The sequence below is a fragment of the Agelaius tricolor genome, unplaced genomic scaffold (assembly GCF_023055355.1).
Source record: "Agelaius tricolor isolate 1412-34295 unplaced genomic scaffold, bAgeTri1.0.p SCAF_20, whole genome shotgun sequence".
NCBI classification, from domain to species: domain Eukaryota; kingdom Metazoa; phylum Chordata; class Aves; order Passeriformes; family Icteridae; genus Agelaius; species Agelaius tricolor.
Window position 1 is genome coordinate 17,899 of NW_027269280.1, and position 111,619 is coordinate 129,517.

The 111,619-nt window shown below is 45.1% G+C and overlaps 1 protein-coding gene and 2 long non-coding RNA genes across 5 annotated transcripts; 1 reads left to right on the plus strand and 2 right to left on the minus strand.

Moving 5' to 3' along the window:
• Positions 1–19,244: 19,244 nt before the first annotated feature.
• Positions 19,245–23,757, minus strand: LOC139598485 (uncharacterized). Its single transcript, XR_011681889.1, has 2 exons — positions 23,336–23,757; positions 19,245–21,471 (listed from the first exon to the last, which is right to left on the minus strand). It is a non-coding gene; the product is annotated as an uncharacterized lncRNA (long non-coding RNA).
• A 3,601-nt stretch (positions 23,758–27,358) lies between these two features.
• Positions 27,359–80,933, minus strand: MMP17 (matrix metallopeptidase 17). Of its 3 annotated transcripts, XM_071444914.1 has the most exons (11): positions 80,281–80,416; positions 49,471–49,619; positions 46,556–46,688; positions 44,761–44,887; positions 38,543–38,826; positions 35,511–35,687; positions 35,279–35,378; positions 33,607–33,689; positions 29,938–30,090; positions 29,543–29,800; positions 27,359–28,338 (listed from the first exon to the last, which is right to left on the minus strand). In XM_071444914.1, exons 3-11 carry the CDS (start codon positions 46,593–46,595, stop codon positions 28,013–28,015), a joined length of 1,548 nt encoding a protein of 515 aa, XP_071301015.1. In that variant the 5' UTR covers positions 46,596–46,688; positions 49,471–49,619; positions 80,281–80,416; the 3' UTR covers positions 27,359–28,012. The 3 variants fall into 3 exon arrangements, with proteins under 3 accessions (XP_071301015.1, XP_071301014.1, XP_071301016.1); XM_071444913.1 differs by lacking the exon at positions 49,471–49,619 and having other exon boundaries at positions 80,281–80,933; XM_071444915.1 differs by lacking the exons at positions 46,556–46,688; positions 80,281–80,416 and having other exon boundaries at positions 49,471–57,167.
• On the plus strand, positions 80,023–87,781 carry LOC139598486 (uncharacterized). The gene is made up of 2 exons (XR_011681890.1): positions 80,023–80,205; positions 84,884–87,781. It is a non-coding gene; the product is annotated as an uncharacterized lncRNA (long non-coding RNA).
• Positions 87,782–111,619: the final 23,838 nt, after the last annotated feature.

Sequence of the window (111,619 nt, forward strand, 5' to 3'; positions counted from 1 at the left end):
TATGCTTGTGGTGAGGGTCTCGAGGGGAAAAGGCAAAAGGGACCCCAAAGACACACTAGGTAACACGGTACACTGGACAACATGACGTGGACCGGAACTGTTCTGCGCTGCCCGCCTGAAAGCTGCCATCAAAAGGAGAGCCTCTCCCTTTAGCTGTCCTAAGAGGCCCCTTGGAGAAGATTACTTTTCCCTCTGCTAATTTTTAAATCTGTCCCAGGAACTCCCAACCCACTACTCTCCCATCATCCCATCTCCAGGCCGTGGCCCTGACTTATCTTTTGGATGATCGGTGATGTGGATCCACGTTGCGCCTGAAATGAGTCTGCCTCGGAGGGGCCCGTGATGGCCTGTTAGCCTCTCGGTCAGCTACAATAAAGAAAAACAAAACCAAAGTATAAGTAAAGAGTTATGTGGGCCAAATCCCAGCGAGTCAGCTACTTGCCCTCTCTTGAGTGTGCCTGGCTCCTTCAGGCTCCAGCTTCATCCTGATTCCAAGGCTGTGGCCATTATTATGATTGGCACCTGGGTTAGAGAAAGGCAAAGTGAAATGGCATTCCTGTGAGTGCAGTGGGTGACCTTGTGTGCTGTAAGACATGTGAATGCCTCTACTAGGCTTCTGAAAAGCCTTGGGGTGGGGGCTCAAATAAACACCCTTTCTCACCCTGCTGCCTTCAAAACCACCCCCCCAACAATAACTCCTAACTGGATACCTGCTCAGCCTCCCTCTCCTAGTCACAATCCTCAACTCACCTGAAGCCTCAATCTCAAACATCATCTTTGACACTAGGCAGATCCCTCTTGTGACTCTTGATGAATCTGCTGAAAAGTGTTGTAGTTGACACAACCTGGAGTCTCTGGAAGCTGCACTCTTCCTAAAAAAAAATTAAAAAACAAAATATGAACAAAACCAGAAATTACAAATGCACTTTACCACCCCTAAACACAAAACTCAAAATTGTGAACTTAAATAGTCCCTGTATTTTATGCTGTTTTCTTCACAGTATCTTCAAAGCCTCTGTTGCTTTAGGTGCCCAGAAACACCTACTGAAAACAAGCTGCGATAAGCTGAAAGAGCCTCTTCTCTGAAATGAGAGGAGAGCTCTTATCTCAACACAGCCCAGGGAGGGAATGAACCCCCTCAGCAAAAGCTGGGGTTAATATACCCCTGATGGTGCCCGCCTCTCGTTCCCGTGGCACCCAGGAAAAGGGAGGGGGCTGATCCCACCGGGCATAAAAGCCCTCAGAGAAGCTACAGCTGTTTGGCTCCTCTGACTCAAATTCAAGGGGAGCAAAGGGCTTGTTATAGAAGAAAACTCTTAAGAAAAATAACAGCACTTTCTTTTTTGCCACAACTATTTAGAGTAAAAGGGCAGAAAACTGGTAAGAAATATAGCTTTCTGTTTAGGCAGCATAACTAGATAAATTGGGTAATTTGCTGTTAACTTACTTATAATTATTCCTTAGTGGCTACTAAGTAGTACTTCATGTGTGACTGAGCTGGGTGGAGAAGAATGCTTATGATATGAATAGTCTAAGTCTCCTTGGGATCTCTAATTAGGCCTATCTACATTATAAATAAAAATAAGAAAAATAAAAGCTTCCCAGGCAGTGTAAGGGTTAAGTGCATGCCAGGCTCACCCTGCTCTGAGCTACTTGGTCCTACGGCACAGAAAGAAGGGCCCTGAAATGTATTTTAAACCCTTAAAATGCTGAAAAAGGCAGAGCTTCCTTCCAGTGCACCCCTTAAACAGAGGAAATGGGGCAGTTACCTCTACTGAAACTAATACAATGGCAAATAAATAGCTTCTGCCCTTTAATTTATTCTCCTTAAGTACTGGCAAGAGAGGGGTTTTCATCACTTTAAATCTCTCCAGTGATGAAAAAAGAGGGATTTTTTGCTCAGTTCAAACTCTTATGGAGAGATAGCTGGGCTTCTCCCTCAATTTAGGCCTCAGGACAACAAAAAGGGGCTGGCTACCCTTAATTCAAACCCATAAGAAACATTTCCAATATTTTCCCCTTCTACTTAAACTCATTTTCTATTATTTTCCAGTTTATTATTTTCTAAACTGGAAAATAATAGAAAATAAGGACTCCCTGTCAATTAACACCCCTAACAGCATAGAAAAGGCAGGGATTCTTTCAACTGAGACCATTAAAATGGCAGGGGAAGCAGAGTCCCTCCCAGTTTGAACACAAAAAATAAAGGAAAAGGAAGCTTTTTCCCTTTTTTCTAAACCCTTTTTCTCCTAATAACCCCTCTCCTTTCTGGGAGTGCTGTGGAGGGTCTGGAGGCCCTGGGGAGGGACTGACACAGTAAAAGGGGAAAGTTGAAAGCCCTCTCCTGGAACCCCACATGCTGCCTGGCCTGCTCAGATGCTGCCCCTTGGCAAAAGGGCTCTTCCCTTGGCATTTTCCCAAAGTGATGCTCCGTGCCCGGGTGGGTCCGGCTGCTCCCTAGTCCGTGCTGGATGCTCCGACCGTAGTTCCTGGAGGAACCCTTGGGATGCCCCCGTTAGCCCCTCTGGACTAGCAGCTCCCTGTGCGGGTGTGCCTGGGTAACCCTCTGAAAGCAGCTGGGCACACGGGGGGCTGCTAGACCTTGGAGTGGGCTTGAGGTGAAGAAAGGTCCTGTGAGGAGTTCCTTCCCCTGCACAGCCCTTCGTCTGCCCCTTAAACCATGGGCTGCCAGACTTTCCTTTCTAAGGAAATTAACCGTCTTTCCTCTCTGTGTGCCCGTGGCCGAAACTGCGATTCGGCCTCCAAAACCGCAGAGAACGATTTCTCACGGACTGCGGCTGCCAAAGCCGAGAACTCTTGCCGCCCTTGGAGGGCCACGTGCCTCCTGCGAACGGACGTCGACGCGCAGCGGGGCTGAGTTTGGCTTTACGGGGAAGAGGGCCGGCGCAGGATTTCTCCGGGGGCGAAGCTGCCCCCGCCGAGAACTCGGGCTGCCCTGGCAGTGCCGAGCACCTCCTGCAAACTGGCATCAGGAAACGTGGGGGGTGAGTTTTTCTGTGCAGAAGTTCTCCCAGACCATAGCTGAGAGCATCTAACCCTAACCACAACAACTTAGCTGGGTCTAAAACTTACAACCTTCGGACTGGCAGCGTGGGACCCAACCCGCTGTGCCACCGCTGGCCCCTTGCTCAAGCATTCCACTGCAGTCCTAAAACTCTGCCTTTTCAGAGGGTGTTTCCTGTGACCCTGACCGTAATCTTCAAAATATGCTAAAGACTCATAAAATGGCTTTGAAAAGGCCCCAACAATACCCTAAGTAGTCCCAGAAAAATCCCTTCCAAAATCCCCTAAATACCTTTAAAAGTCCTGGAAAAAAAAACTCAAAAAGACATGCTCAGTCTCCAAACTCTACCTCTTGCTGTCTAGCCCACAGATGTCATCCCTACCTTTTTGCAGTGGGTCTGTTGTCCTCTGAGGGTTCTGTCATTGTGCTGCTGTGTGAGGGTTGCTGTCTGGTCTCGCTGTTAGGGTTGCTGTGTTGTGCTGCTGTTGGGGGAAAAGGCTGTTTTTAGGGGGGCTGCTTAGGCTGAGTTTAGGGCTGGGGTGAGGGGTGGTACAGCTGTACCGTGCACCCCTGATCTCCACTGGACTGTCCAGCCCTCAAGCCCTCTCCCTTTACCCCTCAACCGGTCCCTCTGCCCCCCAGCCCTCAGCTCCTGTGTGTCACCCTTGACCCCTCTCCTTTGCTCCTCAGCCCCCAGCTTCTCTGTGTCACCCTACAACTGCCCCCGCCACCCTCAGCATCTCTGTGTGTCACCCGCTGTCCCCTCTCCCTGTTCCTCCCTCAGCTCCCAGCCTCTGTCACCCTCAAGCCCCCACAGTGCCCCTCGAGCTGCCCCTCAGCCTCCATGTGTTGTGCCATGAAAAACCCTAAAAAAACCTAGAAATTCCCTGAAAACCTCCTAATCTTCAAAATGTCCTAAAAACCCCATAAAAACCTAAAAACAGCCTCAGAATGCTGTTAGAATACACTGGAAATATCCTACTTTTAAAAAAACCCTAAAAATCCCCAAAGAACCTTTAGAAATCCCTAAATATACCCTAAATAGTCCAAAAAGAGCACAAAAAATACCCCAAAATCCTTAAAATGCCCTGATAAGACCCTAAAAAAACCTAAAAATTTCCTCAAAAACCCTAAAAATACCCTAGCCCTAAAAAGTCCTCCACATACCCTCAATAGTCCTAAAAAGCCCCCAAGAACACCCAAATCCCCCCCAAACAATTCTTAAAAGTACTAAGAAAGCCCTTAAAATACCCTAACAAAATCTTTTAAAAGCCCTGAAAAAGCCCTAAAAGTATCCTAAATATTACCAGAAAATTCCTGGAAAACTCCTCCAAAAAAGTCCTAAAATATCCTTTTAAAGCCATGAGAAAAACCCAAAAAAAAACCGCTAAAAAACTGCTCAGCACCCAACTCCTACCTGTCACTCTCTAGACCACAAACATCATTGCTACCTTTTTATTAGGGTTGCTGCCTGCAGCTGCTGGGAGAGTTCTGGGGCTTTCCCAGCATTGGGGTTACTGCCTTGTGCTGCTGTTGGGGAAAACTGGGGTCCTAGGGGTGCTCTTTAGGATGACCTTGGGGTTGGGTTGAGGGCTGCTGCACCTGTACCCTAACCCTACCTGGTACCCTGTGTCTTTTGTACCCCTAACCCTCGGTGAGCTCTCCATCTGTCAAGCCTCCCCCTCCTTGCCCCTCAGCCCGCAATGTCTGCGTGCCACCCCGAGACCTCTGACATTGTCCCTTGGCCCCCTGGCCTCCACCATGCACTCTCCACCTGGTTAGGGGTGGTGTGAGGGGTGGTTCACCTGTCACCTTCAAGCAGCCCCCACTTTGCCCCTCAAGGCATCTGTTTCCCCTCACCCTCTTCTTGTCACCCTCAAGTTCCCTGCTCTCAGCCTCTCAGCATCTCTGTGCCACCCTGGAGCCCCCCAGTTGCTTCTAGCACCCCCTTCTGCCTCTCAGCTCCCCCCATCCTCTGTGTCACCCTCCAGCCCCCTCCCCTCAGCCCGCAGCCCCTTGTGACACCCTGCAGCCCACAGACGTTGTCCCTGCCTGTCTCGCTTGGGTGTTGTCCTGCTGCGAGAGCCGCGCCGTCCTCCGAGGGTTCGGGCTCCTGCGTGCTGCTGGAGGGGACTCACGGGTGGGCGGTGGGTGAAGTAACGGATGGAGCGGGAAGTGTGGTGGGACGGGTTAAGGGCGGGCTGGAAAATAGAGTAGGGTTAGGGGTGGAGAAGGGGACGCAGCAGCAGGGGGCTGAGGTGAGGAGGTAAGTGTTAGAGGAAGCGTAACTCCATAATTCCAAGACCGAATCTGCAGCCAACGAGAACTCTGAGTGATCTGGGAGCGGTGAATGTCTTTGGCAAACTGATGTAAGGAAACTGGGGTGATGAGTTTTGTTTCCCTTGGAAAAGGGATGGCATTTGTGTCCGTGGGCCTGCACCCTGCCCAGGACCTTTGATCTCGAGTGGGCTGCCACCTCCTAAAATTCCAAACATCGCAGGTGAGACAGGGGGTTGGAAATTTTACTCAGGGTAGAAACCAATTTTGGATTTAGCTGAAGTCTGCTGGTGAAACTTGTGTAGTCTGTTATTTGGTGTGCTTGCAAAAAGGCCTGCAGAGAGAACAAAGAAGTTCGAGGCTACTGCTGGAAAAAGAGAATCTGGATTACAACTGAGTGCACGGCCTCGTCCCTGTGTGAGTAAAAGTTTGAGGTTTTGCCAGCAGCATCGCCGAGTGCTGAGGGGTCCCCTGGTCGATAGGGCAACTTGGGAGGTTTGCTTCGGGCTTTGCTTGTGAAAGGTGTGAGAAAAGCAAGCAGCTCTGAAGCAGATGAGCCCCCTCTTGCCTGTTGAAGTGTTGGATAAAGCAAAGATAAACCTCAAGGTCCCTTCCCACCCAAACCATTCCGTGATTCTTTGCCCTGGAGGCAAGGGTGCACCTGTCACCCCATTTCTCTTCACAGAGCAAAGCAAGGCACAATTCTTCCCAAGAATATTTCTGGGATTCACATTCTCTGAACCTCAGAGGAAGGAAAAACAATTCTTATCTCATTTGCTGCGCCTGTCTTTGCGCCGAAGTAGAATGCAACGTGGAGATTGTTCACCCAAAGTGATGGTGTTTTGTTTCCTTGGCCTGTCAGGGCCAAGTGTGTGTGGGTGTCGGGTCTGTTGGGTGACAGTAACGAGTAGTGTGTGGTGTGTGCGGGGTTGAGTACTTGGCAGATTCAGTTTAGATGTAATGTAATATAGTATAATAAAGTAATTAGCCTTCTGATAAGGCAGAATGCAGATTGGAAATATTTGCACATATGATATTAAAGGACATGTGAACCACCTTTCTGTGAGACAAAGACACAAGACTTGGCCCATCCCTAACTTAGGACACAGCTAAAAAATAATATATAATTTTTTAATCTATTTTTGAAGAACTCTCTAAAACTAATGGCAGATGATATAGCTATTTTATCTGGCAAGCTTCCGTGCAAAATTTCCTGCTGATGCTGGCTCAGACGGATGGAGATTTGGGAGGAGGGGGAAGAACAAAGTGCCACAGGGTTTTATTGGATAAGCCTTGAAAGGTTTCTGCAAGCTTCTATTGTAAGGTTGATGAACCTTGTGTTTGTTAACTTCAGTTTTGCTCAGTGTTTTAACCCTGCTTTATCTCCTGTGGTCCAGATGACACATTTACACATCGTTAGAAAATTCAGTGGGATGCTCTTCAAACAACACGTGACTTTGCAGCAGTGAGGGCAGAAACTTGATGGTTTTACCTCAATCTATAGTTTTTCAATATTGCTATAGAAAGTGCTTTTCTGTGAAATGGCTACTTTGGTTAGATCATGCAAATTGAGTGCTGGCTACTTCCATAAGTTGAAGAGTAAGAATAACTCAGGAATGTTTCATCATTTGTCTCTGCACTGGTCAGAAATGGTAATTTGAACTCCAATCTGTAGAAATTTAGCAAAAGAAGTTGGACACTCGGAGGATAAAAATAGAAAAAAATGCTTTGGAAGGATTTTTCCTTGCTAGTGAGTGAGTTTCTACCTGTACGAGCATCAGGGGGTAGCACGGTCAGGACGGACGGAGACGAGAGATCTCTGAAGCCAGGTCGTGAAATTTGGGGTTTATTGCAAAGGGCCTGGGTGCAGGGGCCTGCTGGGAGCTGCCAGCCACAGCTCAGAGCAGGCCTGAGAGAAGAGAGGGGTTGAGAGGATGAGAGGGTAAGAGCATAAAAAGTTAAGAGAGCAAAAGCATAAGAGAGTAAAAAGGCGTAAGCGAGTAAAAGGTCAAGAGAGTGAAGTTCCCATTACAATACAATAAATCATCTTCTGTGTTGAATATTCTACTTCTCACTAACCAATCTAGTACAATACACAAATCCTATAGCATTTCCATACGGCCTATAAGAATCACTACATTACCATACCGTGTTAAATTTTAAACCCTAAAAACTCCTCTTTGGGCCCCTTCTGCCAAGCTGGCAGGGTCTGCTCGGCCCCTTGGAGCTGTCTGCAGGCAGAGGGTGTTGTTTCATCAAAGGGGATTACCTTCAGCTGGCCACACCATTCTTTTCCTGTTGTTCAGTAACTGAGGGATCTCAAAGCTCGCTTTCATTTCAATCTTGCTTATAGAAATGTTACCTCATCCATTCCCGTTTGTTCGCGACTCGTTCGCGGCTGCCCCAGCCCCTCTGCCGGCTCCGGCACAGTCCGTCCGTCCCGGTCCGTCTGTCCCGGTCCCGGCCGCCTGGCCCGCGGCCGCTCCGCTGGCCGTGCCGGCGGAAGGGGCGGGGGGTCCGTCCTGCCGTCTGCACCGTGGGTACCGCGCTGACCGCACCGAGGGGGGGTCCCGTCTGTCCCATCCCCGGCTGCCCTGACTCTGCTCGGCTCCCGCCGCTGCAGCCGGGGTCAGTCGCCGGCTTGGTCTCTGCCGGATCAGCCGCCGTGAGCCACGTGGGGCCGATCCACGCTGCAGCTCGGTGTGCACCGGAACAGCCCCTGGGCGATCCCGGCTGCAGACCCCGCCTTTGGAGGACCGAGACCTGAGCTGTGCCGATCCCCTCGGGCGATCCCGGCTGCAGACCCCGCCTTTGGAGCACCCAGACCCTGAGCTGTGCCGATCCCCTCGGGCGATCCGGGCTGCAGACCCCGCCTTTGGAGCACCCAGACCCCGAGCTGTGCCGAGTTCCCCCGTCCTGCCCTGAGCTCCGTTCCCTTGGTAACCACAGCTCCGGCTGCTCAGCGGAACTCTCTAAAGGAATCACTTTATCGAAACACTAAAAGTTCAGGTAAAAGAAAGCCCTCTCCTGATTCTTCCTAAAAATACGGTAGAAAAGCTATAGAAGATAAAAATCCAAAAAGAATGGGATAAAGGGATTGGTCTATTTCCATTAAAAGAGGTTCCCATAGGAGGGGGCGGACCAGGGTTTGTAAATGCTCCTTTGACTTCGTCTGAGGTCTGAAATTTTAAGAAATAAATAAAAGGGATATTTGGATGATTCCATAGGCATAGCTGAACAGTTAGACCAATTTTTAGGTCCAAACATTTATATTTGAGAAGAGATGAGGTCTGTAATGAAAATAATATTTTTCTCAGGAAGAAAGGCAATTAATCAGAGCAGCTGAAATAAAAGCTTAGGAAAAAAGATAATCTGTGGGGACCCCCAGAGAAGACAAAATGCCAACTGTACCTCCTGAGTGGCGTAAAAATAATGAGGGGAGTAAACACGTGAATAATTATCGTAATTACATAATCAAAGGAATAAATGAGACAGCATAGCAAAGGCGAAATGCAGGGGAAAAAAAAGTTTTTAAGGGACAGCTTTTAGAGGGGAAAGAAGAAACTTCAGCTAGATAGATAAACCAACTTAAGAGAAATAGGAAAATGGTCCTAAGTGGAAGATATGAAAATCTTTAAAGAGATGGGCACAGAGGAGGAATAGGGAGGTCATAAGCTCTAATTTTTTGGGGGGGACAAATACCATCTGGAGCCTGTGATAACTTTAAAAGTGGGTCCCCAAGAAGAAGAATTGGAATTTGTAATAGACACAGGGGCAGAGAGAACCTGCCTGTTAAATATTCCAAAAAGTTATAGTGTGAGCAAACATATAGTGAAAGTAACAGGGGCAAAAAGAGAAAGTTTTACATTTCTGCTCATTAAATATGTAGTAATTGAGGGAAGAAACTAGAATTTGGATGGGAGATGTCTTATTGGTCCCAGGGGCAGGTAGCAATTTATTGGGAAGAGTCTTACAAGTGCAATTAAGAATAGGAGTTATATCAGAAAATGGGAAAATGACAGCTAGGGTTTTAAAATTAGGTGAAGAGGATGAAGAAAAAAAATCAACAAAGAAGTTTGGGCTGGAGAAGGAAATAGGGGAGGATTAAATATTGACCCCATAAGGGTTACAATTGAGAGGGAAGATTGTCCCGTACGTGTACGTCAGTATCCTGTATCTTTAGAAGGACGGGAAGATTTGAAGCTGGTAATAGAAGGACTAATAAAGGATGGGGCATTAGAACCTTGTATGTTTCCTCATAAAATCCCTTTTCCCCCAGTAAAGTCTGATGGGAGTTATAGACTAGTATAAGATTAAAGGGAGGTTAATAAAAGAACTCAGACTCACTACCCAGTGGTAAAATATCTTAGACACTTAATAAATAAAAGTAGCTAGAAAACCAACCATGAGAAAATTGCAAAGAATTTTATTCATTCTCCCTCCCTCTTCAAAGAGAGAGATCAAAAAATTACCTAGATTATTGAAATATTATAGATTGAGGGGTATGCACAAGTAGCAAAATTCATGTATGAAAAAAATTGACAGAAGGAGATGATGTAAAACAGACCAAAGAAGATATTGTTAAATTAAAAGAGTTAAGTTAAAACTAGCCTAAGTACCAGCTTTAAGCTTACCTTTGTTAGAAAAATCCTTTATCATTTATACATAAATACAGAAAATGGAGTAGCTCATAAAATTTTAATTCAAGAGTAAGGAAGAGTAAAAAAATATCTAGTAGCTTATATATCAAAGATGTTAGACTCAGTAAGCCACAGCTAGCCAGTAGGTATTTAACAGCTACTGCAATCCTAGTAAAAGAAAGTTGTAAGCTTACTTTTGGAAGTAATTTAGTTAGGTTCACTTCATACCGTCTGAGGTGTTTTGAATTAAAAAAAAAAAACAAAAAAACAAAAACACCAAAAAAACAGGTAAGAAGAGAAGAAAGAGAGAAGTTGAAGTAGGGAGGTGGTTAGCAAACTCTGAGATGTTAGAATGTGAAGTGATGACATCTTGGTGCTAGAAGAGAGCAGAAGTGTGAATGCGGGTTTTTTGCATGAAAGGCAGGGAAGTGTCTTAACACATGGTTGTTAGGAGGTTATTCAATGCTGAACTGAGGTCCAGAAAGGGTTTAGCAGAACGGGCTCTCCTTGAAGGGAAAAGAGGATAAGTTGACTAGAGAAAGGAAAAGAATGTCAGGAGCACCTGGGGACGCCAGGTTTGGGGTTGTCAAGGTTGGGAGGTGTCTGCCCGCTCCCTACGAGCGGCGGGGTCTCGGAGGCTGCGGCAGGCACCGATCCATGGAGGTGACCCGGCGGCGGTGCTGGCAGCAGAGGACACACGGGTTTGCCGGGCAGGAGCGGGCTGGCTCCGTGGCGGAACTGCCGGGGGGGGCTCCCAGACTGCCGGGGTCCCGAGTCGAGGATGGCAGCGTCGGCCCTGGTAAGTGGGCCGAGAGAGAGAAGGAAAGAAAAAGAGAGAGAAGAAGAGAGAGAGAGAGAGGGCAAAAGGGACCCAAGGCTGCCCCCAGGGTCCCCATGCCCATGGCTGCTCTCCCCTGCTCCGGCCCTGCAGTGAAGTGGCAGCACGGCATTGACAGCAAGGCCGTGAAAAGAGCAGGAGGGGGGCTAGCACTAAAAGATAAAATCAAAGCAGAGATTGCTGACTCTCCAAACCTCACAAAGTGGTTTGTTTTTCTTAAGTAAGAAGGTTTTTGGTCTTTTCTTTTGTGTGTTTTGTTTGCTGTTAAAAAAAAGTTTTTTGTTTTTTGGTTTTTTTTCCTGAAGAATAGGTTTGTAAGGCTAAAACAATTAAATGCTGCCCGAAAAGTAAAAAGCAATAGATGTGATACATCTAGTGTTAAAATTGGTCTAGCTTTTCTTATTTAACTAACTGTAACTCACAAAAAGAAGAATTTGCCTCTGCAGCTATTAGCACAGCTGGATAAAAGAAGAGGCTGCTGTGGAAAAAGCTTTTAGCTAAACCCAGAAAGTTTGGAAGAAAACTGAATGGTAAAAGTTAATGCAGTATTATCTTACTTTTATTACTATGCTATTAAGTCCTATCCAGGTACTACCAAAGCAACAATCAGAATCACGGAAAAAGGGTGAATTCATGCCAGCAGAATCAATGGACTATCACATTTAAACCGGGTGATACCAAACTGACTTTCCAATGGGGACTGAGTGGTAATAGTTTGGAAAAAGGCAAATGATCCAAGAAATGTACAAAGAATAACACTGAATTCAGAAGTAAGACAATGCTTATACCACTGGTTTCAAGCACTGCCTGAATAAAACATCTCCTCAGCGGAGGAATACTCCAGATAGAAGGATCAAGATTGTTTTTGTGTTCTGACCTTAGCCTGAGATTTGTACAGGGGAGAAGGGGAATTACCATTTCCATCAGTAAACTTTATTTGATTCATTCCAATACTGGACATGCTAGCTGGGTTATAAGTAAATGCTTGAATTGTGAGAATAATTAGTATTGTAGTTCACAACATTTATGCTCTTATTGCAAAAAGTGTTCAAGTAATAACTTAGCTTTGTGGATGGGAATTATTAGTGCCTGGTGAATGAGAGATACCTGAAGAACGGTAAGAGACCACAGTTAAAGGGTGTCCAAACCAATTTGCCTGGAAATTAGTTAAGAGAAAGTGACAAGGAAATAGAGGGCAAGACCAGATTGACCTCTGTATTTCGCCACCGAGAAGATCAAATACACCTGCTGTGGGTTGCAACCTCACAGGGCTGGGAGGTGGGAGTATAAGGCATACTGGACCTCTGTTATTCCTGCTTCTGGCACTCATTTGTTCTCTTTTCCCTTTCGGGATACCAGCAAGATTGTGTCACAAATGCTACAGAAAGCATCACGTGGAAAGAAACCAAAGTTCCTCTTTAATTACACACACCTATGTCAACAGCCACTGTTATAACCCATCCAAATTAAGAACCTGTAGGCAAAACGGAATCAATGATTGGATTACAAGAAACTTAGGAAAATGTGGTAATAGATTTGGAATTGAATGTCTAAAAGGAGAGAGATGGATTTGTTTTAAATTTAATCTTGAAGATATGGTTCAAGATTTGGTAAAAAAAACAAATAATAAACAAAAAAGTAAAACCAGCACAGCAATTGGATGGACTCTGTATTGACCCCAAATTATCTATTGAGTCGTATTACAAGACTCCAAGCAGTTATTGAAATGATAGCAAATGGAGCCGCCCAGGCTTAGAGTTATTATCAAGTCAGCGAAGCCAAACAAAACCTGTAGTGTATCAGAATAGGTTGGCTTTAGACTATTTAGTGGCCAAAGAAGGGGGTGTTTGTGGAAAGTTTAATATATCAGATTGTTGAAAATTGATGAGCACAGAAAAGTCATTCTAGAAAAAGCAAAAGAAATCAAAGAAGAAAAAAAAATATATATGCATATAATAACCGAGGTACCAGTCCAAAAATTAGAAATCAATGTTAAAACCTAGCTGGTAGGGTAATGTATTAGAAGAAATTAGGATCTTTCATTTTATGTGTTACAACTGTTTTTATATTTCTTCCTTGTGTAATCCCCTGTTTTATTTTGCCAGCATAGTCCAGAAGATGCAAGTAGATAAGAAATATTGCTCAAGCCAAATGATTTACAAAGAATAAGAGTGGGGATTGTGAAAAATGCATGTATTTTATGATTGGCTTTTCGGAAATAATAAAATGAATATTTTATGTGTTGTGTTAGAAAGTAATGCTGTATTAATTCTCTTAAGTAGTGTGTTAAATATAGTTATAGGTTACAAAAACTGTTAAAATAGAAACGATGCTATGTAAGATACTTTTTTTAAAGAAAGGACTTGCAGTGAGATAGCGGCCACAGGACACCTGAATCTTTCAGAGAAAAAGAATTCATTGCCCTCTTATCAGAAGAAACAAACTTCTTCCCGCCTCCAAGGCACTGTTAGGATTAGAAGGAAGAAGCTGATGATGAGCAGACAGAATCCTGTGTTTGAATGGAATTTATGCATCATGTATGAAGTGTATGACTATGCAACAGGCTATTGCTTTTAAGGGTTAATCCTTTGTTAATGGGGGTCCTTTTTCGGGCCCGTGCTGCCCAGAAAAAGGTACCCCGATGTCCATAACTCTTTGTTTTTGTTATCTCATATTGTCCTAATTCAAATTGTCCAAATTATTATTACTCTAATTGTATTACTATTTTTATAACCATTTTATTACTGTTAAACTTTCAAAAATTTCAAAAACAAGTGACTGGCGTTTTTCAAACCAGTCTGTTAGTTGAAATTATCAAAAGATTGTTATGAGTTTTCTAACTTTGGCATTAATGCTGGTGAATTTTGAGGATTTACTGTCTCATTTTGGGTCGAGAAATCTGTCCCAAACACTGGGGGGACTCTGGAGCTATTTGGGAACAGTTATTTATCAAAATTCTTTTGCGTTGGGATCAAAGGGTTGGCATTTGCAGGGGCAAAATAATTCTCTGTCTGTCCTATATTTATTAAAGCAGCTGTCATATTCCAACCTCCTCCTCCTCCTCCTCGTCACACGGTTTGTGTGCATGGATGTGGCTGTGCAGACGAATCGTGACACAAAGTAGTCCCACTGGGTGCTAGGAGTGTGGAAGGCGAAAACGCGGAGGCACATCAGGTATTAGTTGTGCACGGTTACGCGCTGCACTGCAGAGGGATCTCTCGGTGCCCGGCAGAAGGAGAGATGCGGAAGGATACATGCAAGGCGCTGCAGTTTTCCCCTGCTGTGGTGCCGTGTATAGACGCAGTGGTGGCAGAAGTGGCGTGACAGGGCACAGGGATGCCGGCTGTGGCTGGACAGCGGGACACAGCGGCTTGGAACTGGGACCGGGCTGTACCAAAGCTGCGGCGAACGCAGTGGGGGGTGGTGGCGGGGCTGTGGAGATAGAACTGTGCATGCGTGCGGCTGATCCTGGAAGCAGCGCTGTGGTTCGATGAGTCGGCGTGGAGTGATATCACTGGTGCTGGGGTTGTAGCAACTGTGCATGCGTGGGTTCCGTCACTACCGCAGCGCGGGCAGTCATCATTGCGGGTGTGGGAGGCAGCGGAGCTGCGGGAACGGGAACGGGGCTGCGGCTGTGGCCGTGGAAGGGAATGCTGGGACGCCCATGGTTGCAGGAGGCGGCGGAGCCACGCCATCCAGCAGCTCTGAAGCGGGAGGGTGCGGTGGGGAAGGCGCGGCTTGGCCCGCCATGCAGCGGCGGCGGCAGGAGAGGGGAAGCGACCATGGGCGGCGCTGACGGGAGGCTGGGCTGGAGCGCCGCGGCGCTGGCACGGGGTGCCTTGGGTGGCTGGGGTGCCCCGGTAAGACAGTCATTAAAACACCCTAAAAATTATTTTAAAAGCCCTGAAAAAGCCCTAAAGGTATCCTAAACATTTCCAGAGAATTCCTAAAAAACTCCTGCAAAAAAACCCCCTAAATATCTAATTCCTAAAAAAACTAAAAAATTAACTAAATTAATTTTTAATTAACTTAGTTAATTTTTTAAAATTTACTTAATTAACTAACTTTTTAAAATTAACTTAATTAACTAACTTAAATAACTAAAAAACTAAAACTTCTAAAAACTTCCAAAAAAACTCCTGCAAAAATATCCAGAAAAATCCCTGAAAAATCACCTGAAAGACCCTGAAAAACTGTTTACCCCCTACCTGTAACACTGTGGCCTCCAAACATCATCTCTGCCTATTAATCGGGGTAACTGCAAGACCCTCAAACACCACCACAATCACCAGCTTGAGTTGGTCTGGACAGCACCAAATAAAATAAAATTAAAAGCTTTATAAATAGAAAAATTAAAAAAAAAAAAAAAAAGCTTTAAAATTAGAAAAATCAAAACTAAAAATAAATAAAAAATAAAATTAAAAAATAAAAAAATGCTTTAAAAATAAAAAAATTAAAACTAAAAATTAAAAAAAAAGCTTTACAACTTGAAAGATCAAAAATAAAAATTAAATAAAAAATAAAAATTAAAACAAATGCTTTAAAAATAAAAAAATCAAAACTAAAAATGAAATAAAAAATAAAACTAAAAAAAAAGCTTTAAAAATAGAAAAAGCAAAAAATAAAAATGAAATAAAAAATAAAATTAAAAAAATAAAATAAATAGTTTAAAAATAAAAAATTAAAACTAAAAGTGAAATAAAAAACAAAATTAAAAAATAATATAAATGCTTTAAAAATAAAAAATTAAAAATAAAAATTAAATAAAAAATAAAATTAAAAATAAAATAAAAAGCTTTAAAAATATAAAAATCAAAAATAAAAATTAAATAAAAAGTAAAAAATAAAACACATGTTTTAAAAATAGAAAAATTAAAACTAAAAATAAATAAAAAATAAAATTAAAAAAAGAAATGCTTTAAAAATAGAAAAACTAAAATTAAAAATTAAATAAAAAATAAAATTAAAAAAATAAAAAGCTTTAAAATAGAAAAATTAAAAATAAAAATAACAGATAAAAATAAAAAGCTTTAAATGCAGAAAAAATTAAAAATAAAAATTAAATAAAAAATAAATTTAAAAATAAAATTAATTAAAAATTAATAAAAAACAAAACAAAATCCGTAAAATGCTGTAAAGTACCGTAAAAGTTCCATAAAAGGTAGTGTCGTAAAGCGGGACTATCGTAAAAGGTGCAATTTACGACAGTCGCGCTTTACGTCACCTTTTGCGACAGTCGCGCTTTACGTCACCTTTTGCGACAGTCGCGCTTTACGACAGCTTTTACGACAGTCGCGCTTTACGGCACCTTTTACGACAGTTCTGCTTTACGGCACCTTTTACGACAGTCGCGCTTTACGACACCTTTTACGACAGTTCTGCTTTACGACACCTTTTACGACAGTCGCGCTTTACGGCACCTTTTACGACAGTCGCACTTTACGGCAGTTTTACGACAGTCGCGCTTTACGGCACCTTTTACGACAGTTCTGCTTTACGGCACCTTTTACGACAGTCGCGCTTTACGGCACCTTTTACGACAGTCGCGCTTTACGGCACCTTTTACGACAGTCGCGCTTTACGGCAGTTTTACGACAGTCGCGCTTTACGGCACCTTTTACGACAGTCGCGCTTTACGGCACCTTTTACGACAGTCGCGCTTTACGGCAGTTTTACGACAGTCGCGCTTTACGGCACCTTTTACGACAGTCGCGCTTTACGGCACCTTTTACGACAGTTCTGCTTTACGGCAGTTTTACGACAGTCGCGCTTTACGGCACCTTTTACGACAGTCGCGCTTTACGGCAGTTTTACGACAGTCGCGCTTTACGGCACCTTTTACGACAGTTCTGCTTTACGGCACCTTTTACGACGGTTCTGCTTTACGGCGCCTTTTACGACGGTTCTGCTTTACGGCACCTTTTACGACAGTCGCGCTTTACGGCACCTTTTACGACAGTTCTGCTTTACGGCACCTTTTACGACAGTCGCGCTTTACGGCACCTTTTACGACAGTCGCGCTTTACGGCACCTTTTACGACAGTCGCGCTTTACGGCAGTTTTACGACAGTCGCGCTTTACGGCAGTTTTACGACAGTCGCGCTTTACGGCACCTTTTGCGACAGTCGCGCTTTACGGCAGTTTTACGACAGTCGCGCTTTACGGCAGTTTGCAGCACTTTACGGGTTTTTTTTTCATTTATTTGTAATTAATTTTATTTTTCTAATTTTATTTTTAATATAATTTTTATTTTTAATTTTTCCATTTTTAAAGCATTTATTTTTTTAATTTTATTTTTTATTTAATTTTAATTTCTAATTTTTCGATTTTTTAATTTTTTTTTTTATTTAATTTTAAACTTTTTTTTCCATTTTTTAATTTTATTTTTTATATAATTTTAATTTTTAGTTTTTCCATTTTTAAAGCTTTTTATTTTATTTTTCTAATTTTCTTTTTATTTAATTCTTATTTTTAATTTTTCTATTTTTAAACCTTTTATTTTTTAATTTTATTTTTAATTTAATTTTTATTTTTAATTTTTCGATTTTTAAAGCTTTTTATTTTATTTGTCTAGTTTTTTATTTAATTTTTATTTTTAATTTTTCTATTTTTAAAGCTTTTATTTTTAATTTGATTTTTATTTAATCTTTATTTTTAATTCTTCTAATTCAAATGCTTTTATTTTTCTAATTTTATTTTTATTTAATCTTTATTTTTAATTTTTCTATTTTTAAAGCTTTTATTTTTTTATTTTATTTTCTATTTAATTTTTATTTTTCATTTTTCATCTTTTTATTTTATTTTTTTATTTTATTTTTTATTTAATTTTTCTTTAATTTTTCTATTTTTAAAGCTTTTTATTTTTCTATTTTTATTTTTATTTAATTTTTATTGTAATTTTGCCATTCTAAAAGCTTTTATTTTATTTTTTAATTTCATTTTATTTAATTTTTTTTAAATTTTTTCTATTTTTAAAGCTTTTATTTTTTTAATTTTATTTTTTATTTAATTTTTATTTTTATTTTTTTCTATTTTTAAAGCTTTTATTTTTCTAGTTTTATTTTTTATTTAATTTTTATTTTTAATTTTTTTATTTTATAAAAGTTTTTTATATTTTTTTAATTTTATTTTTTATTTAATTCTTAATTTTTCTATTTTTAAAGCTTTTATTTTATTTTTCTAATTTTATTTATTTAATTTTTAGTTTTAATTTCTCTATTTTTATAGCATTTTTTTATTTTTCTAATTTTATTTTTTATTTAATTTTTAGTTTTAATTTTTTTTATTTTATAAAAGTTTTTTTATATTTTTTAAATTTTATTTTTTATTTAATTCTTAATTTTTCTATTTTTAAAGCTTTTATTTTATTTTTCTAATTTTATCTTTTATTTAATTTTTAGTTTTAATTTTTCTATTTTTAAAGCATTTATGTTTCTTATTTTATTTTTTTTAATTTTTCTATTTTTAAAGCTTTTTTTTTATTTTTCTAATTTTATTTTTTATTTAATTTTTATTTTTAGTTTTTTATTTTATAAAAGTTTTTTTATTTTTTTTATTTTAATTTTTTTATTTTTAAAGCTTTTCATTTTATTTTTTAATTTAATTTTTTATTTACTTATTATTTTTAATTTTTCTATTTTTAAAGCTTTTCATTGTATTTTTCTAATTTTATTTTTTATTTAATTTTTATTTTTAATTTTTCTATTTTTAAAGCTTTTCATTTTATTTTTCTAATTTTTTTATTTACTTATTATTTTTAATTTTTCTAGTTTTAAAGCTTTTAATTTTATTTTTTTAATTTTATTTTTCTAATTTTATTTTTAATTTTTCTATTTTTAAAGCTTTTCATTTTATTTTTCTAATTTTATTTTTTATATAATTTTTCTTTTTAATTTTTCTATTTTTAAAGTTTTTCATTTTAATTTTCTAATTTTATTTTTTATTTAGTTATTATTTTTAATTTTTCTATTTTTAAAGCTTATTTTATTTTTCTAACTTTATTTTTGATTTAATTTTTAATTTTTCTATTTTTAAAGCATTTATTTTATTTTTCTTATTTTATTTTTAAGTTAATTTTTATTTTTACTTTTTTTATTTTTAAAGCTTTTCATTTTATTTTTCTAATTTTATTTTAAATTTTTCTATTTTTAAAGCATATATTTTATTTTTCTTATTTTATTTTTTATTTAATTTTAATTTTTAATTTTTCTTTTTTTAATGCACCTATTTTATTTTTTTATTATCTTTTTATTTAATTTTTATTTTTTATTTTTTTTATTTTTAAAGTTTGTATTTTATTTTTTTAATTTTTTTTTTTAATTTTTCTATTTTTAAAGCTTTTTATTTTTTTTTATTTGGTGCTGCCCAGACCATCTCAAGCTGGTGATTGTGGTGGTGTTTGAGGGTCTTGCATTACAGCACTACCTTTTATGGAACTCTTACAGCACTTTACTGCACTTTACAGTTTTTTGGGTTTTTTTCATTTATTTTAAATTAATTTTGTTTTTTAAATTTTATTTAATTTTTTTTTTAAAGCATTTTATTACATTTTATTTGGTGCTGCCCAAACCTGCTGTAGTGCATTTTTATACTTTGTAATACTTTGAAGTAATTTTGTTTTGTATCCCCATATTTTTCCCAAATGGTTTATCCCACACTGTACCCCACTCCTTCTACCTGTGTTATCCCTCCCCCGGGATGAGATCATCCCCAAACCCCCACCCTGGCTCTCTGTCAATCACTCAGCCTCCCATCCCCTCCATGCAGAAGTTTCAGTCCAAATCATCGAGTGATTAGCCAGAGGCTGGGAGTCAGCCCACCAAGCCTTGCCCCATACGCTGTCCTATATGTCTATCCCCCAGCATCCATCCCTTAGGGTCACTTAATGGTTGGTAAAATGTTATCTACTTTTGGTTTCCACCTCCCTTTAAATGTAACCTTGGCACATCGCCCTGGGGCTCTCGGCAGGAGGCCCCCTGAGGTGCAGGAGCTCCTTTGGGACTCCTAATAAAGCCTTGGATTAACCCCTGCTGAGAGTCGGCCCTTTATCATCTACCAATGTCTCTGGTGTCTCTTCTGCTGCAAAGGCGCCCAGCCCAGGTGCCCTCAGTACCCTCGGGGCACAGGAAGTGTCTCCCCCCAGCCCAGGTGCCCTCGCTCTCAGCCCTGTCGGGGCTGCCCCCTCGGTGTCTGCCGACTCGGGACCGGCCGAGGGTTACTGAGAGGCTCGCACAAACCCGCTCGGCCGGTGATTGTGGTGGTGTTTGAGGGTCCCCAGGACAAGGGAAGAGACGAGAATCTTGACTACACCTTTCAGAAGGCTGAAATGTTATTTTATGGTCTCTATTATACTAAAAGAAAATGAGATATTAGAACTATACTAAAAGAGCAAGGAGACATCAGAAAGCTGGAAAGGAATGAATAATAAAAACCTGGGACTGCTCACAGCCCCGATGCAGCTGGACCGTGATTGGTCATCAATTAGAAACAATGCACAGGAGACCAATCCAAGATGCCCCTGTTGCTAAACCATCTCCAGCCCACATTCCACAGCCAGCAGATTGTTACTGGTTCCATTTCTGTTGAGGCTTCTCAGGAGAAAAGTCCCAGCAAAAGGATTTTCATCAAACACGTCAGTGCCAGGTGATGGCACAGGCAGCATCGGCTGGCCGAGGTCACTGTGTCATCCCTGCCAGCCCACGTGTCACAGCAAGGAGGAGAGAGTTCATCCTGTGCTCAGCCTGTGCTCACACAGCCCTGCCAAGGGACTGGCTGCCAAAACAGAGCCGTGCCATGCATGCCAGTGTCTGCACGGCAGGGAGAGGACATGAAAAGCCACTGAGGAAGCTGCCACCTCCTCCCTGAGCTCTGCCCTGCGGGCCAGGTCATGGGCAGCCACTTTGGGAAGGCTGCATTTGCTGCCCATCAGCTGCTCTGTGTCTGACAGAAATTGAAATAGCCCAGGTTTGGGTTGGTGCTGAGCAGAGGGCAGTGAGGAGAAAGGGAGAAGGCTGTGCTGCAGGGCAGGTGGATCCAGGCAGAGCCAATTTGGGGAGCAGCCTTGTCTAACAGCATTTCATTTTCCAGTGCTACTACATTACATTTCATTTTGCACTTCTGCTAGAACTGCATGTCAACAGGTTTCAAATATCCTCCTCAGTCCAGCAGCCTGCTTGAAAGCGCTGTGTCTTTATCAGACCATTGATGGTCCTTCTGAAATGTGAGTCTCACTGGCTGCATCCAAACCTTGTGCTTGAAGAGCATTCCTAATTAAAGCAGATTGGGCCTTTGGGGAAGAAGGGGCTGAAAAGCATTTCCTAAAGCATTTTCTACTCAAATTTCATTGTGAGGAAATACACCTGAAGGACGATGCAGGGATTAGGATTGAGACAAAGATGAGTTTGGTAGGTCAATTTTACTTTGAGAGCTTGAGAAGCACAGGAAGCCCAAGGTGATGATCCCAGAGGGTTGAACACAGAGGTTTCACCCTCCCAGATAAACAAGGGCCTTAACCTTAAAACCACTGCTCTCAGCAAGAAGCTGTCTCAACGCTGCATTAATGTCTTCTCCTCTTTGTGCATGAGATTGAAATCCCTCTTGGGGAAGAAGCTTATTCCAAGTAAATTCCAGTTTGGGTTTGGCAGCTCAAACACCTTGGCAAGGCCAGGACAAGTTCAGTGGTTCTCCCTGTCCTGAAAGAGAGGAGAAAAGGGAAGTTAAGCTCACTGCAGAATCAAAGACTCCTGCATTTCATCTTTTGGCTTGGATTGCTCACCATGGAGTTTTAGCCATAAAAAAAAGGGGAGGTGGCACCAAATTGAATTAAAAAGTGCCCTGTCCCAGTGTTTTTATTCCAGACATTCAAAGGAAGCTCATTTTTCTTCTAGCATTCTTTCCCTAATTTTAGCAGAACCATTCTCATCCCAGACCCCACTCATCAGTTGTTTAATCCTTTGGCACTGGATCTGGACAAAGGAAGGGACACATCTGGGTCATGGGAAAGCATGGAGAGAAACCTTCCAAAACTGGACAGAGAAAAATGAAATGCAGGAAGACAGAGCCTGCAGACAGAGAAAAATGAAATGCAGGAAGACTTACCTGCAGCTGGTTGCTCTTTGTACTGGGCTTCCTTTAAAGGAATGGATTTGCTGCTAAACACATCTCAGGCTCAGATGTGACCAGGAGAAGGTGGGCTGGAGATGAGGAGTCAGACAGGGAATAGCCAGGGAGATGCAGGGCCCAGGAACATCAAGGATGGAGAAGGAACAGGGATTGTTCTCCTTGTTTAGATCCATCAGTGCTGGGGGCTTGGGAAGCACATGACGGTACCAGAGAGATGCTGGGCAGGAGCAGGATAACTCCAGGATAAGCTGCTCCCACTCCAGGGCTGGGCCAGGGAAGGAGGGGAATTATTTCCCTCCCCTTTCCAGTGGGATGCAGGTGCCACCCCATGCAGAGGCAGGAAAACTGCCTTGCAATCAAGTACAAAACCTGCCTGGCAAGCCCAGGATGCCAGCAGCCATTTCTCCTGGATTTCCCGCTTACAGGCATTTTAAGCTTGCTTGGTCTCAAAAGCACCTTTTTTGCCAAGGGCATTCCCATTTCTTTTGGATCCTGAACAGAGGTTTGGAAAGCTGACTTTGATGAGGGAACTGTCTCCTATTTTGATCCGTGTTAACTTGGAGTTTCCCTTGGCACCAAAATCAGGGGGTGAACCCAACCCTTGAAGGGCCATAAGATCCTAACTATCCAATCCCCAATCCCCTCAGCATTGGCTTGTAGAACCTTCTCAGGGTTAATTTAGCAAACTTAAGGGTTTGGCAAGTTCAGGATCAAAACAACCAAAAAATTAGTGAAAGAGAAACTGAACTGAGGCTGGCTAAAAGCTGATGACTCATTACAACAATTCAGTGAAAAGGAAGCAGGATTGATCCTGTGAAAAATGCCAATCACTTGTTTTTAAAATTTTAAAAATTTAACAGTAATTAAATGGTTATAAAAATAGTAATACAATTAGAGTAATAATAATTTGGACAAATTAAATTAAATATGAGACAATAGAGACAAAGAGTTACGGACGTCCGGGTACCTTTTCCCGGGCAGCACGAGCCCGAAAAAGGACCCCCATTAACAAAGGATTAACCCTTAAAAGCAATAGCCTGTTGCATAGTCATACACTTCATACATGATGCATAAACTCCATTCAAACACAGGATTCTGTCTGGTCATCATCAACTTCTTCCTCTGAATCCTAACAGCGCCTTGGAGGCGGGAAGAAGTTTGTTTCTTCTGATAAGAGGGCAATAAATTCTTTTTCTCTGAAAGATTTAGGTGTCCTGTGACTGCTATCTCGCTTCGAGTCCTTTCTTTAAAAAAAGTCTCCTACATAGCATAGTTTCTACTTTAACATTTTGTTATAACCTAAAACTATATTTAACACACTACTTAAGAGAATTAATACAGCATTACTTTCTAACAAAACACATATAATATTCATTTTAATATTTGAGAAAAGACAATCACAAAATACGCATTTTTCACATTTTCAATACTCACCAAGCCACCTGGCCAGAGTTCTGTGCCCACCGAGGACACAGCAACCAGCAGGGACCTTCCTCCCATTCTCCAGCACAGGCTTCTTCCCTCCACACGCAGGGAGCTGCAGCCACTCAGGGAACACCGACTTAGTCACAACAGGAGAGGCACAAGGATAATTTGGAACTCGTTGTGACCTCAATGCCGCCCAGACCCAGGAGAAAGCACTTTTCCGATCAGACGGAGCGGGGTATTTCCCGTACCGCCCTCCCTTCTCCCTACCCGAGGCGCATGAGCACACTGCCGCCATCATTGGAAGGGCAAGTGAGTGCCGCCCTGACCCGCCATCTTGGATGTGGCGTAAAAAGTGACCTTTTTTTGTCACCCCTTTCCCGTTTTCACCCCCTGCAGAGGCAGGAAAATTGCCTTGCAATCAAGTACAAAACCTGCCTGGCAAGCCCAGGATGCCAGCAGCCATTTCTCCTGGATTTCCTCTCCGCAATCTTTGGTACTGGCAGAAGCCACTCCCAGCCGAGCCACCATCTTTGTTGCGGTACCCTTAAGCATCCCCCGCTCCTCACACAGGCGTTTCTCTTGCCGGCTGCCTCAACCCGGTCCCGACGCCGATCCCGCGCTCTCGGCGCCATTTTCTGCTGCTTTTCCCGGCGGGAGAAAACGGGTGGCGGGGTCAGCGGCACCGGAGCCCCGCGAACCGCGGCAGGGAGCGGCGGCGACGCCTCTGCCGGAGTCCTCCCGCGGCGCCATCTTGAGTGTGGCTGGAGCCCGACCCGGCTCAGGCAGGGTCCTGCTACGCGGGCGCTTCGCCGTCTTGAAATGGCAGCTCTGTCCCCTCCGCGCCTCCGCCGCCCGCCGAAACCGGCCCCGCCGCTGTCGTTCTTCCCAGCCACCGCCCCGCACGGCGGCCGCTCAAGCCCGGCCACGCCCCTTTGCACCCCTAACTGTGCTTCACCGCTCCTCTCTGTGCACAGTACCGGTCTGTGCCCACAAGGTGGCAGCACCGCCCCCCTCCCCGGGCCGGGCTGGACGCGCCTTGGGGCACACAGGGAACGGAGGCCGAAGCTGCCGGAGAGCCTTTTGTATTTATTCCCTTCAGCCTCAGCAGCTGTTCCTACGGTTTAAGGGTACTTGATTGGTTCATTCCTAGGTAAAAACGTTATAACATTGGTTTCAAAACGACTACGCATCTCTAGTCAGAATTTCCTACATTCCTGTATACAATAGAACGGATAGATTCTTTCCAAATGGTTTTCGAGATAAATTCCAATTCTTTGCCAATACCTATAAAAACGAAAAACTTGACAGGTTTTGGTGTTCTACACCCATCCCTCCGTGTGAATTTTCTGGCAGCTTTTGGTCCCTCTTGGGGGAGAGTAATCCAGCATGACCCCCCCCCCCCCCCCCCCCATTCCCCACTCACCTGCTCCTCCATCACAGCCTGGTGTGACGGTGTTCACAGGAGTCTTAGGATGAGGGAAGAGACGAGGAGTTGACTCCATGTTTCAGAAGGCTTGATTTATTATTTTATTATGTGTATTATATTAAAACTATACTAAAAGAATAAAAGAAAGGATTTCATCAGAAGCCTAGATAAGAATAGAAAAAGAAAGAATAATAACAAAGGCTTGTGTCTCGGACAGAGAGTCCAAGCCAGCTGACTGTGATTGGCCATTAATTAGAAACAACCGCATGAGACCAATCACAGATGCGCCTGTTGCATTCCACAGCAGCAGATAATCATTGTTTACATTTTGTTCCTGAGGCCTCTCAGCTTCTCAGGAGAAAAAATGCTAAGGAAAGGATTTTTCAGAAAATATCATGGCTACAGCCTGGCTCTCCCTCCTAGGGCCAAATCCCATCAAGTCAGCTACTTATCCTCTCCTAAGTGTGCTGGGATCCTCAAGTCTCCAGCTTCATCCTGAGTCCAAGACTCTGGATGTTATTATGAGTGGCACCTGGGTTAGAGAGAGGCAAAGCTACATGACATTTCTGTGAGTGCAGTAGATGAGTCTCTGTGCTGTGAGACAAGTGAATGCCTCTGCTATGCCTGTGAAAAGCCTTGTAAAAAGATGCAGAACTCAAATCAACACTATTTCTCACCCTGCTGCCTTCAAAACACCCCACAATATCCCTTAACTGGGTACCCTGTTCACCCCCTCTTTCTCCTAGTCACAATCCTCACCTCATCTGAAGCCTCAATCTCAAACATCATCTTCGACACAGGGTAGATCTCTTTTGTGACACGATGAATCTGCTGAAAAACTCTGTTGTACTTGACACAACCTGTATTTTCAGGAAGTTGTGCTCCTCCTAAAAAAAACCTAAAAAAACAAAACAAAAAAAAACCCAAACAAGAACAAAACCAGAAATTATAAAATCACCTTAACACCCCTAAACACACAACCCTAAATCATGAACTTAAATACTCCCTGTGTTCAATGCTTTACAGTGTTTTCCAAATCTCTGTTGCTTTAGATACCCAAAAGCACATACTGAAAACAAGCTGAGATAAGCTGAAAGAGCTTCTGCACTGAAATGAGAGGAGCTCTTATCCCAGCTGATCCCAGAGAGGGAATGAAGCCCCTTAGCAAAGGCTGGGGCTAATATACCCCTGACTGTGCCTGCCTCTCATTCCCAGGAAAAGCCCACCACCCCATTTAGAAACCCTTCAGCAAAAACGTTGCTGGAAAAGCAAAGCTGATGTCTGGTGACCTGGAGCTCCAGAGGATTGAGGGAAACATGGGGAACGAGCAGACAGTGAACAGCTTCCACTGCTTTTCGTTCCAATTGCTACTGCAAGTGTAGCTTCTCTGCAATTTCATGTCCAGCGTGACTCTTCCAAGCTCAACAGATGAACAATCGAGTGCTCCAGGACTGGAAAGAGGGGGTCTTCTGCTACTTGGCTACAGCTCCAAGAGGAATCTGTAACATGCTGACGTTTAGACTCAAGGACTAAAAGCTGTGTCTTCATGACTGAAGAGAAAGAAATGCAATGGGAATCAATCGAAGGAACTTCACATCTCCCACAGCCCCAGCAACCTCTGCTTGGCTCGACTGGCAGAGGTGGGATGGGGAGCTGCTCTGAACCACAGAGACAGCTTCACTCAGCAGAGGGAGCTGTATGCCAGAGATTTTTTTGCTTGTATGTTTTTAAAGGCTATTTAGTGGTTTAATGGGATGTTTCATTGAGTCATGACCCATAAAATCACATTATAGCACACCTGTGAGTGCTTGGGACTATTCAAAAATGCAAATAGCAGAGGGAAACTCAAGGTGACCCCCCTCTTTTTGTCAGGATGCAACTGTGCACTTTTCCTGCCTTTCCTGCTGTGCCACAGAGGGCTTTGTGTTACACCTAGCACCAGGGCCACTGCAGCAGCCTTGGGTCCCGCAGTGACACTGTCTGCTCCGTGTCTCCCCGAGAAGCTGGCCTCGGCACGGCAGCAAAAGACATTTGTGCGGGAGCTTTGCAGAAGCAAGGCAGAGAAGACTGTGTCCCGGTGGTCTCCGCCCATGGCAACAGCACCTTGACAACAGCAGACTCGAGGAGCCTGGCTTCTTTGACATCTCATCCAAGTTTTCACTCACTATTTTCAAGGACTCTCAAATGCCCAAATCATACCACGGAAAATTGATAAACAGTGAGGAATAAATACAAACAGGAGCATCCTAAGGCAGCACTTGACCCTGGCTTCTGCCATTCCAAACTCCTGTCAGAGGCATCAAAAGGAATTTGAGCTGACCACACAGCATCTTCCCTGCTCCAGCCCATCGTGTGCAGCACGGCCAGGTATGGCAGAGTCACAAACAAATGCAATCTTGATTCCTCCCAAAACATAAGGCCAACCTGACACAGGATTTCTGTGAGACCAGGAGTTTGTGTGCACAGATTAGTCTGGGGCAGTGGTTGTAACTGCATCTCATTTGGCTGCACTGCCCTCATCCAGAGGCAAGGCTGCTACGAGCCTCAGCCGACAGTACCTTGCTGCAGGTATCAGGCTTGATGTGGCACAGGACCGGGAGATCTCCATGTAGGCGGCCAAGGTTTATTAGAGAAATTGTTAAATTACAATGACTCGTATACAAAGATAAGCTGCAGCGCCTTCTGAAAGGCAAAGGTGTTTCTGACCCATAGAAACTGATACAGGTTACCCAGACACCAGTGACTACAGCAGGCTTGACAGTAAATAATGAGCACCTTGCAGTTAATCTTAGTGGAGTCACGGTTTCTTCTACCTAGTACATCCAATGGGATGTGTACATTGTCTCAGCACACAACTACTACCTCCTGCTGGCTGCCTTTCTGTCGCCATCTATCTCAGCAGCATCTCTTCTGTCCCCACTCCAGCCCGGGAGGTCTCCCCTCCCTTGTTTGCTGTGTTTAAACATCCAGAGCAACACATCTCTATGAAGCATTTCTAAATTCAACATAAGGCTGCTCTTATCTTTAACCGGATGGGGGAATAAGAAGATGCAGAACTCAACTCTGTTATTAGACCTTTAAACTAAAATTAAGAAGAAAGAAAATCCCAAAACAAAATCACTGTTCATTTCTCATGGAGAATTCAAACCCTTCACTGGCATGTTCTTAGGAATGTTTTTTTTCTGCTTGCAACAATTAGCAATCACGGAGCTGTATCCCGGAGCACCATGGTGTTGATCTGCTGGTGAGATGAGCCGTCAGAGGGCCACACAGACCAGTGCTGCTGTCCACACAGCCAGCACGAGGCTGGCAGTCAGTCTCGGTATGGGGTGAGAGCGCAGGGATGGGGTGCCCGAGGTGCAGGAGCAGACCTCGTAACGGTTCTTCGAGCGGCTCTCGTCGTGCTGTCCCGGCTTGGAGCGCGCCCCAGTCCTGCTGCTCCCGGCTGCCTCGGGGGCGTCAGCCTGCATGTCATTGCACACCAGCCAGTCCCTGGCGATGGACTGTGGGTACCCGGGCTGCACCTCCAGATCACTGTCCAGCACCTTCCAGTACTCCTTGCCCTTGAAGAAGTAACTTGCACCTGCAAAGACACCAAAACCCAAACACGAGGTGAGTGGCGGTGGTTGGCGTCCCAGAGAAAGGTCAAAGGAGCACTTGGAGCAGCAGAGGAGCATTCCCACCCCAGCTGAGGCCCGGGGAGCAGAGGCACATGAGATATCACTGCTCGTTGTCAATATCCCCTCTGGCTGCAGGAGGGATGCTCCAGAAGGGAAGGTAACTCTGTGCCTGCGCAGGATCTCTCACCTCAGCCAGGAGCCACCAGCAGTTGGAGGTGGATGGTGAGCTGTTGCCTCTTCTGTGGTGAGTCCTGGAGCAGCTATGTCTCCCAGTACTTGTGGGTGTGTAGGGTCGAGGCCCTGTGAACCCACAGCTGGACACATCATGCACTACTCTCCTTCTTGTAATCAGGCATGGTAAAGCTGGAGACCCCACTATTCATTAATGACTTGAGGTGTGTGCTGCTGACCCTGGGCTCAGAAAAATAACCTGAGCCTGACAGGACCCTGGGAACCTTCTGCTTTCACGTGCACTTTTTCCACTCTGAACTGGGAGGCTGTGAATTCTCTAAGCAGGCTCCATGCTCAGGAGGACTTCTACCTATGGGAAAGTCACTCTCAATAGCTTTGGAAATTCAGCTTGAAAAGTCTCTGGAAGTAGCCTTCCTCTCTGCCTGGTTTAATGATTGCTAATACACTGTTAGGTCACCAGTAAATAAACCCTGGAAGTACCACTTTGTTGTGAGTGAATAGCTGATTGTGACAAAATTTTTGTGGTCTTTTCAGGGGAAAGAAACCACTGAGAAATCTCATCAGAAAATAAGTTATAACTCTGGGAAAACATCTTTAAAAGTATTTTCTGTCTGCATCCTCATATATGCACCTAAAAATCCAATGACAACAAGACCGGGGAGGACCAAATCAGCCCGTAATAGGATAAAAATCACTGCAAAACAGTGACATCGCATGTCAACTGTGTTCTTTTAACAAAGTGCAACAATTATCCCCCCACCTTATTTTTGGTGCCTGTTTAAAATTACAAAGTCCTCTAGTGAGCAGTATGGGGAGTTCTGGCTGGAATCACACCTCTCTCTTCAGCTTCCAGTCACCAAGAACATCCTGTGAGGGGCTCAGTGTTTGTGTTGGCAGGCAGGGTAGAAGGGGCTACAGCTCAATAGAGCACTGATTTTCTTTGCTGTGCTTTTTTAAACTGGCATATGGACTCACCATCTGACCACCTCATGGCATCATCTAAAGGGTTGGGTATTCCCTTCCACGGGATGGCCTCTGAAGGATAGCCGGGATCCATCCTCCGCTCGTGGTCATCGTAGCACCAGTAGAGATTGTCCTTAAAGAAATAAGTCTTGTCACTGTGAGCCCAGGAGAAAGCAGCATCGATTCCTCCCGGGGGCAGGCCAAAGTCCGAAATGGGCCGTGGGTACCCTTCTTCCACATTGTTATCTTTGAAGACCCAGTATCTGTCTCCTGTGGAAAGGAAACAAGCACAGAATAAAATGACATGTGTTTCATAGCCTAAACTGGCAGTCGAGATGCTTAACATGTGGCACTGGTGTCTCCTGCCTACCACCGCATTCTATACCTCCAGCACCATGTTGGCTCACCTTTGAAGAAGACAATCTTGTGGTCGCTGGTTCTCTCGTAGACTGCGTCTAGGCTCTCCAGGTTGAGCGGTAAGCCCCGCCAGAAACGGTGAATCTGAGCCGGCTGGAGGGAGACCAAGTGCTTATTGCGAGTCAGTCTCCAGAAGTACTTGCCTGGAGGGATAGACTGGACATTACTGAACCACACTCAACCCACCTTCCCAGGGGGGTGAGTGTCAGGTGGGCGGCAGCGGCAGGAAGCAAAGCGTGTGAGATGGGAGCCATGATTTAGAGCCATCCTGCTTTCCAGCAGCAGCTGCAACTGCTTTCTATTTCTAGCAGTCATTAGAAGAAATCCCTTTCTTTTTTGGATTAAAATAATCCTCTGGACATAGCGCTGGAGCTGTTATACTCCTGGCCACAGCGTGAGGCTGTGCCGCTGAGCCGGGGCAGGAGAGAGGAGCCTTTCGTCTCCTCCCTCCCTCTCTGCTCAGGACCTCCTGCAAGCTGGTGGGACCAGGCACTGACAGCCTTAAGCAAGAACTTCCAAAAAAACATCCCTATTCCTCCTCTCCTGGAGCAGCCACAACTTCCTGCACACAAAATGTCCAGCTGCTTTTATGTTTGGAAATGTCTGGTATGTTACAGTGAAACACAGAAATACCAGATGGGTTGTTTTGTAATGAAGAAAAGAAGTGAGAAAATAAAGGAGGAGGAAAACATCTGAATAGATCTGGAAGGCTTTAGGTGGGGAAGGAGGCAGTTAAGGACTTTGATACCATCTAGAGCTGCAGGATACTAAGCAGAGACTGCAGTCCTGTGGAGCTTCCAGGATGAATGTGCTGGTGGTACCGGCAAATGCACTTCAACACCTGCAGCAGCACTGCCCCAGCTAGGAAAGAGTATTTTGGGGATTTCTGAAATATTTTGGATGGTGTAAAAGAAAACAGATTTATCCTTTGTGGGAAGGATGACAAACTTTTTCTTGCTGGAAGAGCCTTATATGGGATTTCCCGAGGAATCTTAATGCTTTTCAAGGACAACTCCAAACCCAACTCTGTGTTGGCTCTGGGATTCTCAGCCTTTTTGCAGCACATTTCATGCTGTGTTTTCTCCAGAGAGCTCCATGGAGTGATGTGAGCCAGAGCAAGATGTTTAGGAGGCAACTCTCAACTTTGTCTTCTATTTGTCATTGCCCGTTAGAAATTATTGCACATTATTTGCATCTGGTCTTGCATTAATTTCTTGCATGAAAGCAATAGAAAACAAAGATGCATCTTCAGATTTCTATGCCCCACACACTCAGTTTTTTCTCCAGAGCTGGCAGATTGTGACACCAGCTTTTAAAATTTTATGGAAATCGGGTCTTAGGGTAATAATGCAGGACACAAAATTCTAACACTTTAACATCCACAGAGAGGGAATTTTACCCTAATTATAAGGATTTATATAATATTCTTGTTCTTCTGCTCCAGTTTGCATATTTACTCTATCTTACTGAAACATAAATTAATAATAAATTCCAATATGGTGGGAATTGCCATAATTACAGATCCTTTTAAGAATATAAAAAATCCCGAGGATTCAAATTTGGTGGCTATTTTACATCAATGGAAACAAATGTAATTAAAGATGATCTCTGCATCTGTAATTAGCAAGGCACTAGACAAGGTCAGATTTCCACCCTTTTAGCAAGAAATACAGCTCAACTTAATTCCCTCTTTAGCAGATCAACATCTGAACTTCCAAGTTCCCTGGGCTCATTTGAGACACAAAAGGAAGCCTCGATACTTTTGACACTTTGTCCCTTTGGAAATGATGGGCTCAGCGTGTGAGCTGCTGCAGCAGGAAAACCTTAAATCTACCCCAAAAGTCAGGAATAAATAGCCTGAGCTGTTGGTGACTTTGGTTGGGTTTTTATAAGCTATCAGGAAGAAGAAAGAAAATAAAGCACTTAAGTAGCAAGGAATGCTAAATGAGACAGCCCCAGTCTGCCTGGGCTCATGATCTGCCATAGCCCAGCCTGCTCACCAAAAGTGCTGCTGTTGCATGGATGATCATCAGCCGAAGCCAGATCCATGGGAGAACTGCTGCCATTAGCATGCAGGAATAATTTAAAAACCAAAATCCTAACCCCGTATTTGTTTAAAAAGCTCAATTTAAACCCTCCTCTGAGCTGAAAAACTGAACACGATAAAAGCCAAGCGTGAGGTCCTGCTGCACCAAGATATGCACGATAAGTTGAGGCAATTGCTTTCTTTAATTTCAGTTAATTTTGAACCCAGCTGTGTTCCACGCTATCCAGACTTTGGGTGCCTTTGGCAAGACTGCTGCACACACCATGCAGACGCACACGCAGGCCAAAGATGTTAAAAACTTTGGGAGTCTGTGGTGAAGCACCTACATCAAAGCAAGCGGTGATTCCAAAGAGCAGAGAACCCACCGTTGCCTTCAAAACAACAAGCCTATGAGGTCTGGGGAGCTCCAGTCCTGGGGCCTTTGCAGTGGCTTCTTTCCATCTAGGAAACCAGCAGGACCAGCTCAGAATAAAATGTCTATCGAGGGACAAAGCTCAGCACTAGAGATTATTTACTCTGCCCCAGAGGTGACATCCCCTCTCCTTGGCGCACAGGACGGTTCGGGGGGCAACAATGGAGGCTGCAAGTAAAGTGCTGGAGGCAGACATGCAGCTGGTATCCACTGACCCTGTGCTCTTTACATCTGCTTTTTGGCCTGCAATAAATATCTCCAAAAATAGACACTGAGATGGATTTCTCTTTACTTCATCAGTTTTTCCCCTCAGAGGGACAGCCAGCCATTTATCCTGACACCAGTTCATGTCTTTGAGTTTCCCTTCTTAGCTGTGGCTTTTTGGAGCTGGCATCTGAACAAATAATGTTGTGGAACAGTCCCCATATTGTGCTTCCCTCAGGGCACAGGCAACACCAAATTCTCTGGAGCCCTTTTGCTGTTCTTGCCTGCGACCCAAGGCTCACGCTGTGATACCCAGATGCCAGGACGCTGCTGCTCATCCCTGGAGAAAATGCTTCTGCTTACCTGGTGGATGGCTTTGGGGTGGCCAAATGGTGGCTAGGGATGCAAAGAAACACCCATGGGCATTTTTACATCTTGGAAATGTGAGAAAGCAAGCCCAGAGAGTCCAGCCTACACAGGCTCTGCTCAGCTGAGAAGGTACCGATGGGATCCTCATCAACAGCTGGGCATCCTGGGAACACAGTGCCAGCAAGCGTTCGCTGGCACAAAACCAGATGGTCCTCATTTATGTACATACTGTCTTTGAGAGATGTACGGCAAGCAAAATTAGGGAAGGTGAAGCGTGGGAGGAAAGGAAAGGAAGGCTCGAGCTATCCAGAAAGAAAGCAGTGGAGTGTTGTTGCTGCTCTGCTTATCCTTGGTTCGACCTCAATTTTGACTTTTAGGTAGCACAATTATCAGATTTTAGTCCTTCACCGGGCAGTCCAGTGTGATGGATCGGAGTAAAAAATGCTGTGCTGGATTGTCATCAGTCCGGCCACACACTCAGGTATGAGATGCCTCCCTGGGTATGTGGGAGCAGGCCACAAACCCCAGCCAGCTCATCCTCACCACCCACTCCCATCCCACACTGTCCTGCCTCTGGTGCTGCCACATCAAAGCCACCGCAGGGTGGCACAGACCCCTGGTGCTCACCTTTGAAGAAGAAAGCCTCTCCCCGGATCTGGGCCACCGCATCGAAGTGCGTGTTACACCTGTTGGGCACGTCCCGCCTGAGCCTGTGGAGAGATGCCCAGGTGAGCAGGGCCCAGGCAGGCAGTGAGGGGCTGTGTCCCCCCCCGATGCCTCCTACCCCACAGATTGAATCACCCCTGCTCCTGGAGAAGACTAGAGGCTGTGCCCATCTGTCACACCTCATGCTCAAGCCCAGCCACGTGCACAAGGATTTCCAAGGCGAGCTCGGGCAAACCTCAGCCTGAAGACAGCTTGGGCTGACAACCCTGGGCCACGGGAAGCCGTTGCTGGGAGTCGAGCGAGGACATGCTCTACATTCACCAGCTCTGTAGCTGGTGAGAGCTGGCTTCCTGCTCCCAGTGGCACAGTGTGGCTTGGCCAGCTACCCCAGGGCAGCAGGACATGGAAATCAGCCAAGCAGCCTCTCACTCCAGCAGCTCAGGATGCCACTGCTCCAGGGCTAAGCTCCAAACTGCCAGTGAGAGGTGACTGAGCTGCAAAGCAGAAAGCAGCTGAGCTTAAACAGAGGGACCTGGAGGAGACATATGATGTCCAGTGAAATCTACCTGGTGAAAGCCACCTGGCAAGTGGCAGCTGAGATATTGAGCTGCTTTAACAAGGTGGGTGGGGAAGGCACAGAGTATGAAGAACTGAGAGAGCTACAAAGCCCACGTAAGAAATGATGACTGATGGAGGAACAATGAGAGGATGCTGGGAACATGCACGGAAAAGCTCCTGTGGATGACAAGGAGGCATGAATCTATTCTACGGATAGAAAAATTTTGCTGGGCTGCCAGCACCAGTTTCTTTCCTCTTTGACCACAAAATGACAGACGTGGAGGCAAACCCCATCTACTCTCCCAGAATACAAGGCAGGAACAAGGGAATGACATGAGCAAGTTTCCTGCTGCTCTTGCTGCTGGTATGAGATGGTGGCCTCTTACGACAGCAGGGAGAAAGGCTCTCTTATATCTAGGTCTAAACATGGCCATAAGGAGCCTGGTGGACAAGCGCCTTTAGAAGCTACGTGTGGAGAAACGTAACTAATGGCATTCAGCATGTTCAAACAAAAGGCGCACGAGGTGAAGGTGACCTGCTCCATCTCTGCCGCTCTCAACTGGGGGGCTTTTGGTGTCTGGCAAAAATGTGTGACCATCACCTCCTGCCTTTTTGTTCAGTGTCCCTTCTTCTCTTAACTGTCCTGCTGTCTTGGTCAACATTTATTAATGAGCTATGTCCTGCACTTCCCTTAATGAGGCCATGCTGGTTGCTTGATGACACATGTAAGCAGCCCTTTGCCAATGTTAACCTGCATTGGAGTCAGGCTATCAGTCCACTTGTTCCAATATTCACGCCCTCAGGTACATTAGGCAGTTGCTCACTGCGGAACAATTTAGGTAAGTTATACTTCTGCAATTCAGGATACTGCTGAGGAAGTTTGCTTAAAATTCCAGCAAGGATGAATTTACCTAAGGGTGATGGTGACAACTTTCCACTAATATGAATAAAAAAACCTGAGTTTTAGCAAAATATCCAGAGAGAAATACCAAAGCCAGAGTGAGCAGGAAAGATATGGATGAAGCAGAACTTCACTACTACACATCCTTTGCAGGAAAGGAAGAATTTGACTTACGGGACAGTGGAGCGGTTCTCTGGCAGCTCTGGCAGGATTGGATGATCATCTGTTTTGCTTACTTCAGGCTTGGCTGTGGGGGACACAGATTCCCTGACTCCTGTGTAGAAAAAAAGCAATAAGAGGGAACACCATCCTTCTTGCCAGCACCACTCACCCCAGAGAACAGCTATTCCAGTGTGTCCTACCATGGCAGGAACAGGCTGTAGCCAGTTGAGGGACACAAACTTACCATAGAGTTGCCAGATCCGGACTTTGTCCTCGTAAGGCAGGTCGTACTTCAGAGGATCTCCCACTGGACCTTGGTAGTAGGGTCTCATGATAGACTCTATGGCAGAGATGTGGGTCAAGCCGATGGCATGGCCAAACTCATGGACAGCTACAGCAAATAGGTCCATCCCATGAGTGTCTGGAGATAAGGATAAAATTGAAATAATAGTCACTGAGTGCTGAGAGTAATTGGAGGATTTGGGTGGGCTGCAGGGGCAGTAAGAGAAAGTGTAGGTTTATCTTGAATAAACTGGAAAGAAGAGCTTTGGAATAGGTCAAGTTTAAAAAAATTTTCTTTTTCCAGATAGAGAATGGGGTGGATCATATGAAAATGGAAAGCAAGCCAGACTTCAGCCTACATCAGCCCGGGTATCACCCCTCTAATTTCCAAATCACTGTCGGCACCTGAGAAAAAAAAGGGCTGAGACAGCAACCACATCAGAACCATTTGCTGAGTGGCACTGCAGAAGCTGGGCCAGAGCAGTCACTCCCTGCATCTCATGCCTGCTGCAGCTGCTGACACAGCTTTTGCATTGCCCAAAATACCAGATTTCTGCAGCCACCAGCCAGGAGCTCGTCACATCCTGTGACAATGAGCCAAGACATGAGCCGAGGAGCTGGGGAGTGCCGGCAGTGCCTGCCTGCCCGCAGGGCTTTCCTTGCCTGGCCTTGCACGATGCTGCCCCGGCCAAATCCATCCCTCAGCCTTCCTGTATGCACACAAGTGCAGGAATGTTCATCTGCTTACCGACCACCAACCTGCTCATCTCACTGGTGCCCTGACACAAGTAGGTGACTGTGTCCAGCTTGTTTTTAGAGGATTTACCATCTTCTCCTGTTACACATCCTGTGCTGCAGCTCTTGTGTCTGCTGCCTTTGGCAAACACTTTGATCCTCACACACCACAATGGGCGTTAGGGAGACATTGTTGAACATCAATACCTCAAGGCTTTGATGACTTTTTTCCTTCAGTCTGGGCTATCTCTACTATATTCTCTTTCCCCAAATTTCCCTATTTGCAATCCAACCCCCAGTGCCTCACACCACACCCACATATAGACCAATCCTATCTCCAGAGCCTGAGACACTCATGTAAGGGGTTAATGCTCATTTCCAAACATACGCCACTGCTACCAAAGCAAAGGAGGAGCTGCTCCCAGCTGTAGGGGACTGAGACTGCTTGGTGCACTCCCACCACCCAGCTCTAGACAGGCTGGGCCGCATGTCCATGTAATTTCTGCCCCTCTCTGCACAGCAATGTCCTGCAGAGAGATACCAGAGGGCAGCAATGATTTTAAGTGTGGTTCTTATGAAGATCATGATGTCAAGTATTGTAATAAAGAAGCAATGAGTTGGAAAGATCCCTGTGGAGCTCAGGGGAGTGTCACGTTCCCTGAGAAAGACTGGAGATAAAAGAGATGGCTTCTTTGCCATCTGCGATGGCTACTTTTTTGCACAAAAGTAGCTGATCCTGACTAGCCCTTAGTGCTCCTCACCAGGCTCAGGGTGCCAGAGCAGGGAGGAGATAGTCTTTGCAGAATTTTGCCTTTTCCTTCATGACTATTATTTACAAGGTCTGTAACCAGGCGAGATTTTTATAACCTGTGCTGTTTTCCCTGGCACTAAGAGAGAACAAGACATATGCTCTCTGACATTTTAATGCCAGACTGACAACCTTGGGGATATTTTTATATCACCTACCAAGTTGTTTTTGAATCAGTAGAGAGAACAAAATAAATAAAAGATGAAGCTCAGATAGCTCTAAGATCTTCAAAATAGAGGGCAGCTTTTTGCTGGCAGGCTCATCCCCTCATCTCTTGGTGGAGCTCGGAGGGGCACCCCTGTGGGAGTGCTGGCTCTGAGCTCGCTCCTTCATCGGAGTTTGTTTCACAATGAGCACTCCCAACCACTAGCTGCAAAACTGACTCCATCACTAACACATTCCCTCTGGCAATCTACTGACCACAGTGCTTGTCTCTGCCCTGTATGTCTGCAGATCAAAACTGCTGCTTTTTTTTTCCTTCCTGATAAGAGCCATCAGCTGGGGCTAGGAACATGAAACAAGGAGCATGAAACAAGAAGCAGGTATAATTCTCAAGGATCAGCCTGTCCAGACCTTTAACCTTCATCTCAAGACCTCTTCCAGCACTCTCGGTGAGCCCTTCTGCCCATGAACACTCAGGGGGATGGATGCAGGTCAGCTGGTGGGCTTGTATTAGCTTGTTTCAGAGAAGACAGGTTTAAACAAAGTCATTAAGCTGAGGCAGCAGGATCCCACTAGGAGGCTGGTGGAGGAGGTGGAACGAGAAATAAATTAGCAGCTGGTGGCTGCAGAGAAGACATTCTGTCAAAACATGCCTGACACAAAGGCTCGGGACCTGATCCCCACAGATGGTTTTGCAACTGAGGAACACTTGCCTCTGATATTCCCTCTGCTAATTAAAATTCTGCTTTGGCCAGATGAGATGAAGATAAAAAAGAAAAGAACTGCAACTTGTAACCATCCTGATGCTAGGTAATAGACAGGAGATGTCAGGAAAAAACTAGGCCTTTTTCCCAGCACAACACAGAGCCCTTTATATGTAGGTCAGCTAACAGTATACTTTAAAAATAGGGAACTGGGACATGTGGCAGTGAAGGCACCCAAAAGGTGTCAAAGTCAGAGAATGCAGTCCCCATTCAAGAGCTCCAGTAGCCGCATACCCAACCTGCAACCTTCCAGGTCTCAGAAGAGACGGGGACTGTGGTTGGGCAATGGGGAGCTCTGCAATTGCTGGCAGGATAAGGAGAAATATGAGATGCCATTGAGGCTTCCAGGAACATAAGAGTGTCCTCAACACTGCCTGGGTTTGCTAGCAAGAGCAATCAGATGACTTCAGGGATCCTGAAGCCTAGGGTGAAGGTGTGGCAGAGGCTAAACCACTCCAGCCACCCGAGCGGAAGAGAAAATCGTGAGCCCTTGTGCTTGGCTGCAGCTCTCCCACCCTGACCTACCTGATGATCGGAAGGTCCAATATTCGTCATCGTCAAAATGAGTGTCCCCTGCTGTGTGATGGTCTCCGGGGAAAAAAGCATGTGCCACCGTCCCACCAGGCCCGTCAAAGGGATAGCCGTCATTGTGATCTGCTTTGGAGAAGTCTATCTGGATGTCAGCATTGTTTCCGGCCACTTCGTGGAAATTCAGCGGAGTGATGTCACTCCAGACCTTCAGGGCATAGTACATCAGGGCTCGGACAGTGTCGTGGCCCAGGTGGGACTCTTTTGGGAAGGTGCGAACTCTGAAACAAAGAGGGCAAAAAAGAGGATGGGTCAGTAGCATGAAAGATCTCCAAGAACAAACAGAACTGGCTCTGCAGGTGCCTGGTGCCTCAGAGCCACAGTGAGGACTTCAGAGCTTTTTGCGGTTTTGGGCTGAGCTGGAATGGAATAAAAGTCAATGTTTCCCATTGAAAAGTCAATGTATAACCCAACTTTGAAAAAGAATTCCTAATATTGTTGATTTAATAGAGGAGATGAAAAGACAAAGATGCAACGAGGCACCTTGGCTTCTAAAGGAGTACATTTAGATAATCTTTCATTGGCGATTTTGACAAAAATATACGCGCTTTCCAAGCACATGTACTGCTGATTGAGTAATTATTGACAAGAGCCTGTTTGGATGCCTTCTGGCCAGGTCTACCCCTATAATAACAGATACTTTTTTGTGCACCAGCACACCATCCAAAGTGTTTTCATGATTTGACAGATTTTTAAAGGCTGAAGCAACAATTATGACCACATCACTTACCCTGCTACATAACACGGCTGTGACAGCATCACTTGGTACCACACCACTTCCCATCACCAGCGGGCAGTGATGACCTGACTACACTTCACGAGATAATTACAAGCACCAGAAGGGGAAGTCACGCCACTCAAGCTCTTCTTGAATAGTGATCTGAGTGCTGGGAGACAGCACGGGTGTGAAAAGTAGGGAGCAACTTGCTTGCTGAGGTTGTGAACACATACCACACCCTCAAGAGACAGGCAGCCCAAAGCAGGCACCACCTTTGGGCCAGGGAAGACTAGTCAGGGTTGAATCTCTGATTGAGGAAAAAAGGGCTTATGAAAATAAGCAGAAATCTCACTAGCAGTTCCTCTGAAGCACTTGGGATGCTTATCCTTGAGACAGTGGGAATGAGTGGATGAATCAGGAAAAACACATCATAACCAAATGAGAAAAAATCATTCGTACCTTTGCCTTTGCTATCCCTTGACTCTTTGGGCAAAGAAAAACCTTATTGACTAATCTAAATGAGTTACATGCATTTAACACCAGATGATTGTAGGACTTCAAAGAAAACACATTTGTAAAGGAGACAGCACAGAGGTACAAACAGTATTAGCATGGGATTAGAAAAAACAGTTTTCAAGGCAATTTTTAATTTATAGAAGAGATTATGCCCAGATGTAATCCTCTACAGTACAGAGATAAAGGCCACCTGGATTCCAGATATTCATTAACTAGCTGTCTCCATCTTTCAGAACACTCCTCAGGACCTAGGTAAACCCTTTGCTGCTTTAATTTCTACTGAGTAAGTCATTATACATGTAACACACACCATGTTTAGCCTAGGAATTATGACCTTTCTCCAGGATCATAGTGCCGAAGGCACAGAGTCACATTTAGGGACATTATCTGCTCTTTCCTTCCCAAGCCCTGCTCACCATGTGAACTATTTTCCTTTCCTTTTCTTTCCAGCTGTAGAATGAGGATAATAAATCAGATCTCCCTTGTAAAAGGATGGTGGATAAAAAGCCCTGTCTAAAGAAACAAATATTATTAATATTCATCCCAAGATCTGACTCCAGAAGCATTAGATTAAGGCAGAAGCAGGATCAATACCTATTTTACTTCTTCCAAAAAGTCCTACACCTCTGAGCTGATCCACATTTTATTCATATGCTGCAGGTGTAAGTGGAAAGTCCCTTATCCTTGATTCATTATCATTGTCATTTTTTAAGAGAATCCCATCAGGGTTTTTTAATTCAGCATCTGATTTGATTGCTAGAACTCTGCTAATTGTTTTCAATGAGATTAGGAAAAGACTATTATGATGATAGGATATTTGTTGGCCTTGCATCACCCAATTCGACTGAAAAGGAAGAACATTTCTAACAGCATGCAGATAAAAAACCTTCCTCCTACCTTAAATTATTATTAGTAGTAATAGTAGTAGTAGTAAATGGTGTTTAGGTTTCCAGTGAAGAGAAACACTCCTTCTTGGATGTAAATCCCTTCTGACATTCCTCTTACAGAACTCGGAACTTTGGCAAAAGCCTGATGTGAGTAATTGGAGAGAAAGCTCTCTGTTCCAGACAGCCTCTGCCAGCCAGAGGGAGGGTGATGACAACCGGACTGCTCAGTCCCTTCAGCCACCCCACCAACACTTCTCTAAGCTGTTGGCTCAGTCACATCCTGCTGCAAATCACACTCTGGGACATCCTGAGGAGTGTCTATCCCTGTGGCAGATGGGGCTGCAAGAGGGAGCATCAGCCACAATACTGGAACTGGCACCTGCCGAGCAGGATGTGGTGTTGAGGGACACAACTGGATACCAAGGAAAAATCTCCGCTCTGCGTTTAGTGCTCGGCCAGGCAGCAGCGTTGCCATGCAGACAAATGAATGCTGACTCTCACACAGCGCTGCCAGTCCTTCATGTGTCCCCTGAGTCACCTCCTTTGCTTGACCCATCCCAAACAGACTTTGTATCTAGAATGGTTAATAAGTAGAGACTAGAGAGGACTGATCTGCTTCTGTTTGCCGTTGAGGAGCACCCACACCTATTTTGATTTCTGATTTCCTTATTTGTTTTGTCCTCCAAAAGACAAAAGTGGGAGAGTATCAGTGATGGATGAGAAATCAATAGCTTGTTAATGAAAGCACTCTTTCACTTTCCCAGCCCTGAAACCATGGACAAATAAAATAAATGCAGAGAACTACCAAACACAACAAGCTAAGGAGTGCTTGATAAACCCACACTGGTTTTTCTTGGAAGGGGAAGGAAGAGGGGATAGTTGAAAAGGTAGATGCTTGCTGCCTTGGCAAAGGTGCTTTTCCAGCTGCCCAGAGCCATCCATGGCACAGCAGCCCTGATCCAGGAACACTGCTGGAACACTGCCATTGTCTGCAGGAGGAAAACAGCGGACGTTGGAACCCTCCATCAACCCTCTCCCAGCAGTTAGACTATCACCCAAAAATGTTCAGTTTTTTCATTCTCCTGCCCTTTATCACACACAGAACACCAGTCACCTCCAAGCCGCTGTGCCTCTACACACCTACCTGCTCTCTGCCTCAGCTGCTCAGGGATTTTCCTATGGGGGTCCCAGTTGCCTGTGACAGGGACATTACAAAAACCTAAAGAAGCCTGACACTGACAGGTGACAGCCTGCCCCCCCTGGACACCTGTCAGCCCCAGACATGGGGGAAAAAGCAGTCTGGGCTTTGGATGGGAGGTCCAAAGGCAGGATGCCACTGACTAAAGGAAGAAAGCAGAAGGATCAGGACCGTTGTGGGGATGGGAGCACAGAACTGAGAGTTATGCCACCTTCCTCTTGACTGCCACCCCTCCACGTCTGAGTAAATCCACATCTGGGCTCAGGCCATGGCACTCACAGCAATGGTGGGCACTGACTGACTGGTGTCACTGCTTCTCTGGCAGTGGGCTCTGCTCCCACTCCGGCAGTCCATGGCCTGAGCATCCGTGTCAAAGACTGCAGCTCTGATGAGATGGCACAAGGGAGTAGTCCTTAACTACAGACAGATGAAAGCCAGCTCAGTTCAGCACTGAAAGGAAAAAAGTGGGCAATTTTAAAAGCTGAGCTTCCATGGCTCCCCTTTCCCCAGGGAGCTCGAAGCATGCGGAGACGGGGCATGGCCCTGCTACTGCACTTCCCAGGACTGCGGGGAAACAGCAAGCACTGGGAAGAAATGGAGATGTGCCAGCTATGAACTCCCCTTCTGTGGGGTGTAACCAGAAGTAATAAAGCAAAATCAACAAGTGAAAAACAAGGCTGCAAACATGAGGGGAAGCGGCTGTGGGCAGCTCTGGCGCTGATGCTGGCAGAGGGGATCCACAGCACACCACTCTCTCAGCAGCTGCCTTGGCACCTGGGGAGAGCGCAGGGAAAATAAAATAATAACAAAAACAATCCTGTGAAAAGAAAATGTATATGCTGTAATATCCTGGAAACTCTACATGGAGATGAGGCACAGAAAACCATCTATTTCTGATGCAGTAATTGGGTGCTACAAGACTGTACTGTGACATGTGCAGGATGCAACCTGTATAGTTTTGTTCCTTGGGCCCTCCAGTCCCACAGGCCGGTTGTACTCAAAGGTAAAAAGAAGAAATCTGAATGACCTGTATACCTATACAATTCTGTTTGCCCAAAACTGCTTTCTCAATCAGTGCATGTGCCTGTTTTGAGGCCCTCCTTTCCTACAGCTCTGCTTGCCTGTTTATTTCAGCCTTGCAATTGTTCAGGTTTTTCTTCAACTTTTAAATTCATGTCTGAGTAGCATTTAGTTGTGTTTTCCCCTTTTAAAATCTTCAAACAATGTGTAAAAGGTAAGCGAGTAAAACTTTTATGTCTCTATTGGCCGACTTTCAGGCAGTTTCCAAAAAGCCAGTTTAGTCTCAAATGTTGGATATAAATACTACATTGGAGTTTCTGTAATGCTGCAGTGTTCTGCTGGCTACAACCTACCATTGTAAAATACAGCCATTTCTTGGACAAAAGACAAGATTTTTGAAAGGATCAAAGAATAAAAAGCAGAAATTACATTGTCAGGAGATGGATTTTTTTATGCCTTACATATAATATTGTCTCAGACCTCAACACCTTTTTATGGCAATCCTTGCTGCAGCATCAGTTTCCAAGGGGGTAGGAGGCAGGGAATATCCCAGGGCTGCATCCACCAGAACAGCCAGACCACATTTCACCTCCACATTTCTCTCCAGCCTGGAACTGGGGATACTGTGTCAGCACATCCAAAGTCCTGATGGCACCTGCAGTGCCAATTCCCTGACCGTGCTGCCCAGCCACGGGATGTCATTCAGGTTTGTCAGGAGCTGCTGGGGTCAGGCTGTGCACAAGCCGTGCCCTTGCACTGGCTCTGGCAGCTCCCAGAACACCAGGGCAGGTTTTCTTTTTACCCCCAAAAGATTTTCTCCTTTCTGAAATGTGAAGTTCTTCCTCTTTCCCCATAAAGTCAGGCCTGGGCAACAGGGAGACAGGTTGAGTTTTTATAACATGGGTCACTTCACGACATGAAGCCATCTATGAACCAAAGTTGTTTCTTACTGAAGCTGAATTATGTTTATCTTCTCTCAAAATTAAGTCTCAAAGGAATCTGCTGGAACAGAGACCAAATCTCTGCTAAGTTTCAACATGTGTTGACAGCAACAGCCAAGTTGAGATTTGTTACTGCAGTGGGAACAGGACTCTCTCTAGAGGCTATGCCAGGATCAAAGAAAAACTTATTATTGATAAGGAGAACTTTTCATAAGATCCACACGTGTTTTCAGAACGGTACAAGCACCTCATGCTGCACACTGTTCTTAGAGGAAAGATCACTGCAGCACACGGTATTTGAGGGAGGAAAAATGAGTCCCAAAAAGCACAAATCTTAATGGGACAGGGATCAGTTTGCTTGCCAACCCTGACCTGCAGCATATTTCTGAAAGCTGGACCTGAACTTCTGCGTGTCACAGGTGCAGAGGGATCCTGACACTGAGGGAAAAATATTCGCCTGTGGCAAGGATTAGGAGAAAAAAGAGTGACTTTATTATCCAGAAAATTGTCCTTCCCTTGGACTTGGGTGGGGCAAGAGAAGAAGCTCCAGGCTTGGCAGCTGCCTGAGAAAGCACAGAACTAATGAACTCAAGAAAAAAGATGCTCTAACAACAATTGCAACCCAGCAAAAAGCTCCCAGCTAATTCACCAGCCAAATCTGTATCCTTCTCAGGCACTGCCAAGTGGGTCCAAGAAGTTCACTGCTGAGACTGTCAGGAGAAGAATTAAAGTAAGTAGTCTATGGGGTCCTGGGAGGCCACTGGGACACGTTTTAACCATCACCCTAAAACTCATCTCAAAGCCGTATTTAACAAAGGTGATGGTGGAATTGGTCTTTTGCTGCAAGATTTCAGCAGGGATAGATGAATTCCTACCTCCAGGACAAGTTCCTTTTGCTCCACTTGGTGACAGCCTGGGCAAATCGCTTCCTCCTGGTCTCTTCAATGGTGAGGTCGGGCAGAGAACAGCGAGGGGTCTTCATCAGCTCCAGGGTGGCTTCATCTAGGGTTAGAGAAAAAACAAGAAATCATGGGAATGGTGGGTTAAGAAATCCCAGGGGGACAAAGAGATATGAAATGAAGTGCTAAGAATGAACCAGAAGAGCAAAAGTGAATACTCAGGAGCCCACTGGGACATGGCACCAGCCCCAGCATGTTGTGGTGACACCCACAGAACACTGAGCCCCCTATGTCTCACTGCTGCTCCCACCACTGGACAGCAATTCCTGCTGGAAGCCCACCTGTGGCCAGCTTTGATCATGCTTTTAAACATATTTTTTCAAACATTCTCTCTTGTTCTCTCTTGATGAATTTCCAAGGAGAGACAATCACATATAAATAAACTCCATCTCTGTTCAGCTAGGAGCTTATTTGAAGAATGTCCAGGTTCTTTTTTATTAAATTTTTTTAATGAATGAAAGCGTGAAGTGTCTATTCTCACCAGCTGAAATGCAAAAAAGTTGTTTCATTCACTCATTTCCCTGCTGACTTTACCTCTTAAACTCTGTTTTCATGAACAAACCCACAACTATGACCTGTGCAGGGCAGCCATCCCTCCCACCCCCAGACTGTTTCAAACACCCTCTCTGAAAATGCAATTTGAATGGCCACTCCTGTTCCAGGGTCTCCTGCAGCTTGTGATGCAGTGGAAGAGAAATTATTGCATGTGCTCAGTTAAGACCAGAGAAAGGAAGTCCTCATGTTGGGATGCAGCTGTGCCTTCAGGACACCAGCAGAGGGATGCTGGGATGTTGGGATGGATAGAGACTCGCCTGCTAATTGGCTGCTACTCCTTAATTATGTCCCGAGCAGTAGAAGCATGCTGGCCCCATGGTGGGAGGATCACAGAGGGGAGGAGAGCAGAGAGGTGCCCTTCTGCAGGCCGGGATAATGCTGGCTTTCTCCTTCCCTCAATGAAGGCTTTGAGAGGAATGACCCCAGCCACGCTAGTGAACTCGTGCTGCTTCAGCCTCCCCTTGGACTTCTCCCTCCCAGGCAGATGCGGCTGCCCCACAGATGCCACTGCCTGCCTCTGCTGGCCAATGGAGCTGCTGGAGCAGGTGATGGGCTCCCAGCTGGCTGGGCATGACTGAGGAGTACCTGGAGCTGCTGTGGCTCAGTGAGATCCCAGGAGAGCCCCAAAGAGCCTCCTGCAAACAAAGTTGAGGTGATGCAACATCATGCTTCTCCCTTCCCTGTCTGTGCCCCAGCAGCAAGGAACCCAAAATATCTTCGCATACAAATTGGGGGGCTTAATCAGGATTTTTGTTCAATTCAATTTGATGCTGCAAGTAAAGCTCTGAACAGGACAACTTTCTCCCTTTTTTTCCCTTTGTCTTTTTAAATTTTTTTTGTTTTTTTTTTTTTTTTTGTTTTTTTTTTTTAACACACCAAGAGCTATTTTAATCACACTGAGAACCCCAAGGGTCTGTGGGTCTGTTGAAATAATTGCCTGCCTCAGGTTCTTGAAAACACAAGGCAACAGAACACCTGAGCCATGTAATTACTCTTATAGCTCCAAACTGGGCCATATGCTCCACCCACGGTGGAGCTTTTCCTGCTGCTGCTCCAGAACACAGGAGAGGGAGAGTCCCTTCTCCCTCATGGACCTGCAAGAAGCCATCCCTGTCTCGCTCTGCACCAAGGAGAGGAGGGGTCATGAGCCACTGACCTAGGACTCCTGTGGCCTCAAGCCCCCCGAACCTCTGCATGGCAGTGATGGCCTTGGTGAGCTCCTCCTGCGTCTGCAGCTGCCCCGTGACAGGGTCCGGAGGAGGCAGATACCCAAATTTTGTCAGCCAGTCCTGTGAAACAAGGCGAAGGGGAAATGAGAAAAGGAAAGGAAGGAAATACAGGGAATGATGATCTGAAGGTCCTCTCCCTCCACTGCACCCTGATAGTTTGAGGGCCTTAGCTTAATGGTTGGACTTGATGATCTCAAGGGTCTTTTCCAACTTAAATGATTCTGTGGGGGTGGATTCTTTTACCTTGCTTGGCCCATCCCCCTGGGGAGAGCATCTCACAATGCTCTTTACATTATGCTCTTTACATTATGAGTCTTTACAAGACTCATAATTTTATCAGTCATGCAGTGAGACTCAATGGTCCGTTAGTGGAAGAGATAAAGAAAACTGCCCCACCTGGTTTTAACAGGCAGCCTAATTAAGAGAAGATAAGTGCCCTACCTCTTAACAGATAACGACAGAATACACACCCCCAGCCACATCTTGCATTTGCAACAGAAGACACTTGACTTTCACACCAGGATTTTGTTTGGAAATAAACTTAGCCATGAAGTCTCCAAGCCCACTTTGTGCCACACAGTTCTCTGAGACCTGAGGCAGATTACCTCAGCATTGACACAAAACAGCCCTTCTCTCCAGCATTTCCACACTCCCTGGTTTAATCATCTTCCTGCCAGCTGACCTAAAGTATTTACAGACGGGTGTGGGTCTCTCAACCACCAGAAAGCAGCAGGGACCTGTGGAACCCCTGGACGTCCCTCTTTCCCAAAGCCTAGGCAAGCACAGCCGTGTGCCAGTGATCCCCTTGCCACAGGCCTCTCATTAAACCCAAACCCACTGTTCAGTCAGAATTTGTCTCTCAAAGGACAATATATCTTTATGAAGATTTTTCTCTTTCTCTCTTCAGGCTAAAATTGATGAGAAAAAATGCTATAAATCTCCTTCTTATAACTGCTTTTTAAAGTGAAATACCTTTCTAAATCCTTTCTTACCTTTCTAAATCCTTTCTTACCTTCCTTCTCTCTCCTTCCCTTCCCTTGGCAGAAGAATGAGCAAGGAATAGTAAAACTGCACGCAGGGGATGCCATAAACACCTGCTCTCTATTTTCTTTATCTGTATCAAACATTGATCTGTTGAGCCTCTTGTAGACTGATATTGATCCAGACTTCCACTGCAGCCAATACATCACAAATTGATGGTAGCCAGATTAGGGCCAGAAGCCAGTAGCTACTTATCGCTACATTCTGAGCATCTCAGTTTGGTGTCACCTGCAGCTGCCGCCCTAAATGCCACAGAACCCCCAGCCCCTCTCTGCAAAGTCCAGTTAAACAGATTCACACTTACTGAGCTTTATGAGTGATCTCCTCAGGCTTGGTGTGACTCTCCATTGGGGAGCAGGGCCTGCTGTGCTGGTTTTCTCACTAGCATTTAACTTCCCTCCCAATCCTCCTTCACAGTTGCCTTAATTCAGTGGGATACTGTGCTCAGGAAACAGCTTATCTGGCCACTTCTTGTTGATTAATGCAACTCCATTAGCCACCACCTTGCTGGGAATGCGTAAGCATCATCACAGCCGCTCCCTGCCATCGGGCTGATGGCCAGGCGCAGTGCCGTCCCCTCTGCTCCCCTGCTACTATTTTTCCCTTCGCATAGCCAAGCCATTTGTGACAGAAATTAGAGATACAATTAATCTTTGATTCTTTGTGAGAAATTGGCTGTGACATGGAGGTCGGCAGCTGGCCCATCAATTGCTGAGGATGGTGGAGTTTAATTTGGTTTGTTCCCTGGCCATGGAGACAGTGTCATTTATCCTCTAATGACAGTGGAGACACTGCCACACCAGAGACAGGCGCAACTCTACTGTCCTTGGGGGCTCCTGGGGATGGAGGTGGCAGCAAAAGGCTGGGGAAAGCAACAGCAGAGGGATATCCAACAAAAGTTGTGCAGGTCTTCTTTCCTTCCTAACCCAAGGGATAGAGAAAGCACAAACACGAACCGACACCCCAAAGCAAATTGGGGGCTTTCTACACAAAAGTTGGAATGAGTGGTCAGAGATCACAAATCCTTCACCTGATCTACCTTGCAAGCACCGATTTCCCTTCATGTGATTTTTCATCTAGACCATCCAGTTTATCCTGCTTTACTCAGATCCTCCTTAGTTTTATAGACATCTGTGATCTTGCTCTTATTCAGCTCTGTTCCATGTAGGGGTTTTGACTGGTTTCCTCTCTCCTTGTAAGCAAAGCCGATTCATAAAATTGAACTTTAACATTTAACATTCTACTTTTGCTGTGGCAGAAAATTTCATGAGGGAGACTGAAGCTGGCTTGGAGATGAGAAAGAACAGCAGAAATTGTCTGCCTAATGATCTGTGTGCCCCATGAAAGCTTCTCAGATATTTTCTTGTCCTTAATAATGACAATGGCTAAATTTACATACTTCCATAAATAAGAATATGAAAACATTTTCCATTGAGATAACTTCAACACATCCCCTTCTTATTTCCTTCTTAATAAAAAAGCACTTTTTTTGCCAACTCTCGTTAGCTTAAAATGTTTAAATGAAATAGTGATTTCAGCTGAAAGCTAAAATTCTTTGAACATATTTCTTGCCTGAGCTGGCACTACAAAAATTTTTCCTTAAAAGTGTTCTGTGCTAAATGAATTGACCTACTCCCACGAGAAGATTCAGCTTCAATAACTATTTCAAAAGTAAAAAAAAATTGCTTCATCAAAAAAATGAGGAGCTTAACCCAATGTCTAACAATCTTCTGGCTCTGAGAGGAGCTGGGAAAAAGTGGGGCTGAGCTACATGACTCATGCCATGCCCCAGGGTAGGTACCTTGGTCTGAGGCTCACATGGTCCCAGCTCAATTTTTGTACGAATCACCACCAGCAAAGATGGTCTGGGAGCCAAGTCCAGAATGAATCTTCCGATCCGGCTCCACCACTGAGCAATACAGAATTAAAGGCTCCACACTGTGCTGGCTCCTGTCCAGGAAAAGGAAAAAAAAAAAAAAAAAAAGGCAAAAAAAGGAAGAACTGCATGCTGAGGAGAAAGGTCCAAAACCACCCACCCATCTGCCCCTCCTCTCTGCCAGCTAAACACAGCTGTCAGCAAGAGCCCTGGTGCTACACAGCGCATAGCAACAGCAACACATTGCCTACAAACCACAGCTGGGATGTTTATGGACAAAACAATGTCCCTTCTGGGGGCTGGAGGGCCCCCTTGCCCCATTCCAGATTGTGGGACTTGCACCATGTCCTCAGCATTGGGAAAAGCCACTGCAACTGTCTCAGGACAGTGGTACTTGGAAAAGTGAAAAAAATGAAAAAAAAAAAAATTTCCCATTTCCCCCTGGTTTCATTTTACCATCCTACCATGGCGGTATGCAATAAAAGATTTACTCAGTCTTAAACCAACTGCTCCAGACAAGAGTCTGCCTTTGCAAAGGGACCCTGTTAGCAATGCCACAGTGTCATTCCTTCGTGGAGCAGTTCCACATGTGTGTTTGGAGACAGATTACTCACTCGGCTGGCTAAAAATAAACTGTATTTTTTTTCTCATCTGGGTTCCCATCTGTAATGGGGAAAAGCCTGCCTCTTGAGCTAAAAAAAAGTTTAACAGAATTCAAAACTACAAATATTTTCACTTTTATTTTTCCCATTTGGAGAAGCACAAAGTTAAGAAAAAATGGTAATGCAGTCCTCCCGTCTGCAAACAAGCTCTGCTTCAATTTTGGACTTTTTTTTCTCCTCCTAAAGCCACTTGAATGGAATACCAGGTAGCAGTCAGGGACTGGAGCTTCCAAGGGTCAAGTGATCACCCAGAGCAAAGCGTTAGCTCCCGCAGTAGTGAGGCCTCTGGTATTACTTACGCAGAGACGATTTTCAGATTAAAATGGCAATTTCATTTCTTTCATCTCTCCACTTCCTTTGTATCAATATCCTTTTGGTCTAGAACCTACTTACCTGCTCCATTTTAAAACAGACATAGATATTGCCCCTCTTTTATGGAAGATTTATGAGCTCTGCTTTTACAAATATTAATATTATATAAGATGATCTGCCACAGGCAAAGGAAAGACTTGATCAGCAAGTTTTCTTCCTGATGATTTCTTTTTAAGGGCGGTAGGTTGGCATTTACAAGAAGACAAACCAGTTCAGGATAACAAGGAGAGGATAAACAGGATAAACAGCAAAACAGAAATCAGGATAAGCAGGAAAATCAAGCTGGCTCCACAATTCTGCCTGCTCTTGTAGTATTAAAATGACCATCTATCTAAAGCTTAGCCCTAAACAATCAGGACATTTTTTTCTCTTGGAAAAAAACAGCCTTAATCCCATAGAGGTTGTAACATTCCCTTTGCTCAGGGATGGAGATTGTTATCCTCAGTGTACCCAGCCTGTTGCCAAGCCGAGAGAAGAGCAGAGCTTTACCACAGTCCCTCACTCCTTGGCAGATTCATGAACCGGCCCCTGAGCTTTGCACCACTATCCCACACTGTCTCCATACCCATCCCATCAAAGCTGAACGAAGAAACTGGGGTAACTGGGGTTAAATTTAGAACACTGCTGGCAGGGGTACAAGCAGCTCCCTCAGTGCTCTGCCTGAAGGTGTTGGTAGCAATACCCACAGGCTCTTCTCCCTGGTCTGTGTCATGGCCACCAATATTTCTCTAGGCACCTCTTTGCAGCCAGTGACTAACACACCCCCAGAGACCATCTGGATGTGCAACATGCACTGAGAAGATCCCAGTATGTCACAATTTCCAAATCTTTGGGGCAGTCCAAGGCTTGAGCAGAAGCAAGTTTTCTTCCATTGAAAAGATCTCTTTTATTAATAGTCTTTGAAAAGCCTTACCAAACTGCACCTTTTTTTCATTAATCAAGTGACAAGTTGGTTTTATTAATTTTAAAAGGGTGTTGTTATGGCTGGGAGGTTAAACCCTTACCCTGACCTGAACCTGGCCCTTGGCTTTCTGGCAGGGGCACCCCGCTCCCTACCGACTGTGCCCCATGCCCTGGGCTGCAGCAAGAGCACAAACCACCCCACCACTCTTCTCCACAGCTCATCTCCTGCCTTCAATGCTGGATAACCACAGAGAAACAGACCTTGTTTCAGTGGAGTTGCCCAGAGACAAGAGGACTTTTCCTGCCAGAAGTCCTGTTGTACCCTGCAACCATGCTTCACACGTGCAAGGGAAGAAAATCCAAACATACTAGTCAACAAAATTAATGACCCAGATTAGTAAAACAAAGCTACAACTCAAACATCTGGAACTAATTTTCAAATTACACTTTGCTTTATCTCTGCAGCTACCATTAAATAGGGTGGAAGCTTTTAAATAATAATAATAATAAAAAAATCCCAACACCACAAGCTAGATTAAAGGAAATTGCTTTGAGCTGTTTGAGGTTTTATTCCAAGTTATTAAAGGTTTACAGTATTACAATTTTTACAGCCATTTTCCTGAGATCAAAAGAGCCCGGGAACAACACCCGTTAATTAGAGCAACACATATGGTCCTGCAATACTCAAAGGAGCATGTTCCTGCAATGGAACGGCCTCCGGCACCCACAGAGCCAGCACTTCCCTTCCAAACGTTGCCACACACCTCTCTAATCGCACGCACACAATCAGCTGATTAATTCATTAGGAGAAAAAAATTGCAGTCCTGGATTACAACCAGGATTTTGGCTGATACCACTGCTGAACTGCAGGACTAGTTTCATTAGCTGCCATCAGAGGAGCTGCTTGAATCCAAACAGCTCTCTTTAATTTGAGCAACCGTTGTGTACAGAATCCAGGGTGGAAGTTAATGCAGCTGCTAATAACTTCCTCTCCCTAACCCTTGCTTTAAATGTTCCATTAGTGGAACAGCCAGCAACTGGATGCTAACGTGGCTGCCTGTGGGTCCTGTCAGACATGGTCAGGTCTAGAATGTAACTTAATGCTCATTAGAACAGTTCTGCTCACGTTACCACTCTTCTGGGTGTTGGGGGGAGGATGTCCTTTGCCTGGCAAGGTGGGGAGAGAAGAGGGCTGTGGTGACTTGGAGACAAGCCTCATCCACCATGCAAGAGCTGTTACACAAGGTGCAAGCATCTCTTTGGTTGGATGCATACCCAGAGCCTTCCAAGAAACACAGACTTAATCAGGAGATGTTGCAGAAGCAGAAGGAAATTCTCTGCAGACCACAGAAACAGCCTTATCAAACCTTTTGAAATGAAGATCAAAAAACCAATTCCTACCCATAGAAGGGGGACAGAGCAGTGCAGCACAACACAGTATTTACTACAGATGGCTTAGATTTCTTTTCAGAGTACCAACATATAAACAAGATACAGTTTATTCTGCATTTTCAACATAAATGTGTATTTTTCTTGGTGGAGATTTAATACACTAGGGCTTTAGGGAGTCCTTCAATCACTGAATGCTTTCCAGCACATCCTAAAAATTTCCACTTGAAGTCAATAAACAAAGCAAAAAAAAACCCCAAAAAACCACAAACATAAAACCCCAAAAACTGCATCTAACTGAAATCCCACATGAACATCAAAAAGCGGTTTCAACAGTAATAGTTTTCTGTTTCTACATCAGTCCTAGTTTTGCACTATGCTGCCTGTTGTGGTCAACATGACAACATTGAGTTATCTAGAAAGGAAAAGAAGAAGTATAATGGTGTATAATGGTGTATAATGGTCTCTTGAACTGTGATGGGAAGTTAGGCAAGCGACCGAATTAGCATCCTTTTATCTTGCTACAGAAATAGCTCTAAATCACATAACTCATGGCTGGTTTATGAAAATAGCCCTGCTACATTGAGCAGGTACGGTTGGAGGCTGCTGGTGGCAGGCACAGGAGGCTCTTACCTGGCAATGCCATGTCTTGGTGACAGATGCCTATGGTCAGATCCTGTGCTGAACAGCAACCTTGGGACCTCGGCTTTCCCCAAGTACCCTCAGCACTACTCACCACAAAGGAAAATGTAGTGGAAGATAAAACCACAATGAGTTCTAGTCCTCTGGTGGGCACAGAGGCCAGTAACATCACTGGAGGGGAGCTAAACAACCCCTGTGCTCCATTCTATTGAGAAGCACAATAAGTAACTACCACTACAACATATGGCTCATAAATACTGGCATCAGTTTGGATGTGCTTTCAAACCCACATTAGATTATGTGTGTGGCTGGTACCCAGGTTGCATCCTTCAATGTGGTAGTTGTTGGATTAATTCACAGACTTGCTCCACCTCCATTTACACAGGATGAACCATGAGTATGGTCTTGATTGACAAATCCAGTGGCTAAGCGGAGTAGAGGAAAACTCAGCTCCAGTGTTAAGAGATGGAGCAACAGGAATCCACAAGACCTGTTAGTCGCCACTCTTGAAGCGGCTGCAGATGATGATCTGTGATGTTCACAGCTCACACAAACCCCAGGACAGGCAGTTCTGGATGCTGGCTCCTTCTGTGCTGGAAACCAGCAGCCAGCATGTGCACAGATCTGGGAAATCTTTTTCCCTGGCAACTCCTTTTCCCTGGCAACTCCCCTTCTATACCAGCATCACCCACTGTTGTGCTCTGAGCAGGTGTGACTAACCTCAGATCTGCTGTGACAGGGCTATGTTAAATGTTACCAGATCCAGTTCTGACAGCATTTTGTAAGCCCAGAATTCCTCTCCGCATGTGCCCAGCTGCAATCCACATGCAGCCAGGGAAGAGGTTTCCCTGCCTGACACCGCACAATAAATCACAGTGAGTGACTGCCTCATCCGTGAAATCACATCCTCTCTGTATTACAAAAAGGGAAAGCCAAAACTTTGTGAATTCAGGGTTTTCTGGGCACAGGACAGGACTACCCGTGGTTTCCTGGAGAATTTTGTGCAAGGGTCATCAGAGTCCAAAGCTGCCTGGGAGCTGCTGTGAGCAGAGCCAGCTGGACAGTGCTCCTCAGGAAACATCTGCTGAAGAGGGGCTGAGAGAACAGAACGTGCCTTGACCTTCCTCTCCCCATGCTTCTCCACCCTGTCTCATCCATACACTGGGGAGAGCAGCTGCTGTGGCCCATGTCCAAGGGAATCCCAGAATCAGGAGGCTCCCTGAATCCTCTCCATCACTGGAGTGGGGACACCTGCCCTGCACATAGTGGGGAGGCTCTGTCAGCACACCGACGTTTGGATTTTTACTTAAAATCTCAAAGCCTCCCAAGTATCTGACACAGGGCTATTGACATCACCCAAAAAGACTGTGCAGAGAAGTTCTGAACACTCCTATCTTCCTGTTGGATTGAGACCAAGATGAACAAGAGGATGATGCATTCTTTTAAAAGAAGTACAAATTGCGCTTTACCCAAATGAGAATACACATGGAGGTTCTCTTAAGGGATGACATGAGAGGTTCTGATTTTGCTTAGTGAGCCTGGCCATCTCACCAGACCTGAAGAGCACATGGCTCATGGTATGTAGGGAAAGTGAGTGTCACACAGAGAGCACAATGGAGTTAATCTATACTCTCTCCCAGTGTCACAGAGATGAGCTCCTACTCCTTCAGTTTCAGTCACTAAACAAAGCATATCTGGCAGCAAACTGAACAGACTGCTATACATCAAAACAAATCCTTGCTAACTCCACTTAGCAGATCCTTTGTTAGGACAGTGTCTTCTCCAGGAGAGACTCCAGACCTGTCTCCCTGCAGTATGACCAGGAACACCAGAGTTTGCATTGGCCTGTTCGTCTCCTTGTTCGGAGCTCTCAGTCTCCATCCTAGCCTTTAGAGTTGCACTTCCAGCATGACTTAGCTTACTCCCCATTTACAGTAGCCAGCAACATTTTACCTCAACAAATCAGCTCAGCCACACATTTTTCTTCCTGTCATTAGTTCGTATATCAGTGCCTTCCTGCCTTCCTTTCTTGCCCTCATAGAACCACACTTCTCTTCAGCCAGCTAAGCTTGGTAGCCTAGCCCAAGCTAACTTCAGGACACAGTTTAAATTTGCTTGCAGCATGGCTCCTGTTCAGGAGGTTGTAGAAATTCTCCAGTCCTCTGCAAACAGGGAATTCAAATGCTGTTATCACCACACTTGGTGCTAGGACTGGTCACAGCAGGTACTGACCCTGTATTTACATCAGGCTTTTAAATCAGGACTTGGCAATGAAAATATTGTGATGTTAAGAAATCCATAAATCAGAAGCTGTGCTGGGGTGTGAAATAGAACATCCATTTGGGAGTGAATTAAGCTCTACTTATGTCTCCTGTCCCCAGATCTATGTGACTACAGGAACAACACATTTACTTTCTGGTCGGCTTTGTGGCTTTCCCCAGTCTCTTTAAAACAGTGGTATTACAATGAGCTTTTCTTGTTGAAAGGTTCTTTCTATTAGCTGTACAAGTGTCTCAAACAATTATTGATGCTGCGGGCAACTGTTGAACAGAACAAAAAGGATCCTTCTGGCTTCACAAACAAAGCTATTTAACCAGAGGAAGCAATAATATAAAAATTCTCAGGTGAAAGTACCAGGAACTCTGAAGAAAGTACTTCAGGAGCAGCCCACAGGCTGCATGACCTGGAAGAAATTACCCACAGATAGAAAAAGGAGCCCTGCATCACTACAATGTGTTGGACAATTTTCAAAATGTGACAAAAAGAAAAAAAAAAAAAAAGAATCTTTAATTATTAAAACAAACTAACTGAAATTAATAATTTAACCCATTATGACCAGTCCAGAGCATTTTCCTAGCATCTGGCTACCAGGTAATTCTGCTTTCAGTGAGAACTGGTGTTGATCCATAACCCAGGACCAAAATTCAGGTTGTTTGCAGAAAACAACCAGAACAGAGCAGAGACCAAACAAATCCTAACATTACACTTCTACCCAGAAGGATTCAAATTATACAGTGCCTGACTTTGGCATATGAGCTGAAATACAGAACTTGCTTTTACTGCTACTTACCTCACCCCAAATGCTAATTTAAGGAATAATAAATCTGCCCATCTGTAAACAGTGTTATTTAATTAGGTATTAAAAGTCATGCTGAACTATGTAGCACCAGTCGTGTATGTACCAGACCACCATAGCTCGGCAAACAGCAACAGCCACTCCCACAAGAGAGTTAGAGCCAAGGACACAGGTGCCAGCCCCTCTCCTCACCAAAAACCTGGGAATCCCTCCAGTCATGGAAGTCTCTGTTTTGGCAGCCAGGTAAAAGGATCCCATGTGACTGCCCCAGCACTGCTGGTCTGCCAAACCTTTCCCTGGCTTGGTTTGACTTTTGCATCATAACCCCTACAGCACAAACAGTAAAGGAAGATGAATGTTTTTATCTTGCTGAACCCTTGCTAAAAGTACATTTCCCCTCTGTGAGGGCTGTATGTGTTGGTGGTAATGGCAGGATGAGGCAGATGGCTGTAGTTATGGCTGGCCACTACTCGTGCTTGGAAGATTTATGCAAAAATTCATCTTCTGGTCCCTTCCCAAGATCCATTCCAGCAAGAACAATTCTAGACTATCTTTTGATACCAATCAAACTCATTAAATGGAGAGAACTCACATTCCTACATAAGCAGAATATGAAATGCAGAGAAACTCCTGGAAGAGAGCATCCTGCACAGCAGAGCAAAAATCCATCTGGTAAATTGGATATGCTTAATCACATCAGGTTTGTTTTGCCCTTTTTCTTTTTTTTAAAGGACCATATATTTTTACTTCTACAGCTTCATGACACAAGGTCTGTCAACATATTTGATTGAAAATGTCAAAGTGGCTATCTGTATCACGTCACAAGCAGACTCCTTCTCCTTGCGACACCAGGACAGCCCTTCATCAGGAGCAGAGACATGCCCTGGCATGTTGAGTGGGCCACTGCTCTCTTTGGCTGTATCTATCAAGTACCATTTATTAACTATATGGGAGCCAGCTGTCCAGACCTGCTGTCTCCTTTCCTAAATACCACAAGAACAATCTCATCTCCTACTAAACTGTGTTCAGAAATGCAATCAGCATCACCCTGCCTCTGCAGTCTATAGGAACTTCCAGTTGGACTACACAAACTGCCCACAATTTGCTGACATACCTATTCCAAAAGCTGGGAAAGACACAGCAGTGAGGACCCATGTGTGGCCGTGGCTGCTGCACCCTGGGGCTCAAGGACTTGGAATGGTGATACTACAACAGAAAGACCAGCAAAATCTGCCAGAAAGGTTGAGGACAGCAGAATGGGCATGTCCTTGGAGGCACCAAGGCAAAGCATCGGGTTCTGCTGACTGCACAGCATAGGGTTTTACCTTGACCACCAATGACCTTGTTCAGAAATGCGGTAATTAGTTTCTTCCCCCTAAAAAGCAGGGTGAATCCTGTCCTTTTTCCTGCTTTGCTTGCAAGAGGAAGGATGCTGCTGTGCTCAAATGGCAACTGGCACAGGAGAGCCAAAAATATCACTACATGTTACTCCCCTCCTTACCACAGGAATGAGACAATTTGGTATTTCCACCTGGCAGCTCCAGCCCTGCATTTCAGAGGATGTTTTGGGGTACATCCAGCAACGGTACCACAGAGGGCTTTCAAACAGCATTAAGGGGGTTAGATAATGAGACCTCTCTAGCTGTGATAATCAATTATCTTTATTTTGTTAAGTGCTTGTTATTCTGGATTTTTTTTTTCCTACATGCCACCACCACTGGTATGGACCTTATCCTTTATTTTCTTCCATAGCAAGGGCACAGGCATCTTGGTGCGAGCAGATCTCCTGATGCTGCGGTGCAATCAACCCACTTTGGCAGACAGCTGTCTCCAAGCAGGGCCACAACAGCAGCCACCAAGGTAGGACACAATCTCTTTCTCAAAGGGATGCAACTTTCAAAGCTTAATTAGAACAAGTTCAGTGATCAAGCCATTAAACCAAGTTAACCTTGTTCTTGGTGAAATAACCAATGAAATCAAAACATACACCCCAGAGTCAATGCAAATTTAGGTTTTCACGTTGATTGCCCATCACATATTTGTCATTACTAATCTAGCAGCACAAAAATGCACATTCTTCTAGCAACAGGATAAATAATATGCCTCAATGAACAATAGTATCACTGGCTCTGAGACTGCTGTCTCACAGAGTACACAGATCCTGTCCTTCCTCCAGCAAGATCTTACCATGTCAGGAACAGAAATGGCAAAAAGGAAACAGTGAGGAGAAGGGATGGGCTGGAGTCACAGTGTGGGGAGCATGTTTCCCCACCTCCTGGTCAGATGTCCCAACCACCAAACCACAACTCCTCTCAGCAGTCATTCACAGCAGCACTTCATGTTATGCATTATTATCTGTCCTTTTTCCTGGTTAAAGCCACCAGTTAAAACAAAACAAAACAAATGTTTAAGGTTTGTTTTTTTTTTTTTAATCTGGCTTAAAAAAAAATTAGCATTATTTCTCATCTCTTGGGCAGCATTTGCAAAAGACAGGCCATGTGAATCTTTTCCAGCTCATAGGCTCAGGGCTTTATTAAGAAGCAAGTACAGACTTTTTAAAATAACTAAGGTAATTTTACGACCATCAGGAATACTTCAAGCTATACAGAGCCACATAACGGCATGGAGAGAGAAGAAAGAAATCAAATCAGTTAATATATATCAGGCTTTAATTACTGACTGACAACAGCCAAGAAGAAATTCAGAAGCAGCACTTCATACGTGGTTATCGGCAGAGCTGTCCCAGAAAGCACATCCACCCTTCATAGGACGGTCTCAGAGTTGGAGCAGCAGGACCTGTGCTCCCACCAATATTCTAGGAGTTAGTGTCCTTCCCTGGCAACTGTCCTCTCAACCACCACACCAGACACAGGAGTCTAGCTGTACACTGGATAGAAGGACATGCTTGTTTCTCCAAACTGCCCAAATAAAGAGGGAAAGTCACCAGCGTGGAACTTATGCCACAGCTCCAGAAGGAAACAGGGAGAAAACATGATGTGAAAACACACAGGATGCAGTTTCTTTGCAACCAACTCAGGAAAAAAAGATAATAGAATGGAGAGCCTAAAGAACAAAACGTGAGCCCAAATCTATCAGACAAACTGGAGGAGGAGCACTGCACTGAGAGGTGATGGAGCCAGAGGGATAGAGCCAAGCCCTTCTCCCTACTCATCCCTGCAGAGAGGGAGCTGAAGATCAAGTCCTTGTCATGGTAAGAAGGAAAAAGGCTAGAAGATTGTATTTTTCTCTCGATCCCATGGCTATAAAGTGTCTTTCTCTGGAAGGCCAGCATTGAACACAATCCAGCACTTCCACTGCCGCAAGCTTCACTTCATGGGCAGGGAGGTTCTGGGAGAAACAGGGCAGGTATAGAAAGGGTGAAATCTCAGCTGCTCTGAGATCAGTGCAAAACTCCCACAGCTCAAAAGCAGTCAGGATTTCTCCTCCACACGTGACCACCCAGGTCTGAGGAGTCACTTTCCTTTTCCATTATCCCAGTCACACCCAGCTTCAACCATGGCCAGCTTGCACTGTGCAAGTCCAAACATGTTTGCAAAAGGCATCCTTTGATGTATGGCTGGATGAAGAGAGAGGAACAGAAGAAAATCTATTCAGATTGCTCTGACACAATTGAATCTGACTAAAAGCTACAACCACAAAGGCAGCAGCAGGCAGATGCCCATAGTAACCCCAGCAGGGCCCACTGTAATGGACTTTTTGTTTGCTCTACGTCTAAGTGAGCACATTGTATGCCATCATCTTGTACAACAAGAAGCATTAAAGCAGCTTCCCAGCTCTCAGGGCATGAACAACACATATGACAGCCTGGGGGGCCATGCAGTGGGGTGCTGGGGTGAGCAGGCACCACCAGATCACCCTCAAAGCCTGGCATGTGGAAAGGCAGCCTGCAAGGTGGGTTAGGAAGTGCAGGGAGAAGGCAGGAAGAAAGCATGCCTCACCCTCATAAAGACATCACAGACTACTTGGTAAGAGAAGGCAAGTGTCAGCCAAGAACAAAGAGACCTCAATACAGATCTGACTGAATAGAAAACTGCAGCAGTGACCTGCATTCCGGGGATTACTAAAGCCAAGACAGGTCCAAGAAGGAAATGGTGCTGGGATAAGCCTCATCCCCATGGATGCTACCAAGGCTGTGTAAGCCCACCACCTCCTGCTGTCCTCCAGCACCCCAAACCTTCAGCAGGCAGGGGCAGGCATATTGCAAGAGCCTGGGGTCTTCCCATGGTGTGCTGTGCCATCCAGGATGTTTTTCTTGCACAAGCTACTCAGCTGCAACTGAACTGGTGCAGTTATCCCCCCACCAGCAACAGCCCACGTGCAGCATTCACATCCCACTTGGCTAGCCAAGCGCTCCAGGGCAATGCTGCCCACAAAGCCACAACAATTCCCCCTGAGGATCAGATATCAGATACTGTCACATAGGCATGTGGCTTCTTGCTCCCTTGCCTTTGCACACACCACACCCATCCTCTCACCTGTGCCCAGAACACTAGAGATGACCCCTGCCAACTTGAGCATCCCAAGCAAAGCATTTCCAACAATAAATCCCCCACTATAGCAAACTGAAACTATTAGGGGAAAACAAGCAAAGTCTTCAGACAAGAAAAGTTCAAACAACTTTAGGCAGGATAAATTCAAGACATATGTGATCTGAACAGCAAGAAAAATAATTTAAGTGTGTGGCTTCAGCCTCCTTTTGCTGCTGGAGCATCCACTCACTCGCCACACACAGCCCCAGCAAACAGGACTGAGCACCTTCTTGGCCAATGCAGGCAAGATCTGGGCATGCATCAGCCATCACAACACCAGGGACCTGAGGATAGCAGAGGCAAAGCCAAAAATTCCTCACTACTTGGGCAGGTGAAGCTGCAGGGAATGAGGCAGTGCGTAAACGAGGAGCATCCAGGGACAGGAGCCCTCCTGAGAGCCCCAGTGAGTAAGTGCATTTTAATGTTACGTAGGGGTGAACTTTACACATCTTGTAAGGGAAGGTTAAAGCTTAAATTATTCTCTGTGAACGCGAAGGTTCACAAGTCTTTTATGTATCTTAAGTACTGGAAGCTGGATGCACAGCCCTGCATAGGGTCTGGCACTGACAGGACTTTGGGTTTCGAGGGAAAATAGAAAGTTTGCAGGCAATTATATTTCTTTGTATTTGCACACTTAACCACAGTGCTGGCTCCAGCTGGGACCAGCTAGAGAAGTGGTGAAACCACATTTTTTTAATTAAAAAGCTGGCTGACTATGCTGTTATTCAAGCTCATTTTGTGGCTTTTCTGGCCATGAGTCTCCAAGGCACCCAGGGCAAATCAAAGTAGCATTCTCAGGCACTGCCCCTCCCTGTCCCCCTGGTTTGTTAGGAGGGACTGAGCAGGTCCAGTGGGGCCAGATGCTCCCCGGGGCTCTTTACACCTGTGGGGCCGTGATCCCTCCCTCACCACTCACAGAAAACCTGCCCCACAGGAGCAGGAAATTGCTTTTTCCATTACAGGTACAGGATGCTCCAGGGTAGTGTTTTGGGAGGTTTTTGGTCCAGCCTCTTCCAACAGCCACTGCCCATCAACTACCCATGCCTGCAGGGAGAGCACCCTATCCTAAGAAAATTACTCCCAGTCTAGCCTCCTGCAGTTCAGTGTCTGAGCTTTACATTATGCCAAGAAATAGACAAGGAGAAAAGATTTACTGCTTCTCATAAGGGGATGTTTGAACTGCTTAGTGTACCCTCAGAAGGCTCTGAGCATCTTGACACCTGAAACAGGAACACACTAGCAAAGTGAAATGACAAAAACAGCTTCTTGACCAAACTGTAGACTCTTTCTGCCTTGCCATATGATGTCCCACTCTCCAAGCCCAGAAACTGGGGAAAAGGGGCAAGATGGGATGGGACCACTGTCCCCAAGGGATCAGCCAGGCCCTACTCAGGGCAGCTCTGCAGCATCCTTAGCAACAGCAGGAGCCAAACTCAGAAAGGGGGAAGATTCAGGGGCTGATTACTCAGCCTAATAAGTTAGCTGAGTTGCTGAAGCAGCTACATAAAGAAGATAGTTAGGTAAAATTTTAATTATGCATATAATGGTTTTATATTTTTGTTACCTTATTTCATTATTGAAAACCTTTTCTCACATATACATTTTTATTCTCAAATCCAGTCACCAACAGAAAAGAATATAAATAATTTAATGCACAACAAGGCACCAATTCTTCTAAAAGCAGCAGTCCTGGAATGAGGCCACTCAAAACTCTCAGCATCTGATATTTTAATGTCATACCATCAGTACTGCACCCAAAGGGTAGCAATACACAGCTCCTCCAAGCTATACAGGCTCATTTAGAAGCTGCAGCTGAGGAGCTTGTGCAAGAAAAACGCCTCTTGGTGATCATCAAAATAGAAGAGAAGTCTTTGGCACGCACCAAGGCAAGGAGAGCCTACCAGTGAGCTTGTAACACCAGCTTGTGAGCTTCACAGAGTGAAAGGAAAGAAACCTCCAGCTGCAGAGTCCTCTGCACCCTGGAGACCCATAACCAGCTACAAAGATTGGGCTGGGCAGGAACATTCCCCTATCAAAGCCCTTTGGCACCACAACACCATATTTAGGATGGAGCAATTGTTACAGCACATCAAACGACACCAACAAAAGAAGTTCTCCAGTACTGAGAGCAGCTGTTTAGTACCAGCTAAATAAGCCTAGGAGAACTGAAACGAGACCCTCACCTCCAGCTGTTCTTGGAGGAAACACTGCTAGTCATCCTCACCCACAATCAGTGTTTGCTTAACAGACAAATTTTTCTAATTATGTTTGTCAGCTTTGCTAATTACACAAGATATGAAGCACAACACCTTAATTTTTCATGTATCTGCCTCCTTGTTTTTCCTTCCAATAGAATGAAATTAAAAACAAATTCATCCATACAGCCTCTACCCCAGTAGAAGTCAGATTTTCACCACAGGTATCCACACAGCTGGGCTTTTACATTTTACTTTCTCATTGCATTTATTCCTCCCAGTGAAGCTGTATTAAAAATGTATCAGTTAAAACAACACATACCTGGAGATTGAAGTCTGCGCTGTGTTTTCTTGCGTTCTTTTCCTCTCTCTTGGTCCTGCTACAGTGAGCATTTGTGTCTAAAGCCCAGTGAGGTCAATGGGAATAAGCAGGTGCTTAAGTTTTATGCATGTGACTAAATTAGCTGTTATCAAAGAGAGTGCATATTTTACTGATTGCAGAATCAAGCTACCAAATTGGATCAGCCCAATTACCATCACAAAGAACCTTTTTGCTTCTCCATCACTGAGACAAGACTTTCTTGAACTGATAATTTTTGCATTCCTCAGTGGAATGAGCCCCTGCTTCCACAAACCCTTCCCCTAGACCCCAGTGCTCTGTCTTGGGCTCAGGTAAGGGGCAGATGTAAAAGGAGTTGCTGAGACAGCTTTGTAGCACTGCAAATGGGAGGTAAGTGGATCCACCTGCTGTGGGTGGGATCACTCTGGATTTGCTGCTTTTCCATGTGTGTGGTGCAAGGAGCATGGGCAAGCCTTCTGCTCTAAAGTAAGATGGGAAATTGGGACACATTTCAAAGTACCATTGGGTTTTGCCAGGAATGCTAATGAAACCACATCTGGCATTAAAAAGAGTGCAGAAAACAGTCTAAACTGGTACTGCAACATGGTGACAAAACATTTGCTGTTAGTGGTGTCAAATGAGCTGCAGGCAAAACTTCATCTGAATGACCACCTGTATGATGAGTTTCCTCCAAATCCCTCCCACAGACAAATCAGAGCATTTGCTAATGTCGGTAAGGGGGAATGCTCTGGATCACCCTGGCACTGTCTGTGCCAGCCTGCTCCATGATGACCCAATTCTACATCCTGCAGGCAGGATCCTGCTCCAGGTGCTGTGGGCAGGCTCTGCCCTTACCTGCTGAAAACTTCCTGCCCCCCAAAAGACAAAGGGCTGGCTGGTTTTGCCAAGGATATCCCAAATCACAGCCCCCCCTCTTTCCAGCCCCATTTATACACAACTAGGAGGCGTTGCTGCAGGGTTAATTCCTGGTTTTGGAATCCCCAGGACTTTCAGGCAAAAAGTCCCATGGCTGTGGCAGGCATTGCCCTCTGCTCCTCTCCCTGCTTTTATCTGGTGTGGGAGCAAACAGGAACAAACAGCCTCTGCAAAGGGACTTTATCTTTGCTGGCAGGAAACCGTGAAGGTTAGAAGGCAGCAAGGGAAATCTGTGCTGTCAAAATCAAAGCTGCAGTAATTAAACAGACGTTTCTTCTGTCCTGGGGAGGTGGTTGGCAGAGCCGTAGTTGTGAGCAGGGACTCTAGGGACTACTTGCATACAACAGGAAATCTCAACCCACTACACAGCACACCGTCTCACCCTCAGGGCTGTGGCTGGTGCCAGAAGCAGGGTCACCAGGCTGCTGAGCCTGTCCCACTCCTACATACCAGTGCTGTCTGAGGACCCTCACCCTGCTGTTCCAAGTTCATCTTCACCCTGCAACTCAAAACTCACCCTTTCTTTCTTCAAACCTAAGAAAATCTCCCAGAAAGAAGAAGTGAGGGAAGAAAAGGAGCAGCTTGTAGAGCACTTCTCAGTCTGATGTGCAAAAGCCAATTACCCAAAACAGAGGTGAATCAATGGAAAAGGCCCTTGGGTGTGAAGGAAGGCAGCAGCTGGCCTTTTCCACAGCCTGGATCAATGCTGCTGTGCACTAGCATCTGCTCGCCAGATTTCTATTTGTTCCAGTGATGGGTTGCCAAAGTGTTAATGTCAAATCATTCAAATTGCTCACAGAGTGAAAGATACTCAAGATTCAAAATTACACCTTGACCTAGTTGGGTCATTTTGCAGCAATTATCACCAGCTTCTATGGTGGAAGATTGTAAGAGTTCAGAGGAGGAGAATAAAAAAGTCTCGTCCTTTCTTCACCTTGCATACAAATGAAAAACAAAAGTGATCTTCTTGCTCTTGACATAACCATGCTTTAAAGAGCTTCACAAACATCCATTTCCTCATTTGGGCTCACACAGAAGACATATTATCTCTTTTAAATAAGATTTCTCCTTGGCAGCACACACCCTGTTCTCTATCTGTAACACTTTAAGAAGCCAACAAGCGGTTATTTGCAAAACTGATGGTAGGAGATGGATATAAGCTATTATAATCCTCAGCAAAATCGGCCAATTTCATGAGGTTTGAATATACGGCCAAATTAATCAAGTCACACAGATTATGAAATGTGAAATACAGCCCCCTGAGCTCTCCACCCACATGGGAATGATTTGGAAAATGCCCAACCATATCAAGGAATAGCAAGGAGAGAAAATTGTTATTATTATTATAATTATATAATAATAATAATAATATAATAAAGCAAACAATTTGCAACACAATGGTTTCTCAAGCACTGATGCTCTCCCTATCAGAGCTTCTCTGTCTCATGAGTTCTGCTTCAACTTGGCTTTCTGTCATTGCCACACTCTGATCTTCCAGTAATGAAGCCCAAGGAAATTGGGAGTGATGTCTTTGGGCTCTGGACCCACTCACTTCTGCCTCTTTTGCAGTGGGGCTGGATCAAACCCTTTCTTACCAGATGTTTTGGCTACCTTCTGCCTTTCCCTCTTGCCTCTCGCCCAGGTACTGGCACCACAGGTTCCACTCTCCAGGAAAGGTGGCCCTGTTCTGCTTGGAAACAATTTCACTCTTTACAGGAGAAATAAACACAGGAAAATGCATTTCCTTCAACATCAAAATTACGGATTCCTCTGACTTACTTGATCTTGTTTGTGAGGTCCTGTATTCAGTCATTTGGAGGCTGTATATTGCTTCATTTCCCCTTTTTTTTTTAATGGTTGAAATCTGTTTTAACAGAGAATGAGGAAAAATTATCCGTTCCCAGGCAAAACTGCCTGGAGCTGGCTGTGGCTTCCATCTTTTGCTAAAGATAGGGCATCACACACTGAATGTGCCTTCCAGTGTAGATCACTGGGTTGGATCAGGGACATCAGCAGAGCAAGGCCATGTTGTGCTGGTGCTACTGAGGAAGCTGCTCCCTGGATCTGGATGCATTGTTTTTGCGGGTGCAGACAGTAACCTCTCTCCTAGGGACACCTGCTCTCAGGTACCTGCACTCAGAGAGGATTTTCAACTGTGACAAATACAGCACACACAGAGCTGGATTGAGCATTTCCTTGCTCCAGGGACAGGCAGCATCTGCTAGGTGCCAGTGGCTGTGCAAATCCAGGGAAGGCTGGATGTGGCAGGAATGCAAACAGGCTGGGATAAGAAGACAAATGGTTCTGGGGGAAGTACAATGACCTCCCCAGCAGTGTCAGGAAACATTTCTCAAATGGAAGAAGTCATTAGCTGCTTCTATGCTCACCTATCGGGAACATCACCAGCTGCTTCATGCAGACCTGACAGGGCTGCTTCTACTGGGGTCGAGGTCACCTCCCTGCTCTGGGTGGCAACAGCCATCTTTTCTCAACACAGGCTTAGCCACTGGTCCAGGCCCCCCTGACTCTGCCCTGGCCTAAGCTGATGGACAACAAATTGAGCCATGCCAGAAAAAAACTAACTGGATCCTGAAGTAACTCCCAGTGCTCATTCCTCTATAAAATCATAAGATTTTGCTAAAGGTGGAAGGCTACTGCAAAGTCTGTTGCAATGGGTGGGAAACCAAAGACCTGAGCAGGTAAAGAACTTTCTTAAACTCCATGAACAATCAATGCATGTGCATGGGTTTACACAAATACTTAAATATGCATTCACTCAATGCAATTTAATACTTTGCAAATAACACTCCATCTCATCTCAACCAGGGCACCAATTATTTTCCAATGCTGCCAGTAGCTCCCCAAGGTCCCAAATTAGCAGCTGCAGCATAGGAGGCATGGCTCAGCAGGGTGTTAGAGCTCACCCATGCTGCAGCCAAGCGCTCTCTTGAAAGGCTTTTGCCCTGCAATTGCCTTAGAATAAAGGAATTCAAATAAGTGCACTCATCACCTGGCAATGGAATGTTATCATCAAGGGTCTTTTTGGAGCAGTCAGGCACAGAAATGGCACCGATATCTGAATCTGTCAAAAAGGCTAGAGTGAGAAATGAAGGAGGCTAATCCAAACCTAAGTGTCACCAAGGGATGCTGAGACAAAAAATGAACTTATGCATTGGGCCACCCCACAAAGATGAGCTTTAAATTTAGCATGACTGAATCAAGATGCATTCAAGATAAGATAATCTTCTGCATTATTTCTTAATCATGAAGATGAGGTGGTACACCCAGGAAGGGCAGCCATGGTGGAGGTGAACTAGAGGTGTGCAGCAGCATCAGGCCACTGCTGCATCGTCTCCTTCAGTGGGCTCACCAGGAGACCCTGCATGAGTGAGAAGTGTCCTCCAGCCCTCACTCCACAAACTGTGGCCATTTTTGGTCTTCCCCTCTGCTCAGAGCTGTCCCTGCAGACAAGAGGACAGTGGCAGGGAAGCCCTGCAAGAGCCTCTCAGCCACAGCATGTCTGTGCATGCCATGCTGGGCACCCTCCTTCCCCCACCCCAGCGCAGGGCTGGCATATTACCAGGGAAATTAAGCAGGCAATTTCTAAAGCTGAGAGAAAAGCAGCAGCCACCTGGGCCCTAGTAGCCAGGTCACTTAATGACCAAAAGGAATTTTCTAGAGATGCCAGAGAAACGCAGCAGTGAATAAAAGAAACACTAACTGCTCTGATGTATTCAGAGATTGCCATAAGAGAGACGCTTTCAGGGAGCTCTGGATACTGGGTAATGCCCAGTCCTGTCTAATTAAAAAATGAAGCAGGAGATAGCTGGAGTAGTGGGAAGCAGGAAAGAGCGGGGTGGGCTGGGGCCAAAGTTCAAGGTTTTCTGTGTCACAAAGAGCCAGGACAGCTGCCCATGAATGGCAGGAGCATCCCCCTGCAGCCCCTCTGCCCACGCACTTACTGCTGCACCCATGGGGGTGGCATTTACATCACCAACTCTCCCGGGAGACTTTATATCATAATTCACGGCATATTCCCCTACACAAAATGATCAGTGCTCATATGACAAAGTAAAAGCACAGGTGATTTCCCCAGGTTAGAGTTCCAAAGTTCAGGATACAAACCTGCACCCTCGCCCTTTCACATCCACCATCAGCAACAGACACCACCTCTCCTTTCTGCTCTTTCTCACAGGAAAACCATCATCACTCATCATTCAATTTGCAAGTATTTTTGCACTGTACAGCTTCATGCTCTACCACATGTCCTAGCCTCCTTTGCACATTTGCAGGCAGCACTCCCCCTTCTTCTAGGACTGGCAAGCTGTTTTCTCCTGAAGCTCTTCCAGGTTATTGAACTACTTTGTTAATGCACCTCGTTTCCCATCAGTTAATGGCAGAGTGCCGGGGACACAATTTATTTTCCATGTTTATTTATGTCAGGAGAGTCCTTAAAGGATTTGTTTGCTGTTGCCTCAGTTGCTGCTCATGCTGAGGTTACTGCCTGCCCTGCTGCATTACCAGCAAGTCAGGCTTGGGGCAACTGGAGTCCACCAGTTTCCCCTCTGCTGTTCTGACATTATGGAAATGACTAATTTCCCTTAGGTTTCTTAATTAGGAGTAGAATCACCCTTTTCACTGGCCAATAGGCCCTTATGCCACATGAAAATAAGGTAAGCTGAGAACCAGCAGTGGCTCCTCAGCTCAGCAGCTCTGTTTCTGCACAGTCGCCAAAGATGGGTCAGTTCTGGTCACCTCCTTTTAGGATGGTTTGAGCATGTCCTGTCTGGACTGTGATAATACAATGACAGCAGAAAGTGCTGTTGCTCCCACAATGGAGTGCCCCAGGAATGAGTTCCTTCTCCAGAACAATGTGGATGGAGACCTGAAGCCCTTGAAAAATTCAGGTATTGGGATTTTCTCAACAGAGCAATTCCCCCTGACCTCATCCTCATCGGGGAACCAGCTGGGTCATATTTTACTCCAGCTGCCACTGCCTTTATTATTAAAATTTCTCAAGGCTCAGTCATAGCTGCAGCAGTCACTTTTTTTTTTTTTTTTTTTCCTATAAACAATCTGTGGCAAATTTGCAAACTGAGATGTCCTCCTCCGCACCAGCCCATACTCAGGGCTCCCCACCAGCCCAGCTTCATCACCCACAGATGGCAGTGAGACCCTGCACCCTTCCCCAGGTTGTCCAAGCCAACACGTCACCCCACTCCCAGCTGCTTCCAGCAGCTTTCCAGTTCTTTGGAGCATCCCAAGGTGATGTGCTGGGGACCTGGCTGCCAATTAGTTTGCTCTTTAGGGTTCTAGACTACCCTGGGGAAGGAGAGTAAGACATATTGATTTTCTTTGGTTGCTGTTGTTGCAACCATCCAGGTAAAGAAACATTTATATTATGTCTGTAACAGATCCCTATGGAAGCCGTTCAAGCATCCTACCTGCTGCAGAGCAGAGCTGGCAATTTTGCCAGAAACTCTGTTTTGAAGGGGTTTGCAATGTTAATTAAATTTTTGCAGTTGTATCTCTTGGCTCTGAATAAGATCAGAGCCTCTCTGAGAAGGTGAGCTCAGCTCCCTGGCCCCATTCAAGCCTGGCTCTGAACAAGTCTGGCTCTCAACAATGAATTCCCTCAACACAACACCAGAAATATATTATTGTTCCTCCACAAAAGGAAATTAATTCAGGACTGTCAGGGTTCAGACACAGTATTGCTCCAGATAACCTACAGGCTGAGAGATGATCGCAGAGCTACAAAAAACCAGCAGATGTCCTTGCCCAAAGAACTGATTCCTCTAAACACACAAGCAAATTGAGTATCTGTGATCACACAGACAGGCACAATGCTGGAGGGACGGCAAGTGTCCGTAAGGACTCTGGATGAATTCCACACTAAGTTCCCAGAACTCTGGCTTCCTTTTACTTCTGATGATGCACAGCCCGTTCCTGGGCTGGTACTGGTGACCTACCCAACACAGATGGGCTTTTATAGACTCCGCTTTCCAGGAAAACATGGAAGGGAGAGGAGCTGGTGAGTGTGGAAAATGCAAGAGACAAGTTGGCTTTAACGGTTAAAATTCTTTAGACATTTAAAATAGGCAGCTTTTTAAGGATATTAATAAATTAAATAGAAGAGAAACATGGAGAAGATAAGGAGAACTTGAACTCAGGGGAGCTGTGGGACTGGGGCTCCAGGGCAGCAGAGCCAGATCTATTGCCAGGGCTGTTCTGCAGCAGCAATGGGAGACCAGCACATGGCTCACCAGTGCCCCACAGGGCTGGAAAACCAGAACAGAGGATGGAAAACACTGACGGTGCTGGGCTGGCGTTTCCTACCCAGCACAGTACCATTTCTGCCAGCTCTTACAAAGAGGCTTGGGAGCAAGGTGGGTGGCAGAGTCAGAAGCCACTTGGCACCTGCAGGTTTGCTCCAGAGCCGCTATTCATCACCACCCTTTGCAGCCAGAGCTGCTGCATATGACTTGGGGCTGGGGTTTGTGAAGGCAAGAGCCAGCACGTCGGCCCCGTGAGCTCCTGGACACATTCAGCCCCTGACGTTTTCAGAAGATGACCAAAGCAGCGTGACGTTTTCTCAAGAAAACAGCAGAGCTGCTGCAGTTGGCAGGCTCAGTGCTTGTTCAAGAAGAAAGTTTGTACCGCTGTTAATAAAGGTGTTTGCTATGAGGGACATGGGAATTACTGCAGAACAACAGCAAGGAGGTGCAGAGGCACTTGGGGAACTTCACCCATTAAAAGCACAGACAGCTGTCACCGTACAGGAATTCTGCCACCAAAGGTGTACACAAGATGCAGGATTTGGGACCTGGGAGCCCCTATCCCCAGGCTCAGTTAATAGCATCTCCCACAGCGTCAATACCACTGACATCAGTGACAAAGGCTCTCGGGCTGCAGCTCCAGGGGACCAACCACCTTGCACTTCTCCCTGCTCCCACGGATGGGCTTCTAACCACCGCTCCCAGCCCAGCACCAGCATATTTTCTCGGCTATTTTCCAAGTTTCCACAAGAGGGCATCGGCACGACACCGACGAGACGCTCCTATGTCCCCTCCGAGCGGCGCCGCCCGCTCCGGTCCCCGTGGCGGCGGGAGCCGGGGCCGGTGTCTCGCCCGGGGTTCCGTCTGCAGAAGGAAAGCGGCTGATGCACATCTCCCAGGAGATTTCGACTCTGGTGCCGTGACTCATCACGACGCTTGCTATTTCAGAAATAAACTCCTTTTCCTCAAAAAGGCGCGTTTCTTGAATAGCTATGCCAATACGAAGGGGCTGCAGGGAAGGGAACAGGCGTTCCTCGGGGGCTGCGGAGGGGCTCCCACTGGCACCTCTTTTCTCCAGCCTCCACATTCCCGTGCACAGACCAGGCAGGGAGCATGAACCCTCGGGAGCTGTTCCTGTGGGGAAAGAGGTTTGTCTGAAGGGTGTGCTGGGCTCCTGGTAAACCCTGATGCATGGAAAGACTTTGCTGGCAAGAGATAAACCAGTGAAAGTAACCCCCTGTTCCCTCCCCCAGTAATAAAAATCTGAATGAGAAACACACAAAAGCCACCCAACTCCAGTCTGGAGCGGATACCCTTCACAAAGGAAGCTTTTGGCTTGGAAACCTGGAGCTCAGAGCTGAGGTCAGCTTTCGGGGAGTGATGAAACCACTTGGTCTGGCAGATCAGGCACTTGATGCTGTGGACTTTCAGCAGAGAAAGAAAATATCTTCTTGGATGAGTTTTTAACCCAGGTGAGCCGGTAGAAGACTGCTCAAATCAGTGATGGCCTCTTCACTGCCCATACAGGACTCTGTGGCATGACAGTTGATTTCCAGTAGATTATCTTGATCTTTCTGGACATTGAGTGTGTACCAAAGCACAAGGTGTATCAGAAATGCCAAAACAGCAACAGATTGTCTGACAGGCCTGTCATTCTGTCATGAAATGTGACATGCATCCTGCCCGAGAGGAAGACTGGATTGCTGTACACTTGAGAGCCAGCTGAGGCCTGGCAAGATTGCTCATTTCGGAGTCTCATTGATCAGACCTGGAGGATACATTGCTGCAGTAAAAAAGAAATGTGGCAAGAGTCCCAAACTACCTATCTCTCTTTAGCTGTGCCTTCATATAAAACATGTTGTCATTTCACAGGTGTGTCTGTGAGGAATGTCCCATTTGTGAATCCAATATCCTCGCACTTTTGAACAAAAATGCATCTCTGACGTGAAGGATGCAAAGGTAGAGAAAGCATGGCTCAGTACAGAGCAATGGGGAATTTGCCAAGCAGCATCAAAATGGAGAACAAACAAGAAAAATAAAAGCCAGCTTAATGCAGAGAGTTTATCAAAGGAGAAAAATACTTTTTCTGCATCATCACTGATTATCCTGCTGCGACAGATGCACCAGAGGGACACTGTGAACATGACAGCAGGACAGAAATGACAAAGTAAACACAAATAACAAGGTGGGAACAAGCCAAAGGGTGGGTGGGAGCTCCCATGCTCCCCACCACAAGCCTCGTCAAAGACACAACCCTGACCAAGCACCAGCCAGAACATGATTAATGTGGAATAGATGTGCTATCTCCAGAGGAGATAGCATGTGGTGGACTCAGGAAAAACATGAGAGACTGCTGGCTTTTTCTTGCTCGGTGATAAATGAGACCTAACACCCTTTCCCAAAGACCAAATACATCAACTCCAGCGCTGCAGGTAATGAGGTCTGGAGTCGTGGTGAGATTGTCTCTAGCAGTCATGGTATCATTTTGCTTCTTGTGCTTCTGTTGGGGTCCCATCACTAAACTTCTCAGTAGCTACAGAAAGACTAAAGGAGCATTTTCTTGTGTTACACCTTTAATCCCAGCAGTCATCCAAGTTTTTGGTAATTATAGTTGTGGAGGAGCCCAGCAGAGTCACCCAGCAGCTTCCATTCTGAGGAAAGCAGGAGAATCTGTCTCCTGAGATGTACTTCAACCACACTATCAGCAGTAGCACTTTTGCATGACAGCATCTCACTGAGAAAAGCAAATCTTCATGAAGGGTTAACTGATATGTAGACAGTCAAGAGCAAGCACTGTAGCCAAGAACTTGCAGTATTTTGTAAAGTCTACAGCTGTCAGTCAAGTGGATGCTTCCTCAGAAGAGTGTTTCCAGGTTTTCCTCTCAAAAGAGATCCCATGGGAACCCTTTCCTCACACACTGATCTTTTTCATCTTTTTATCCCACTTGGGACCCCTGCAGGGTTCAGCTGCTCCCTTGGTCCCAACACCATCCTCAGATCTGCTTCCTCAGCCTTTGGACAGAGAAATCTCCCCAAGTCTGCAAGCAGCCCCTGAAGTTTCTTTTTGATCTCTTGGTAGTCTGCCATCTCCAGACAGAGGCATTTGGTAGAAAGTGAAAAAATCTAGAGCCAGGTGGTTTTGGATGCAAGCCCTGGGGAAGCTGCATGGAGGTTAAGTGCCCCCACCACAGTGCATGACAGGCAACCTCTGCAAAAGAAGACAAACCTGTGGGTAGAGCAGTCCACTCATCTCCCACTTGTTTTGGATGAGGAAGACTTTTGTCCTGTACTCTTAAAGAACCCAGGATGTAACAGCAGCACCAACACCGTTGGATGCTCTTCGGCAGCTGGGAGCTGAACCACAGAGATGCCAGCTGGGGTTTGTTATATGACAAAATAATCTAAACATGTCCATCACCTTGGAGCAAGGGCCCCGTGACACAGGTAAAATTGCTTTTGTACACTCAAAAGATCAATATTGTCAGGATGAAATAGAATGTGAGCCGGTGTGAAGAACTCTGCCTGACCACTGACTGTGAGAAACAGGCAGAAACTCCCTCTTGTAAAAACAATATGAAAAAGAATCCTGAATATACTGCTACTTCCCAAGTCACTGTATTTGGACTGTTGTCACCAGGAGCTGTAGGTCATCTCTAGATTTCCTGGAAGAACAATTTTCTGTGCACGTGGTGTCTTCTGATGCAGGAAGTTCCTCAGATTTAATTGGGTTCTTTTCTATTAAATCATCATGGCTAATTAAAAAGTTGGTATCCCATCTGAAGACCACGCTCCTCGCTGACTGTCGGCAATTATCCATGTCAGGTCTTGCCTCAGAACAAACCTGTTGTCAAATGCAGTTTCTCATTCTGATCTAAAATTCTCTGGTCCTCCAGCAGCTCCTTCCCTTCGCCCCTTTGTCTGCTTTGTTTTGCATTGGATTTAACTTTGCATATGGTTTGGTGCGGGGTTTTTTTTAATATAACATCAAATCTCTTAATTCTCTGACCCAGAAAACAGAGACAATCCTCATAAAAATCTGGGACAAAGAAGATGCAGCTGGCACGTGTGCAGCAGCAGGAGATTCCAAAACTCCCAAATCTACCCATTTAAAGTGATTTTGATAAAAGAAAGAATTTTGAGAACTGTTGCTGTCAGATCACAGGTTATTTTGAAAGCAAATCCTAGGCTTTTAAGTCGTGCTCTAGTCTGAGCGAGACCCTTTAAAAAGTGACAATGTGGTGGCCCGTGTTCATCATCAGCCAAGATGTGATGGCTTTTCCCTCCAAGTTGTCACCTCCACAGGGCCAGCCAGGACAGGAGACCCACACAGGGTATACAGCTGCTCCCACAGGGTCTAGAAATTCCAGAAATAAACCTCAACCACAGCATGATCTTTCCCGGAGCCACAGAACCCCATTCCTGCCGCACTTTTGACAATGAGTAAATAATGAGAAATTAGTGCACAGCCCTGATGATGAGTCACAGCGAGCCGTGACTGGCAGTTATGAACCTGCCAGGACAAACAGAGTGTCACAGACAGCCCTGTCCTCCAATCTCATGGATACATCACCCATGTCACCCCTTGTCCTCCACAGAGCCAACACACACTGGTCCCATGATGAGTCACACCCAACACCAAAACAGGAGAGCCCTGGCCAATGCTGGGCAGGGATGGGGACGCATTGCATTTGGTGTTGCCTCTTTGCGTGTTTACTTTAATGAGGAAGAATAACTAAATATCCAGCTGAGTCACATAGGCAGCGATCTCCCTTCGCCACAGGAGATTTTAGGGGCAAAAGGAGAAGATGGAGGTACAGCCATACTACATGCTGTCCCCAGGGAAGGGGGTGCCTGCTAGCCAGGAACTTCTACCCCCCACACAGCACCAAGGATGAAGAGTGAGGCCAGTGCAAGAGCTCACTGCTCCATCCCCAGCACCAACTGTAGGGAAGTCCCTGGTGACAGCAGGGTTTCATCCACTGGCTCTGAACACTTCCCGAATTTCATTAAAGTGGGTAATTTAGCCTGACTACCCTGGCTAGTTCCCACGGCTGGGACCACAATAGCAGCCAAGCCCAGGAGGAAATTGCATTACTGTACATGGAGGTCTCAAATCTGAAAGGGAAAGAGCAGCTCACACCAACAAGGGCTTTAATACCAGATTAAATGCTTTCACAGCAGCCCGGCTGTTTGAAAGCTTCCAGACAGTCTTTTGTCAATTTAGTTTGCATTGTACTTTGGCTTCAAGAGGTACTTTAAAATGTAACCAACTTTTTTTTTTTTTTTTTAATATGGTAGCTTAGCTTTCTTGAAGGGAATTCATGGACTTGGGATGGGCACTGCTCCATATGGGAAGGTGTGAAGTGCTTTAATGGCAGAGGGACCAAGCAAAGCTCCCCTCTCCAAGGCTGTTTAGGGACTCTATTAAGTATTCTGTCCTTAAAGACTTGCCATTTTAGAAGGCTGAATGAAGCTCCAACTGAAATTATCAATTTTTAATTTCCCCATTAGCAGAAACAGAAGAAGTACAGTACTTTCTCCTGATACAGGGAACAGCCTACATTTGTACAAGGATTTTACTTTGAAAGGCTGATTACCCAAGCCTTGAACCAGGAGCTAAGCCATGTCTCAGGGACATGCCCCACTGGGTACTTAAATGCAGGAGTTTAGGGGAGATCTTGGCTAACTCTGGGCAGATGGGAGCACGAGGGCAGCTGGACCAGGATGCGGCATGTGGGCAGCGGGATGGTCCTACCCTACTCAGGGCTGGGAGAGCACCCCAGAAACAGCAAGGATGAGTTTGGGCTGGCTTCTACTCTGAAATTTAGCACTTGGGAGATGCAGGGCACACACTCATAGGAAACTGCTGTTCCTCCTGTCCCGCTGCTCCCTGACATGGGGACACAGAGGAACCTCTGTCTCTCCCCTGGCCCACCACAGCCAGCGGGAGGAAGGGGGGGGGAAGGGGGGCACAGCCTCGAAGGGCTCTGTGCCACCATGTTCTGCCCACAAATGCATCCTTGTCATTCAAATGAGAAGCGGCCATAAAAGGAGGGCCCAGCCCTAAACAAAGAGCCACTTGGGATAAGGCAGAGAGGGACCGCGGGTCGTGGTCTCCACCGACAAATGCAAATGCCTCCAAACCCTGGAAGCAACTTCTCTGGGAACAACACAGACAAGGCTTTGTGAGCAGGATGCTGTGCATACGAAAGCCCCCAGGAATGCCCAGCAATCCCCAGCTGGAGAAACGCCTCGGGGGCATGCATAGACCTTCCCTCTCACCCCTGGCCACAAAGTCAAGAAAAAGCAGCTCACAGTCTTCTTTTTTTTTCACCCATGCTCTAGTAACCAAACTAAAACTTTCCTGGCACTCCTGCATCCTTCAGCCACTGACACCAGAGCCCACGTCCACAAAGGATGATCTCAGTGATGCCACCAACACCACCACCACCATCACACTGTCAACTCCCCTCTGGCAACCTCTGTGCCAGGCAAAGCAACTCCCTAAGGCAAAACGTCTCCCTTGGGGCCAAGCTAGCCAAGCCACAGGTTTTGCCCTGCATAGCCATCTCCCCACAACAGCAGCAATGCAGCCCAGTAGGCAGGAGCCGCCTGCAGGAACAGCCAGCTCCCTTACAAAGCAGCCAGTCTCCACGTCAACACCTTCAGTGTCCAGGCTCCGCACACCAGCTATTCTGAAAAGCGCAGCTTGAAGGTAGACCTCCCGCCAGACCTGGTACAAAGCCCAGTGAAACGAGAGCTCTCATTACTAAGTTACTGCTAGTGTATAGGAAGTTTTTGCTGCTTGCACTCCTGAGACGTCCGAGCTCAACAGCCATAAAAAGATGCAATTTGTGAATGTTGTGGTGGGGAGGGGTTGGAGGTTTACTGTAAAGGCAGCAGTACAAAATGCAAAGTCATAAATCTCAAAAGCAGTGTACTAAAATTCAATGGAATCACTCAAGTCAAGCTCTGTTCCATCAGCTATTTTATGTTCTCTTTGTCAGGGCAGCTAATGGAGAAAAACAAAAACATTAATAATCAAGTTAGATTTATAAACTGGGCAGGATATTCCACTAGTAATGAAATCTGGAGAATCGTTCCATGTTATATTGCTTTGGGCAGCATGCTAACAAGAATTGCCCTTGAATTTTAGCCCTCTTTCATTCTGCTGAACTTTAATTTGGCCCACCACCATTGTTTCATTTAAAACAAACTCCAAGCAGGAGCGGAGCAGAAGACAGAGATCAGAGGCACAGTCCAGTTCAGCACTGAAAACTTCTGGGTTACAAGGGGTGAGCATTTGGGCTATAAAAGCGCTGTTGACATTGTGCTCTGTTTACTGTAGAGAATTGCTGGATATAATTTTCCAAGGTTAGCAGAGCTTTCTATTGGCATGGTGTCATGTTTCCTAGATTTCAAATATTTGATTGAAAAGCCCCATAGATCTTTAATTTCGTAGTTGCTTCATAAAGTGGATGTCAAATCATTCTTGAGGCTCTCACTTCCCTGAGAGTGGTAGTTTTCTAACAAAAACTCTGAAAATATCTGGCTTCTGTGCTCCCTACTGCTCAGTAGAGGGCATAAGCTTAAACCTGATTTACATTCAACCCCTTTGATTTACACTCAACCCCCTCACTCAACGCTGTCTCAAGCTGGAGAGATTCTTTGCCCCAGCAAGGACATCAACAGGAGGGAGACAGCACCCTGACATCAATCATACATCCTAAATGTCAGATTCCCAGCCTAAACAAGTCTTGGTTTAATGTAACCCCCTTCTCCTGTAGTTAATTTCTGCTCAAGTACCACCATCCCCACCACCTTCTGCTTTGCCAGGCAGCCCCAGCTCTTCAGCAGGGTTTGGAGAGAGTGCTCAAATCTACTCCAAGGCTAAAAAATTTACATTAATGCCTGAAAGTTGTCATCAGTAACTAATAAGCCCCTCGAGTATTAACATTTACCCTGTAAAAGCTGAGTGCAGCTTATTCGGTAGCGAGGGTAAAAGCAGGTCAAAGACAAAGTTTGAGTTAAATTGACTGGGGCAGAATACATCAATCTGTGTGCTGTTTGCATGAAATATTAATTCCAGCTTTAACATCTGGTTACAGAGGAACGTGAATGCACCATAATGATGCAGGTATACTTTATATTCACCACATTTTCTATTCTCTTAGGAACAGATGGGGAACGATAGGCTTTGTCTTCCCTGGCAGGTGTCTGAGCCGGAGCCTGTGAGCCAACGCACAAGCTTGGAGCCGGAGCCTGGGAGGCGGAGGCAGCGTCCTGGCGCACTGCTCTAAGCGAGCCCGGCTCATTAGATAACCCTACCGCGCCGCAAACCCTTCCTCCCTCCCGCCTTCACAGCAGTGCACTGGCAGCATTTCGAAATGTACTAAATTTCAGGGAATTTCTCTAAACTGGAGGGTCCAGCTCCAGGACTGCCCGCCCACACCCAGCCACAGATGGCTTTCTGACACACAGGTTTGATATAGTCGCAGGGCATCTCTGAGCTACAACTGGTATAAGCTACAAGAAACTTCTCCTCCTTCAGGAGAAAACCCTTAATTTCTTCACTCTCAGAGGGGTGAAGCTGTATAGACCTGCTGGCACTGTGACCTGGCAGAGACGTGACCTAAGCTCTCCATGCCTGCTGAAACCTGTTATATCCTTGCGGACTAAGCAGGCACCTGTGAGGGGAGAAGCAGGACCACAAGGATGCCCACGCTGTGCAGCCAACCCTCCACCTGCTGCCGGCACCGAGCAGCCCCTTAACATCCCCGAGGCATGTCTCAGTCCTAGGGGATCGCTCTGACTCAAAACGTGCCGTTTTACCCTGCTTGCTGCTGGAGTTTGTGTGGCTCCACGGCCGGCAGGGAGCCCTCGAGATAGACCAGCCCTTTCCCAGCGCCTGAGAAATCACCATCCATGTGTGAAAGCTGGTGAGGCCATCGCCCCACGATGCTCGGCTGGGGGAAAGTTGGGTCACCAGGCAGGAGAGGCACCATGCATTGGGTGCTAGGGAGGGGGACTCTGGCTTCCAGAGGGCTCGGTGCAGTGGGTATGGGGTGGGAGGCGCTGGGTGCGGGGCGGGGGGGGGAAACAGACCCTTCCGTCTGCTCGGCGCGGGGGGGACCAGCTGCAACGAGCGGCACCACGTAGATAATGCTGGAGGGGGCACCGGGTGTAAAAGGGCCCGACCAGCGGGAGCAGGACGGAGGGCAGCGGCGCAAAGGGGGTACTGGGCAGCGGGGTGCGCCAGGGAGCATTTCCAGCCGCCGAAGCTCGCCCCGCGCCGCGTGGGCCCGCGATGCCCGAAGGTGGGGGAGTACCCGACGAGTCGGGCGGCGGGGGAGGGGGGAGCGGAGAGGAGCGGGGGGCCGCGGGTAACTCACAACTCCCCGGGTGATGTCCTCCGCCGCGGGGGTCGGCGCCGCGGGCGCTTCTTGCCACGCCAGCCACAGAGCGAGCACGAGGAGCATCTCCCGGAGGCGGGCGCGGTGCCGGGCGGCGGGGCTCAGCATCCCCCCGCTCTTCGCGGCGCCCGGCCCCGGCCCCGCGATGGGCTCCGCCGGGCTCCGCGCCGCATCCGCGCTCCCGCCCCGGGCTGCGGCCGCCGCCGGGGAGGGAAGGAGGCAGGGAAGGAGGAAGAGAGGCGGGGAGCTCCACTCTGTTCCGCGCTGCTCCGCCGAGGATGGAGGAGGGGGGCTCCGCTCCGCCCCACCGGGAAGAGAGGCTGGGGGGACTCCGCTCCGCGCTGCTTCGCGCTGCCGGGTGCGCCGTTACATCGCCCCGCTTCCGCAGCCTTCGGAGCGGCAAAGTTGCTGCGGCCGCTGGCACGGAGCACAGCGCGGCTCAGTAGCTGCAGCTGCTGCTGCCGGGAGTCGCCGCGGCTCCGGCGCCGCTGCCATGCACCCCTCTGCGGCCGGCCGGCGGAGGAGGCGGAGGAGGAAGGGATGCTAATGAGGGAGGCGGTGTCAGGGCTCCGCCGGTGCCGGGGGTGCTCGCAAGCGCGGTCTGGCCGCGGCGCAGCGCCGAGCCCCGGTAGCGATCCCTGCCCGCTCCCTCTGCGTTGCGCGGGCAGGAGCGGGCTCAGTCCCCTCCCGTTTTAATATCTGTGTCTGGCTGAAATCCCTCAGGATGCCGACACGGTTTTTTTCTAAACATCAACGTTTCTGTAAGTACCAGCTTAATCTCCGAGTTTTGAAGGGGCTATGGCAAAGACCGCGTGGTTTTAGCATCACCCATACTGTCTCATACCGTCTCAGCGAGACAAATGTCTGGCTTGTCCCCATAATGGGATAATGGGATCCTATGGCCTCTACACCGTGCCCTCCCTCGAGAGCTGTGAATCTGCCACATGCTTCGACAGACCAGATGGCAGGGGACACCCTGACAGCTCTAGCTCCTGCTAGTTGAGGATGAACATGTACTTCCTACTCAGCATCTGCCTTCCCCAGTTGCTACTGGCATGTTAATGCATTCAACAGCTTTGTAAATGATTTTTAAATTTGGGGGCTTTCAAAATAAAATTGGAGTTTCTGTTTTAAGATAAGTAAGTGGAGATAATGAAGAATGGACAGAGATGAAAAATTGGTGCTGCTCAGGCAAAATTGTAATGGTCATTGATATGACATCTTCTGCACAAATAGATTAATCCAGCAATGAACTGTAGCTACTCCTGGAGATATTTAATATCAGACAGGACTGGAGAAAAACAGTGGGTAAGGGAAGAAGAAATCTTTGTCCAAAATCTTTCTCCAAAGAGAATTGGCAGGGAAACCTCACTTCCTGGGTGTGAGTTTGCACTACCCTGTGTCCCTGTAAGCTGGACTGAAGTCACTGCTCCAGCACCAGAGATATCAGAGGGAAAACACCTGAATTACAGGGCTCAGAGCCCCACCAACAGCTGCCTGAGCTAAAGAGCTGTTATCTCGAGAGCTTTTCTCCATACTAAAACAAAGAGCATATCCATTTTCAACAATTGTAGAATGTGATAAACTTGCATATTGCAAGAGTATTATTTCCACATTTGTTCCGCCCCACAAAAGCCTCAGAGTTTTTAGGGGGCCAAATGGCAATGAATTTCCCAATCTCTGACCTCCGTAGATCTCAATGCCCTGTTTCCCTGTCTGCTCAGGTATTAGTTATTAGCACCTGTGCTGTGTCAGCACCTCAATCTGTTTTGCACCACAAGAACCTGCAACGTGAATGATTACTTAGGGTGGATGAGTAGTTGCTTTCTCCATACCTTGTTGAAAGTAATTCCCGACATATTTATAAACATTTTTAGCAAGCACTTACAAGAGACAAGATGGCAGATATCTGCCATAAATTACAAGACCAAAAGAGTCCACAGCCATGCCAGGTGCATAGAGCTGGGAAAGAATCTTTAATAGTTTAATTTTATTGCATGAGTCTTCCTCCTCTAATAAAACACTGCTTGACCATCAAGACCCAAAGAAATATCAGAGAGCCTCTAAACACTGTACTTGAATGTATATGGCATATATACTCAAAGTTAAGCATCAAATTTAAGATCTTAAGTAATCACACTAACTTCACTTTACCATGATGAATGTAATAGAAGAGCAGCTCTCCCTGGAAAGTGGAAGCTGTGCCCAAAATGAGACACATTGTGGGGATGCCATCAGCTCCTTACAGCTACAGAGAGCAGAGCTGGGCAATAAAAAGGACCTGGTTATAACAAACTGAACTGTGAATGGTTTTCCTCTCTTTCCTTTTTAGTAAACAAAAAAACCCACTTCAATGGCACAGGTTTAAATCTGCATTTACATCATAAGAACTATATGAGGGTAGATGGAGTTTTTATGCCATTCATTACCCAGGTGAGTTGCTGAATAGAATTTATTTAAGGAAGGAACAGTGTGATGATTTTAATTCTGTTAAGCATAGTTTCCAAAAAGCATTCTTTATATTTCATTTATTGCAAACGAATGACTCGGTTAAAACAGCATTTCAACACACTTTAGCCAAAATATTTGCTTCTCATAAGAATACAATAGAGATAACTGCAAGCAGCTGTAAGTAAGAGCAAGCAAATAGGCACCCAGAGCAGAGAGCTATTTGTGGTGATGCCTATGGTCTGTTTTAGCACAAAACTTCCATGCTGAACAAGAAATGCTAGTAAAGCTGATTTGCACATTCACATTTCCCTGATCTGCCCATTATTGTCAGTGTTCCGAAAAACCTGTAAACAAGTACACAATTTTTTTTCCTTCCACATACATTCCAGCCAAATGCACATATAATATTTTCACCTTTGTGCACCAAGATGACAAGTATGAATCTAAAATGTCATTATCTTCTAGCTATACATGCCATGTGGAAGATGAAGATTTTTTCTCAGTGTCTTTAGCATAATTAGCATGTATGACAACATCCAGACAATTTAATTTCCTAATTACACAGTTATAAGGAAAATATCCTTTGCATCAAATATGCAGGAGTTCTTATCAGTAGATACTATACAACTTTTTCTGCCCTGTTACATCACTGCAGATGCTTGTATTTTAGCAGGTTCAGAAATGAGAATTTTCTGCCCTATCAACCGGAAACTGCTGTGCAGAGTGGGGGCCAGGCTGCTGCCATTGCCCCTCTCTGTGCAGCTGCTCCAACAGCGCACACGGAATTCCCAAGGGGCAGGAAGGACTTCCTCCCAAGTCCGAGCAGTGAATCTCAGACCCTGCAAAGTCTGAGAATGAGGACATTTCTGATATTATCCTGCTGTTCTCTAGAAAATTTGGTAGCCATAGGATAAAACAGTTGCTGGAGTATAATTCGCTTACTTGTAATTAATATCATCCAGAAACTACTTATTTGCATTCCTACTTTTAAGATTGATGGGTGACCAATGAAATTGGAAAAGCAAGCAATTATTTTTCCAAGACCAGTGGTAGACACCCAGTTGCACGTATGTTAAGTACTACTCATGGGAAGTTTAGAAATTTTTCATTTCCCTGAGTAAAGCCAAAGTGGATCAAGGCATTTACAGATGGCTTAGGAGTATGCACCTTTTTTACTTCCTTGTCCTCCAATTGAAAAATCAACCTGACATTTTTTCATAGCTTATACTAAAGGAGCGGAACCAAAGTTGGAAGGGGCATGGAAACCAGTATTTTCCTGCAGGGCAGGGCTCTGGAGCGATGCTGCAGAGATGCTCACAGTGCTCTTGGCCACAGAACTTTTGTTCTCTAGTAATCACACACTAGCACAAAGAACCTCCAGCATCTCACGGATGTCCATCTGCCAGCTTCGGCTTCACAGGCAGAGACAGCACTGATCATTATTCTACCAGCGCCCACTATCGGCACAGCTTAGTCCTCTCTAACTCACTCTAATGTCTAAATCTCACTGATTTCTCTCACGTAACACCTGAAAAGTGCAGCCTTCCTGGCTTCCCCTGAAGCTGCAGCTCTTCCCAGCCTGCTTCTCCTCTGCTGGAAAACCCTTTTATCTCCCTGCCCACCATACTCCTGCAGGTACCCATAGCAAATCCTTCTTTCAGAGGTCTTTTTCCAAGTCTAACACTTGGAAATCCATCAGCACAGCTCTCAAGCAGTTCTCTGTGGAATTCTTTATATCAGATAAAACAGATAAAAGCTCTTTATTTCAAAGATTTTTCACAGACAACCCTACTTTGTCTTTTGTTGCTCATTTAGCACCAAGAAATCAGCTTCTTTGTCCACCTGGCCATGAAATCCCCTTCTTCCTTCCTTGCTCAAACACCCGCGCTCACATTCTTGCATGCTGCCCCTTCTGCATGGGAATATTTCCTTCTCAGCAAGCTGGAGGCAGGCATGCTATCCTCCCTTTGCCTCTTATAAATACACTGTACACCAGGACACCACCACCCAATCCCAGGACATTTTTTCCCGTACAACTGTACTCCAAGAATTTGAACTGTATTTTTCTGTAATTTCTTCTATCTCCCATGCTTGCAGACATGTCTTGTTTTCCATCTTCTCTTTATTCCAGGTTTGTGATGCACCCAGTACGAGGTCATCTCAGTCTGCTGCTGGAATCCCTTGGCACTACAGAAACATTGGTGGCAACCCAACAACACCCACAGCCTCAGCTCAAGGCCATGTTGCTACTGAGCAGACATCAGCACAGACCATCTGGAACAACACTGGCCACTTCTGCCTCCCTGCTGCATCATGTTCTTCTCACAGAACAGTGTTTAAGGCATTAACACCCATGAATTATGAAACAATACAAAAAAAAATCATGTTCTGCAGGCTTAGCTTTGCTGCAGTGTCCCCAATACAGAAAAGCCTCCATTCAAGGTCCTGTAATAATGAGCCAGGCAGAAGGATGGGTCAGAGCTGCCATGTTAATGCAAAGCAAAGTGTCATTTTCTCTTCACTAGCAGCATTCCTATCCTCATTCGCATTGCTTTTCAACAACACTCCATGAAAGGATGTTGATGTCTTGTTTAAGCAATGATGAAAAGTTCGGAGGTTAATTAACAAGAAGTAGAACACAGTCACTTTACTGAGGAAAAAGTCCAAGAAAAAAAACAAACAAAATTTTTTAAAGCTATAAAGTATCATTAGATTGCCTTTTCCAGTGGAAAATAGTACTAATTTTAACACTACTTAGACACTACAGACTGTCCTTTGGCCAGGGAGAACCACAAGTCCTCTGACCTGTATTTTATAATGCTTTAATACATGTTTGTGCTTTCTGTCAGTCAGGAAAACAGCAAATTATGTGGCCTACAAAAGCCAGCAATCTGTAATATTCACACATACTCTGTACCCTACAGAGGCAGACACCTACTTTAGCAATGTCAGAACAGCTTGTCAATTAAATCTGGCCATATATCTTCTTTTGGCTTGTGACATATTGATTGACAACCTATCTGGAGGCCTGGCCCAGACAACTGGGGGATTTTGCCAGCAAGGTCAGGAAAACTTCTTCTGCAATGCAATTTCCATCATGGAGCCCTGGGGGACATGTTAACAGACCTCACCTGCACTCTGTGCTGTGGGACTCTCCTGCAAACAGCGCATCCCTGGCTTTGGCTTCTTGCTCTGCTCTTCCTGCTTTACCTCCAAAATCTTCCTCTGCTCAGCCCTTCTTATATATATCCTGCCAGTTCTGTGAAGTCCCTCTTAAATGGTTTTTGACCATACTCTGCTCCCCACTGAGATCAGTTTTTTTTGGAGGGCAACAACACTTTAGGGTGTTGAGAGCCCTGGGTTTGAACTCTGGATAAATTCTGGTGTCCTTCCCCTTCCAGTTCTGTGAATCTCTCTGAGGCAAGGATTACTTGGTGTTAACAGAGAGCAACAAAAAGCATTCAGACATTTTATGGGAAAGAACTTCAGACTGACCATACCCAGCATTCTTAGGGAAAATGTTACCAGGAAAGGGATAGAAATCATTCATGAAGATGGGAGGCAGAGAGGAGATTAAAACAGAAGATGTGAGATAACTCTTATGGAAAGCTAACAAAGCTAAAATAGTAAAGTATTTAACGAAATTGCCTGGAAGGGCTGTGCAAACCCTACCAGCAGACCAAGAGGCTCTCAGGACCAGCTCAGGCAAATCTGATGCAGGAAAATGGAGAACAGTCTCCTGATGGCCTTCCTAATCTTGTTTTAAATTTAATTTCTTCTGTTCCTTATTTGAGCTGTATCTTCTTGCATTTAAGATATTTCATGAAGAAGTTCAAAAGGTGAGGAATATCAGCCATTAGCCTAAAGCCATTACTGCACTCATACAGCTGCTTCCCCCATATAATGGGATTTTGGAGCCCGAGTTTATAAATTCAACTTTTTCTTCAGTAAGCAAACAACCTTTAAGATATGTTTGAGCCACAGGTCTGCATTTAGAGCTAGACACTTACCAAATTACACGTCCAGGTGTTTTTCCCAGACCACTTGCTTACAAAGCCCAGTTGGCAACCATAGAACCTGTTTTGAAATGTCAGCAAAAACCCAGGGATATTTTGGAGCTAGTGTTGCAAATTCAGGGCTTTTTCTTGCTATAAACAATTAATGTATTGGAAATACAGTGTCCATGAAGTTAATGTGGCCCTTAGCAGAGCTAAGCACAGCCTAAGGACAGCTGCCAGTGCTGCCCAGCTTCCCTGCTAATGCCCAAATGGGAAAACCCTGCGTTTCTCAGACAAGGATATTTCAATGCATCAAATCCAGACAAATCAGAGCCTGCCTTCTCAGCAAAGCTACAACCAAAGGAAAGTTTCACACCCTTGCTCAGTCCTCCCTGCTTGAAGCCTGAAGGAAGAACATCAGTTAAATCCTTACTATGAAAACTGTTCTTGGTGGCAAAACTAATTTTGCCTTTGCAGCTATTCTCACACATGGCAGTTTCCACTCAGCTTGAAAGTTAAGTGGATTCTCTTGGAAGAGGAAGGATTCACTACTGGAAATTTGAGACCAAGTCCCAGGAGGAACATCATTCTCTTACTTTGCTCTCCCCTGGACTAATGAATGTGAGGAACGAAAGCTCCACTTGGACTGGAAGGATTATGCTTCTGTATGTCAAAGTCATGTGAAGTAAGCAACGTAATTTGTGGAGCAATCATGGGAATTTAATTATTTCTCAGGATACAATTTTAATGACTCCTCTCTACTTCATAGATCTTAAGCAGCTACTGGTGTCGTGTTGCATTAGAAGCTCAAGTTGCAGTAGGCAGAATGGCAGCACGACAAGAGAAAAAAATAAACCTTTGAATGGTTTTCCCAAGACTAAACATGCGGTAGCACATTGTTTTGCTTTGGAAGTAAATTGCTCATGAACCTTCTGGCTTGAAGCTACCAGTAAATATCTCTGTTTGCAATGATGGCCAGTTATATACAGCACAAAATCTCACTGCTCTATTAAAGGTCTTACTGAAAAGTTTCCCTGTTTTACAGAAGAGCTCTTATTTGCTCCGTGTCCTAAGAAAAACAGATTACCACAGCTCCTGTCACTCACAGCACAGCTCAGCTCTGTGTCTACACCACAGACTAAAGTGCATCATACACATTAAAAGCTGTTACATAAACCAAACTTTTATTATTATTTGAACACAAGGTATTCAAAGGGATGGTTTATATACAGCCTCTCTCTTAATCAAAGCACAACCAAATGACTTTTTTAAAATTAAAGCTTCTAGAGAAATGTTTTATTATTTTTAAGTAATCTGATACTTTACCCTCTAATTCCCTGTGTTATTAAAGCTTGAACAGGGAGACTAGGGTCTAGCTCCTGCAAATCCTCAGTCAATTGAGTTTGGGGTTTCTAAAGTCTCAGTGCTGAGTGATCCAGACCTGAACTCATTGCATCTGAACAGCCAGAAGAGAGCTGCTAGCGGGCAGGAGGCTCAAAATGGCCCTGTTCTGCTCATTATTAGCCCTATTTTGTCCTGGGAATGGGCAGCTACATGGTTTGGGAGCAGGATGGAGAAGGTGGGTGAGCAGGTGGCCTGGAGATGTCATGCCTCCAGGCACTTTGGCCTGGAGATTGGGCACAACCAGCAGTGCCCAGTCACCCCAGTCTGACAGCAGCATCATGTCTCTAAGGGACTCCCTGAGGAAGATACAGGACAGAGCACAAGATGTTTGGTGGACATGGTGCTGTGTCTGTGGGAAGGAAGGAGGCTGCTATGGCAAAGGTCTGGGGTCCCAGATCCACTGGCTTTCAGGAAACACCCTAGAACTGACCACCCCAGTGGATCATTATGCTCTGTTCAGCTGGCCTGAGTGTGAGAGCAGCCAGAGTGTGCACGGACAGGGGTGTGGGGGCTCAGTGAGGGGTGTGCTGTTTCCAGCACTTCAACACCCACCTTCTGCACCACAGCATGCACGTAGTTCCAAATACCAACCCCTCATCCTGCCAGAGCCATCACTCAGGAGCTCTCAGTGAACACAAGTCCTCACCCAGGGGACAGGAGCAACTTTTCCTGCCCAGGACAAGTGGACTATATCCTGACAGTAAAACATACTAGGTACAATTAAGCTTATTCCTACCTGTAATGCAATTTATGTGGGAATGCTGGCTCAGCAGAGGAATTCACCTGCGTTTGTGTCTCCTTCCATGAATGGCACTTTGCAGTCACTCAGACAATGGCAGTGACTGGGGTCTGTCTCATCCCTCGTGAAACACTGCTCCAAGGGCACCAGGAACTGGGACATGCCCAGCTCTGCCCTGGGGGAATCTGCTCAGGGTATTGGGGCAGAGCCACCCAGCCAGGGCCACAAGAACATCTTTCAGCCTAGGGCAGCTTGGCCCTGCCAAGATCCTGCTCTGCACCTGTAACAGTGCTGTTTCACTTGTTGGATGTTTTTCATTTTTCGCTCCACCCCACCATAAGATTTTTGCTTTTCCTCACAGGCTGCATAACCTTTACAGCCACAATCAAGGGGACAGAAAAAATTTGTTATTGTATAAGAGCTGAGAATTCTTTCAAAGGTAGCAGAGAGGTCTCCTTTTATTGGCACCAGTAACCAAAAGGAGGGAAACAGTCCCACTGCTTTATAGAACATTTATGTACATAAATTGTGCAGAAACACAGCAGAAGCCTCACTCAGCCCTTGTTTGGCTCTGCACGGGGAATAGCCTGGAGAGCCTTCCTGCTGTTCTATAGCTCCCAGCTGGGCTCTCCTGGAACCCTCAGCATGCAGCTAGCACCAGGCTTTCCCTCTCAGCACCTCCCAGCTGTCTGCAAGAAATTTGACATCCAAAGGAAGCCAAAGAAATGGCAATTATCCAGACTGGTAATGGGACTCAGCACTGGCTGCTCTTGAGTGGTGTCAGGGAGGCAGTGCGTCACACACGTGGGGACATCCTGCAGTACCTGATGGCACAAGAAAAGCTGCCCTTGTAGAATTTTTCTAGTTTACCAGAACTGAATGAGGAGGCAGTGGTGAAATAATGAAGTTTCTGCAACTTCTTAGCACCCAGGTGCCCCTTGGCTTGGGCAGAGCTGCGGCCCTATCACTCCAGCCAAGGCACATTTCCACAGTTCTGCCCAATTCCCAAACAAGAAACATCTCACTTCAAGCATCACAAATCCCCAGCAGAAGGAAGAGGCTCCACTGCTATGGAGTGCTCCAGGGAAGGAGCTGTCAGGTGCATCACCACCATAGCAGCCAGTGACCAGCCCCCAGAAAGGACTGAGTGACAAAATAACAGGAAACACAACTGTGAAACCCTATGCAGAGTTTACAGAAAAAAATTATCGGACATGCTAAGAACCTAGTTTAAAGTTTTTGTTTTTTCTGAGAATGTTAGATGCTTGCGAAAAACCTCATTTGGAAAAGAAAAAAAGGGCTTTTTTAGCTTTAGTCATTTTCTTAAAAGTTTTCTTTAAAGGACAACTCCATACATCTAGAAAAAAAAATTCCACCCTGAAAAAACAGTTACTTAGAGTTACTTCATTTTCTGGTCCCTTAATAACTGCTCTTCCAGATTACTTTTCCCCCTTCCCATGTCACTTTTCCTCACACTTCACACCCCTGTAGAAATTACACAGCACATATGTTCAGTTTTACCCGTACATTTCCCCGAGACTCATTTCCATGCCTGCTTCATGCCTCCCCTCTCCTGTAGTGCAGGGTCCAACCAGTCAAGGTAGAGAAGGGAGAGAGCCATCAGGCACATAATGCGCTCTCAGTAGTTTGCTGGGAATTCTCAGGGTGTTTTCCCTCTGCCCCAGAGCAGCTGAACTTCATCACGATACCCAGAGCAGCTGAGCTCCATCATGATCTCTGAACTTCCAGCCCTAGCTGCACAGGTAGGGCAAGAGCACACAAACTCTGAGATGCTGAGCGCATTTATATTTCAATTTTTTTTTTTTTTCAAAATAAATAAGAGAGTTGAATTGATATTTATCACTTTCCTTTTAAAATTTGGCTTTTAAAATTATTTCATTTGGGAGAGGAAAGAAGCACTTCCCAAGCAGGGGAAGGCTGGAGAGATCAGCACCGGGGGCTTCAGCTGTGATGGGTTCCCATCCATCAGATGCAGAGCAGTCAGTGGCAGAGGCAGCTGGGAAAAAAGTTGAATATCTCAAACGCAAAGACCAATTCAAGAACCACATCATGTCCAGCACTGCTGAAAGATAGAAAATGTCTCCAAGGACATCTCAGCCCTGGTGTTCCAGTTGGCTGTGGCAGCTCTTTCCTGGGGTAATGACTCCCAGTGAGAGTCCCAAGCTGGGGTGAGCCTGCTGGGTCTGATCCTGACACTGACAGGTTGAATTAAATCTTGTGTTTTGGGCTGAAATGTTTAAAGGAGCTGAGGAAAATGAACCATGGGAGTTAAGTGATAAGGTGAGAAATCTGCTCAGGAAAACCAACTGCCTCGGGGGTCTCCTTCACATGAAAGGACTTGAGATGGTGCCATAGCAATGGAGAAACAGTGGAGTTCCAGGAGAAATCCCAGAGAGACCTTGTTTAAACTTGGTCTACTTAAAAAAGCAATAGGAAAAGTAGTACAGAGAGCTTTGTGCCCTGGGCCTGCTGACGTTCTTACAGGTCCCTATCCTTTCCTGGGGTCCGGCTGCTCCCATGGAGGTTGTGTGTGTGTAAACATGTGCACGGCCTGTGCTGGGACTGGGCTGCTCTAATCTCTAAAAATGCTCAGGAACTGTTTGAAAGCTTCTGGAAAACTCCTGCCTCCATTCTGCCTGGAGTTGTGTGGTGGCTACCTGTCACTGCTGTGTTACAAAGGTTAAATGCACCTGTGGAAACCCACGCTGGGTGTGAGTTTTGGCACAGTTCTGTTAGAGGACACACTTAGGCCTATTCTTCCCACTGCTCTCTGCAGTATCCCCAGGCTGGTGGCAAGGCTGGGACCTCAGCTGTAGGAAGCTGTCAGACTGTGGGAAGGGGCCACCCTGGCTGGGCTGTCCCAGTTCTCCTGCCTGCTGAGCATGGGCTATGCATGTCTTTCCCATGTGCATAGTCAGTGATGCCAATGCATCCAGCTGCTATTCGGGTTTCCCACAGGATGCACACTGAGTGCTCAACATGATGTTCACAGCCAGAGATGGCACAATAATCTGAGTAAGAGGTGTTTGGGGCTCTTGGAAATGTCAGCCTTTTACAGCTCAGGCATGCTGGGGCTGCTTTTTCCTGTCTCAGAGCAAGTAGGGAGTTAAAGGTCAGTACTTGTAAGTCTTCCTTGGCAAGCATCCAGACCTTTCAGTGCATGGATACCCACCTATTCTTCCCCAAAGCTGGACACTGCAGTCTCCATGCTAAGGAAGAAGGAGGTGACCTGAAGGTTTCCAGGATGCTGGAGGCACCTGGGCAGTCATTCTAGGCTTCTTGTCTCTGTAAGCAGCTCAAATCTAGCTGGATGTGCCGAAGTGTTTAGTCAAGATTTGTCCTGCAAGGGATGTGCCCTGGCCTTTGAGAAGCATCCCCCTGCCATGGGACAGGCAGTTCCAAGGAAGTGAGCAATGGCAGGTACATCATGCTGGTACTTGGCTCCTCACCTCCCGCCCAGCATCCCACTATGTCCCACTGAAACCAGTCCCCAGCTGCCCTGACCATCACTGTAAGTTTGGCCTCACTGCCGGAGGTCCATAAGGATGGGAATAACCCTTCGTGGAGCATGGGCTGCCAGAGCCTGTAGGGTAGCACAGCGAATGTCCCAACCCCCAGCACCACTGCCTCTCCAGGCAGTTCTAAGAAGCTTCAAGTTTGTGTCAAATACCTCAGCACGTTCTAAGAAGCTTCAAGTTTGTGTCAAATACCAGGCTAGAGGTCTGAGGATCACATCTTCTGACAGCTCATTCTCCTGCAGGCTGGAGATCGGTGCAAACACAAGGAAAGGCGCTGATCCCCATTATAATGCTAATCTCCTCCAACTCCCAGTAGGAGCCGAGCAGCATCCTGTAAATGAAATTATAACCATGGCTCACACAGTGCATTTCTGCTGAACACATCTGAAATCTCTTTCCCTCAGAGGCTACATAACCAACGCCTGGGAGTTATCTTGCTGCTGTTATAGTAGCAACACGACTAGAGTGCTGAAGTAATTTAAATCCTGTTGAATGATAATATAATGCAGTGAGTAAAGCTGGTATGTGACATGTTTAGATATCCTTAGAGTGGGCACATCAGGCTGGTCCCCAAAAAGTTTAAGGGCTACATTCAGAGACTTCAACATAAATCGCATATCCTTCATGAGCAGGTTCTATTTGATGAGACTTACAGGTGCTTAAGGAACAAGTCTCATTTAATTGTGTGATGACTCCAGGACTCTTAGCTGGCCCCATACTGAAGTACCTTCTTCTATCTTCAGTTATCCTGAGCATCTTCCATTACTGCAATATCTCTGCTGCCAACGTGAGCAATGGGAGCGGAGCTGTGGGAAACTACTGTGCTAAACTTGAGCACTGGCAGTGAGGCAAAAGTGGAGCTTAACTGTATAGGTCAGTTGTGTTGGGGGTTCTTCTAGTCTTGATTTATGGGCTTAGGAGGGATTTGGGGTGACTGTGGGGGTTTTTAAGAGCTGCTGTGTTTTGTACCTCTGAAAAAAGTGTCTGTGCACCTCTGCCCTGTCAAACAGCAATGCAGCTCCCACGCACAGCCAGGACATGGCCCTGGGAGTTACACAGAGGCCCCCGTGCCCCGTGCAGGGCAGCCCTGGCAGCCTAGCTCGTAACAAGCAAACCAAACACAGGGTTGAGAGATTTTGTCTTGACCTTTACAAGCTGCCGCAACACCCCAGAGCTCCAGCAATTGCCACCTTGCAGAGCCTGAGCAAACAACTCTGCAGTGCAGCAGGGAGTGGAATTGGTCCCTATCCCAGCATGACAGCAGACTGCAGCCCCAAGCTGCTCTCCTGAGCCCAACACAGGGAGAAGTGTTCCTGACAAGCATTTTATCATTGTTCTGGTGATATGGAGTAGGGTTGAGTTGTGCCTTTTCTCCTGTCTTCTCCAGCATACATGAAGGCAGACCACAGGGATGCAGTGGAGCAGAGGGCTCTGGATTTTACCACCCCCCAGACAGTCACCAGAACCTTTTGTCCCAGTTCAAGTCAGCCACACCTCTGGCTCTTGGCCATGCCAGACACGGATTTCACATCCCACTCCATTCTCTCCCTTCACCTGTTGCTGTCAGGATGTTCTCTTAAGGCCAGCAGGCAGCATTGCATTGGTTTCAGCCCTTTGTGGGAGCTTTGTCCTGATGTTGCTGCCCCAGCCACACCATGATTTTCTTCTACCTAATTTAGCATCCTACCCCACAAAAATATAAGTGTGTGGAGGGGGAGAGGAAAGAGAAATGTCTACAAGGAGCAGCAAGGGAGGGATCCCAAACTCTGTGAGGAGATCACCTGTCACCTGTCTTTATGGCAGTTTTAGAAGAAGATATGGCAAATTTAGTAGCAGCAGCTGTATCTTTACCAAGGTAAAGCAGCTCAGCTCTTTGCCCCAGCACAGCTGTCCTGCAGCCTTTGCAGCCCCAGACTTGTCTCGGCTGCCCACACAGCAGGGTCAGCTCTGGGAGTCTCTGTGTTCCTCTGAGGCAGATGTTCCCTTCCTGGGGCCATTGCCTGCAGAACACAAGGCTCCTCCAGACCAAGGTATCAGCCCAGGGTTGTGTGGCAGAGCTGGAAACTCAGTGCTCCTGATCTTTAGAGCCTCTCCATTGCTCCTCATCTTGGCCATCAATATCACCCTGCTCTCTGAGGCCTGCTGTAATTAGAAACAGATAGTGAAGTATTTCAGGAGGGGAGGTAACATCCCCAAATGAACTCATCCTTTCAGTTCATGTGCTAGCAGCACAGGCTGTCACAGCTTTATTTTTAAATGGCCTTTCCCTTTATCACCAGAAAAATTTCTTCCTATTGACCTGAAGAGCACCAGCAAAGTCAAGTGGAATATATATATTCTTTCCTACCCACTGAACACGGTCATTGTTAATCTGAGCATGTTGAAACCAAAAGGGGCAAGATGTGGAAGTTGTTTAACACTAACTTGATGGGAGCAAAGGGGAAGGGGTGAAGACCAACCTTGCTGAAGGTAGAATTAGATGTTTAAAATGGAAGTGAAGAGAGTACCCGTCTTAGACATGTGGTACCTGCCTCCATATTCCAGAACACAACTGCAGCACAAAGACTCTTGACTGAGAGCACACAGACAGCCACCGGTCTGGTGGAGTTAACAGCAGTCTGAGAAACATGGCAACATGGGTAAAACTGGGAGATTCAGAGTAAAAACCCAGCAAAAGCAGCTTGAACAGTACTGCCAGGTCACTGGGAAAACTCTTTGAAGCCACTTTGAGTCAAGGTAATAGTCAGCTGGGGACTCTTAGCATCTTTTTAAGTTAGACTTCAAGGATAAATTCAAGGCCGGGGAAGGCAATGCAGTTTTAATAAGCGGTGACTTATTTTGGCTAGGTTAGCATTAATAAATAGCTATTAGCTATGCAAAGGAGCATTTGCATAAGCAGCATTTGAGGGTCAGGTTATGGCAAGACCGTCTCAAGTGAGGATGAAGGGTGGACCAGCCTGGTGCTCATGCCAAGGTTATTGAAAGAAACAAATTCACCTGAAGCCCCTCCTCTGAAGTGTGCTGGAAATGATCCTACAATGTCCTGTATCCTGGAAACAAGGATCTCCCTTTCCAAGGGGAGGGGGAAGAAAAGCCCAGAGGAAGAGTTGGAGCATTCAGCAAACAGAGGCAGGAGTGTTTGAGTAGCTGAGGGAGGACAAGCACACTGTTCCTTCCATACTGAGCATTTTATAGGGATGAAATGTATCTGTATAATGCATTCAAGGCTGGACAGCACTTACATCAGCCTGTGGTAACTGCTAGGAGGGAGAAGGAGGAGTAGGAACTTACAGAGCAGAAAGAATTGAACCCTTCTGCAGGACCCAGAAGGCAGGCAAGTCCTCCCCAAAATCAGTCACCTCCAGTCTCCTCCTATTGGTGTTTATGTGGAAAAATTCAAAAGCAGGGACTAAGGTTGTGCCTTGGAATGATTTCTAACACAGTAAACCCCAATTTTAACAGCGAACTTCATCTACAGAGAAGAAAAAAAAAACCAAGCAAGTGGCAAATCACACCAATCCATCAGTCATAATTGTCTTTGCTGGTACAAACGTGTCTCTCTAGAGGCACACAATGCTAGAGGTTTAGAGCAGAGCAGAAAATCTCTTGCACAGTTTTTTTGTTTTGGTTGTTTTGTTTTGGTTTTTTAATAGCATTTTAACTATACCACAAAATGTGAGTCTAATTAATCCCTAAAATTGGTAACATTACACTTGATCCCATCCTTATGGAATGAGTGCAAAATGCCACAGGACTGCTACCACTTCCCAGGCCCACAGCCACATCCCCGTCAGACAGTAAGTGTGACCCTGACCCTGCCTCCTACTCGCAGAGAGGGCTCCTTTCCCTTTGGGCATCGCTCCTCCAGACAGAGGCTGGGAGATGTTTTAGTGCACTTTCCATCTGCCACCCCAAAACAGAGCACACTTGTGTTTCTTTCAGAATCTATTTCTTCAAGGATTTCAGCTTGATTGATTTCAGTCACAGGTTATGTAGAGAGCAGCAGCCAGCCAGGCCCCTGTGCCTCCACAGTCCTCCTCCTGCGGATGCTGCCCAGCCCCATAGCTCCAGCCACTTCCCAGACACAGCTCCAGCACCCAGCTAAGTCCAGAGACACCTACTTACGTGCTCTGCCAGCTAAGCTGCCTTTGACAGTCACTACCTCTGATCAGGTATCACTAATGATTTTAATAACATGATATGTGATGGCAAGAAAAACCAATAACCTAAACCCTGATGTAAGATGCTTTTGTCACAATCTTGAGACTCCTGCTTGGAGCAGATGCCTTATTAGCCATTTAATTCTGAGCTCCATGGCAAGGCACTGTAATGAGAGGAAATATAAAATCAACAAGGCAGCTGCAACCTAGCTTCATGTTCTCTCTCAAATTTAATAGAGATTCATGAAGCTTTACACTAACGTGCTGAGAGAAAAGGATTACAGGCTTCTTGCACCTCGCTTGGGTCTAAGGGAGGTGAATATCAGCAATCAGCACACAGATGATAAATGTCTGGCAGAAGTTATTCCAAGACCCAACTGTATTAATATCAAACAAGGCACTTCAGCTCACGTGGTGTGTCCAGTCCAGGCCAACCTGTCTCAAAACCACAAGCCCAGAAGTAAAGGAGCAGATTGGTAACAGAGGACAGTGGTATCTGCTCTCTCCAGACTGTGCAGGATCCACGCTGGCTCTTGTTCCACCATGAGGCTTTCAGCCCTTGCGCACTGGTGTCCCTATGCTCTGAAGCCACTGTGCTGGCAGGCTGCGCCCATCCCACTGCCTCCCTGTCTCCTGCACATCAGCACAGGGCTCAGGGCAATGTCCCCAAGGGCATGATCAGACCCATGTTTCTTCCCCTTCCCTTTCCCCAGCACGCAGCTGATGGCTCCACCAGTTGTGCCCAAAACCCACTGACACAACTGATTTCACTGTGCCAGTACCGCTCAGTCACCGTTTAGTTTCTTTAACTCCCATCTCTTGGGTATTTCGTGCAAGACAAAAAGCAGCTGAGCATTAATCCTGTGGCTGCTGCACTGTGATACTGAGCCCTCCACCTTCCATGTGTCCTCCTCTTCTTCTGCCCCTCTCTCCAAATGCATTTTCCCATGGGGTTCCCAGGCTCCCATCCAGGCCCTGCCAGCAGCATTGCTGCCTGGGGGCAGCAGGAGCAGCTTGGGGTGTGCTGGGCACATTAACAGGTCTGGCTACTGAACTCAGGTCTGAGTCAGTGAGCTGTAAGGTCCAGCAGTGACGCAGCAGCAGATGAGAGAGTCCCCTCATGCTACAAAACAGAGCCTCTCTGGGAGGTAATGCCTCTGGAACAGGGTCCCCAGGTAAGTGGCCAAAGCACCAAGCCCGAGTTCAAGAAACATTTGGACAATGCTCTCGGGCACATGGTGGGATTTTTGAGGTATCCTGTGTAAGCCCAGGAGTAGGACCCAGTGATCCTGATGGGTCCCTTCCAACACAGATATCCTCTGATTCTCTGTGCTTTCCAGCACATAAGGAAAATTGACAACATTTTTACTTCAAAATGCAGTTCACTCTGATGAAAAGGAATGTACCTTAAGAAAGACATGCCGCTTGCATTCTATCTGTAGCCTCAGTAAGTCATAAAACTTGCTGCTATATATTTTCTTTACCAGGCAGGAAAACTTGGCTGCCATTCAGGAGTGTGACTGGGATGTAATGGTAGCATCCAGCCCCAAAGCAACCTGGACTGTACTCACTGGTACAAAAACAGTCCTGAAAGGGCTTGACTGAGACCAGACTGTACCGTAGCAGTTACAGGACAGCTACTAAGAAAGAATCCTGACCTTCAAAACCTTAATCAGGTAGCTAGCAGGCAGGAGATGGGTTATTTTGGCTCTGGTTTGTTGGTGTGGAAGCTGTTTGACAAAGGATGACATGAATTGCACAAACCTTGAGCTGAGCCAAGAGAAGAGCCTGAGGAATGATTCTGATTTCCTGTCGAACCTGCGATTCTCCTGTCGCAGTGTGAGCAGGTCAGGGCCACAGGCCATGCTGCATTTGCAGCTGTTAAACGTGGGGACATATGTTACATGAGCACACATCCAGAGCTGCTGTAAATAAGGCAGAGCATTACACAGGAGTTAATCCAGCGCTGTTCTGCTGCTCATGTCAAAGATACTGACCTGTTTATGCTCTGCATATCTCTTATTGAAAATAGTGGAGCAGATTTCACCTCAGCAGTATCCCCCCACAGAGCCAGCTTCTGTGCCCTCAGTGAATGCTAATAGCTGCGCTGCCACTGTCATTCCCATGCAGTAAAGCATGTTGGAAGCTGTTCCTCCCTGTTTGTTCTCAACATGGATCATTGCTCCTTCCAGCACTGCGAAAGCCAGACCAAAAGAAAAGCCAGTGGTTTCCCAGCAGAGGTGTTTCATAAATTTATCACTCTGCTGTGAGGAGATGCAGGCACAAACTGGCATCAGAGGCTCTCAAAGGCTTCAGGACTTCCTGTTGCTGGTGTGGAACAGATGCCCAGCAGGAAGAGGCCACCCCAAATAGCAACAGAAAGCACAGAACATTGGGCATGTTCAGCGCCAGCCAGGGCTGAGGGCACAACAAAAGCTTCTCTTCACTTACTTCTCCGATTTATCAGAGAAAGAAGGGGTGCATTGTTGGTTTTCTACATCTGAGGTACTGTCAGCCTTAAGCCAACAAGATATCATGCAAGAACTATTTTGAGCAATTCAAGGTTAGTTTTTGTTGCTTTTTTCTTTAAGTTTCCAGCAGCAATCCATTTTCATTTTGCACATGGACACATTCAATAGCGCAGGCACTGAGTGCTCTTAGGCAAAGCACAGGCAAGAATTCTGATAAAGAAAAAAAAATCTGGGTTTTTGTTCAGTCTTTCAATTAACTTTGTTGGCAATCTGTAACAAAGAATTCATAAAAATCTTGAGGCACCTTTTACAAGCAAGATGGAAAGTAGTTGGTTGGGGTTTTTTCCACCTTGCAGGAAATTCCCTTTTCTGTCTCTGAAGCAAGAGAAAACACATCAATAAAGAATGAATTTCCAAAAACTTTCTTTCACTCAAAGACAACCTGAAATTATACAGCCTAATTCACTTCAAGCACCCCGGCTCAGCCGTGCAAGTGTAATTCCCAGAGGCAAATGCTACGTTTCTGAACGACAATCCATTAGGCACCACCACAGTTCCTCTCCCTGCCTTCCCACACTGGGCTAGACTGCACATCCACTCAGTCTTCTTGCCCCCTTGGCACGCCAAGTCCCTTACCTCAGCTCTGACTGCTGGCACGAGCAGCAGAGTTGCCCATGAGCATCACCACCCCTTGATTTCTCTCCTACACACCCAAAATCTCATAATACAGAAAGAAACCCAACCATTCCTGCTGCAAAATACCTGCAGAAAAAGAGCTGGGAACTTTGCTCCCTCCCTGCCCTCCATCAGTGTCTTTCTCTAGGCCTCAACACAAATGTTGTGATGGATGTTACTGGGTAGCCCAGCAGGGACCGCAGTCACACCACCACCAGCTACCACTCTCCAAACATTTCAGCCTCATGAAAACCCGCCAGCAATTACAGTGAATCCCTGGAGCTGAATGCTGAGCCATATTCCAACAAGCTCCAAGCACTAACCAGTTTACTACCAAGGAGATGGAGATTCCATCACACCATCCATATGCAGCTGTGTCTCTCCTTGGAGAAAGCTGTTGTGTTCCTCAGTGAGTAGCTCAGAACAAAAAGAAAAGCATATGTTTAAAGCCCAGCCTGCTGATTATCAAATTCATTGCTGGTTTGAGAGAACGCAAGTTGAACAGAATTAATGAATTGTGCCAGCTGCAAAACTTCTGGCAGATGGAGTAGAAAAATTGCAGCCTGGGATGCTGGGAATGATCTTTACCTCTTTTGAAGGAGATGTTTCTACAATGAATATATTTAAGTGACGAAAAAAACTCTTGTGCAAAGACAATCTTGCTTTGAAATAATTATTTCAAACACAACAGCTCTTCAGAAGATCAAGAGGTAGCATTATAAAAATATCCCAGCACAGACCAATTGCTGCTGAAGAAAGAATGATTACTAAGGCTCAGCTTTCACTTATTTTTTTGTATTAGATAGACACTATTTACAGCCCTGAAAACTCCATGTTTCAAGATCTGAGATGACATTTTTAGCTATGCATTCATCTTTTTGGTTCACATCAACCATGATGATCTGTTGAGCCAATAGTTATCTTCCCTACCTATCTCTGAGATGTCCTGAATGAACCCATCAGTCAAGGAAGTCTTCAGCACTCGTGATGTTGGGAAGAAGAAAAGGCACACACAGATCAGAAGGAATCAGGTGGGAAAAGTTTCTTCATCCATCATCACTGAGCTTGTTTTGTTAATCAAAGTATAAACTTATCTCCTTATCTATGTGAAGGTATTTAAGATGCAGAGCCAAAGAAAACTGCTGTGCCATATTATGTGCATTTACTGTTCAGATTTCAAAAGTCAAGCATTTAATCTCTTCAAAAGTAAGTCCAAAGGCAATTTTAGCAGTAGGATACAGCTGAAAATTGGGAAAGCTAAGTTCTAGAAAAGGTTAGAGAAGTCTTATGCAGAATCTCTGGCACTAGGAAACATCAGTCCACATCTGCACTACCTGAAGTGCATTTCTTATCAAATGCTGTGATCACACAACAGGCGTGCAGACACCTTGGTGTAGGATTGTACCTGCATTCCAGTGCAGTCTACAGTTTTTAACCTCATTGCACAGTAACACAAATATATGACTTCAGAAGTAGAGAGTAGCAATCTGCAACCATACATTACAACCCAGCATCACACTACTATCTCTCTTGGTCTCAGTTTAAGCTTTTCTTTCTTGTCACCTCTGAGCTATGCTGAAAGGTTTCAGAAAAAACACACTGTCCTTAAGCCCTTGGTTCTGCACCACTGAACAAAGCCAAGAAGTGAAACTACCTTGATTTTTCTTACACAGAACCAAAGTGATCCATACATCACATAAGGACACAGCTGGAGAGCTGAGATCAGTACATGCTCCCACCTAGAGCCAGCCAAGTGTTCTGGCTATGCCATGGTTCTGTTTTACTTCTAGAGTTCCAAAATCTTCAGCTTCATTTTTACCCTCTTTCAGTTGCCTGGCTTGTCATGTTAATATGCTGTTATAAGGAATAACAACACTTCAATCTCCTGGTCAGGAAACATGCAGTCTGAGAGTATAGTGACAGATGACAAGCACATTTTGTGAACAGTTGCTAACTATCAAAGCCTTTTGATAATATTTATCCAAATAAACTAACAGGTAGAAAGCTCGGTGCAATTAGCAGAAGTGCCCAAGGCTTGATGCTGTGCACTTCGACAGAGTTTAATTAGTGACACAGCAACATTTCTGTACAAATCCTGACAATTAAAGCCAGCAGCTAATAACATTTACAATGTTAGGCTAAACTGTGCCCAGATAAAAATTGTAATGAATATAAATTAAAACTTTAGCCATAACACAGATTTCTAAAGGCAGTTGCAAATCCCTCTTACCAGCAGCATCTGAGAACAGCAGAGCTGTGTGCTGACAGAGTTCAGGTTATATTTTGGTTGTGGGAGGATTGTTTTGTTATTTTTCTTTTTGCTTTATCTCAAAAAGCTGAAATACTTCTATATTTTGTAGCGGCCAACACAGGAGAAACAGCACACCAATAAAGAACCCTTCTTCATTCCTTTACTTGTAATTTCTGCACTCCTGTTGTTGCCTGTGGCCTCACAAGAATCCTTCCAGCCAGGAGCAGCACGCCCACAAGGACACACTAAAGTAACGTCCTCCTTCGCCCATAGAGGATGTAGGCTGAAGGACAAGACAGATGAACTCCTCTCCCTGCAAGCCAACAAGGCAGTGACAACCTGCAGGGAGAGGGGGGAAGCACTCACAGGATCCTCCAGTCCTTGACAGCAGCAACCCCCTTGAGCCTGCTAGTGGGAACCTGTGTCCCTCTCCAATCAAACTTTTGTTATGAACATGGGTCGATAAAGATAACAGTAGATTCTGAAATTTGGAGCTCCTCTTTCTCACTGAGTTTTGTTACAAAAGCTTCAAGCAATGTAATTTAAAATATTACATAGAAAAGGCAAATCCCTCCACTTTTTCTGCAGCAGCAGAGAGCTTTTGCCTTCCCTTTGGTGAGGGAAAGCATTTCTGCAGAACATCTTTCAGAACTACTCCAAGGGAATGAGATGGTTATTTTCAATGACAGCACTAGCCCCTCTCCCTGTTTCCCACTCCATGCAGCATGTAACAAACTTCACATGTAAAAATAAAAAATAACATTTTACAGCAAGGAATTAGCCTGTTATGGTTTCTGTTGATAGGGAGAATCAAAAGGGCAGACTGGCACCATGCTACAAATTAGCTGCTTAATATATTAATTTTCTCCTTTTTGAGTTTTCATGGGCACTTCCAGACACTGCAGAGGCTCATCCTTCAGACAGCCCAATTAAACAGAAAGATTCAGTGAATCAGTGTTCAATACAGCACTGTTTACAGCATTTTTCCTTGTTATTTCAGGACATAAATGGTGGATAGAATAAAACCCAATCAATTTCATTTTCTGGTCATGAGGCTCACTTTTGCTCCATATGCAGGCTGCTGACCTTTTTGAGAGAAAAACTTTTGTATCTCAATGTGTTTCATTTTCTTCATAAAACCAGGATTCCAGGTAGCTGTGGTTACAGTCACACTTGAACCAGGCCTATGCACTTTAAGATTTAACCCATAGCTGTCCCTCCTCTCTTAAAAGAATTGAAGTCTCCTGAATCTTTCAGTTGTCAGCAGTGCTTTCTGAAAGCAGTCCTGAAGTTATTTGTCCCATAAGTCAGTAAGAGCATTGCCAGTGTGAAGAGCAGATGTGCAGAGCAGTACAGCAAACAGAGCAGTACAGCAAACAGCAAATCTTGTACAATTTATCTTTACAGTGGGACAGCACCACATCCTCTCCTCCCCAGCCCTGGGCAGGCAGTGAATGGCCTCATCCCCAACAGGCATTTCCTTAACCTTTATTTTCATATTGCTTTGACTGGTAAATAAGGAACACTTCCCTGTTTTCCTGCCATTGTCTCAAGCTCTGCCTAACAAACCCACATATGGAACTCAAATTACAGCTGCCTTCCAGAAAGCAGCTACCTCTACACAACATCATTTGATAAGTCAAATGATCATCTGGAATGCTTTCCAGAGAGTTGAGCTACGCGCTGAACACTGTAATACCCCTCTAAGAAGGTGGAAGAAAGGAAGTGCGATTCACGTCATTATTATTTATTGGCAGATCATTCACAGTCCAGGGCACCGTGGTATAGACAGAAGGATTTGGAAGGCTTCTTAGAAAGAGCCCCTTCTGCAAAGATCAGGCATATTCAAGGAGGCTCTGCACAACTTCCCCACTATTAATTTCTGCTGAGGCACTAGACAGTGTATGAAGCCATTTGTACAACAGACTGAACAAGATTTTGGCTGAACTCAAACTATGTGATATGAACAGAAAAGTAACTATGTAAGAATAAGTAACGGGAAGCTGTTTCTTAAGGTAATAGGTCATTTATAGAAGACTCTTGAGAAGATGCTTTTGTGCTGCTGACAATGCCCAAATGAAATCAGAGACTCTTCAGTGACTTTACAGAAACTGCAGATAGAGCCTGCTTTGCTGAAGCATTTATTAAGGTGTAAAACTCATTACTAGCAAAGGGCTAAAAGCTGTAAAACTTTGGTCTTGAAAGTTCTAGTGTTCAGATGATGAAAGACCTTGAAGAACTGCATTTTGAAAGAGCTGTCAGGTTCAGAGTTAGAACGGAGCTTTGAGGTACTCATTAGAAACACAGAAATCCAGGATAGGGTACTACTTTAAACGGAACAAGCTGGACCAGTCATAAGTGAGTCAGTAACCAAGCAGAATGCACATACCACAAGCAAAAAAATACTTAGAGGCTTCTGGGGACTTGCTGGCTTTATCCATGAGAGCTCCACTCACAAACAGAACAACAAATCAGAGACTGCATGGAGATCAACATGTTAAAGGACCAAGAATGTATTTTCCTGAGCATCAAATCAATTGCTGGCTGCCCAAACTTGTTGCTTTTTCCAGATTTGGCAAGATATTTTGAGAATATTCAGCAAGGTGACATGGGAAGGGATAACTTCAAAGCATGAAAAACAGCAGGCAAGTGCATTACCTTGAGGCACAGCTACAGAACACTGGCAAACAGGACCAGTGCAGGCAGGCCACTTACAGAAGGAAATTTTCCACATTGTAAATCTTATTTATGGACAAATAGTAATATTTACTGTATGCATATTCTTAAAGCATAAAGGCAAAGAATATTCTTTCTTTATAAAATAGTTCATATCTTCTGTTCGCTTGTGGCTTGAATAAGACCACCACATTGGTGCTCTTCTGCACTGTCACAAGGGAATACTGAGGTTAGCAAGACAGAAAGCCTAAATTTCAGGGACATTTCAGCACACTGGACGCAGTTAAGAGAGTAAGTTGAAACTGTGCACCTGGGGAATCTAAGTATTGCCCTGTCTCCTGGTGAGCAGCCAGTCCAGAGAGCAGAGGTCTCTTACCCATACACATCCTCAATAGCTGTTTCTATTTCTCTCTCTCTCTGTGAGATGGCACCACTTACCCACAGCAAGGCTAAGCTTGCTTGATTCACCCTTGCCAAAAAAAAGATCTACCTAAATCAGATGTTACAGAAAGCATATTCCTAGCTTGCCTAAATCAGAACCTCTGCCTTAGGCTGGGAGGACTGTCAGAAAGAGGAAGCAAGTGCAATGACTCTGAAGGCCAGTAGTTCCATCATTTCCATAAAGAAAGTCTGATTGCATACTGCCTATTATCCACAGCTCCACATAAAGTAGTCATTATTCTGGGAAGAAAACACAGAATTGCTTCTGCCTCTGAAGATATAAGACTTCATTTGTTGGCAAAGTTGCACTGGCCTTAAAATCCAGCAAATTTTCACTGGCGCGGTATGAGAACAACAGCTTTTCAGCACCCATTATTGTGCCCAAGTTGAAAAAACTATCATGGTATCATCAAAACCATTAGGTTGTCAGACTCGAGTGAACAACTTTTTGCCAGTGAAAAAACACTGGACGACCTCCATCAGATTTGCCAGCATAGCTCACTCAATTTTACAGTATTGTCTTAAATTCAGCACATAAAATCACTCTTTGTCCAATTTGTCTCCTTGTCTACACTGCTTTAAAACAGAAATAGCTTTAGGAAAGGATGAAAGATGTGTTTAATTTCTGCCAAGTGTGATACCATTAAAGTCATTAGCCAATATTGGTTCCATCAGGAGATAATAAACAGCAGAACTTTAACGTGCTCCTTCTGTAGAATTAATAGATACATGTCCCAGTGTTTCTGTGTGCAGTATCAGCTTAAGGCTGTCAATTTACACCATTTCGTAATTAAAAAGCATCAGACAAGCTTACACCTATTTCAGAAGTACAAATAGAAGATGCAACTGAAGACAAATTTTTATGTGATGCACAAAGGTTTAAAGCATAAGAAATTTTTTGCAATGGGATATGTGGATTCAGGGAGTGTTTTAATTGGATCACAAAGCTGCCAGTGTTCAGCTAAGAGATTTCCCAGATTATACTGGATATTATTTTTAAATATAACTTTTATGAAGGGGAATGAGTTCAATAAAAGCTACTTAAGTTTACTGGCTTTGACCAGACAATTTCTATTGCCTGTTGTGGTAACACACAGGGCATTCAGCTTGGGACTTAACATATCCCTGCACAGCTAGTCCAAAAACACGGGGACAGCTTCACTCAGGATACGCAAGTGGAGGCAAACAGGCCCTCTGTGGACAATGACAGCAGCTAGTGAATTAGACTCAAGCAACAAGGGTCATGGAGCATGAGGTCCCTGGAGGAGGGCACTGGGAGCTCAACACAGCAACACAGGTGGCAGGGCAGGGACGTCTCCAGCCCGAGCACAGCCCTGTGAGCCCGGGAACAGCAACTGGCATCAGTGGTGAAGGTCTCACACAGTCTGCTCAGGACTATTAAGGTCTATTCCCACATCCAGGGCCCTGACAGTGAGAACACAGATGAGCTGGAAATATCTCCCTGCTGATAAACAGCAGCACAACTCTCAGGGCCACTGTGAATCCAAACAGAGAAGGGAACCACACAAGATCATCTATTGCTTGCAATGGCAATTCCAAGAAAACTATTAACTTACTAACTCACAGGTTTTCACAACTCATGATTACACTGAGTAAACTGGTGCCTTCTTATGATGCAACTACATTAAGTGTTTTGTTCTGGGAATATAAAACAATGCACTGGGGTACCAAAAGGACTTCTATTCCTCTGTCATTATTACACCTTTACACTTAAATCCTGCACATCTTACCATAAGAATCCAGGGGAATAAGAGGTTTACAGCTGCAACTGTATCTCTGGAGTAGATCAGAGAAAAGTCCTAGCACATCTTTTCACTCCGTGTCGAGTGTCCACTATGAGAAGCTTTCCAGTTGAGGTCAAGGTGATAAAGCTCTCTAATTCCTCTTGAAGCACAGACATCTTACTGAAAAAGGTCTGCAATGATACCATTGTAACACAGGCTTCACCCAGCCCACCATTTTCTTAAAGCAAAGCCTTATGATTTTGATAAAAATCTTTTAATTGTTGCACTTGGTGATTTATAATCTTCACCGTGCATAAGCTAAAAAGCTCAAAGACCTGCAGACAGTGTACTTTTAATTGCCTCAACAGCTTAAGGCAGAAATATCACCTATCACTTACTTGACCCAAGGTGGAAAAATAGTCATATTTTCATCGGTGCTTAAAATATAAATTTTTCCTTTCCATTTTATCTTAGAAAATGAATTAGAATTTCAGAAAGGAGGAGCCAAGATTACAGATTTTGTTTCCTTTCTTGTTATAGCAAACCCTCTCACCTATTTCTTGATCAATTATGGGTAGTTTTTTTTCACACTTTAGCATTTTTGGAGGAGTAAAGCTGTTATAACAAACCAGAGCAGTAATTTAACTGAGAGTGCCCACAATCACCCCAGGTGCCATATCCTAATTAAATAATGTTGCAGATACTCATCTTTGGATTGCATTTTAATGAGAAGCCCCATATCCTCCTACATTTGAAGAGAGGAAATATAAGCATATACAGAACTTCTTTCTGGAAAAAGACATCCTTAGGATTATTTTAAAGGGAACAGGAAAAGAAACCTCTGAGATCCACAGACAACACCAGTTTCCCTGCAGTGAGGCATCACATCTGTCACTCTGTGCAGTTGGGGGAGATCAGCACCTGCCCTCCTCCAGCCCTGCATACTGGGATTGCTTTTACCCAAACAGGCAGCTGTATCTGTAACACTGTCAAGTATCAACAAGAACTCATCTTACTTCCTATGCAGAGATCATCATTTTAACACTCAGTGTAAAGAGAAAAATGAGTTTGTCAGCAGGCAACCATTGCATGTGAAGCCATTTTTTCCTTATCAGAGAAAAGTCCTACCACATCTCCTGAGGAAAGCGTGGCAGCAAGCCAGAGAGCAGATTATCACCATCACTTTTAAAATGGTCTGGCAGAGCTTTTTATGTTTGCCATGCTATGTGTTCAGGATTAATTGTTGCCAAGAGATTATCATCTTCATCCAAATTAAAGATATTAAGTTAATACCACGGAAGTTTCAAGTACCCTGAAAGTAAAAATGGATTTTTTATAAATGCTCACAACTTACTTTAAGATTTTAGAAAATGCAGTAGGGTGAATATACCTCCTCTGTAATCCAGAGCAGGGAAAACTAAGGCAAAAAGCAAAGACATGTTTTGCATCAAGATTTATCAGGAATCCTTCGATGGTTCAAACAGAGTAGCAACAGCAATACCACTCCAGCTGCTACCAGAAAGACCAAAAGCTCATCAGTGTGCAGGCAGATTTTAGTTTCCAACCTAATGCTCCAATAAAGCCTTTCCTTTTACATGTAATATTTCACTGAACTACACTTCTGTGCTGAAAGGATCTGTCTAAAAGCAAAACAAGACATTCAGACCATATATGCATTTAAATCACAAATGGAAAAATAAAGAAACACTGAACTTTTAAAATCTGCATTTATATAGAATTTCAGACAAATTTTCATGATATAGCCAAGTTATTTTCATCTTGTAAATTAACAATGTTGAATTAGTGCAATGCTGTATTTTATGCTTTCAGATCATAATGGCAAAAGGAAAACTAGCAAAGAAGATGCCTTAGCAGTTTACTAACCTCTATCTAAAAGTCTTTTATTTCTTTGCTTAATATAATTAGTTGTTGGCTAGAGGTGGAAGAAGAATAGGTAAGAAATGCAATTTATTAAGTAGAAATTTAATTAAATAGGATTTCCTAATAAAATGTCTTCACAAAAGATAATAGCCATTGCCTTAAATCCAAGAAAACATTTATTCTAAATGGCATCATTTGTTGCCCCACTGAAAAACGAAGAATATAATTTTGATGTTTCTAATGCAAGAAGCTTACAAGTGAGTACATGTATGTTCCTTCTAAGAGAAAAATAGGCTATCACATTACAGACAAAAAAGCCCTTCCAAAGTTGTTTGGAAATCCAGTATTAACATTCCAAGTCCTAGTTCGTTACACTTATGCAGAGGATATTAATAACTCAAAGTACCTAAAGCTCAAGAGTTGCCTGAATTACTGTATTTAACTGAATTTAAAGCAAAGCAATCTCACCATATGTAGTTTTTCAGACAACTGAGAAACTTGGAAAACCAAAACTAATTACTGACAACTCAAGAGCTGCCACAGTGCTTTCCTCATGGCTACTCAGAGCCCGCTTTCCTCCAACCAAAGTGCTCCTGATTCTTTAATTCCCTGTTACAGCAATCTTGTGTATTTATCACCAGAAAAAAGATTCTGGCAATAGAGCCAGGTGATCCAGGACCTTTTTAGGCCTGTTGGTGCATGGAAACATAGCAAGGAATTGAGTACATACAGTTTTGTGGACGGGAGGTGGGCTGCGAGGCGCCATCTGATCCAGAACCGCACCCGTGGTCCCAGACGCTTGGGGATCACGCTGCAAATTCATACCTGGAAAACAGAGATGTGAAAATTTCCTAACTTGAAGTTTTTAAGACACTTTCCTGGTACTGGTCACACATTCTCCTGATATACCAGACACCTGACATCGCACTCACCGTATCACAAGCTCCGTACTGTATTTGCAAGTAGCTACAATACAGCCAGTGCCTGTGGTGAGACCAAAAAAAGCTGCATTGCTTTCCAAATGTGAAATTATTCTGGTAAAGCAGTTCCAGCCCTTTTAAAGCCCCTTATTTTTTAGAAAAAATAGCATAATGAAAACACTACTACTTTTTAGAGAATACAGCTCCCCATGAGACTGCTAGATGCAAACAAACCTCAGTAAAAAAATAAAGACTGTACAAAAATGCAGTTTAATCTAAATTTTTCTGGAGCTAAACTCTCCATCTCCTGACATATCACAAAAGGGATTAAGAAAAAAAGACTAGAAGACTTGCTCATAGAAAGAGAAAATATTCTGAGAAGTCATAAAGGCAGCAACCTTCCCAAAGAGAACGAATCTGCAAAGCAGCAGCCAAACAAGCTGCCCAGTCTATTTAATCAAAGATCTGGGATGCTTTCCTATTACCTGGCAAACAACTTGCATCCAAGCTACCAATTATTTAACCACGGTGGGACTTTTAACTCCATTTAGGGGACAAAAATACAGCTGCTGTAAATTTCAACGTTGCACAACAACCCACAATAGCTGTCTTGAAATCTATGTCCTTTTTTATCTCTACTAGTACCATTTCACCAACTGGTGCAGATGAAATGGCGCCTCTCTGGTACCGGTTGAAAGTTATTTTCATCCTAGTCAAAACACTGCAAATAACTTTGAAATAATTAGGTAAGTGGTGGATAACGTCATTCTACGTGACCATTTAGATGGCTCGGTTTCATCACAGGTTATGAGCACAGTATTTCTCTGCATCAGACCCAGCATTTTGTGTTGTTTGTATGAGTGTGAATTCTACTAATTATTAACCAAAAATTGAAAAGAAACCTGATCAATTACCATTCCCAATGGCTTACATACTGTGCTCGCATTCCAAGGGAGCAAGTGGCATGCCAGGGACCGTTAGACCATCATGTTACTGAAAATTTGAATTGTATCAACACTGTTTCTCCTCCCCTTGCTTTGAACAAGATTTTTTGCATTAGGGTTGTTTATTTGTGTCATTCTATTGAAATCATTTACCAACTGGTCTATGAGGAAGTGTGAACTTTAATTTCTATAATCTGTTTCCAACCTCCACCTACTCAGATAAAATCTGAGAAAATCAGGACAGTGAGTCACTAAACCCAGAATCTTTCTGACTATAGATTACAGACTTTTTCAGGGATCAGTAAAAGCCATGATCCCATTCTTTATGGAATTAGACAATTGCTAATAATGGCACCTTTTGAATATAACCAACCATTACAAAGCAGGCTTTGGTAAAAATCCACTCATTTTTTTGGTATTAATTTTAAGAGCATTTAAATTAAAACATTAAAAGAGTCTCAGTGTGGAAAAAAGAATGCATAATAAACAAATGTGCAATTTTACTGAAGACACAAACTTCCTGAAAAAAGTTAGTAAGTCTATGTCAATAAAATACAAGTTAGTAAATATCATTTTCAACAGTATGTTAAATCAGAAAAATGCTGGATTTCTATACAGGATGCCTGATGAATGTCCTAAAATATCCTCTTTTCTGTACCTAAGTAGAGAGAACAAGGTACACTAAGACAATGCAGCTACTGACTGTTGCCATCTTATTGGAAATCTCCCCTACCTTCTCACTGATTCCTCGTGTACAGCTCCTCGCAGCACTGGCTCCAGCTCTCCTCGCAGCACGGCCAACAAACCCCAACTCTCTCTTCACCCAGCTACCCCCTCTTTTGTAGCACTTGTCTTCTTATTGGGCACAGCTGTGGCCTATTAGGGGCAGGCCTGTTCCTATTCTTTGGGGATTGGTACAGCTGCAACTCCTCAGGTGTGAGCTACCTTCTGCACTATCTTTATTTTCTTACATTCTATCCCTCCACAACTGACCATTAGTTACTGACTTTAAAGGGCCAAGCC

Coding starts and splice junctions, on each gene's coding strand:
- MMP17 (XM_071444913.1), bottom strand. CDS start 80,409: ATGCTGAGCCCCGCCGCCCGGCACCGCGCCCGCCTCCGGGAGATGCTC. Junction 38,827..44,760: donor AAAAGGAACTTGTCCTGGAG/GTAGGAATTCAT, acceptor TCTTTGTTTCAG/AGTTCGCACCTTCCCAAAAG. Junction 29,801..29,937: donor CAAGATTGTCTTCTTCAAAG/GTGAGCCAACAT, acceptor TCCTTTCCACAG/GAGACAGATACTGGGTCTTC.